Source organism: Takifugu flavidus, chromosome 16, assembly GCF_003711565.1.
Source record: "Takifugu flavidus isolate HTHZ2018 chromosome 16, ASM371156v2, whole genome shotgun sequence".
Lineage (NCBI taxonomy): Eukaryota > Metazoa > Chordata > Actinopteri > Tetraodontiformes > Tetraodontidae > Takifugu > Takifugu flavidus.
The window spans coordinates 1,928,073-2,072,251 of NC_079535.1; the positions used below are offsets into that span (position 1 = coordinate 1,928,073).

At 41.2% G+C, this 144,179-nt stretch overlaps 1 protein-coding gene and 2 long non-coding RNA genes across 6 annotated transcripts; 1 reads left to right on the plus strand and 2 right to left on the minus strand.

The window, feature by feature from the left end:
* Positions 1-495: 495 nt before the first annotated feature.
* Positions 496-4,770, minus strand: LOC130540172 (uncharacterized). The gene is made up of 2 exons (XR_008954323.1): positions 1,728-4,770; positions 496-1,640 (listed from the first exon to the last, which is right to left on the minus strand). It is a non-coding gene; the product is annotated as an uncharacterized LOC130540172 (long non-coding RNA).
* A 23,029-nt stretch (positions 4,771-27,799) lies between these two features.
* Positions 27,800-115,529, minus strand: LOC130540248 (leucine-rich repeat and fibronectin type-III domain-containing protein 2). 4 transcript variants are annotated; one of them, XM_057059257.1, is made up of 6 exons: positions 114,600-115,527; positions 84,491-84,599; positions 70,533-70,630; positions 62,021-62,085; positions 33,592-34,988; positions 27,800-30,868 (listed from the first exon to the last, which is right to left on the minus strand). In XM_057059257.1, exons 5-6 carry the CDS (start codon positions 34,965-34,967, stop codon positions 29,890-29,892), a joined length of 2,355 nt encoding a protein of 784 aa, XP_056915237.1. In that variant the 5' UTR covers positions 34,968-34,988; positions 62,021-62,085; positions 70,533-70,630; positions 84,491-84,599; positions 114,600-115,527; the 3' UTR covers positions 27,800-29,889. The 4 variants fall into 4 exon arrangements, with proteins under 4 accessions (XP_056915237.1, XP_056915240.1, XP_056915239.1 ...); XM_057059260.1 differs by lacking the exon at positions 62,021-62,085 and having other exon boundaries at positions 114,600-115,529; XM_057059259.1 differs by lacking the exon at positions 84,491-84,599.
* On the plus strand, positions 64,029-64,381 carry LOC130540249 (uncharacterized). Its single transcript, XR_008954341.1, has 2 exons — positions 64,029-64,161; positions 64,254-64,381. It is a non-coding gene; the product is annotated as an uncharacterized LOC130540249 (long non-coding RNA).
* Positions 115,530-144,179: the final 28,650 nt, after the last annotated feature.

Genomic DNA, 144,179 nt, shown 5'->3' on the forward strand with positions numbered 1-144,179 from the left:
TTGTTAATAAATGTCTTTTAAACATACCTGCTGTCTGTTTCATGTTGCGCAAGAATGAATTCTGCCAACCTCTACACTGTCAATATCTCCAATTCCTTCAAACCTAACTAGTTAATGTAGTAATATTGGTTGGAGATATTCAGTTAATTAAATTCAGAGTGCTAAATCAACATTGTAGTGTGTTTTTATGAGACTGAATTTACAAATTGTCTTTCTTTCTCTTCTAAGAAGGGTGGTGCCCTGCAGTACTCTGATACACTTAGGACCAATTCTTTAATAATTAAAAATCATCAAAGATAAATATGAATTATTTATGATGGCCAACTCCAAATTTGATAGCCATGGTAGGCAAACACAAGAAATAGTGCCTGCCCATTTGCCTGGCACAACATAAATAAAGATAAGTTGAAGTGAATACAATGATGAATAGCAGCATGGTTGTTAGGTTCTGACAAAAGCTGAAGACGGGACCCAAGAAGACAGACAAAAAGGCCATTTCGGTGATCTACAGTTTATTATTATTATTTACAGTTTACAAAATATTTACACACTGCACATGCCATAAATGATGACAATGACAATCCACCAAGAAACTCAAAGTTCAGACGATTGTTGAGGGAAATGGAAAAGGGAAATCAGGGACTCGAGGTCCAGAGAATCATCCCTCACAGCAAGCTCGTCCTTCAGCTCCTCGTTGATACCAGTGAGGAAAGTGCTGCATCTTTCCACCGGCTCTCAGCAGCATAAATCCAAAACTGAAGAATAATCGGCGAAAGATGAGGACCTCTGGCAGAAACTGAATAGTCTGGTCATGGCCTCGCCACCCTGGTCAAACACGTATCGCAGCTCTGCCGTGAACGCATCATAATTAACAGACGGGGAAGCACGATTCTCAATAACTACGGTGGCCCACTGTGCAGCGCGACCTGACAAAAGCAATTTTCACCTTATCGAAAGAATACGTTGATGGCTAAAGGTTAAAAACCAGCGAATACTGTAGCAGGAAACTACCGAAACGACCTACGTAACCCAAGTAGCAGTTGGGGATGGGGACATACGGCTCGCGTAGTGCAACGAAAGACGGAGACGCCTGAGAGGAGTGGGCTGCCGAGGAAGCCGGAGCAGCAGTTGCCTGGGCAGCTGGAGACGACTCGGACTGGCCAAGGAGAAGTGCAACATTCGCCGAGAGCTCCCGAAGCAAGCTCAAAACCTGACTGAGTACCTCGTCATGCTGACCGAGTAGAGCACCCTGGGAGGTTATCGCCTGACGAAGCGCCTGTCCATTTTGGTCAGATCGTTCTGTTAGGTTCTGGCAAAAACTCAAGGCGGACCCGCGAAGACAGACAAAAAGGCAACTTTGGTGATCAGTTTATTTACAAAATATTTACGCAGTGCGCGTGCTATAAATGGTGACAACAGTGAATGAATTTCCAAGCCAAACCCAAGGAAGTGCTCATCGGAGCAGTGGTGTCCTAAAACAAAAGGAATAACATGGCCAATCGCAAAGAACACCTATTGTTAATCAAAGAAACATCCAGTTTACCAGAGTAGAGACAAAACTGCTTAAAAGGCCTGCCAAATGGCCAGATTAGCTGCAGGTGTGGAGGCAGCCTGCACAACAGCTGAGTAACCCACGCCCCCTAGAGGACAAACAGAGCACAAAAAACCCTAAAAACAACACAGACCAGACACAGGATCACAGTGGTGGTTGAAAGGGTGTACCCTACCTCCTGAGGGGTGGATGGTTGGCATTGCAGACACATTCCTGATCATGTCAATGTTTAATTCCAAAGAAACTTATCTATAATTGAAGCTAGAATTATCACACTCTACGCTGACTTTCGTCAATTGGCATCGACAGCGAGCTACAGATGAAACTTGAGCACAAACTTTACATGTGCCTCATGTTGATTGGGAGAGATCATCTCTAAACCCCTGTGACTAATGTAGGGACAAATGGACACTTCAACCGTTGAGGTTGCTGGTCTCAATGATGCAATGATATTATGCTAAAAACCCTGTCTGATTACCCAGGGCCCAATCTTACACCTGATGCACTGGTCACATGGTGATTCAGGTACTATTGTCCGGTGGCATGCAAGTTATCATTCCAGCCACATGACAAGGCATTATTGTGGTTCTCCCTCAGGTTTCTTCTCTTTCCCTTAAAGTGTTTTTGAAGTTTATCCTGACCCGCTTCAAGGGTCAGTGGATGTAACAACTGTTTGACACTGTGATTTGGGGCTCTAAAGAAAGAAAAAAATACCAACATACCACACACTCACTTATGCTGTCACAAATCTAGTGCAACTTTAATTCCTGTTGGGTACAAGTGTGCCCAAATCCAAACTAAAACAATGATGTAGGAGGGACTGCAGTCCGTAGAGGGTCAGACTGTTTTCGTTAATTTAAAAACACTGCAATGGTCAAAGTCCATAAATAGTTGCAGAGCCAGAAATCCACACAGAATAATCTGACACAGGAAGGAGAGTGTTTCGGGCGGGCAAGGAGGCAAGAAGTAATGAAAGACAAGCCGGACAGATAAGGTGGACACAGGACACACTGACGTGACAGTCTGGAAAAGTACATGTGACACTGAAAAATGGACTATAGAGAGGACACAGTACATGCCAAGCACCAAAGACACATCAGACACAAAAGGCTAAAAATAAACACAAAGAGAGAAGTAACAGATCAGAAACTTGATCTTGACCTCCAGGAGACATCATTGTACTTTTTCAGAATAATGTCTACCATCAGTAATCAGTAGCATCGGTCATCTGTGCTTAACCCTACTAAAGGATATGCAGTTGGATGGCTGAATTGATCTTTTTTTTAAAAAACAAAACAAAAACAAAGCTTGGACAGACAAAACAATGCGAGTATGTTAACGACTAACTAACTAAAATAGCAGATCTGAAATAACTGAACTTTTTAGCAGCTGAACAAAGGCAGTTCTGTCCTTGTGGAGTTTAATTCTTTCAATATTCTTTGATAAGTCCTCACCAGGACATGAAATTGAGGGGAAGGTCACACGTTTTCTTCACAGCTGCGTTAGACCTTGCAGAGGCTCCGCTTCCTTTGAGAGAGCGAAAAGCTCATATAGGAGGAGTCACAGCAGATTTTTAAAAGCAGGTTGATGTGGCCGCTTTGCTCTGACCCTGCTCACGTTGCCTAAAATGGTCTGACTGCAAAATTGGACCTTGTGTTTGGTCCTGGTTTTGGCCAGTGGGAGCTCAGACATGAGCCACTAGACAAAACAAATCAACTGAAAGCATTCACTCAGCTTTCTGGTAAATAAACTTTATTTCCAGAAACATGTCTATTCCATCCTGGATAAATAGAAGGGATAAAGGAAAACTGTCCTTTTAACTCTGCCTAATATTTTAGGTGATGTTTGTGTTATTCCACAGACTGTTTTTAATAGCCTGGAGTTTATTCCAATCCCAGTTAATAGAATGTAAATAAAATGGGCAATGAATTGGAATGTGCTCTGTTCCTGCCAACTCTATTTCTCCAGAGCCTAAACGATTAACTACTGATTCTTTCCTGCGCGACTGAGCTATTGATGAAAGCCGATCCATTTTGGCCTGACAGACAGTTCTTGTCTTGCGAAAAAGGGCAGACAAAACTTGTTAAAAGTTCACCTGAACTTCTCATATTGATCTGATCTTGTTTTGCACTCAGCGTGACAAGCTTTTACATTAGCGGGATTCTGTTTGAGGTGTTAATAAAAGATGGATATTACAGTATGGATTACTGTCCCGGTATGCATCTCTGGGGCCTGCGCGCACAAATAAGTAATGATTTTTCATATAGCCCATGCTATTGTTGCAGAGATCCTTCTTCCTATGTACAGTCTGCATCTAATATTGCAACAATATTGCTATGTTTTGCGTCTACATTGTCTGACATAGACAACAGTAATATTCCAAGCCTGCCAGGTAACAAGGGTAATGTTAATGCCATCCCATTCCATAAATGACTCGAGCTACACTGGAGAGTTTATTTTAATCAACTGTAATGAAAAAAGTCATTGTCTCCAACCTTTACATGAGGTCATGCTGAAGATCATTTTAATGAGTCGGGCCAAAAGAATTAGACTGGTATTGAAAGAGAACCTACCTGATAATTTAACAGTAAGGCCACAGAAGTCACAAGTTTGTCATCTTTGCCTCTACGGCATCACACTTTTCTCAATGGAAAAATCTTCCTTGTGCCTGTAAATGTCACATGTGATCATTCAGGGTCAAATTAAGAGGTGGCATATGCCAGGATAAAGTGCTTCTGATTGTGAATAGATGGAGTGGCAGCTTATCTCCTGAGGTACGTGTCATCGCGAAGACTTCCCCACAGCTTTTCAGCGCAGGCCTTCATTAGCACAGGAGGAAAGTACATCATATGCTGCTCGCATCACCCATGCACCATTCCAGCAAGCCCGTGCCCACACGTCTTGCTAACGAAGCATGTTCTCTCTTTTAAGCGACTATCCTTCAAAGCCTTCCACAGAGACACGGCATCGTGTGCTAAAGTAAATTAAGATGATCCCTTCTCATCCTCAGAGCTTTGTCACCTGGTCTATTCGGCGTCATTGTGACGGCTCAGAGCTGTGGCCTCCTCTTAATGGGATTATCCCACATGTTCACTCTTGGGGCTGTGTAGGCTGCCTGTGCATTATCCTGCCTGTGTTCTCTGTGACCACATCTGTCTACGTCATCACTGTTCAGGATTCTTCTGCACATGCTGGCAAGCAAGAGGAGATCTTCCTGTGCAACATATCCTCAGAAATCCCAACACTAGTTAGCACAACTGCACACAGATTTAGGTTTTGCCATATTACTTTAGTTTCTCTCCAATCTTTTATTCATTTGGGATTTTCCAGAAAGTAAAGCAGAGTGCACCTTGTTATTGACTTAAATACAGATTTCTGAGTCAGTATCTTGGCATTTAACTCCTCGGATTACTAAAAATGCCACCCCTTTGTTGGGGGCAGCTTTGTATCTTTGGAGCTTGCTATTTGTTTGCCTTTTGCCTAGTTGTCAACTTTACATCCCCCCTGCGTCAGACTGTGCAACACTTGTGCAGACACTTGTGTACACCTGAGGGTTACTTACTATAAAAGGGTCCACTATCTGACCAAAGGGATTTCAATAACACTCAAATGCAATTTTGTTTCTTGCTATGTGGGTGGTATTGATCAACATCCCCATCATTTCCTGAGGATATGTTGTGGTCATTTTCTAGTGTGGGTGTTGTATTAAAATCATTGACAATGCTGTTTACCTCCTGTGGCTGTACCCAGAATCCCTGGAGAGTTCTCCCCCTTTTGTCCATAGGTGCTTTCTTTGTATTCTCATCACACGACATTGAACCTGGTCTCTTCTACAGGTCTAAAGTGGCATTATTGTCTTCATTTGCAGTTGTTTTGTATTCCAGTGGAACTCATCCACAGCCTCTTGTGGCAGTAAAGGTAGTTTTAATGTCAGGGGAAAGAAGAGGCAACGCCGAAGCTCCCGAGTGACTCTTTATGAACTCTTCCCGAAAAACAAAGTCAATAAGACTCGGAATGCCGAGCCATGGATATTGATTACCTGTCTCAGGCTGTGAGGCAGAAGGGGTGATGCCACAAGGGTGAAGAAGACATGGGCAGAATTGGAAGTGAGAATGGGGGATACCTAAATGTGTTAGGGCATGTGATGGCACAGCGTGACCAGGAAGCAATCTGTTGCTTTCAATTCTAATAGTGAAAGAATGCTTGATGCAGGTGATCTTCTGAAAATCTGGAAATTATGTATGTATGATGTAGCTAAGCTGTACGGCGAAATGGTGAATGAAGATCAATAATAAAGTTTGCATGAGTATTGTTGTTATTGTTATTATTGTTGTTTATATTATTGTTGTGTTGCACCATTTAAAAGCAGGATTTTGTGGTGCTTAATAAGAGGGGAAGGGCATTTCAAAGTCAAGCTACCCTGACTTTAAATACAACCAAAAAGACCAAATCTGATGATTGAACTTGTTCACATGGAAGCAGCAACTCTCTTAATTAGCTGCAGGTCAGCTCCCATGACACACACTGGTGTTTGTTCAGACCTACAATGTTGTTTAAGCAGATTAGTTTGGCCTCCTCGCGGTTTCTGTTTAGTTTGATATGTAATTTACAGTTTAAAGTCCAAATATTTTGCATTTCTCTTTTTCTTCTTGAGTCAAATCAAATCAAATCAATCTTTATTTAAATAGCATCTTTTGCAATCAAAATTCTATCATGGCACTTTACAGAATCCCAGAACCTAACTCCAGACAAGCAACAGTGGCAAGGAAAAATTCCCCTTTAACAGGAAGAAACCTTGAGCAGGACCAGGCTTGAGTGGACATGCATTTGTCCATTTGTTTCTAGCTCCCTTTGGAACAGGTCATGCCTTTCTCTTCAGCAGAGGGTGGCATCCTTCAGTGTTATAGCAGTAGAAATAAGGTCAGCATTTCCAAGATGATATCCAAACTTGTTGTAACTTGTTGTCATACGATTCTACTCATGATGGATGTTATGACAGTATTTGAAGGAATTACAATGTGACATGTTTCATCAAGCACGAAACCAAAACACAGAAGCCTTATCTGAGTCTTTAGCTGTGTCTATTTACACCAGCCTTAATGTCTCACTTTAGGTAAATCAGCCTCCTCCTATTCGACCCTATTAACATCAGAAAGCTGTATTTTTCATCAATTACTACAGGCAACAAATATGCCATTCTTGATCCTTTTGTCTCAGTTGGGCAACCCACTAACACATAAGAAATTCACAATAAAACAGAAGTGCAGTATAATGGCGCTGCTATGACTTAACAATCCGATGCATTAGCATATATCAACTGGATTTGTTTTTTCAAAAGTTATTTCATAAACAGCAAATTTGTAGTTCCCTTCACCTGACATTCTTGTTCCTTCCGGTGCGTTTAGAAAGATTAACACAACACCCAAACCTGCAGAATACTATATTTTATGTGAATTTTATGTATTTCATTAAAGTTTTTCCTGTGTGTGATGGATTTTCCTTTTCAGTTTCACACTCCGGTTTTGAAGCTTGTGGCCATGTTGTACAAATTGGTGGCATTAAGGGATTTATTTTATTAATATTTTATTCTGTTTTTTCATTGTGGTTTGATCCATGGCTTCACCCAGACATTAGACAATGCTGCAGTTCAGACTTTACCCTGCACAGTAAAAGTGTCTGATTACATACAGTCTCTTGCAATAAGAACAACAATACATTATCTATACAATATATGTATGCAGGACAGGAGCACAGTTGAGCGCATATCAGCACCTCTCCCCGCTGAGCTGGAGTGCTGGAATTCCTCTTCGTATTAATGAATGTCCTATAGCCAGGATCAGAGTGTCATGGTGTAATGGCTTATGCATACATTCACATAGCTGTAAGGTATTCAAATGAAATTGTTAATGTGTTTGTGGTAACACTGCCATCGAATGGACAAACATACAAACACCCACAATAAATCCCGGAGACCACGAAGAACACGCTGGGATACACACAAACTTGTACATATTGACGTCCCTCCTAGCCAATGGGATTACAGGAAGATGCTAGGCGATAGCCAATGGTAGAGCAGCTACAAGCATGTTTGCGTTCGCTAAACTCCGCTAGCTGCAAGTAGCAGCGGTAGCGTATTTTTGCCTTTCGTATCCTGAAATTTCTTTCGTAACAAGAGGAAATATTTTACCGTTGAGACGTTTCGTAACCTGAAAATTTCGCATGTAGAGATGTTCGTAAGCAGAGGTCCCACTGTATCTATATCTATATACCGTATTTTCCGGACTATAAGTCACACTTTTTTCATAGTTTGTCAGGGGGTGCGACTTGTACTCTGGAGCGACTTATATGTTAAATAAATACATTATTGCAGAATTTCCCATGTTCGTTATTCTCACACTGACAACCACAAGAGGGCGTTCTAGGCGCGTGTACTGAGGAACGAGTTCCTTTAGTGACGCAGAAGAAGAAGCGGCGCTTCGTTTATGGAGTTAGACTTGATTGTTTGGTAACCTTGCTCGGATGTTCTTTATGCTATAGTTATCTGAATAACTGTTAATATGTTACGTTAACAAAGCAGACACGTACTCAATTCGTTGTGGGTCATGTAGCTGAATTTGTTACGTTAGCATTCCGTAACCCTATTGCTAATCTATGCTAATGGATTGCTAATTGCCTTTCAAGATGAAATGTATGTTCTTGGTCTCGGATTTTATCTAATAAATTTTCCCCCAAAATGCGACTTATAGTCCAGTGCGATTTATATATCTATTTTTCTTCTTTATTATGCATTTTTTGGCTAGTGCGACTTAAACTCCAGAGCGACATGTAGTCCAGAAAATATGGTATCTATCTATCTATCTATCTATCTATCTATCTATCTATCTATCTGTCTGTCTGTCTGTCTGTCTGTCTGTCTGTCTGTCTGTCTGTCTGTCTGTCTGTCTGTCTGTCTGTCTGTCTGTCTGTCTATCTATCTATCTATCTATCTATCTATCTATCTATCTATATATATTTTTATTTTTTTACATCATCTTGACAATTGATGATAAAAAAATGATACGAATTACTGAGTTTATATCATGAAATACTTTCAAATGACATAATTTAAAAGGCTTTAAAAACCCTTTCCTTATATAATGTATTATCATGGCTTTGCCTCAAAAATATCTATTCCTTAAGGTAATAAAGTGACAAAAGAAATTGAGTGTGATGCCTCAGACTCTGTAATAATCTGTACAGAGGTGCACAGTGGGACAACACTGACTTAGATTAGATTTGTCTCATTTAAAATGCAGCAGATGCTGTCTCCAGCAGGAGCAATCTTATTTCAGATGAACCACTGAACCAATGGTGTCTTCGCTGTGACAGGACAGGAGCTAAAATTTGGAGTTGCTGCAGTGGACATCCACGCTGTCAGGAGAGGCTGACAGTCATTAATATGCAAATCAACCTTGGTCTCCAGGATAGCCTCAGATTAGCGGCAGCTAATCTAACCGCTAATCTATAAAAGCTCAAAGATGGATAGAAAATAGATGCTATTCAGGGCTTTATACACTCCTATGCATCATCCTGCTCTCTTAGCTGCTCCTCGGTGCTCCCAAAACAAAGCAGAAGCTCAGATGGGAGCAAGGTTTTGCTGTTATGACTCCAAAATGATAGATATCCACAAAATTAGATGGGCCTCTTAACTGTTTGTTGTTTGAATGTTTTTATTATATTACTGTTTTTACACATGTATTTGATGTCTTTCAGTTGCATGTAATTTGTGTTATTGCTTTTTGTTTTGTTCCATTTGTAACCATGTGTGCTGTTGTAAGCCTTTTATTTCATCTTATCTTCCATAGTTCACTTTATTACAGTGGGGTTGATTAGTGGTGGAAAACAAAAGTTGGTAAACAAAAGTTGCCAAGGCTGCCAGGGTCAAGAAACATGATCACCTGACAGGCCTCTGTTACCCAACTGGGTCATGGCTGCCTCTCCTCTCCTCCTCTCCTCTCCTCTCCTCTCCTCTCCTCTCCTCTCCTCTCCTCTCTCCTCTCCTCTCCTCTCCTCTCCTCTCCTCTCCTCTCCTCTCCTCCGAGTAGATCATTGATGATGTTGTTTCTTGTATAGATTCTCTGCCCCCCCCTAGTTTCAATAACTGGTCTAGCCACCTTTATAGCTGTATACTGGCCTGCTGACCTCTGACCCTGCTGACCCACTCTACTCTTATACTAGCAGCTTGTGCTATTCCCCCCCCCCCCCCCCCACCCCCCCCTTCCCATCAGCAGGAGGGTCCCCCTACATGAGCCTGGTCCTGCTCAAGGTTTCTTCCTGTTAAAGGGGAGTTTTTCCTTTCCACTGTCTTGTTGGGGGTTAGGCCCTGGGATTCTGTAAAGCACCTAGAAACAATTTTGATTGTAAAAGACGCTATATAAATAAAGTTTGATTGATCCATCCATCCATCCATCCATCCTGGGGATTCTCCCTGAGGTGCTGGTGGACGTCACAGGGGAGATAAGTGTCTGGGCCTGCCACCTCTAACACTCAGACCCAGAAAAGTGGTTGGAAGATGGGTAGATCTCTTTTGTCTTGATTTTAAGCGACAGTTTTCATTTTATTTCCACAGTCAGACATGTTGTTTTAAAACTCACAAATACATTTGAGGGCTTAACGGTTGTGATAAAGCTTAGTAGTTAGAGTGCTTATTTTAACATTTCAATTGGTGACAAGTTTTGCTGCATAGTGATTAAATGGCTCCAAAATTAATTGAGTTGGGACTCTCTTGTCAGCTTGATATTCTGGTTCTTACTGTCAATTCATTTGCAGAGCATTGTTAATACGTTGATCAGGAACTATTGTCTTAAATGTAAAACTACACAGTATTGTGACCTGATGTGACACTGAGGTGGTGAACGGTTCTCTGGTCCCTGCTTCACCAACCCGCCCTGTGTGCATTTTTTGCCATTAGCTAACTCTTACTCATCATGCTAACAAACTTCTGTATATAACTCCCACTCTCACAGATGCAGTTTTCTGCCCCTGGGCTCCTGCGTGGTTGTATTTGTTTTTGTACAGGCTATCAATTGACCTTTTATCACTGCCGTTTACCTTGGTTTTAGGTGCTGCATGTACCATGCTTGTTGCAATATGTGCTTGTTTGTTTTGTGTGGGGCTTGGCTAGTGACTGGAATATAATAAACTTACAGGGGTTGTTGAAAGTAAAATAATAAAGGAAAAAAATGAAAAAACAAAAAATCCTGTGCGGTAAAGGCTAAATATATCAGTGTTTGAATGTAAATTCTGATTTAATGTTTTTTATATGTTGGCTGCATCAGTAGACACTGGTGCGGTTTCTTCAATAAAGTACATTTTGAAACGATACATTTTTAGATTCTTTCAAGCTACTATTTAAAAAATTATACTGTTATTATCAAATATGTGAAATTCCTACTCGACATATGAGCTATTCTCACATGGGTTGCTCCTGTGCAGCGCTCATGGGTCTTGCTCTCAAGTCCATGGTGGGGAAACTAGTCCAGCAATTTGAATTTGAAGCAGGTCACGAGTTTCCTTCTTAATTACTAAAACCTAGATAATCCCATACTGGGAGTCGTCTGCACGAGACCACTGGACCACATGGGACAATGCTAAATGCATTGTGTCAATTTTCTGAGCAAAATGCCAGCATTAGAGGATATTCTGCTCAAATGTGGTCCTGGAATATTCTCGCCTACCCATAGGTGCATGATAACGTGGATGATTCCGATAGCCAGACGGACAGAAAGGACGGACGGACGGACAGACAGACAGACAGATGGACAGACATAATTTGCATTTACACCAGTATGCATTTTGTGTTGACCTAAAGCCTTTATCCTCAGCTTTCCTCAGCTCACCACTCCAGTGAGATGTGACCGTTCCTTAACAAGTTAAGTAATACACCCGAGAATTCCAGTGTAGTGAAAAAAGCAATATCTGTACCAACAACTGCATTACGAAGTTCCCTTTAAAAAAGAGCTTTGGTTTGCAGTTCAATTTATTCCTTTTACATAAACAACAGAGTTGGTGGGGAGTCTTGGAGAATGGGGGAGGAAAAAGCACTTACTGCTGGATCTGGAGGTTCAGCTCAATGGGAGAGTGTAAAAATAGAAGCCATGACACTTGGGAGAGAAGATTTTGTTTGATGCCTTTGTTGCGCAACAAGACACAGTCAATTAGATTCTGTAATCATTAAGCCAAGATCAGTCTGTGGTTGTCAAGAACTGTTCCTTTTCAAAATCATGCTGAAAAACACAGATGAAGCCAGGGGAATAGCACTGACTATGTTTGCTCATTAGAATTTCTATTTTGTCCATTTTTTAACTTTACTTTACATTTTCTTGAGCAACCACAAATACATGATTAGTTAGGATGGGCTGTCACAGAATAAGACTCACAGAAATGTCTGCATTGACCTTGTCACAAGTGATTTAGATAGACGAGGTAATTAGCATTTTTTTATGGTTGTAGTTTTATGGCTCGTTTTTTCGGTTTTGAGTAAGCATAAGCTCCCTGAAAAGAGTTTGGGTTCTCTCTTGTGGACCTGAATAAGCAGTCCTCTAGAATTGTCCCAGTTCTGTCAGAAAATGCTCCGACCATGGAGTTTACTGCTTGTGCAAGACTGTAAAAGCTGCAATGTGACTCGCTCTTTCCACTTTTGAAAAAGTTAGCCATCTGATAACAACTATAACCGTTTCTGTTGAAAATAACTCAAAGCTGGTGGGAGAAAATTTGCCACAGGAAAGAGATTTAACACAAACAGCTGCTGCTATGGGACATGCTGCTATGCTGCTATGGACTCTTTATAAAAGCCATCGCATATCTTAACATCTCGTGTTATACTCACCATTTTTGCCAGTTAAAAATAAAAAATATTCATATTGGTAAAACATAATAAATAGAAGCCAAATAGATATGTAAAGTAGCACTACTTCCTACTGGTAATTGGAAAAGGCTGATACTTAAGCGATATCACACGAGGGAGTGCTGTTGTGCTGAATATCAGCACTGGTGTGATTATCTGTGGCCGAATCACACCAGTGCTGATACTCAGCACAACAGCACTCCCTCTTGTATGATATTGCTTTCATAAAAAAAAAAGTTTTGCAAACGCAGAGCTATTAGTTGATAGTAATAAGCAAGAAGAGGCTATGATTTCTTTGTAAATTGAATCATTTATTTGGCTATGCCTACACAAATAGATCTACGACTGGTGTCATGTTTATTAACTGCTATTAAAACACCTGTAAAGTGGAGGGATATTATCTCTAAAAAGTCCCAATACTGTTCTACTCTATATCAGCACTCACAGATTGTCTCTTTGCCAATCAAACTACTTGGCTGGAACCAACTGGTGTAAGAATCTGCTATTAACAGTGACACATCTGTTCTTGATTGTTTGTTGACTACGGTATATAGATTTATACATAAGGTTTGATTGAATTGAATTGAAATGGAAGAGTATGCATATAACCCACAGTGGGTTTTTGCTTGGGGGTGCACCTTTATATCAAAGACTCATGTGCAAGAGAAGAGTGTGTGCCCGGTCCGGGGTCTAATCCTGCTGGAGTTAGTTCCAGCAGACAGTCACTGAGGAGTTTATTCTGCTCTGCTTCTCTTCTCTCCCCTGTTCCTCTCTGTGTGAGGAGCTATGTGTTGGTTTTAGCTCACCTACTGCTGCACACACTTCACCCATTAGCCAATCAAGCTAGCAGCCTCAGAAACCCGGTCCTCCTCTCTACTCGCCCTCAACCCGTGAGTTATCGCCAAGTGGTGTTGATGTAAAGCTGGTTTGCAGAAATCTCAGATATTTTGCTTTCATACAAGCTGATAACCAGGTAAACTGTTGCTGTTGCCATTTACATGGCAGGTTACCAAGCCCCACTCAGATATCGTTTCTCAGTACTTTGGACATTGGACATTTCTGTGCTTGCACGATGGACAGTCTTGGCATTTTCTTTCTGCCCGACTCAAAAAGGGTTAAGCCTTCCAGTAGCAGTGGGGATGCTGGTTGTTGTTACTGGTTCCTCCCTGGCTCTAACCATAACCCCCAGAGATAAGAACACTAATAAACAAACTGAATGAGACATTTTTGCCATGTCAGGCCACCTCTGATCCTCCCCGACCCTGACAACCATGGGCTAGCCAAGGTTTTTAATAAGGTCTCGAGCAATTGATTGTTACCAAGAGCTTCATTGCATACCGCTAGACTGGACATTAGGGAAGGCTCCCCTTTGCTCTCTTCTTGCTGGGATGGATAAAAGAAGACCATGCATTGATTTTAGTGTCTTCAGATACGTTACTGTGCAGAACAAATAGCCTTTTGCATTTGAGGCAGTACAGCCACCATCATCACAAAACCGCACCCGAGAAAGGGCTACGACCTTATTTAAGATGGTAACAAATGTCCCTCAAACTCCCCATTAGAGCATTTGGAGTATCTGGTTTTGCTGTTTGGTCTGGCAAAATGCACCAGCGTGTTAAAGGCGTGCGCACACACACACACACGGACACACACACACACACACACACACACACACACACAGAAGAAAATAGCTGGCAACAGTTGAAGCAAAGCAAAGCTCCAAATACTTTCTACAACAACCAAGTTCCATTTGTATACTAAGACAAACAAATGCTATAATGTTATATTAATTTAAATTAGAATTTACAGCTAGTTTGAATTGAGTTTCTTTCTTTGCAGTTATTGTCAGTACAATAAGTTCAGTTTTTCAGGGAATGTTTAAGTAGAAACAAACCCGGATTTCTGAAAATCTGTAAAACAACCAAAATTCCTGTGGCGGAAAAGGTGCTATAGTGTCATTAATTGATCTAATTATACCTGTATTACATTCTTGGTCCTCTTTTATTTTTTCTTTTTGTTAGCAGTCAGCCTGTAGTGGTTCTAAAAAGTCAGTTTAAACAGCCTTAGTATGAAATGCATCGAACTGAAAGGCAGAAAAGGAAGTTGAGCGGCACAAAATTGTGTAGCAATTTTCCGATCATTTTGACCACTTGATACACACATTAGGTCCGAATTCAGCCATTCAGAATTACATTTCTACACTTTGGCTGCGTCTGCTACAGTGTGCTCCCAGTTGATTAGGAGCAGAAACCACTCACACCACCTTTGCACACATTGGGATCCTGCGCCGGAACATTTGGGTGATGTTCCAACCTCACTGAACAACTGCTCTACCATCTGGACCCCAGATGCTCAGGTTAATGGATGCTGTTATTGTCTTACAGCTATAAACATCATGTGGTAACACTTTGTAATGCTCCTCATTCAAAAGTCCTCTGTGAGGCTGTAGTTAATCATTCTCTGTAATCATTTGATAAATATTAATAGGCATTAATTGATGATTCATTGGTACTGTGTTGACATTTTGGCAAATTATTTATGGTTCTCTTGAAATGATCTGAACAAGTCAGTAGTACATTAGTAGTCATTGCCATGTGAATTTTTCATGTCAACAATGATAAATCACAAATGACTTGTGTAGTACATTTCTGTGTTATTGATTACTTGTAAGTTGTCCTGTTAATCCCACTAAACTTGCAATAGAAGCTTTTTTGTTAATCAGTTGAAAAATGTTTGATTTGAATGAGAATGTTCAACATTTATGATTTCCTGCAGGTGGGTCCAGGCTGGTCACAGGATAGATCAAGCTGCGAGATGTGTGGGGTCAGGTCCTGGGGATGCATCCATAGCTCCGTTTGGTCCCTGTTAGATGAGGGTATGTGGGGTGTTTCACATACCCTCCAGATGGGGGAGCCCATCTGGACCTGTTTCTGACATTGATGGCAAGCAGAGCCAGCTGAAGCAGATGTTGGTGCAATGTTGTCGGTTGTCTCTCCTCTTGTTGGGAGTTGGTGGTGTGTAAGGGATGTTGATTGTGGGTGAAGGGAGCTTAAGCTAGTGTTGCTGTCAATCTAAGAGAAGTAAGATGATCACCTGATCCTGTAGGGCTCTAGATAGACAGACACCAGTGCTGTTGAACCAGGACCTTTGGTTCTGTTACTCAGATGGGTTTGGCTTTGGTGGTGCTCTCAACACAGAACCTGATGTAGTCCAGTTCTGTACCAGTGCATTGCCAAGGTTACGGCAGTGTAAACCTGGTCCAGTGTAATTCCATGTTCCTGTGTGGATGTTTTTTTGGGATTAGGATAACACAGACTCCCGGTTTCCGTGGTTTAAGTCAACTGACACAAAAAACAACAAAAAAAAGTAAAACTGTCTAATAGCCTGTCCTGTTCTTATTGATTGCTTCAGGAATCACGCTCATGGCTAATGTGCCATTAGCATACAGGTAAGTGTTTATGGCAAAAACAGATAATGAGTTAAGCTCTCATCTAAGATGGAACTGCCTGCATTTTATCAGCAGGAACTTCAGGTCTGTACAACAATATTGTTCACTAACAGTGACAAAAATCTTTCATAGACCAGTTCTCACAAGATTCCATTTTTTTCTTACTGGCTTTGAATTCGCAGTCTCCTCCAAAGATGCCGTGTTCCTTGCTTTTTTGCAGCCATGGCTTAGAAATCATTGTTATACAGCTGTTCCAACGCCCAACTGGATGCTCAATTCCTCCATTTTCTTGGCAAAGGAGCACATGTTGACATTGAGTAAACTGGGAACTGCTAGTCTATGTGGAGCCTGGTCTGTCTGTCCTCCACAGCCCCATGGTCTGGGTCTGCCATCAGCTTGGACCTATTCCAGGTTCTTAGTTGCACAAATAATCTATCTAGGCAAGGATCTCATGGATATACAGAAGACAGAATGTTCAGGGTACATTCTGGAGGACAAAATTTGGGAGAAAAAAATATATATAAAAAGGCTGGCGGGAGAGCTGGTGGGACAGATGTTGCACCTCCTCGCACTGCCATCTTTAATCTTTGGTGGTTCAAGCAACAATATGCAGTTTTCATCAAAATTTTGTTCAAAAATATTTTACTAACCAGGTGTAGAACCTCAGCTATCACTAACAAGCACAGCATTCCCACATTACCTTTAACGTGATTGAAGTTACACCTTCTGGTGAAGGGAAGACTTTATCTATTGTGGTATGCAGCATCATATGTGAAACTGCCTCATCGTTTTGGTTTTTTCCCCCTCACCATATGCACCATTTATCCATTGCAAGGCAGTCTGCTGGTAGTTTGAATGTGTAATGTGCTCTCTTTCCTTCAATTACTTCTAACTCATGTACTAGGCAGGGCGGGGCATGGAACTCGGTTCAATTCTATGGTCTTCAAAGCCTCCTGTTCTTCCACGTTCTCTGATATCCAACCTTAAAAGCTCTTTTTTGTTTACAGTAAAGGAAAAATTCCAATAACAAGCCGACCGGGCGGTTTCCTTTCAGCAATCTGATCACTGAAATGTTAGCACTATTACAGTAAACTACTATATTTCAGCACTCCACTTGTTAAATGAGATATTTATCTTCTTTTTATTACTGAACAAATTGATAAAACAACCACTGTTTAGTGGAGGTAAAAAACCTGCATCTTCTCCACTCCAAAGCTTGAAGTGTTACTTCTGAATGATGCATGGAGGACAGAAAAGGTCATGATTCATTGAAACGGTTTAAAATATGTTTACACAACACATTATTTAATAGACGTCTTCCATTACCTACTCAACACATTTTTCTGTCATCTTTGCTTAGCGAACACAACCGTGTTCAGCGTGTTATGTCAGCTTCAAAATAATAAGTTAAAGATAAGGATAAATCAGGATTCTTTAACACCATTGTTTTCCTTTAAAACTTCTAAAAGGGGGTCTATAAATGAGATAATAGGTACATTACAATCATTCTCACAGTCTTTGATATCTTTCTCAAGCATTAAAACTGCAATAAATCTCTGGATTTTTACCAATTATTCATTTATTTTATGGAGCTTCAATGTGGAACTTTCCACTGTTTTCAGTGCCCAAATTATACAGGTCATAAAATCATAAGGAACTAAAGTCAGTAGTTTGGTAGACACACAGCTTTTGGACAAAACCAGGAACAAGCAGTCAAACTAACATCTGGGTCAGTGCAGATTAACCATCTTTGGTAATTCTGTTTTTCATTGTGTCCCCAAAGTCATGAGCTGCTAGCCAGTATTGTTCCGCACAAGATTGAAACCAGCACAAAGAAAAAGCAAGAGCATCACAGCCCAGGCTGTGAAACTATTTATAACCGGTTCATGCTGGTGGCGTTTTTTTGTTTTTTTTCTTGAAAACTTCTGAGTGTTATTTTTCAGTTTGACGGAGGGGAACAATACAAGAACTGACAGAGAACGTGGGTCTCATCTCACACAGAAGAGTGGGCTCAAAAACATCTATAGACAAATGAAATCTACAGAAGTGGTATGTTACAAGGGAAAAGACACTGTGGGTTGGAGACATTGTCTCCAACAGTTTCAGACGTCTCATTGCATAAGAAAAAACCCCCAAACGTTTTCACAATTCAGGCAATTCTTATTGATGTTTTTCTAAGAACCCCGGAATATTCAATTTCAGTGCCTCCATTGTACTTTGTAATTCGAAGGCGTCAGAATAATTTGCACCTTTCAGGGTCATCTGTGTCAGTGTGTTGGATCCAGCTTGACTTTATTCAAGCTGTCATCTTCAGTGACCTTGAGCTGAAGATGATTGTCAGAGAAAATAAACCGGCAAGCTCACAGGCCCGTTTTGTAAAAGTGCAATTATGTGGCCTTTGTGTCAAAGATGACGCAACTGGAAAGTGCTTGTAAAATGATTTTGCATTTACGTAATAAGGATTATAATTCTATTTATCATGTCCTTATATTATACATATTGTCTCTCTCAACCTTTGTTTCACAGATTAGCAGCGTGTGAGAGGTCCACACCGCCTTTCTCTGACTGCTCTGTTCATATCTGGCTTGTAAACCTAATAACACTATATCATTTTGACATGTCAGAGAGGGACATCTATTGTAACTTGTAACCCCTGTCTATTTGGTGGAGGGTGTGGACACAGTACACACAGGAGGGTGTGGAAGACAGTATTTAAGAGATGTCGCTTATAAGATGTGAAAAAAGAAAAGGAGCCAACAGCAGAAAATGCCTGGCATGCCCTGGTAAAGCAGTGAAATCACATTCATTACGAAAATGAAAACACAAACCAAAGATCAAAGAAGATCAAGGTGAACTAACACGATGCAACAGTTTGCTGGTTCACCCATAAGTATCGGCATTTATCATGTTTAAGGTATAAAGATAACATTCACTTTATAATGGTCATAGGTATTTAGAAACAACCCTCATTAACCATTGCTTTATATTAGAATTACAATTATAAAGGTATTACATTACCTGTTACATTTGGCGGCCATTGTTTTGTTTCATTCAGCGACCTGAGCAGCTGGATGACAGTGGCGCTGGGAACTGGCAGCTAGAAGCATTTTTCGAGATGACAAATTCCCGACTGACATTTACATTGTTTTACACAGAGGACAGCCGAGCTGACCTGCTACGATGCTATCTGCCCTGGTGCAGGTTCACACTGAGTCCTGCTCACTGATGTGGACTCGAATCAATAGCTAACATTACCTTTTCCTGTACAATAAAACCTTTGGCTAATGTTTAGTTTTCATGATCTAATTGAATTTGGCAATGGTGTCTGACTGTTGGGAGCTTTTAAGGGTTAGATTGTCCCAATATGACTGATTAAATAAAGCATCCTTAGCCTGGAAAAAAGTAACTATTTTTTCTTTCTAAAGGTTTTGTCCAAAGGTAGTGTAAGATGTTATTTTGTAGTATGCTAATATAGCATATATCCAAATAACTTCACACCGTTATTTCATTTTTCTTATGTGTGCTTTAATATTAATAGCTGGTGCTAATATTTGCACTTCAAATGCATTTCTAGGCAGAGCATTGTTTAAATTTATTTATCCATAGTAACAAACAGCACAAACCTCAGCACACAGACAGAGACAAACTCCATTTTTGCTACATTTAAACTCTCATCTCATTTGCGTCACTGGGATGTCTGAAGAAGAGTGGCAAAAAATGGTACAAACATGCTCACAAACCAGGAACAACCACATAAGAAAAAAAGATTGTTAAGTTATTTTCTCTTCTGTCAATAACGTTTTAAGGTACACAGATGAAGTTATAAAGCTTTTGTCTGACAGCAAGCGTGTGCGGTTTCAGACTTCACTTGTCAAGACTGGAAACTGAAGAGATTCAGCCTTGAGGTTATAAGATTCACAATGTTTTCTTACTGTGGTGACCCTGAGACAGAATCCCCTTCATTAAACAGTCACAGATGTGTAGCTGCACAAGGAAATGGGGTTTGTCTTTAGACTTTCCTTCCAATTCTTTAAATAATGCAGGTCAATTCTTCATCTTTCCTGGTGCAAATGAATAAAATTGATACTTGCCATCCCACCTCTATTCAAACAGACCAGTAATTGACGTCTAAGAAATATTTCCAGTCCGAGAGCCCAGCTAATCAACACAAAAGCATCAAAAAGGTGTGTTTAAATTCTTGCCCTCATATATTTTATTCTGTTCGAGAAGGCAGTTTCAACATTGCAATTCCTGAAGTGAAAATCGGTAAATCAAAGTTAATTTTGATGTGCTTACCATATCCAGAGCAGGCAGCCATTATTTCCCCTGTAAAATGGTTAGAATGAGAATGAGTGGATATTTGAAGCTGCCACATTGGGATGTTTAGCTCACAAGTTATGGAGGTGAACAACATGAAGCATTTCTGTTGCTATGCGGGGATAACACAGCAGTACAACAGTAAAAAAAAGTATAACAACAGTATTAAGTTGCATTTAATACTTTAATAAAAAAACATTCAGAAGTGGAATAAACCTGGAACAATATATGTGGATATTTGTCGCTGCATAAACTGCATGAAGTTTGGGCTTTAAGACCTTTAAATTTCCGTGAAAGTTATACCACACAAATTTAGCGGACGTATTTTAGACGTACAGTTTGGTATCACACAGCCTGAAATGTTTAATGCTGTGAGTCAGATATACAACCCGTGCTTTATACCCCCGAGCCTAATTTTGTTTATCTTGTAAACTTCAAGCCACATAAAGAACAACTCATTAACTGGCAAAGGAATGTGCACATTGTGGGTTTGCACTAATAAACAAACACGAGGTAAAAAAAAATGCTCTATAATTCCTACATCAGATGTGAATCTAAGTGGATATGAATTACTTTATGAGTTTAGAATATGGCACCATTATGAATAAAATACCACCCATGACAGTTAATGTAATAATGTGTTGATGTAATTGCATTTTCTGGCCATCCTGAGGAACATTTTATTACACTGTGACATATTATTACACTATCCAACCGGTTTCACTTAATTGCTTGTTATAGTGTGCAGCAGAGACAGTGGATGAGATACTTATTAAGACTGATAGAAAGAATTCCGCTTCTGACACCAGATGAAATTAACTCTGGCAGATTCAAATTTCCTTTTGGGAATTGATGGAAAACTTTTCATGAGCCAGACGTCATTGTGAAGTAAAAACAGTGTATATCCAGCCATTACTTCCAAGGAATTGTTATAAATAATAATAATTCATGAGAATAATGAGTCTCATTTCTGTATTAGAGTACTGATGTAAAGGGAAAAGTAAGAGTTAAATGTTTAGCAAGGGGGGAAAAAAGGTTTTATATGACCTCTAAGGCTGTGTAATCTGCCTACAGGCTATGTTCAGGCATGAAATAGAAACATTTTAGGATTGTTGGGGTGCAAATGTGGCATCCATGAACCAAATCTTTATGCTACACCTCAGTCCAGGCTAAGATCTCATCACACATCTGCTACAGATATCCTCCACCACTCACTTCTCTCCTATCATATGTACGTCACAGTATTTTGGATTATTACCAGCATTGTTGAATTCACCCTGCAAAGGACCAGAAGTGAGGTTGTTTCCTGATTATTTGTCAGGGTTGTCGTGAGGTTCTGGAGGTCACAGCTTTGTATAAGAGGCTATTCATATTTGCTTATCCCTCTATGACTCTGTGTCTCTGTCCTGATGGCAGGAGGACAAGGACAGACTTGCAGAGTTGCTGCTAGCCCTCCTCTGGTGATGGCTCGGATGGAGCAGATTTGAAAGGTCCAGATTTTAAAGGAGACTTCCAGCAGTCGTGTTGGCAACCAGGTCAGGTTGTTCCTCAGCAGACGCTTTTGATTCAACTTTAGTGAAAATTCACCTGTAGCTCGGTGAGAGTCCGGATGGGACGATCTTCAATACCAAGACGGGCCTTTGTTGACATTACTTCAATTGTGGGCAGGTGTCATTTGAGTTTTGATCCAGGTGAGTGTCCAAACACCAGGGGAACACGTGGTTGAGCTCCTGCCAATACAAAAACTTGTCTTTGTCCAATCTGAGATTGGAAATGTTCCAATAATGTTCCAGGCATGGACAGGGGGTGATGTCATCTGAAAAGGTGCTGAGCTTAGCAAATCCTTACAGAGGGCACAGGTAAAGGTGTGTGCCGCCCCATTCTTAAGAGAGGATCATTTGGTTTGGATCAATCTCTACAATGTTGTGTGTTTCAGTCCACCTTTTGAGAGCTACCATAATGAAAATACAATGATGATTCACATGTGGAAATGTGTGCCATACCATACCAAGAAATACCAAAAGAAAAATAGTTCTGGAATGAAGTGTTGCTTTTTAAAAATTAAATAGACATATGCTATTAAGACACGGGCAAACAACTTCAGCTCCAAACTAAAACCATTGTATAGTCATAAATTAGCATACAACAAGTAAACAGATACCAACCTGAGCTCTGGGGAAGCGTGGACAGTAAATTCTTTATCTTGCAGATCTGTAAAACAGTGTTGTTTATCCCCATCACATTGCATCATCAGTACTAAAAAAAGGAATAATGGGAAAATCAGTGTTAAAGTAAATACAACAGAGAACATGTAAAGCAGGTTTGTTTTTTCCCTTTAAAAGCTGGTCCATCGTAACACATTGTGTGTAAATAGTGGCGTCCATGTTCAAAGGCGCTTGAATCCCTGGCAACTATTTAATGCTACACAAGCTTATCGCTTGTATTTAAAAAACTGTTATGCAGCCACGGCATGCAGCTAATTTGTACTACTCAATCATACAGCAGTTCCACTCCAGTGTGACTGTGTGTGGGTTTTTGAAATGTAAATATGATTATTATGTACAAATTTAAATGTAAATCTTAATGCTAAATGTAAATGTTAAATGTCTCATCAGGTACTAAACTAAAGCTCCACCTCAGGCACAGCCCCATTCATGGAGCCCAGCTCAAATCAGTTATGCTGGCCCTTAAAGCTCAAATGGTGTGCACTGCCCCGCCAAGAGCTGGCTCTGGATCGGTGGACAACATGGCTGTCGATTCTGGTGTTTTTTCATTTCTGCTACTCTGTGGTTCAGCACCTGGGCCGTACCACGTACGTACTGTTGAGAATTGTCTTTATCTTGTTATGTGTTTCACCATATGTTTCTGTCTTCTCTTAGAAGTTAGGCAAGGTAGACTCATTGGTAAATGTAATAAAGAACAGAGACATTCCATTTGCAGGATTGTTGTTTGTTCTATTGTTATCTCAGGAGCCAGTCAGGCAGGGGGTGTCAAACACTCATTGTAAACGCGACATCAGGGGGGTTGATGATCACATTTGCATGAAGAATGGGATCTGGCCACCTGGGAAAACAATGGAAAAGAAGAACTCTACCAACACCAAATGGGACTGGAGGAAGAGGACGAGGCCATCCCAGCAGGGGATCTGGATTGGATTGCATGAACATTGTGAATTTGCATGTGTGTTACTATAAAAGACTGGGCCAAGGGATAGTTAGGTTGTCAGACTTCATGCCCTGACAATTAACTCTGTTGTTGCTAGGGTTATGAACTGGCCCGGAGCTCTGTAATATTTGTATCTCGAATTGGTTCTATTGTCAAATACATTTTGAAATTGGTACTTTTCTTCTCAAAGTCTTCATTCAAAGAACACGCGGATTAGCAGTTACATACGGGAGGTATTGCAATCCAACAGTACCATTGTCTTTGCAACCCATTTTGACTCAAATTATGCAGAGAGCTAATATGTAGCCGACATGGAGGTATATTGGGTTTGGTCTTGAAAATCAAGATGGGATAATTGCGTCGATGGGAGCGTTAGTTGATGGGGAGCTGTTGTACTATCAAATATGTTCCCTCTAAAATATTGATTAGGCCATAGAAGAAAACCATATAACCATACATTGTCAATAGGGTATTTTTAGTGAGAGTAAATGTAAACACATCTAAGGTAAAAGCAGCAGTAGCAAAATTTAACAAGGCAGCAGAGTTTGGTCTATTTTACTTCAGTTTCCCTCCAGCAGTGTCCAGTGATCCAGAGTCAGTTGTGAGTGGGGCTTTGTGCCATTTGAGGTCTCTGAATCATAACTGACTCAGGATCAGCACCATAGGCAGAGATGTTCCCTGTTAGAGGTGGAGCTTTAGTTTTACACTCAACCAGACATTTAACATTTATGTTTAACATTTAGATTCATATTTGACATTTACATTACAACATTTAAATTTTATATTAATATCATATTTAGATTTCTTTTTCATACTACTTTAATGTGACTTTGTCACATTTCACTATTTATGAGGAAACTACTTCCTTGAGACAGTTTTACACTCGGCACACAATATGTGGCTGCCGTCAGTGAACTGGGAAGCAGAGCTTAATTTACAGAACCAAAATATTTGTTGTTTGTTTTGTTTTTTGTAGATCCTGTCATTAAGGTCATGACTCTTATACCCGATGGGCCTTTTGCTTCATGACTTTTCATTGTGACTAGATACAGCAGTATGGGCACAGCATCAGGCAGAGCTCATATTAAATTTCTGTTTACATTAAACTCTCAAAGCACTATAGAATTGCCAGTAAAATGCCAATTCTTCCAAAATATTATCTGATATTTAAGCCAGTTTACTAAACCCAAAGGTACAGTCTTGTTGCCAAGCTAACAACCGTCTGAAATGGTTTGCCCATTACTTAATAGCTCCTCGCTGCACTGCAATATAAATACCATGTCCAAGGTGTCTTAGCTGCCATATAAAGCAAAAGATGTTTGTGAACACCATCTATCTCCCCTGAATGAGCTGATATCCAATGTAAAAACATCCCAGAATGTCAGAGAAAATTAAAAAAGAAAAAGAAAAATCAGCTGCTCTCCTCCACCAGTGTGTTGTCTGTCTCCCCTACTGCTCATCTTCTACACAACAGGCTGTCCACATGCTGCCTGACATTTAACTAAAGCACAGTTGATGCATATAGATTAAGTGTTCTCGAAGATGTTTGATGAATTTACATCCTAGCATAATGAGTTTAACGTCTTGAAAAGTGAAGAGATGCCGTGACCTGTTCAGAGTCTTGTTAGGGGCCATGACATGAGTTATTTTAGTATATAGGCTGAACCATGATTGTCTAAAAGTGTTATTGATTGGGATTCAATTTCTGGTTGAGAATCAGTCCCTAGATGACAACAACGGATCGGAAGCTTTGGGGGAGCCAAACCCAACCTCATATCCTGTCTTACAGCAGTGTCTAGATGACCCTGCTCACACAAGAGTTTGATCTTCTACCTTCAGGCCACAGTACCTGTGGTGAAGACAAAACAGAGTCAGCTCAGTGTTCTGCCCTCTGCACTTCATTGTAACTTTTACTGGACATTTTACCTAGTTGACTTTTTCTCTGATCTGTTATCGATCTATGCTGGGTTTTATTTTTTTTTGGGTTTTTCAGTTTCTTGTGTGGATGAAAAGATGCCATTAACATTTGCAATTTCTATCGTTATCAAACCATCAAAAAATATTTCCAAATGTACATAACATGATAATCAGGATTAGCACAACTTTATAATAAACTACTTTCCTATCTGACATATAGCCTTCACAGAGACTAACAGATCCCTTGATTAAGACTAATTTTTGTTCCTAAAATGATTTAGGTGGGCTCTCTAAGGCAATAATATAACTGCTGCTAACTAGACAGTTTATTCGAATATATTTCCTCATCATCGCTGTCTGTGATTGCTACTTGTCAGGCTGTTTCTCTCTGCAGGATTCCATGTTTGACTGCTCTGTATTGTTGCTTGTCTGGGGTTAGGCCCTGGGATTCTGGAAAGCGCCTTGAAACAATTTTGATTGTATAAGACGCTATATAAATAAGCATAATAAGCATGTGTCATTCTGCTGCCAGCAGATTTCTCAGGCCAGACATGCCAAGTTATCATACCTTTTCTCTCACACAATATCATCTCCATCTAAACATGTTTGAAAGCAAGATTGAAAGTGCATAGAATCACATGAGCATACACACACACAAAGAGTGTGTCCAAAAGTGACGTCAGTAACGTCAACAGCAAAGCTCCGTAGGTTGATGACCTGCGAAGGGACAGCGTTTTCACGTTTTGTAAATAGCAACCTGTAAAAAGGAATTGGAATTATTTTTTTCCCCCTGCATAACTCACTGTAACCATGGTAACCCAGTATGACACCGTGTCTTTCTACCCAGCCACTGGGAACAATCACAGGTTCTTTTTCCCTTTCTGTCCATGGACAGCTACTGAAATACACGTGAAAGCAGCACAGAAAAGTGTGTTTTTTTTCTCTCATCATCAGTATTTCTTCACAATTTAAAGATCTGAAATGATTTAATACACATTATTTTAATTTGTCGTACACACACAGTGTGGCATATACACCCAAACGATTATGTTCTACATAGATTTAAGCCATTCCCATCCATCAGTCGCACTAATTGATGCACAGTTTCTCTGTCAGTGGTTATCACTGCCATTCAGCATTTATGGTGCATTTGTCTGTGGGCCTGCTGTTTTCCAGATGTTTGTAGCTGTTGGTACATGAAGGATGCCACTTCAGCTTCCTTTGTTTCTACCAAAGCTGGTTGTTGGAGGCGGATTTCGATGTTGGGTGATTCCTCCAGAACCACCGGCAATTTCACAATTTGTAAATTCACGTTTAAAGTCGCATTTAATAAAGGAATCCATTCGGTCTGTTTTGAATCAACAAAATCTCTTACCTCTGTGGCGTTGGTGCATATGCTGGAAGCAAAACAATTGGAAAGTTTGTCATTATGAGACAGTACCTCATTATTAGGAGATATTATCCCATTAATAAAAGATAGCAAGTCATTATTATGAAATAGTATTTCACTTTGAGACGACAAGTCCTTCTTATGAGTAAACAAATCATTATCAGGTAGCCTTTCATTATTATGAGTTAGCAATTCTTTATTATGACATTGTATCTCATTATGACAGGAAGTATCATTATGACTTAGCAAGTCTTTATGAGATAATGTTTCATAATTATATGATAGCACGTCATTATGAGTAGGCAAGTCATTGTCAGATAATATCTCATTATAAGATAGCAAGTCATTATTATGAGTTATCAAATCTTTATTATAGTATGTCATCATTGTGAGTTAGCAATCCTTTATTGTGATTTAGTATCCCATTATTATGAGATAAAAAGTTATTATTATGACTTAGCAAGTCTTTATAAGTTAGTGTCTCAGTATTATAAGATATCAAGTCAATATTGAGCTAGCAAGTCATTGGTATGAGATCTCATTATTATGAGTAAACAAGTCATCAGTATGAGACAGTATCTCATTATTTTGAAAACTATCATCACAGTAACAGAAATGCACTTCCATATTGAGCAGCCTCCCAGCAGGTATTATATTAAACTGAAAGGGCATTTTGAACAGCTTTGTCTGGAAAAAGCTGTTACCAATCTTTGTACATTAAGCACCCAGTTGTCATGGGTCTCCTGAGTTTTCAGCGGGGGAATAGCTCCAACATATCACGCAACACTCGGCCCTTGTGGAGATTATATTTACTCTGTGCTGCCGTAAGCACCTTTCCTGACAGATTATATGAATTAAAGTCTTATCGTGGCCCTTGCCTGGAGCTGTGCGTACCAATGATTTGTAATCAGGGCAATGTTGAGGTGAGTCAGCAGCAACTGGCCTGATTACAGCAGCTGGAGCTCAGCAGGACAACCTATTGCTCATCCGCAGCAATAGAGGAGAGGAAGGATACTCCTTTAGCTTCTCTCTACTTAATTAGAATTAACTTCATGTCTGTAAGGACAAGCATATTTATTATGTAGAAGGAAGGAAAGGAAAATAAGCACACTGACAGAGTTTGGGTCATTGGAATTGAACAATATTTTATATTTTTTTGTAGCAAAATGTCTTTACACAGAAACACTTTTTTTTAAATATACATATATATTTAATTTGCATTTTTGTCCTTTCCTCTGGTGAGAATCGCGACAATGTCAGATCAAGTTAACACTGAAGTTGTTTTCTTAGTTAGCAGCGAAAAAAATGGGAGTTACATGAAGCCACAGGCAGAGGGGAGACCAGAGTCGCACAATGAAGAAATTTAGAATGCGTTGATAAATATTGGGATCAAGAGTTTAACAATATCACAGACCTTCATTGAAACAAGTCTTTGACTTAATTGCTTCTATCAGTAAAGAAATGTCTCACTTTGAGCTACTTCCTGTGAATCAACAACGTTAGATTGTCTAAAGAACTCCCAAGTCTCCTCTCAAACTACACATCAACGAGTCAACGATAATGTTTTCCATAACGTATTAAAGACTCCATTGCAGTTATCAGTTGTTTCTTGCTGGGTAATCGGATCTGGAACTAGTCCTTAGTGCCTTGCGTCATGTAAAAACCCATTTTAGTAAGCCAACTAACAATGGCCAAGTTTGCACACAACAGTAAAGCACCTCGCTTCACAAGAAAATATATGTACTACTGCACGAACCACACCCCTCCCCCATTTTCTCACCTTGCTGTACAAAAAAAAAATCCAAATATACAGAATAATACAGCCAGGGCTTTTCTTTCATCTTCTTTTTTTTTTTTTTTTTTAAAGAAAATACCAACCCACATCATGAAATGCAGCGTAAACCCAAAAGTATTGATAAAGGCATCACAATGTGTTGGGAAAGTTGGAGGCATCTATCTGAGCAGCCACGAGTTGATGTTACTGCAATGTACAAACAAATATGAACTGCAATGAGAAACTATGAACATTTCTCCGATGAGTCTATTCATTCATGCAACGTGGGCATTGAAATATACTTTTAAAGTGTTTAGCCCGTCAGCCCTTTTGGTGTGATCTGTTGCCAACGCGCTCAAGCCAAAAAAGGTTTGTACTCATTTGATTGGTTTGTGTTTCCTAAATACAGCTGAATAAAATATCCCGCAGTGGCCAATTGATATCAAAGATTACTCATGTCTATCGGCTTGAATATGCGCTGATAGCATCTGAAACTGTAGCCTGGGGCAAATGCTTTGTTAACCTTAATGGGTATTAAGCCTGTAGGGACCTTCAGCTAACTGATGGGGAGAGAATCAGGGTTTGCAATCAAAACATCTACAGCACGAATTTGACCTGAAGTAAAACCTATTGGCTGAAAGCTAAATAACTGTTTCAATCTTTTGCAACACAGCGTCTTGGGATCTATCTGGCGCAAGTGGGCTTTGTTTGTGTACATCCTTTTGATTTCCTACATGCCATAAGAACTCGCCAACGATATTCAACCTGAGGTAGAACTTTGGACGTGTTGTTTCTGTGTCATCCTCTAGAGCATGGGCCATAGTCATATATAAAAAAATCAATTTGCATTTACTATGCAATGATTTGGTATACCTAAAGGGGCTGCATGTGTGCTTTCTTTTAGCTTATGGACAATACAAACCTCATTGAAAAAGCTATGCATGTGCCTGTTAATGAATCACCTCAAATAATAAATAGTAAAAATGCTTTTTTTTTTTAAAGGTGAACATAAAAATGTATATGGTTTCAATGTTCTTTGAATGTCTCTGGTCATTTGTGCTGTCAGAGTAGTCCCATGTTGTTTTGACAGAGACGTTTTGATGCATTTATAGTTAACTCCAGTCATGGAAACTTCTCTCCACAGTCCTCATGAAGAAGTTTTCGTAAATGAACTTTTTTCTTCTTGCTGTTTGCTCCAGTTTTATCAAAGGACGATGTGCACAATGTGGTTAGGAAAATATTCCATCTGTACAATCCAACACGCCGTGTTAGCATACCTACAGTATACTGTCAGAAGCTGTCAGATATTTGAGATCAGGGCTGGGAGAGTATTGATTTGGCTGTCCAATCACTGTTCAGATAATACTCATGATACACACAGGTAAGCTCCTGCTGGAGACTCCCTGTCCCTTCAATTACTGTTCAGGTCGAGCGGCACCAGTCACACTGTGCTTTCCATCACCCACTCAGAAGGCTCACAAGTGGGTTTCTCGTCCTCGCTTTCATCGTATTGCAGCAACATACCATTTACAGACAAGCTGCGCTTAGTCCAGATGTTACTAATCCTTCGTGGGTAGTTGATGCGACATTGTGCAACCCCGACGTGGCCCATGTCAAAAGAGTGGCTCCTCTTGGGCTTACCCTCCTGGGGAAGCCCCAGGAGACGTCCAAGCATGGTGGTAGACTCAGACCTCCCAAGCAAAGGTTCTTTATCTGATGGTGGAACCATAGCCACTGTCATCATGGTATTAGAAGTTGTGGAAGGGACTAAAGCCCCATGGTGGTCCTTTGCCGCCGCTCTCATCTCCAATGAAGTGAAGGCCCCTAAAAGGTGGTCTAGATTTGTTTTAGCGCCATGCCTCCTGAACTTCCTGCTGGGCAACGTACTGCATTCGCTGCCCTGCATGCTGTAGCGGTCGCCGGTTCCCCTTCCGGTATGACTGTCCAATGAATTAGAAGAGGAAGAGGATGAAGACAGACTACTCTGGAGGGATCCACACTTGAACTCCACCATTTCTTCACGCATGACCACCACGGTAGACTTGACTTGTGGCGGTGCACCATTAAACCTATTCAACCCTCCGTTGGTCTGTGAGTAAGTGTTGCTCACGTTTGGTAACTTGGTAATCTGGATTCCACTGGTCACCTTATACCTCACCATAAGGATGACGATAAACACAAGGAGTATAGCAACAATGATGCCACCAATTACCAAGATCATGGTACCACCCAGGAAGCCACTGTGGAGAGACTGACACTGTGGGTAGTCCTCACTGGTGACAAACTGGACGCAACCGACAATATTGGTGGCAGTGAGAGTGGTGGCAGTGTCCTCCCAGATGGCCAATACACACAGGTCATACTGCATCCCGGGAACCAGATTTGTCACCACAAATGCCCTGTTAGTCATTGGAATCATCCTGAAAAAGACCAAGACATAGACAAAAATCAGTGCTTAAATTGCAGACAAGGGGTTTGAAGGCAGAAATTTTATATAACGCAGTACTGCCTGAGTCTTTCATGCCAAAGAAAATCCAAAATTAAGAATGCTAAATGGCTATTTGAGAAAGATGACAGTCCATTATAGCCCATTTGCTATGAATGAAGTGAGAGTAATGAGATAAATATTCATTGACCAGGTTGCGATTTTTTTGGGGGGGGCCTGATTTCTTGCTCATTCTTTTCATTTCAAGTCTTTATTCTAGATGTTTACACATGGCTGATCAGCTGGGCTTGCAAGAACTTGAATGGCAAACAATAAGTTCTTCAATTGTGGCTTCCAATGAGTGAAAAGCTAGCACTTTATGAGAAGTAGTCAGTCAAACATGTCATTTCTTCAGCTTGCTACATGAGTTTCATTTCCAATTTCAATTTTCGCGAAAGTAAAATCCTACTTGGAGGGATTTCCTTGGTGCCACTATTATTATGGACATTTTGGATCAAATTTTAATGTTTTGATTTAAATTCTGCCAGCTGAGATCTACTGACTGACCTGAGAGTAGATCAGAGTATCAATATAAACAGATCTTTTTACGTTTTAATATTCAATTTGCAGGCATCGCCACCTTCGTAGAAACTGAATATCACCTAGCAGATCATGTACTGTTCTGCAACTAAAATTCTAATATTATTCTCCTAAATCTAATGTAAATAACAATAATAATCACGCACTGTAGGTGGAAATGAACACGTGGGTATTAATGCATTTGTCGGTACTTTATTGAGCTAATCCAGCACTGCTTTGATCCATGTGAAACTCCTTCACCACAGACCCAGACACCATGGGGCTGGACTCCATTATTCCTATTTTAATTGCCTTTTTGGTGAGCTAGGAAGAAGCTGCCTTGCCACACATGTATTTGAGAGAAGTCATGCAAATTGTCCCCTCCCCCATGTGCCTCTGATTGATTTTTAATCGTGCAGTGGCTTGAGTGCAGGCAGCGCCCTGGGAAACTGTGTCAGCCAACTAAAGGAGCACAGTAGGTGTGCATATGTGCGTAATGAAGTCATATCAATATTAATTTAGACACAGTAGTTGGGCTCTTTCTTCTCACTATCTTTTCCCTCCAGATCCTAGTTTTTCCTTAATTCCTTTTTTATTCTCTCATTCTCTCTCTTCTTTGACTGACAATTGCTCGCTGCAGTTTTAAGGTAAAGAGTCATCCTGCGTTGTCATTCATGTGAAGTACACATGCTGAAAACTCATATTGTCCAATTTTGTCTGACACGACCCACCGGCACAGTGTGAGCAAGCATGAAGATGAGATAAACACTACCGGTATTATTGAATTCAGTCATCCTACTTTGAATTCAAAGGGTGTGACTGCTAATCTCACATTCCAAGCTAATAACTGTTTTATTACTTTATCTCCAGTTGTCAGTTATATTTCATTAAATGGCTCTTGCCATTTTGGAAAATGCAAGATGTGATTTATGTGTGATCACAGCATAAACTGAGACAAGAAGACATGGGAGGGTTTTAAAAAATTATTTACTCGTTTTGAATTCCATAGACAATGCTTTAGAAGTTAGTTGATTATTGCTGTTTGCCAAATATGTAGTTATCTACATTCTTCTTTTTCAGGTAGGTCTTGTGTGTGCACACAGCCTTCTAAGGACACCCAAAGTCCAGCTTAGCTTTTATGTGTACTAACTGTAATTCCTAATGGAAATAGTGTGCTTTAGGGTTTTTTGTAGTGGATTTGGGTGAATGCCAGTAGCCTGTCCTGAATATAGATTTATTGCCATGCTAATGTTGATGTTGACTAAATGTTATGGATCCCTCATCTGTGGATCGCCTTTCTTCTTTTAATAAATAAATAAATTCGATTTGATTTTAATATGAGTACTGCTCATCAGCAGGGGAGCGGAATCTTCAGTGTGACGTGCAACTTGAAGCCACTGGGCTTGGTGTGAGTAAACCCCCACATGCCCAGAGAAATCATACCGGCACAATGATGGGAAAGCACAAGTTTGCTATAAATACCTAAATATATGATAAGTATATATGTAAGTCAGTGGACGCACATTTTGTGCAAGGTCAGGTAGCGTTCATCACTATTTAATAAGACAATGTAAACAAGAATGTTATTTTTGGCTTAAAATTTCGTTTTAAAGACCAAACAGATGTGGTCCTGTTGGGATGGCTACGGATGCAGCTATTCTTTAGCTGTATCATAGCATCTGATAACAGACTTGGCTGTGGTGTAGTCATTGCCACTGTTCATCAAATTGATTCCGTTTAAAACAGCCATGCTGTTCTCTGTGATTTTAGCTCATTATCTTGGATGAATGGCATTATTTTCAATGTCTCACTCGAAATAGGAAATCGATTTCACAGAGCCCAAAGATCTTCAGCTGCACTTTGTGGAGTGGAGCAGCTTATGGAGAACTATAAGCCTTTTCTTCCTTGGTTGGTAATTAATAGCTCAGGGCAAGGATTTCACTTTTGGTTCCTCTTTTAGGAATGAGCCTGAATGAGGTTGTTTATTCTTTTGGTGGATCTCTCAGAAATAGCAAAATTAATTCATTCACTATTCAGAATACAGACACACTGAAGATGTGTCTAACTTTATGAAAGAAAGGGTCATTATGTAGATGAACGCAGACAAAAATAATTTCTGCAAAGTTAAGATCTAGTTACCTGTAAATCAGGACCTCGTCCTCAGAACAGTTGTACTGAAGCTGATACATTTTGACCTTTGGGGTTGATTTGCTGGCAGTCCACTTTACCAGAGCAGAGACAGCCGTTATTTCTGATACAGACACAACCTTTTCTGGCACAGGTTTGGCCTCTCCTTTGTTGATCTTTGTGGAGCTAGTTATGTCTGACAGTCCCGACTTGGACTGTGTGGTGCGGTTTGTGTTATTGCTCAGATGCGGCAGTTGAATGATGGACAGTTCAATGGAAGCTGTAGATTCCCCTGCAGCATTGGCAGCTATACAAGTAAAGATGCCATAATCCTTAGAAGTTGTTATTGTAATATCCAGCGTGCCATTTTCATACACAGTTGCTCTCGATGAGTTGCTGATCAAACGGTCATCAGGAGTCACCCAATGGACGGTTGGCATTGGATCACCTACTGCTTTGCAGCGAAGGCTGGCTGTTTGTCCCTCCAGCACCAGCAACTTGTGTGTATGCTGAGTTATTAGAGGGGGCTCACAGACAAACTCCTCCTCACGGACAGACCAAAAGTAGCGGCCCTTTAGACTTGCCGGAGAGGCGCACGTTTCCATGTCATCCTCCCGATCCAGCCGTCGAAGCCAAAGCACTTCACAATTGCAATGTAATGGGTTTCCACCAAAGCTAAGAGAGAGGAGAGGAGCATAGGGGGTGCTCATCACTATGCTGCTCTGGGATCGTGCAAAGATAGGGTCTGGAGGGAGCTTCTGAAGCCGGTTTGAAGTCAGATCCAAACGGGCCAGTTTTTCCAAATCCGTAAATGTCCCCTCCGGAATGAAGGCGATGAGATTATGATCCAGACTCATCTGATGAAGGTTGACCATCTTGCGAATGGCATCCCAAGGCACACTGCGTAAGTTGTTATATGACAAATCCAGATCCTCCAGAGTCAGCATTAAGTCATCAAATGTCGATTTAGAAATCCGATTCAACTGGTTGTTATTGAGAATCAGGTGCTGCAGGTTGACAAGTCCCCGGAGGTCATCTGATCCCAATTCGGTCAGCCGGTTACTGTCCAGATGCAGGGACCTCAGAGTCTCCAGGTCGATGAAAGAAAAAGGCTGGATGGTGCTGATGGTGTTACGAGACAATGTGAGATCTACCAGGCTTGTCATGTTGGCAAAGTCCTGATTAGATATCTTGAGAATGAAGTTGCCTCCTAGGCGGAGCTCCACAGTTCGCCTGTCAATGTCTGACGGTACAAACAACAGGCCTTTGGAAGGGCAAAGAGTCCCCAGAGACTCTGACAGGTTCTGGCAGACACAGTATTTGGGACACGCGTGGACCATTGCGACTGCGGTTCCCAAAAGCAGGAGACTGATGACCACTTTGTCCATGTTGGTTCGTACAAAGGGCCCCTGCAAACACATATGTCACAGAGCAGGTTAAGTGTGATGACGGGAGTTTCCTATTTCACATTATACTGTATTTCTCTACACTACACAAAAATTATTTTAGTATTCCCTGCTTAAGCTTACAAAAAAATGCAGTTCCTATATGGTTATCATGGTTTATCACTCCTTGCGCAGATTAAATAAACACTATTTCAAAATCGAATCTGCGTCTCTTTTGAAATGCATATGGGTGAATATGATATGCATACGTGAGAGAAGTGACAGGATGATCCCCAAAAGATTCGAGAGATTCACTTTTTTATAATGCAGATGCCTAAGCTGTCATTAAAAATACACATTGGAAATATAGACATACATCCAAACACACATCTGAAAAGCAGTGAGAGAACAAAAGAGTGGGTCCAAATAGCAGAATGCTCATTGTTCTTAATGTAAAATGTGCATGATTCGTCATCCATCTTGTATTCTCCTCTGTGTTTTCGCATCCTGTCGTCGTTTCTTCAGTTGTATACCTCCACTGTTTTGGAAAATTAAAATGCGGTGGCAGTAATATTCCACAAGCCGCAGGTGCCAGAACGGACTAATGAAATCAGCATTCATCTGTGAATGTGTTCACACCTGGCTGACTCCTCTGAATGGATGACCACACTTGCTTTCATCGAGTGAGCTTTGGCTCTTACTCCTCTAGACATTTGTGACGCCAATTCTTAATAAAATGGAAAGCAGATTCTCTCTTTCCCCCCTCTCTCTCTTTCAGCGATGGAAGAGGTTCTTTTAGACTCTATGATTTCCTGGAGATGGTTGATATGCTACAGTGTTTATTGTAACATTCATCATCACTCTCGAGTGTCTGAGATGCTGTCTCAGCATGAGGACTCTCTATCGTCAACTATGCCATAAGGGGGCTTCATTTGTAGACTCAATTTCTCAATGGTGCATAATTGGAAGAGGGAATATCATAAATAACCACTCTCATTTTTGAGGCAAGTTTGCAATTAAATCAAGAAGGGGCACTCCTTCCCCACGTGAAATGTGAAAGAAATGGCAGAGAGTAAAAAACTAATTCACCAAGGCCTTTGCTGCAGTCATTAGCACGATGAAAACAACTGTTTAAGAAAGAGATGATCTATTCACACCCCTGTGAACATAGTCAAAAGAGAATAGTATTTACGCGTAACCTCTTTAAAAGGCTCAATGATATTGCAACGCGGGAGTGCTTTCGGAGCAGGCCTTTCCCCCAGGACGCAGGGACACACAGGGGACATGTACAGGGACATGTACGCTTATTTTAGTGTTTATTTTATTTCTACCCCCAATTATCACTAGCAACTGGGGTTTTTCTGTGACAGTACACGTCAGGAAAGGTCTCCATCTTGTACCTTGCACATTGGGTGTTGAACACATTTTTATTGGTTCTTAATTATATATGTATGTATTCACTTTATAATATATCACTGTGTAGCTCCATTATCGGTATAATAATCCATGATATTAATAAAAACTTAAAACTTAAGTTTTAAACTTTAAAAGTTAAAATCCCAGTATTTTGTTTGGAGTGGTTAGCCCAGGCAGTATCGTCGTACGCTTCTGTCTTTGTGATAACACGACAGAGTTTAGAGCATTAAGTCATATAGAAATTTATCAAAACTGATAATTAATCAGCAAAACTATCTCTGGGTTGCTAAATATCCAACATTGCCAAGCTTAAATACCTGCCCGACGCTACTCAGTATATTAATATCCACAGCACAGATGGTCAGTTTTAAAAATAAGCCATCTGAAACTTTAGCGCAGACAATAAAACTCCATGTGTGCAGCCAAAAACTGGTGAAAGATGTTTGTTTTAGCCAAATAATTGCCGGCTTCTTGCACACCGTTCTGTTCCTCTGAGCAATCCTCACCTCATCTCCATGAGGCTTCATGGTAAGAGCTACCAACCCTGACAGACCGCTTCTCAGGGCTTCCTTTTAATGGGCTGCTTTGACAACACAAAGCCCAGAATCCATTATTTTTCTAAATCTTTTGATCTCACTTTTTCCTTCGAAAATAAACAAAAGTGGGTTGAGTGAGCATCACTAAAGACGGAGAAAATGGGATAGTTTGGAGAGGTGAAAGTCAGGAGATTAGTGGACACAGCTGAAAAGTTCAGTGAACACCCAATCTTTCGTTAAACCGTGCATTATTTGCGGGCGGAACAGGAGAGCCAAAATAAAGTGGAGAAAGGAAGGAGTGACCTTTAGGGAATGGAAGAGTTTCAGACATAGCATCCTTGTCTACACTTCTTTCTGTTTACAGAGTCAAATGTCTCGTGATTGGTGCGCATTACCGTGTGATGAGTGAAAACAAATAAAAAGCTTAACGTGTAAAACTGTTTTTTTTAAAGGTTTCAAGGGAAAATATCACTGCATAATAATTCTTGTGTGAAAACAAATACACAGGATGTTGCTTTCTTTCTTTGCATCTGAATTCTTTGCCTCCTTTGAATTCCTTAAATGAACACAGGACTTCCTGTGCAGATAGCAAATTATTTCATTGCTTCCACCTTTGTGCACTCACAAAAATGTGCTGTTGTTGGCTTTTGCCAATATAAAAGTTCAGCACTTCTTCAGCAGTACTGGGACTTGTGAGCAATTCTATTTAAAAAAAACCCCAAAAAAAGCATCTAGCCACATTGCTCCTGTAACCATGTGAGCTAACTATGTTTGTTAAAGCATCTGATCATGAAGGATTACAGCATAAAAAGCACAATTGCACAAAGCAATTCACACAATATAAGATGAAGCCTCCTTCATCCCAATATTTTTCATTACTACATTTCCCAAAGGCTTGTGTATGAAATTCATCAGACAGTCCGTGTTTATTAATGGAATAATGAATAAGACATTCATTTACTGAAATGGTTTGCACTAAACAATTCCCAGAATGAAAAAAATAACATTCCTTCCTCTTTAGTAATCATCTAAATATTTTTGTTTTACTTACGTACTAAACATAACCCACATAAAGAAAATATCTTGTATACTGTCAGTCAAATTGCTGACATTCAGCAGGGAAAACACTGGAGAAATTGGAGAAAGAGGAAACACTCCTGTTGGAAGGCTTGCTTCATGAATGAAAAAGACTTAAAAGCCTGAAAGAGTGAGATCAACCTATTTAAAAATGCTCCTGGCTGAGGCGGATGAGCAGATCAGCGGGACTTGTGGACAGAACGGCATGGTAACGTTGAAGCACTGCTGTCTGGAAAAACACTCAAAGCAGCCAATAAAAAGATATTAATAGGAGAGAAACAGGAACAGCTGACAAGTGAAGGTATACTTGATGAGCCCTTTAAGCAGGGACAAAGCTAACCCGCAGTGTATTTGTTCTTTCCTGCACGTCACCAACGTGTAATTAAGGGATCTGACTGACTCGTAGTTGTGGTAATGACCATATGCTGTCTTACATCTTTTTACCTTGGCAGGTGCTTTTTTCATGTCTGGAAGGTTTATTTATCACAAGTGGGCAATTAACATAAAGACAAATTACTTGAATTTCTTCTATATTTGTATACCCTATACTGTACAGGTCATTTTCCCTAGTTTACAACATCCAAGAGACAGTAGAGGCGAGAGTGGTCTAAACTCTGGATACTAGATAGGTGAGTATGGCAGCCTGGGAAGAGAAGAGAAAAACTGTACCCAGAGAGAAAGGAAACACCACGCTTGCTTCATTTATGCTAAAGGAGGCTCAGTTTCTTGATATTTGAAGCTACTATCAACATAATTTTGAATATTAAATCACTCCCATGATAATTGTGTAGCTGATCATTAATGGTTGTGTAACGTGACACCAGTTCTCCTCATTATTATGGAAGCGTGAAACCGAAGCATATTTTCATTATCTGATTTAAGTGCCTAGATATCCTGAGAACTTTTGAGAGATTTGACCTGTGACTCTTAATCAGCTGCAGTTCCTCGAATAAACACTTGAGGATGGCTCCAAAAATGAGCCACTTTCTGGGAGCCAGCATCGAATTCAGAACATTACAGGGGTAAATATGTTTGCTACATATCTAATTTTCCTGCTCATTACAACAAAGCTAATTTCTTTGCGACTCAGCTACTTCAATTATATTAAGACTTATACATAATTAATGCTGTGGCCGATCTGAGTGGGAACAAGCTGTGTTGCTTGAGCCAATTTAAGTAATTAAAGTTCACAGCTTTATTGTTTTTCTGAGATGGTCTGTTGAGAGTTTGACATGTCAATATCAAATGGCTTGATATACCACAAGGCTTGTGTATGACAATAACCACTGACCCCAAAGGTTCCTGAAGCTTCACGTGGAGCAAAGCAAAGGGCCCAATGAATGAAGATGAAGAAGGTCAAAAACCACTGGAACAAAAATAGTTGATCTCAGCCAGATACAAACCTGTAACTGGATTTCAAAAAGTCTGCTTCTACAGAAACAATGTGAAATTCTGTAACCCTCTTTAATCATGGAAATGTCTTGCGCAATAGAAAACATCACTTGCTTTTGACCCCCTTGAAGATTTCACTTTATACTTCAGATTACACAAACCAAGACTACGTACAATTGATTCATGCGATGGTGACTGGACCGTGACACTATGACCATGTTTGGACAAGCTGTATTTCTGAAAACTAATTCGTTTTTTTCCTTCTGGGAACATGTAATCGCACTCAGCAACTGCCTCTCCCTCCATTTCCAGAAATCGAGACAATAAACCGTAAAGACCTGGGTACTGTATCGCCTTGTGACTTTGTTTTTGATGCGAGGGTCCTGTTTCTCAGACAGCATTTTGTTTAAGCACAGTCACTTTCACTTTAACGAGCCTACACAGCTTCTGTTTCGGCCCGTCTCGTCCGGATCATCTGGTGAGTTCAACGGCACCATGCTGTGCTTCACAATAAACAGCTATGTTTCACCCCTTTTTTAGTTTTTCATTTATTTATCTGTGGTTGTTTGTCAGGTGGTCTTGAATCTTCAGATTTAACATTTAGATTTAACATTCCGATCAAACATTTAGATTTAAAATTAGTTTTACAATGTTAATTCAGATTCAGCATTTAAACTTTACATTTAGATTTCGCATTCAGATTAAACAATTAAATTTACGTTTAATGTTTAGGTTTTGATTTAAGATTTGAGTTTAGGATTTAGATTTTTTTGCATTTAGATTTAACATTTAATATTTAGATTCAACTTTCATATATTTCCAAGATGGCAAATCTTGTTGTAAATATCCAAAAAAAGTGACTTTAAAAAACACACCACTCTTTACAATATGAAGTAGCAAAATATTGTTGTATTTTTATTGCGTAAGCTGCTTTACATACAGCACACTATACTGTCCTATCAATATGTCTGCGCTGTTATGTTTTTGCTGCTCTTGACGGGCGTTTTGTATGTGCTCCACTCCAATATATGTGATATGTTTGCCACGTTCTACTGTCAAGCAACATTTTAGCCTCATTTTTCTCACTGGAGACACTTGTGATACACAGACACAAATGCGAATGTTATGCAGACGTAAAATCCACACAGTGAATTCATAGATATTATTGGAATTACCATGATGGTGCAGTTGTGACAGCCGTGTAAATAGCTCTCGGTGACAGCCCCCATCCATTTACCTGAGACCCTCCGAGCGCTGTCACGTTGTCAGCTACCTCGGCTGGTTCTAATTTTACAGCACACGCAGATGAAAGGAAGAGATCAGCGCAGTCTCCCGAACCACGTGGACTGAAAACTAGACTTCTTTCTAGTGTTTTCTCTTCCTTCTGTCACACTTTGATGAAACGTGTCATGGGGTGACAGTTCGCTAAACACAAATGTTCTGCACACAATCCACTGATGTCATGTTGCATCTATGCTGGATGTTGTCACTCCAAACGAAGAGGAGCTATCTTTATATTTGAAGCGCCATGGTGCTTTTTCCCCGACAGACTAGCAGCTCCTTTATTTTGAAGTGACAAATCTGCAATCTGGTTTCTTTGGAACATTACCTGGAAATGATTCCACTTAAAAAAATTCATGGGATCTTGGCAGTCTTGAGCATCTTGGTGGAGAATTTGAGATTATCAGAGTGGAAAATGGAAACACGCCCTTCTGGAAGATAACCAAAGCAATTTTTCTGCTCAATCATGTACACTGTAAAAAGTGGGTTAAAAAAAAAAAAAAAACATCAAGTAAATTATGTCATTACAATCAATTGCAGATTTTCTCTTAATTAAACAGTGCAACGAAGCATTTGAAGCACATTTCAATTTATAAAGAAATGGATACGCGGTGCAAAGATTGTGCCTATTGAATCCTCGGAGGATTGAAGAAGTTATCAGGCTCTCAGATTTATTCATGGGTTTGTGGCTCATCCAATATGCACTGTTGTGGTTCTCCCGCTGGCCAGCGGGTTCCACTGAGAAAAATGAGGTCACATACTGTAGTTATTAATGTGGGGAGGAAATCATGAATTTCAGAACGTCAACAGGCTGAACTTCGGCATTACTGTCACTACCCAGCGGAGCTTAGCAAAACATTTAAATACACTTATATAAGTTCCAGGATACCAATGACCCAAACATACGGCTCAAAACCTTCATGTGAGAACATTAACTGCATTGTGGATCCAGGTTTTAAAGGAACTATGTGTTGCATTTGTATTTTGTATTTTTTTTTGGATGCTTCACAGATCCTATGTGATTCTTAAATACATCAGTAATTCAAAGAGCCTTGAGCAGTACCAAAAACCCAAAAAATGATAATATCAGAAAACATACTCCAGTTTAGAACTCAGTGTAGCCTCATTCAGGTATTCAGCTTAGCTATACTTTTAGACATGTTTGTGACTGGAATCACTCTTCCCACAGAGATACTTTTCCTTTGTCTTCATCTTTTATCAAAGTTGTGCTTCATTCTCACAAATGATGTAACTGAACTGAAAGAGGCAAAATCACTGCGTCAAATCAGGCCGACAGCATTCTGTTTAATTTCCCCTCTGAAAACAGAGTCGACTTGCTCATAAATCTACGGGCTCTTTGTCTAACGGTCTGTGGCAGCTCTGTTGTCAGACCCATGATGCACTCGCGTGGGCCTCTGTGCCGAATTAGTAATTGGGCCTGCACTTTTAACAACGGAACTTGACGAAAGCGACACCCCAATCATGCATTGTTTACTGGTGTAAATGGAAATGCTCAAAGAATGTCACTGAGAGACAGGGAAGAGGTTTGTTTTTCAATCTCCCTGGAGGCAACACTGTTCGCAACAGAGCTCAGATATTTGATTCAGAGATTAATGTTGACATGCGTTTGCTTAGTTTGTGAATAAATAACCAAAAATCCCAATCATTTTTTAAAAATATGATTGGGATGTATACTTTAAACTTTGTATATTTTATCAGAGCTTGACCCAATTGGTTCTCGGGTCATCGCAATAGTAGAATTTTACGTATTTTTTTACATATTTGGAAGGATATTTTTTCGCTTATCTCTTATATCATGTGCATTTTTCCCCAGCAGAGTTTATGTACACATTATTGTAACACTACATGATTCAACAGCTTAGAGAGCTCTGTTGGAGCAAAACTGCAAGTTCTCTCTTCCTCTACTCTATTTCCTCTGTCAGCATGGGTATATTTGGAATGTCAGGTGCAATGGATGTGTAATGGGATATAATGGATTGGGATTCAATCACGAAGACTACTCTGGAAGTTTGAATATGAATACGGATGCAGTTCACAAAAGACTGAACGGCACATCCTACGCAGAGCAGTTCAAGCCCACAGTGTGAATTTCCATGACACCAATATACCAGAAAGCACAACATAAACTGTCAAGATAAATCCTGGAATTACACAAATTTAGAACGTCTGTACATAGAAATAGCCTCAACATGGTGCCATATGGGATGGTTCCCCCATATGAGATGGTTCCTGTGCAACTGCTGCAGGTTACACAGCCACAGAATGACAAGATTTTCTCTGAAACTCTTCCTTTTCATTGTTTTTGATTGATGGAAGTGGCTAAAGTGGCTGCGCGAGTGCGCCGTCTTTACATTTTGCTGTGTCCCGCATGGGCGCTTTGCACCAAGATGGCTGCCGTGGAAAAGGCTGTTCGACCAGAGCTGAAGCTCGAAATCCACAAACCAATAAAAATGTCTTTACGAATGGATAGATCATCCTGCCAAATGAAAACAGAGCACGCTTCCAGTGAGCTTTTTTCAGGAGAAAACTGAATTTGTTTTGACATTGTTCATGAAAAAAAAACAACCCAAAAAAACCCCTAGATTTCTGCGTTGAATAATAACGCCGAGCATGACAGACAAGTTCATAAACAAACTTTTCACTTTCCCGACTTCTTGTTCTGATCTTTCGTCTGAAAGCTTATTGTCTTTTCATTTTACTGCTATATTTACACAGTCTGCGCAGACTGCCATGTCAACATCTTAATATCATAATATTTGCCAGGATTGTGTGTGTGCGCGCGCTTGTGCTTGTGCTTCGGAAACAATGCAGCCAGAGGATTTACAGACTGTTTGGTGGCTCATCTCTGACATTTCTGCTGATCATTAAAGACAACTACGTCTCAAACCGGCCGTCATGGCTGGAAAAGGTCAGGCATACTGGGACTGGGCATCCTTGTCTCGCTCTAATTGAATACATGGCTCTGATATCTCCGCACAAACACACAGTCGCGTTTGAACGAGTGATTGAATTCCGCCACAACGTGGGGTTTTGTAAATGCCCCCATGCAGAACAAAGAACAGCAGGACTAAACGGGCTCACCACAGTCGGCTGGTTGCTTTTTTGTGCTGCTCCCCCCACTTTTTATGTGTTTTTAGGTTGAAAGAATCACAATATTTAGCTTGTTGTGATCATATATGTAGGCTCCAGTGCTTGTCATCCATTTAAACTGGGTTGATGAATGAAAAAGTGTATGCAAAAAAGCGAATGATTTATGAAGCAAAATTAGGAAACAATACATCCAGGGTTAATTGCTGCATCGTGGTGATATTACAACCTGCACCAACTGTCTGCTCTCACAGCTTCATTGAAATTCATAATCAAATGTTTCATTGGAGATAAATTGAGACATTCCAGCAGAGTTTGAAGTTCAGTGAAGATGTGGACGGTGGAGATGGTGAATCGGGCATTTACAAAAGCGGCGTTTTTATATCAACGGGGATGTCAGCTAATGAAACCATCTGGAGTTAGTCATGCATTGCGGGAATATTTGACTAGATACCCTGCTGGAGCTTAATTAATAAGACGTGTGTTAAAAATCAGCTGCGCTCATCGGTAATTTTGACATCTTTTTACTGAATTTCTCGCTGTGTTCACACGTATGCGGGATTTTTTTTTTCCAAAATAGTCAGAAATTCTTGGAAATGTATAGAGACGTTGACAGAAAAAGAGACATACTTTGCCTGAGAATGAAAACGCACTCATGATATACTGCTGTGTTTGTGAAGTTCCTGCCTTCGCAACCCACAGAGGTAAACACAGATGCAGCCAAAACAGCTGTTTTCATGTTTAGGCGGCAATCTGTGCCATTCCCACACAACATGAGTCCACACACCCATTCGAATTAACCACTTTGGTCGAGAGTAGAAACATGTTGCATATAATGCAAATGAGGAATTTGTAGAGCTTCATTGGAATACTGTGTGAAGCAGCATGGTGAAGGTAGCTTTTATCGCAGCGGTTTTTATCTGTACTGGATAAAACCCAGAGAACTATGCTGGTTTAAAAGGGAGGGCATAGTCTGGCTCAGCCCAACGTGGAGCGCACTGCAGTAATCAAGGCGAGATGTAATGAAAGCATGAATTCAAACCTCAAAGTGATGCTGAGACACTAATGACTGAACCTTGGCCAGTTGTCTCAGGTGGAAGAAGCTGCATTAAACCACTGAGTCAATCTGAGGATCCAGTTTAAGATCAATGTCCAGTGTTACACCCAGATTTGTTGGCAGGAGCGCTGATCAAGTGCTGATAGTAACAAAAAGAGCCTTCCAGAGGTAAAACAGAACCAGGACTAGTAGATCAGGAAGATCAGGAATCCATGTCTGACAAACCCCCTTTGTCAGTATTTCATATTTAATGGGCTTCACATCATGTTGAACCTTTTGGCTTAAGTCTAAATCTTTCAGATAACAGAGGGAGTGTAAGTGTTCATAATTAATGCCAAGCTTTACCTTCAGCATTTAAGAATTGGAAGGGAAATTTGATTGGACGAATCAAGTCAAACAGGAAAGCAGTTCACAACTCACAGCTCACTATAAAAGCTCCAAGGCAAGAATCAATCTGCTGATGGACAAAAGCAGCTGTAAATCAATGAGAAACAGACTATATATATACTGTATATATATATATGTGTGTGTGTATAGTGCACAACTCTAAACTCAAACAGGAGGCAGGAAGTTGGAGGAAGAAATAAAATGAATAAAAATGTAAACTCACTGGAGTGTCTGAATTCATTTCTAAAATAATTTTTGTAGGTACCTCAGTCATATCTGCAGTTTTACTTTATTTAATTTAATCCTCCATCTGTTTTTCAGCTTTACTGCCCTCAGTCTGGGCGACGCTGTTAGCTAGTAGCAGTGGTGGTTATGGCTGATTTTTTTTGCCTGGTCTGAGAACTGATGGCACAACAATTTAGCATTTTTACTTATTAAACTTTTCCTGTATTGTGAGGAATGGGGGTTAGAAGATGTTGATTATCCCAATTTCATTCCAGAACCAGTGAAATCCTCAAAGTGTGAATTGAGTTTTGTTCAGGCATGTTGCCTTTCACCAGACATCTGTATCTGTTTTGTAGTTAGAATCCTATATAATACATTCCTTCAGAACACAGAGTTATATTAGAAACAGAGACAAAAATTTGGGTATATATGACATAATGCCGACATTTTGCTACTATAAAATCTAGAGCTCCTCCTTGCAGGTCAACCTGCGGCCTGTGATTCATCCGCATGTCCACATGAGGCTGGTCGCAAAGCACTATTCAGTGTGCCTGACTCATTCCCGGAAGACACGTTTGCAATTAATGGTGGATTGAAAATAGTCTGCTTTTTTTGCTTTAATTTCTGCTAATCTGCTTAAGTGAAACCCAGAGCCAGAGATCAATCTAAGGGGAAACAAAGCAGCTGTTTTCATTAATCAGGGGCATGCTATCGAACATTAGTGTAGCTGTGAGGTGTTGACACAGACGTTGATTGTAGTCATCCACAGAGATCAGGAACTCGCTCTATCCAAAATATCAATCTGGAGTTCAGGATTCAGATGCACCTGCAACCGCAAGGTGAACAGCATGTGTGACTGGGTTTCTGAAATGGAGTCCTAGACTCTTAAAAAAATAATTTCAGATTACATCTTGCACGGCTGAGGTACAATAATATCACCCATCAGCACCACTCAGGTATGATCAAATGTGTGGATCTCACTGACAATCAGCAGTGTACCTCCATCAAAAAGGTCTCTGTTCATACAAAATCCTATTTTGATATAGCGGATTCATCTAATTATCTGTAATTTAAAATAAAAAACCCTCATTTCGCCATCAGGTCCTGTAGTTATAGTGGAGATGGTTCAAAATAAAAACCTGCTGCTTCATACAGCCGATTCTGATCAATACATTTTATTGTATTTCACCAATTAAAAACATTTAAAAACATTAAAACATAAAAGTGAATGGGTTTAGAAAAATAAAAACTCTCAACAGGACACATATTTTCATTTATATTCTCTTCATGGTCATATTGCTATGTATTTTTGTATCAAAATCATGAAGCTATCACATTATAAAAAGGAATTTTGATATTTTAGCACTTAATGGGAGGTGACAGATGGCTGAAAGTTTTACGCTAAACTTTCCCATCGACACAGAAAGTGTGACTGGGTGAATGGGATACATACGTTATGTGAATGTTGATAAAGAATAAAAGAGACTTTATGCAACGGGGCACTTACTAGAAGTCCAAAATGCCATTTCCTTAAATGTAGCTGACAGTGAAAAGATTCTTTCAGGCTGTAAATCTATTCTATGGGGCTACTTTTGGAAGGTCCTTCAAGAAAAAATAAAATAAAACAACTTGCCAGTGGTTGCCCGGCAAAAAAAAAAAAAAAAAATCAGCTCAGAAGGAATAGCACAGCTCATTCGCTCTCTTATCAGACGCTGCCAGATGCCAGCCCACAACACTATCCCACACACAGCCCGAAGGTGCATCGCAACATAAAGCCATCACATTGGGATGGAGATGCATTGGTGGGAAGAAGGAGGAAAAAAGAGACATAGTGAGGGAACACAGGAGGAAAAGTGGATCACAGTGCGGGGGAGGGTTGATTGCAGAAGAGGGGGCCGGGAGAACCCAGCTGTAGAACGGCCTCTTTTCCTTCACCCCGCAAATCTTGACAGGCTAAACGCAGTACAAGCAGTTCCAAAAGAGATCAGACAGGAAGTTATTGCATCTGATACTGAGACATGAGAAAATCTGGATGCTTCTTTGGCAACTTTGTGAAAGGGCAAAGACGCCGCTGACGTCAACATCAAGCCGCATCCGCCCCTTTCACGTTATAGTGAAACGTGCGGACACGCCACGGCCGCAACAACAGCTGCCGCGCACAAAATGCATGCAGAAGCCTGCAGGCAGACGTTTAACGTAGGTGGAAGTGCTTTGCATTTGCAATGCAGAAAAGCCAGGCAGTGCTGACTGATCAGGCCATCTGTGGTAAGATTTTGACAGGCTGCTGAGAGTGTGCTGCTTGACAGACTCAAAATTCAATTTTCTTCCACTTTCTCTGGTGCTCTGCTTAAAGACAATTTGTGGCGACATTAAGATGCGTGCACACTTGACGGATTCACCAGCGTACACATGACGGCTGACAGCTGCTCTCTGCTCCGACTTGTTCTGCGGGCTGCCAGTAAAAGCTGATTACTAGCTGCAGCCATCCACAACAACTACCACAGGGAGCTAGCTGATGGTTTTGAATCTAGAATTTGAGTTTAACAGAAATGGGCATGCAAATAGGTGATATAAATACAGCCAGCAGTGTGAAACAAAGAGCTTAATGTGGGAGGTTAATGGTATATTGTTTTATACGACATCATCCCAGTGATGAATCTAAAATATTGTGAGGGGGAAAAAGGGTGCTATTATTGACTAAAATGATGCTGTTTGTTTAAAAACTGGACCTTTAAACTGAAAAGTAGAACTCAGGCAGGAGCAGCGTGTCCAGTATCATATGGTGGTATATCCATTCATAAACATGGAATGTTTTGCTCGACTAATGCAGATCCGATAAGACATAATTCAGACAAGCTTTTTCTCAGTGTGACCTTGCTACTCAGCACAACTAACCAGCAGGGGCTGAGTAGTGGCAGGACAGGATCGATAGGCAGGAAGCATCAGACACAACAGATGTTTTGTGTCTCTCTGAAGGTGAAGGCGTGTTCAGCTTTTCTTTTAAGTCATGAAGGGACCACATTTCCAAGTCAATGGAAAGATGAACAAAAGCAAACTAAGAGAAGTTTGTGGCAGGATGTGTGGAGATGAAGGCACCCTGGTGCAGGTTAACATATATAAAAGGTTAGAAATAAAAGCATTCACTTGCAAAACAAGTGTAAGGTTCAGATTTACTCTACTGTTGCGGAATTATTATTTCCATATTTCCATATTTAGGTGTTATTGTGCACTTACAAACCGATTAGTCAGGTTGTTGGATCTGCCTCTTCTAACTCTTGGGTTTATCTGTTTAAATCCGGTCAGGTAACTGGTCAGTTTTGGTCATGTGACAGGAAGTGTTGTGGTTGCATCGACTGATCTGCTGGGAAGAAAAGCTATCCATCCTCACCTTGTTGTCTCATTTAATAAACAGTGATCATCAACCACCTCATGTTACACTTCTAAAAAAATAAATAATTTTTTAATGCTATCAATTACTCACGAGGGCACGGGGGTTCTAAACATATTCATAACAACGCGTTAGAAAGCCAGAAGCTGAGTTTATAACATGTTTTTTCCCATATTCGACCTTTTCTAAATATATTATACAATATTTGAGACGCAGCACATAGACATCCGAGGTCCTTCCGAGGGACCATCATGTCAGGAAACAGCCGGCCACAGTCAATAAACAGATTTCCAGAGCCTTTAGCCTACCAGGCACAGGCTGACAGCACACACACTCTTCGTCAGTTGGAGTTTAATCAATGAACTCCAGCGACCGGGAGTCTGTGCTCATCACAACAAACCCAGTCAACACTGAGACTCCCTTTATTCTACCCAAATGACGAACACAGGGTCAATAATAGTGTGCAATAACTACAACTTTAAAAGGAAACCATCATTTGGTGGATGAAACACCAGTCAAACATTTTATCATTGTGTCAAATTCTGAGTGGCTTTGGGATACAGGTTTGCTTCAAAGTGCCTCTTTGCTATGAACAAAATACAGTGCAAGAACTCTTCTAACCTTAAAGGTAACAAAAATAAAGAACTGAGGTAAAACTGAGCCTTTGTGACAGTAGATGTCTGTCGGTAACAAAGTTGAATCGAGTGAACCTGAAAGGACTAGATTAGAGCTGTTGGTGGTGCACTGTGGCTAAAATAAGAGGCTGGTTTTAAATGTAAAACACACCAATGACACCTTCCATCTGGTGGGGGTCAGTGGGCATGGTTGGAGCTTCAGAGTCCCGGTCTTACTAATCACTACAGGAAGTCTTAAAGATGCAGGAAGGCTTAAACCACCGTACATAACGGAATATTAAGACACACCGTATCTATAGCTACAGATCGTGGAGACAAACATTGTCTGCAGTATATCTATGAAAGGTTCCCTGGGGGGCTAGAGGGCATTTTATTGATTGTAGCTGTTGGTTTCAGTGTTTCTATGGTTTGAATTTGTTAGTTTGTGGGTTCCCCAGCAGTCAGATCCAACGTTCTTTCATCAAATAAATGTACCCATGTATAAAAGAAATGAATTAATGCAGGCAGAGCAAAACTGTCTGTCACAAGAATGGCATGCAGACGTCAATGCTGCTGGCCTCCCTGCTGAACAGGACAAAGAGGGGGAAAATATGTAAATAATAAATAAATATGTACCCTACCTGGTAAAGTTTCATTGTAGAAATACAGAATTGGAATACCCTGTTACAACTGGGCTTCAATGGCTGTAATAGAAGCTCGGAGCTGCCAAGTCAGTAAAGAAAACCATGTGTGATATGTGGTGCTAAATCAGACACATCTGCCACTGTAAAATGCACCAAGAAATGAATGTTTTGTGAATAATTGCACCCAGACCTGTCCATAGGCTCAGTGGGAGCTGGAAGAATCACCAACAACAGTGTTGCAGGACACTGACAGGAGCGTGCACATCATATTGTAGGTGACAAACCGCCCTGAAGTTGGGTCCATCTCAATAGCTGACAGGACAAAAAAAGACTGAGGAAATATATATTTGCAAGACAGCACAGGAAATGGAAAGAGAAAACAGCTACAAAACCAATCAAAGGGCTGTGAGCCGCATGTTCGGGGCACCACTCGCCCAGAATGTAGAGTGCTTTATCTTTGTGTTTGAAGATCAGCTGCGAGAGCAGATTCTGAGTCAAATCACAAAAATCTGCATGGGATTATGTCAGCTAATATCCTGGTTACAATAATAGGATTAGCTTTTGTTTCCTTCTCAATATGGGGTTTTCTTCCATAGCTTGATAACGGGCCTTGATTTTAATTAGTTTGAGTTCTGATAAAGGAAAAATCCAAACTGAAGGATGATTGAAGTCAATTTGGAGATGCTGGATCCGGCCTTTGATGTGAACTAGGTGGATCCCTGTTCTAGAGCAGATGCAGCACGCCTAGAGACAAAAAAGATCCCCCATGCAGCCGCAGGCTTCTGCCGCAACAGCAGCTGATCATTTACTGCTCAGTGAGCACACGGAGACCTCAACAGCCACCGCCGACAGACCTCCTGCTTGGGATCTGTGTGGAGACAGCGCCAACGTTTCCATTTCCCCTTGCTTCACCACAACAGCGGATCATTAATTACTACTCATACAGGGATGCTTCAACTGAGAAACAAGGAATGCCCTAGGATGACCTTGGACGTTGGATGCTAATTGGCTCTTCTCAACATTGACAAATGCATTTCCCTGCTTCTGGTTCTCAGAGCTCGATCCCACTCACTAACTCTAAAATACATCAGCTTTGAGAATGCTCTTCATGTTCTTCACAAATGTACTGTAAGTTATAAAAAAGAAATAACGCACTGCCTGACGACGGTGCAATTACAGACGCAGCTGGGTGAATAAGCACCTTATTTGTCTGGGTTGAATCAGTTCTTTAAAATAGCAGCGAGATATAAGTAGAGAGCAAGAGAATATGTGTTCCTCACAGCAAGGGATAAGAACTCAGACTGTATATCCAGGGGGGGGAGTAACAGCGAATGTCACCTTACTGCAGTATTAAACATAACCTAGCAACCTTCTTACCCCCACACATGTCATTGTTTTTAGGGTTAGAAGGTGTTCTTGTGGGTGTCTGACTGTATTTTATCCAAGATAGTTTAATAAAGCAAAGGAGAGACTGGACCAACCCAATATCCAAAGGACACCCAATTTACAGTGTTTACAATAAACCTATTTTATTTTCTTACCCAATTAAATTTTTTGCATATTTTTCTTTTGTATAGCTTTACAATGATATTTCTATTTATTTTTGGAAGTCAGAAGTGATCTGAAAACAGTTTTACAGTGTTGTGTAGCTCAAGTACATGTTGTGTTCTTTTCGGTATACAGTGCATTTTTCCTTCCAAGCTGCTGTCAGCGTGTTGGCACTTGGCATCTTCATCATGACAGAAGGTCTAAAAGATGCAGTAGTAAAGGACACGGAAGGGGGACGGTTGGCTTTTAAACTGTCAGTCTTGGTGCCGTCCTGCCTTGATATTTGAGAAACACAGGAGCAGAGAAGGGCAGTGCTAAAAGTGAAAATTGCAGTTGTGTGTCGGGCTGTGCTACAATCAGAAAGCAATACTCCTTGGGCTTTGCATGTATGTAGAGACAAAACCATTGCATTCCCCAAGGATGAAAAACAAGTGTGCTGACACACATAAAGGCTGCACTCACACACTCACCAATTATGATCTCAAAAACATTAGTAGGATGGGAATCCCACTGGACCAAAAACACTCCACCACACAATGCCACGTTCCAAATTAATGTTGGTGTTTGCAATTGTTACACTGTCCATGACAATAGAACACGTTGCAGTGTGGAAATTCCGCCAAACTATTTGCAAGGAATGAGAATAATTCTGATATTGTGACGCAACGCTAGGCAATCGCTGAAAGATTCCCATCCTCAAAGCTTCTTCTCAAACCCTTGATGTTATTCGGAAAGGTGACTCAGATAATCCTCGCAGGAAGTGAGGAAGAGTTAAAAAAAAAGGCTGAATTAAACCAGATTCAGTTTCAAATTCCAACATAGTAACAACAGACCAGCGCAGCCGCGGCTCTCTGATTCACTCGCAGCACTCCTTCCACGGCTGCAGCCAGAAAGCACATCAGACAAAAGCACGCGGCGGATGGTGCAGCTTTTAACAGCATCAGTTCAGCTTCAGTAGGTTTGTCACACTGCACTGGGAGAGGATAGAAATTCACGCAGATTTAGCGTAGATCAGTGCCGGCCTGTCTCGGGAGTTTTGCATTGTGCGGAGTGTCACATGTGGCCTAGTTTGCGACGCTTCACAATGAAACTGCTTAGCTACCGAGATGTGTGAGAGGACGGACGTTTGTGACCTCTCCGCCAGTGAACCGTCTCATGGAGCCATGTTCCAAATATACATTCCTTATTTGTCTGTTGTTCGCTTGAGTTGATTTATATTTGCATTGGTGGAGAACGTCAATGATCCATTAAGAAAATCTGATGGGTCCCTCCAGCAACCCAAGCGCATTTTCCCTGTTGTGCACAATTAAACACACTTACACCCATAAACAAACCTACACTATTATGTCTCTACCTTTCATGTAGTTTCATCATGATTTTTCAGCCAGCTGATTTGAGGAGATCCAACCCTGGTTGCCAGAGTGGTCATTTATTTCCTTTTTAAATAGCAGACTCACATATTTCCACATGTTAGTTGTGAGGGCCCTATTTATTTTTCTCTCCCTAATTCAGTCAGACGTTTGATTAGGGACAGATTTCCAAGGAGATGTTCTAACCTTAAAATGTGCATGAGAAATTGCTTCACCTTGGCTCTGCCCGTATCTAGCCGTGCACTGACAATAACAGCGCTTGATTGATGAAACCAGACAGAAATATTGTGACGTTGTCTCCTGATTTTTGGACATAATGTGTGTTGTCAGATTTAGATCTAAGATGTAGATATGACATTTCCACTTAACCATTGAATATATTTCTGATGGCAACTTTGGTTGAAAATATCTCAAAAAGTAATTTCCAAAAAACTCGAACATGGTTTGAACCTAAATGTGACAAAAACGGTGCTGTTATTTCTAGCACCTCCCCTGGAAATAAACTTATTTTCAGCTCTCCCATCTCAAATAACAACAATCCTGTACATGTGCTTCGCTTGCAAACATGCAAAGGTTTACTAAATATTGGATGATTTTAGAAAAATGCTTTCAAATATCAACAACAAAAATAATTCCCTTGGTCACTCCACCACTGTATATACATCTCAATATTATGCAATAACAACAACACTGCTTGCTGTCATTACTAATAGTATATCTATAACTCAAATCTCTTATCTCCTGCTCTGGAGCTTTTTTTGGGTTGTGTATTTTTATGCATTAAAGTGATAATCCTGAGACACACCTGTCCATGCTAGCAGTGAATAACTGTAGGCACCTATTGGATGTAAATTGACAATGGAAACAGCATTCACTGAAGTTTGATAACCACTGTTTTAAGGCAATGGCAGAAAAATCTCATCGTAATCAAAATGATGTCTGTAATGACAGGCCCCACATTTGATTGACCCAATAAATGCTCACCAACAACTAGTTAATAAGAAATGCACACGGTCAAGAACTTTAAGAACACCTGCTGCAATAGGAGCTCAGGACAAGAACCAAGCACCAAAGCAGTAACTTATTTCTCAGATCCATAAAGAATTCTTATTGTTAAAAGGCTATGATTTGCTATGGAACACACTGCTGTATGTATAATTTAGTTGGGTTAAATGGTGCTCGGTAAAAATGATCCTTGTTTATCACTGTGATCTTTGATTGATTAATAACAATGTGTTTCCCTTGTAAGAGCTGGGATCTGCTCAAGCTTTTTTAATGTTAAAAGGCAGTGTTTCCTCACCATGGGGCATGCTCTGAGGAGTCAAGGTCTGGGCTTCTTGAGGCATCTAATTGTTGTTGATGCTATAAAAAAGTTTTTGAAATAATTGATCTGAATATGTAAAAGTATTAATATTACAGATAATGTCAGGTATACATTTCATTATACTTAGAAATACAAGGAAGTGTGCTAAACCATTTCATTTAAGGCACATTAGAGCAGGAGTGTGATATCAGAACAGAAGTGGGTACAGATCCATTCATTTTCTATCAAGCCAGTGATGTCGAAAAGGCTTTTAGGCCTGTAATAAAAGCAGCAATTGCTTGGTCTTTGTTGTGTGAAGATCTCTCTCGCAACATTCAAGTTTCAACTTGCTGTAGAGTTTGAATCACCTGCTCCAAATACATTTAACACAGACAAGTAAAAGGATTAAGCAATTATATTTATTTACACATATCATTTCACAAACACATAGTGATTTTTTAAGGACTTGAAAACTGAAAGAATGCTCTCGAGCTCTGAGAGCTTTAGAGATACTCTGAGGTGTCTGACCCGACCGCACACGCTCCTCCTGGGTGAAGCTGACCAGGGTGTGGACAGAGCTGCTGTTATTCCCAAGAGAAACTCTAGCACCAGACTCACAAGGACATCACCATGGCTCCCTGACGCAGACTGGCTGCGATGATGGACTGAACCAGACAAGCAGAGGACTTATTCTGGGCTAAGGGTCTCAAGCCATGTTTTCAAACAGACGTCCCTGATTCATTTGTTCATCTATTTATCTAACCCTGAAAAAAAAGTGAAAGTCCAGCCAACTGGATAAAATAAAAACAGAACTCTGGGAGGTCAATAAAAGAGGAGACCGTGTGTGCTGAAAGGTCGAGGCATACGTCCATTGCAATATTTTCATATAGCCACTATCTGTGCCCTTTCTTTCAGTCTGTAGAGGAAGCCCTGAGCACAGTGTGCAGCTCTCTGTAGAACACTCAGTATCTTTATCTGAACACAGACATTCACCTTTTTAAATCCATAAATCGGTTTTCTTGTCTTTATGTCTGACTGGTATATTAATCTTTTCTTCCCGCTAAAGGCTCCATTTATTTTTTCACATAATTAAATCCTCTTACAGTAGACTTACATACTCATTACCAGCTTATTGTTGCATTACACCCCACCTCTGACACAGGAAGGAGCATTTCATCTTTGGGTTAAACCTGACTAAATACCTGTAATTAGGTTTTAATCTTATTTTCTGGCAACTTTTGCCATGTCTGCACCGGTCCTGTGAGTTGCTATTGTGAAATGACCGTAGGTGTGAATGTGTGATGACTCGCATCAAAGGGGTAACTGGGATAGGATGGATAGATATACGGATAGATCGCTGGGAACTGAAATGGCATTTTTACAACACAAACTCCACATTTGGACTCGTTTTCCTTAATAAATTATCCTTAATGTTTAATCCATTGTTTGTATATCTACTGTTTATACAAATGTGGCTTTCCCACTCACAAACAAATTTTTTCCCAGATCCAGATAATGACTCCGGGGCCATTAAGGCCCTCAGTGCTGCTGTGCTACTTATATTAAGTTGAATAGTAAGGATATATTAGGTGCTACTTCTGCAGTTTATAGAGACACATCATAACAATAGTGCTTTATTGCTGTGTGGAAAAGAGAAAGTCAGCCTATATTTCTTGAGGTGGAGGTTGCAAACAGGCACACTGTTGCTTCAATCCTTGACAGGCTGTGTAAATGTAGAAATATACAAAGCAGCAATTAAAAGAGAATGTTCTCCCTCCGCTTTTGTATTTTAATAAATATACTGCCTGCTTTCCTCTGTTTGAGCCAGTAGTAAACACTTAAAATGGCAGTAATGAGAATGGATGGGATCCATTTATGGTTTTATTAAAGCTTGAAATGGGCAAAAAAGAAAGAGGAGCTCATATGGTGGAACAATTCCGGCATGAAGCACCAGGGAGGCATAACAATTCTGATGTTTCTGTCTATTAACATTCACAACCAACCCAAGAACACATTTACTGCTTTTAGTGCATTAAAAAGGAAAGAAAAGCACATCCGCCTGTGGCCAAAGGAGGAACAACACACTTTATCTAAGAGCTAGTTGGATGTGTTTACTTGGTAAGGAACATAAATGACAGGTTTGACCATTTCAATGATCGATCATAGACAATACCGAGCCCGTGGGTCAGCTGACCCTCTCCTGACTAGGGCAGGTATTCAACCCCCCACTTTAACCTGGTCATCGCGATCCCTCCATGCTGCTATTGTGCTCCATGTACTAATGTCGCTTGTGCTGCTCTGCCTTCTGCTGCCCTGGCTACTGTGCTGCTCTGTTCTCAGGAGCTAAATCCTGCCACTTCTTCAGAATCCTCCACTGGGCTGTGTTACTTCAATATCTGTGGGTGGTCTGATATTCATTCCCTGTAACCTGTCTAGTCAGACTATTATCAGGCAAGACATGAAGACATGAGAGCTGATGCCAAACCTGCTTCTATGCTGCTACATTGATGTAACTTTGCAAATAAATGTGTGTAATAAAGTATTCGAAGGTCCAGGAATGTAAAGAAATGTTGGGTTGAGCAGCTATTTATTTGTGTTTGTGTAAGATTGTTTATGTTTCTATTATGAGTTTGAATTTTTGAGCAGTTCGATTAACTGGTCTGATTTTTTCGACATTGTTCTCAACAACTGTTAATAAACCAAAGGTGACTTAAACCTAGACATTTTCAGACTGTACATTAAACTGCAGGTGCAGATAATTTATGGTCTGACTGCTCTATTAAATCAGACATACAGTATTTGATGTTCAAGATCATAAAATCTGATGTGAGCATGTATTGCTATAGAAGAGGCAAACCAACAGAGATAAGAATCCATATTTCCAAAATAACTTTACCCTTGTGAGTATAGGCTGACTGCATTTTAAGCATTTGTCTGCCGTATGACACTATTTTCCACTATTCTTCATAATGGCTGTAAATTTTGTGCATTCCCATGTTCAGAGCAGTGTTTTACATTTGCCTAGTGGCCAGTTCAAGTTTAAATACGGATAATTAATGTGAAAAAAGTCATGGAAAAATAACAGATTTTTCTCCAGCCAGAGGAGTCATATTAGTCCTTTAGCTGAACCATTTGGCTGACTCAATCTTCTGACCTCTAACTCTAATCCCAGTTGATATTGATATGTAATTTACTCATTTCAGATCCAGAACAAACACCCTGTCCAAATCTTCCCATATTCTCTCATTTAGCAGCTCACTGATCACATAGAGTGATTTCTTAATGTTGCATGTTTAAACGGGAAGGTTTAATAATATAATTGACAAAACCAGCAGTTCTGGGCCAGCACACACTCCTCTGTGAAGACAGATGCAGAAATGGGCATACCTATGGTCTATTCTCATATGTATAGGCCAGTCGCCTGTCAAACTCTGTAAATGGAGCTCTACGCCACAACACTTCAGAGCTTCATTGCTGTGCTGGCAATTCTAAATCATTAAGAGAATAAAATCATTTAAACTGCCATCGAGCAACCTCAATCCAATGCAGATTTTAGCACCAGTCCAGGCTCATCTGTCTCTTTATCAGGTAGCTGCGTGGCTGTCAGCCAGTGTACATGAGAGTGCTACACCCGATTTGGGAGCCGGTTGTGTTAGATATTTGAAGTGAGTTTTCCCCATGCTGAAAATTGACAGTGACAGTGCAGGATAACTATTTCATCTGAATTTATATTGTCCTTGCTGGAAGTGTATTCCATAGAAATTCCAGCTGCTGATCCCCCCCCCCATGTATCTTTGTATCTTTGATCACTACTCTTTCATCTTTTGTGAAGCTGTGATGGGCAAATTGCGGCGTAGCATGATATATGACATTTCATCTCAGCGGCGTATGAAAAATAAATTAGATTTCCCTAAGTCATTTCCTGATCAGCCCTCAACCAACAGCAGCTACCCTCTCACATTACCACACCTGCCTGTGTCTGAAACGTGTGACAACTCGGAAACAAACATGGAGCGAGTGTTCATTTTAAAGGCGCTACAGCAATTTTATATTAAAATCTAATTTATTATTTTTTTACAGCAAGCCAGAGGAGAGAGGCTAACTGGGTTCAAACACAGAAACTAAGACACAAATGTAAATTCCAATATAAGACACAAAGGGTGTTGGCTGTGGAAGGTTTAAGTTAGCAATAGCTATAGGTACCGTAGAGGTGTTTCACGTTATTATTAGCTGTGCAACAGAAAAGGGTTTAGAATGAATGTTTAATGAATGAATGCCAATTTATTACCGTAATTTCCAGACTATAAGCCGCTACTTTTTTTCAACACTTTTTCACACTGTGGCTTATTCTACGGTGCGGCTTATTTATGGTTTTTTTCGTGGCGCACTATTACAACTATTGTGAATCAGTCATTTTTACTAACCCTCATCAACATGGAAACTACTAGAAGAAAAGGATACGATGCAACTTTTAAGTTAAAAGCGATCATTCTGGCGGTTGAAGAAGGAAATCGAGCTGGCGCACATAATCTTGGCATACATTACGGTAATCAATGGCAAGAAGGTGGAGACGCCTGCCTGAAGAACTGATCCAAAGCAAAAAGACGACAAAAGCTTTTAGACGTAAACATCACAGGTGGCCCGAGCATGAAAACTTTCTGGAAGACTGGGTCAACACACAGAGAACAGGCAGCCACGGTGTTTCCGCTGTACAAATCAGACAGAAGGCAAAAGCAATCGCCAAAGCCATGAAAATAGGTGGGCCATCGGGGAGTTTTAGATTGTTCATTGCTTGAGTAAAAAAGCATAAACAACGTAATTTGTGTGTAGCTGATACAAAGGTGTATTTCAAGGTAGCTGCATTACAGACACCGTTTGAAAAAAAAGCATTTACCGGTAGAATATATTTGTTTATGTTGCTAAGCGGATTAAATTAAAAGAAAAGATAAAAAATCCTGATGTGATGAAAATTGGATTTAAGGTCTCTGTATAAACATACAAGTGAAAGGAGTGGCTGTTGTTTCTTACCTGTCTGTCACTCGTCAGTGACTCGTCCCTTACGGTAATAAAAACATATACCGGTACTGAATGTTTTCGATCTAATTTTTATTACTACGTGGGATACATGCGGCTTTTAATCAGGTGCGCTCTGTAGTCCAGAAATTACGGTACACTTTTGTGCATGTCTCCTATGCATGTATAGAGGGGCAAAGACAATAGTCCAATTAAACAGCTTAGTCCAGCTACAACTGTAGCGTGACTTAAACCCTTTTACTGTGTCCTAAGAGCTGCTGTGTCACAACAAGATGAACTGTGATCACCTGAGTTTGAACTGATTACAAATCCCAAATTAACCCGCAATGATGTCATCACCTCACATGCACCTCACACATGCACAACCTTTAGTACACCTACTGAAAACTGGTCTCAAAACAATAAGAAAATGGGATAAAGGATATCAAGATAAAAATAGCCTTTCTACATATTTATTTTACTTAGATTATTTAAAGAAAAACAAACTAATTTGATCTGTAAAATGTGGACAACATTTACCGACGATACAGGAATGCAGTCAAACTTCTGGCGTAGATGTTATCACACATAGTGATTGTTCCTGTGACATGGAGCATGCCCAGTAATTTAAAAGTTAATTCCTACAACGTTAGTGCCAGATTTTCATTAAGACATCGAGCTTGCGGAATCATGAGATGAAGAGGGGAACTAATTAAAACAGCACATGATGGATTTCCAGTGTTATTCCTCCTGAAAAACCCCTTCTTTAGTGAGTCTCGGCATGGGGAGCCACCTTACTGTCGCTTACATGTGATGTAAGAGATTACATCATTTGGGTTCGATCTCGCGTTCTCCATTTTTTCAAGGTCGGAAGGGCATTTGCTACTTCTATGAGATCAATGGGGGGGGCATAAATAGCTCAGTGAAATGTTAGGATCGCTACAAATCTCTTCCAGTGTTTTTAAAAAAAATATATTTTATTTTTATCACGTCAGTCGAGGATTTTACACATAACAGATTGCTAAACTAAACTATGAACATTTCTTTCAGTTTCCACAATTGATCAAAGTTATTATCCTACATGTATTATTTAGAAGTATGTTTTAATTTGATGTAAACTCTTCTGTTTTTACTCTTTTGTATCAATTTCACTGCTAACTGACAAAGCCTGGTTGGTAATGTATTTCTGTATGTATTCTCTATGATCTATGCCTATTCTCTCCTCTACCTCTCCTCTCCTACCTATTCTCCCCGCTACATCTCCTCTCCTCTCCTCTCCTCTCCTCTCCTCTCCTCTCCTCTCCTCTCCTCCTTTCTACCCAGCCGGCCAGCAGGAGGGTCCCCGTACATGAGCCTGGTCCTGCTCAAGGTTTCTTCCTGTTAAAGGGGAGTTTTTCCTTGCCACTATTGCTTGTTGGGGGTCAGGCCCTGGGATTCTGGAAAGCACCTAGAAACAATTTTGATTGTAACAGACGCTATATAAATAAATATTGATTGATTGATTGAACAAACAAAAAAAACAATTTGATCTTAAACTCAGTATCACATGAGCTTCATTATCACTCGACCAAGTGCAATAACAGCCGTTACTTTTCCCCAATGCACAGTTTACATTTAAAAACTCTCCACTCTCTAAAATTTACCTGTATTAAGAGGATCAGACTAATTCAGCCATTGAGCATCAATTTTAAAAATTGCCAAAACATGTCTTGTTTTTTAATCTCTCCTTTCAATCAGGAATTCCTTTTTTGGTGTATCATTTTATTCATTCCATTATGAGATCTTCCTAAGTAGACATTAAGCCATCCCATTTCATTATCTTTGGCGGTGAGTGGATGACATCACAGCCTTTCTTTTTTGAGTAACAATTTTAAAAGGAATGACCTCATTCCAAGCACAAATGTTAAATCAAGTCCCATTCAATATGATTGGCTAACAAATATCAACACTTCATCTGATAAGGGCACACTCTATTGACAACTGTAAAAAGATAAAAAAAAAAAAAGAAGCCAAATTTCAGTTGTTCGGTACTAGTTGACAACTTGCTTTTGCTTCCTGGCCTTTGTCGTCCATTAGCACTATAGCATTGTCCTTCCAGTATAAGATTTATGGATTAAGTTTGACCCCTAGATGAATTTGCTTAGTGTGCTCCAGCTGAGAGAGGAATGCACAGTATTAGAGAGAATATATGGACATATACTGTATATTGCAAGAGACATGAGGAGCCACTGTGGATGGGATTCAAACTGTTGGTCATGTCCTTGTTTCACAAGTGTGAATGATGTAACATTGTCACACCACTGCTTAACCTTGTCCTGTTAACAGGGACATGGACGTGTTTATTATTCTCAGAGGGACAGACATAGGGACCTAGGCTCAGTGGAACTAGAAAGCACAGACAAATGCAGAGAAGAAGAAATTAAACAAGTTATCCTGTATTTTTTTTTTTGAATGGGAAGCCTGTTTGATTACATCATTATGTAGTGGAAAAAGAGAGTAATATTAAATTATGAAGTTAATTTCAAACTTCAAGATAAGACTTCAAAGACAGATTGTGTGAAAGACAAACCCATGAAAAGAAGGAAAGTACTCTGAATAACCTCATAGAGCTCGAGGGTATGCACTGTGGACACGTGCTCACCTCAACCTACTTCAATATGAAATCGAGTGAGAACATTAAAGAAAGAGCAATCTTACCTATAATATGTTGTATTGTGCCATATGGTCCCTCGAAAAACTCCTCCAGGCCACACATTCACTCTCTGAGAACAAAGAGAAAAGCACTTATAGAAAAAGACGAAGAGAAGATTGGTAAAAAAACAGGGTATGTTATACCTCAAGGAAAGTGGGCATGTTCCAATCATCGTGTTGGAGTCAAGATGTAAGAAACTCAAAGAAAATGTATGAGCATTATAGATGGATCTGTTACATATGCTAAACTGTGTGAAATAACAGAATGGCAGTGTGCATGTAGACCAATAACACATTAACCTTCTTGCTGTGTCAAGTCAATTCATCTTAGGTTCTACAGCTTCTGTTACAATCAAAATTGTTTCTAGACCCTTTCCAGAATCCCAGGGCCTAAGCCCCAACAAGCAACAGTGGCAAGGAAAAACTCCCCTTTAACAGGAAGAAACCTTGAGCAGGACCAGGCTCATGTAGGGGGAACCTCCTGCTGATGGCCGGCTGGGTAGAGAGGGAGGAGAGGGGGGTAAAGGATGGAAAGACGAGAGAATAGGCAGATGCCTTATACATGCAAATACAATGTCATGGTCTCACACAGGCCATCTGATGTCTAAACAATGTACGGCTGTGAGCCAGTTGGGCCAGTGAGGCATGAAAGCCTTCACTGTTTAGGCAATGATATTACGATTTTTACGTAATTATCAGCTGCTCAACAAAAAGCCCTCCAATAACCACCATGTAGGAGGTAAGGGAGATTAGATTGGTTTATGGAAATAGACCACAGCAGGTTACTCTGAGATCCCCAGAGACATTATAATCTCAGCAGTGACTGAAGGCCCATGTGTTTTCATTTCATTTCTCTTCTTTTTGTGACCACTTGCCGCTGCCCGAATGCACCGTTTATTTTGCTTTGCAAACTCTGAAAGCATAAACACCCATTTACACGTGCCAGAAAGTGTTTCTGCATGTGTTCCAGGTGAGAAAAAAAAATCTGTTTCATTAATGGGGCTGATAACTTGCAAATGATTGTTGTGATGCATGTGGTGAGGTGAAAATGCTAGGAGTCATCCTGAGTGCTTCCCTCTCCCCCTCCCCTTCTGTTGTCTGTTTACCTGTTTCCTATACCCTACATAGTGCACTCAATAGTGTGGACGCCATTTTGAAATAGTGTCCGAAATGTTAGTGAGTATCGCTACCCTATGTAGTGCACTCAATGTATCCCACAATGCACTGCGAAAAGTAGTGTACAAGCGAGCACCCTAACTCGGAAAACGTATCCCATCAGCCTTTACGGTATCACGTGACGGTATCACGCTGATTGGATACATTTTTTTTATCGTAATTTCTACTGTGCGGTTTGACATATGAAATTTTTGGAAGTAATTTTTTTTTCAGTAGGGGTCCATATGATCATCTTAAAATATTACAACATAAAAGTGTAAAAAGAAAAACAAACAATCATCACTGATCCCCCCGCCCCTCACTTAAAATTGTTCTTCGGAATCATCTGTTCCTCACCAGGCGACAGAATCTCAGTAAAATAATATTTACAAAGATGAAAAGAAGCCCTGAATCCATTTTTTGATGAAAAATTGTTTTATTAAATGTTTTCACTACAGCGGAATATGACTTGAGAATGTGCCATCACGTCTTGGCTTGAAAATGTCAAGGGACACTATTTATTTTAGATAATAAGTAATTATTATTGTATTATTATTGACATTAATATTTCATTTTATTATATAAAGTTAATTATCGGGTAAAATATTGCATTTTCATAAAATGACCGCTGAATGTATTTCTGATGGGTTAAAATAATTAAATGGACCTGGCCACTTTTCCCGGCGACCGGTTCGTAATTATTATGCGACACCATGACGTCACTTTACGTAAATGACGCCGTTGTCCGAATACTAACTTTAAATTGAGTGCACTACGTAGTTCACTCAATCCATGTCCCCCCCATGTGAATAGGGAACAAGTGTGTGGTTTCAGAAACAGCCTTTATTTCCAGGCTGGGCGGGGCTGCTTCCTGGTTCCCATCATGCATTTACACACCTGCAACTCATCTCCTGATGATCAACCACACCTGCCTCCTGCTTTAAAAGCCTGGTCCACTTTTCAGTTGGTGCCAGTTTGTTGTTCAACACCTGGTACAGACTGGCTCCTGAATGATCTGGCTTACATGTGTGTTTTTTTTGCTTTCTGTTTTGAGATCTGATCTCATTGTCTGTTGTTCCTGCAGATCGTCTTTTTGGACGCCTGTTCGTGCCGCCCAGCCTGCTCCAGCTATGATTGTGTTTTGTCTGTGTCCAGTTTCTCTTGGTTTTGTTCTAAAACTACATCAGTAAAGTTTTCTGTTCCAACTACAAACAGTGGTGTGTGTCTGTCTCTGTTTGTATCTGCAGCTCATAACAGGACTCTCCCCTTCTCATCTGTTTGCACTTCATTCACTTAAATATTTAGATTTCTGCCAGCCTATGTATGTAGATTACAAATCAGATATTAAACAATAAAATGGACCGGCTGGTGGATTCCCTGGTGGGTTGTGCTTTGTTACTTGACACTTAAAGTACTGCTACTTCAGTTTGTAAAAGGATCTTGTAAAGAGTGGGACACAGCCTGAACAATAAAAAAAAGTATCTGCACAATTGGAACCAAATAAAGAGATGATTTATTTCAGAAGACAAACACACTGAAATGAAAGACCTTTTACTTTTTCATGTGTCTTGTTCCTTATCTTTGCTCATAAACATGGCCTCTCGCAGGACATCATGATGAAGGTGTTTTAATTTCCCTTACTGATGCAACAGGGAGCCATAAACATCACATGGTTAAAAAGATAGATGATGATGATTCCCTTATATTGTGACATGTGAAGCCATTTGATAATCGTGCAGGTTCCAGTGGGTCCTACACTCAAAGTATTAAGCTCTAGTCTAGAGCAAACAAATGCATTATTTATTCTCATTCCAGGGGTAAGTGCAATTAATTTCAAACAGGATAATTCTGTCTCTCTCTCTCTTTTTGTGTTTCTACTAAAAGAAAGCCTTGCAAGAATCCAAATCAATTCTAAACTTTTACGGTCAAAATACTTGAGGCAATACATGAATGATGTTTTGCTAACCTTACTTGCTGCAGTCACACAGCTACATAAAAACTGAATCCCTCACTTTGTTTTTCACTTTGCGTTTCAGTTCACTGTTAGAGGCTCGAGCACATGTTGTCATCCACGCTAAGCACCATCAGTAGCGTATCGCACTGGCCCTCAGAAGCAGAGAGAAATACCTCCTCCACAGCTCTTCCTGGACATGCCTTTCAACACTTTTCCCAGGAGTGAGACAACAAACAAACCGCGGCCTCAAAGACAAGCCAGGGTCCCTCCCCCTGTCACTTCATCCTACATCACACCTCCTGTGGTGAAATGTAATCACATTTTCCGCAAGAGCAGCTTTAGTGCCCGCGAGAAAAGGCTTTATCAAATTCACACACACTGTCATTACCCAGCCCAGGTGGTTTCTGCTCACTATCTGTGGCCACTTAAGTTCAGCCAGCATGCTATAGATAGCATGAAAATCACAGGGCAGCTTCAGTGATGTGTGTTGAGGTTTCTCCTGCAGTTTTATCACCACAAATTGTATCTCCTATTGTGTCCTTGAGGTGCTTAGTTGGATATGTTATTTTTATATTTGCAGTAGTAACAATGCCTCACATGTGATATGTGGTTGAAAAGCAAACAAAAAAAAAGATCCATAATTAAGAGAACTTGTGCTGTCCACATCACCTCATAAGTGCTTGAACCCATTTTTTAGCCCTCACGCCCACAACGTTATATATCATGTTGCTCCTCTTGTGCCCTAGTTGCTTTGACTAGTTTGTGCTGAGCTAAATTTTGCCAAGTCCTGGGAAGACTGATGTCAGATGTATTGCATTGTCAGGTATGTGATTCACTTTGCAGGCCTGACACCCTTGTTGCCGTGGTTATAGCCCTGTGCTCAACTACCCAACTTCTACAAAATGTAGAAATTCAATTTCAGCATCAGAATCCAGTTATCAGATGACTCTGGCTTTAGACAATGCCGTTTCCCTCTACCTTTGCTATTGACCACAAAATATAGAGTTACTATCCTGGCTACTGTTGCCCACAGAAATGGTCGCGGAATCATACATAGAGCCTCCTGCTGTTGTGTTACAGCACTGGGAGGCAGAACATTTGAGGTGGAACATCTTCACTACACGGAAGGCTCAGTTGCCTCAGAGCAAGAAGGTTGAGGGTATGATTCCAACTCTCGTGATGTGCTGTTTACATGTTTTCCCCAGGCACCTTCCCACTGTTGAAAAACTTGTACATTCATTGTTAATCGCCCCCCTTTATTGCCTCTGGGAACGACTAAATGTGCATGGCCTGTGCTGCAGTGAGGATGTGTCCCGGCTGTATTCCTGTCCCTCACCGGGAGACTGCTGGGACAGGAGCACTCCTTGTGGCCCTGTTTAGGATTAAGTGGCGATTCAGAGAAAATGGACACATGGACAGAATTATGCATTACATTCTATAGCTTATTTTTTAATTAGAAAACAATGTAATTGCCTTGATTTCTTTGACTGGAGAAGAATACTTACAAACTTTTGGCTGAAACAAATGATAGCTATGTAGGTCCAAGCAATGTTTTGATAAAGCACTACAAATAAAAAAAAAATCACCCTATTCAATTCACTTTCTCTCCTGGTTGTGGCTCTGCCAACAAGTTGACTTTGGCACATATCTTTAATGTAAGTGTCAAGTATCCATCTTGATGACAGCTGGAATGGATAACGCAGGAAATTGTCTCGACAGAACCCCTTACAAATGATTTGGTTCAACTCTCCAATAATTCCAACAGTGCCATTTAATCCAGCTCATATTCACAAGGAGCTCAAAAGCAGACTTGCTAATAGCATGTCCCATCGCCAATTTTCTCAGTTGATGACAATGATACAGCCAAACATTATATCTGATTCACTTCCTTTATAATGGGAACGAATATCCAACCAGTTGTATGACTCCAAGATGTGATGGTCTCTAAAAATCTTGCAACCAGAACAAGCAGCATTTTTAAGCATTTGCAATACAGTGTATAGAAGAATGATTATAGACAGCACAAAGACATTTTAAATCTACTATCTTTACATGCTTTATAGAGACACATCCCTTTAGAATGTATACCATAAAATTCCATTAAGACATTGTAGGCTATGTGCAGTGCAAATGTCTGGTTATGAAGCAATTGTAATTTTTGGCAGCGTGGGATCCATTTTGGACGAATTTTAACTGTAGTATTACATCCTCTCCTCTCCCACTTACTAGAATTCATGTAAAAATAGAACCGTTTATTTATCAGAGAATATTTTTGGCACAAATCCAGAGCTACTACACTTGTGATTCAGTCTCGAAATTGATGATGTAGATCCCTCCAACCCACCTTAATGCTGTTTATCACTGCATGGGGCCATGGATGGCTGAGCTCCATCACTGGGACTTGTTCTGACAGCAGGCTTTTCTGCAGATTCTGGCACCTCCAAAGCAAGGTTTATGTACTGTTTATCCTCTTAGTATTAGTTGCTGTATGCATTGAGGATTTCTGAGTATAGATCTGTGTAATCCATTGGCAGATTCCTAAAAGTCCATTGACTCAGCAGGATTTGCTTGACCTTTTCTGAATAGTTGTTTTAAAAATGCATCAAAAGCTGGCGTTTGACTGGATCTCCATGAAGGTGCACATTATACAGGGATTATTGGTTATTTGCTTAGTTCTTTACTCTACTCTCCTTGTGAGCTTCTGGTATGGTGCTGGTGGAATAATGAATACATAAAGGCAAGAGGTGTGAAAAGGCCAAAGAAAAAGGGTTCCTCGTATTTTCCCATCACTGAGACAAAGTGAGACCAATTGCATTTCCTTGTGGTTTTTCTTCATCAAAATCCTGAAACACGTGCTATATTGTGCATGGCAAATTCATGACATCTGCACATGCAGCCAAATATGAAAGTCTTGAGTGCAGTACAAGGCATGAGGGAATTGATGTACAGTAACAAGAGCCTTTGGACCCCCTTAATGAGCAGGACAAGTGAACCATGATAAGGCTCTGGAGTGAGGCTGTATGAGAAGTGGTGAGGCTGCAGCAGCAAGCCCTAGATGGCTGAGGGAGCAGGAGTTTGTCAGGTAGAGGACAGGCTACCCTCGGCTCTTAAATGAGGCAGACAGACTGTGTACTAATAGACTAAGACAGTAGTTTTCAAACTGCAAGCCTCCCACCCACCCATAACATACCCCATAGCCACTGTGAGTACTCTTTCCACTGGCAATTTATGTCCAACAGATGCCGCAAATTTTACTACCAAACACCTTAAAATGCCACCGAGGAGGCCTGTTTAAAAATGTTAATAATTTTTCTCTGCTGCCTTGGATAAATTTGTGACTGGACTAGCAGTTAATGCTAAAACAAATCTGCAGTACCAGGAAGGAATTCAAGGCTAGATGATAGAATTTGCAGATATTTGTTCATTCTTAGGGAGAAAATACATCGAAAGCCATTAATGTTGACTCTCATTTACATTTTCAAATGTTTTTTTCACAATTTGCGTTTTATGCTGACATTTAACCATGCTTTAAAAAAAATAAAAATATTTTATTACATTGAAAGCATTTACTCCACAAAATTTACATCTGCAAATATACATCCTGTCATCTCACGGACACCTGGTGCAACACCGTCTAATTTGCAATTCATCAAATAACAAAGCTTGTTTAGGTGCGGAGCTGGAGCTTAACCCAATCTATTTAGGAGGGGCTGCAGAGCCATACCATAAAACCTAAAGAGTGGGCTTGTGTGCTGTACTGAAGGCAAATTCACCTCTAGGTGAAATAGAGGCAGCCCAAGAGGCAATAAAGATATTCCTTTTGATTTCATCTTTGACCGTGTGGAACAATTATAGTTTAACTTTATCAAAGGTAAAGTGTTCTCTTTTTTCCCCCCTTGAACCCTCCTATGTACAATTTCAGACTTATGATTTCAAACTGAATTTCAGTAGAACCAAGTGTAAGTGGTTAAAATCTCTTTGAAGGGCTGAGGCATTGTGGTTCTCTCAAGCTGAACCTCACAGAAATTGCTGCAGTGAAAATCAAACCCCATGGAGTGTGGCAATTCCAATAAAATGAATTGATTTTTTGCTGTTCTGAAAGCCCACTTTGGGGCTTTGCTCTGATTATTGCTTGGACATCCTTCGAGCACTGGTGTAGTGCAGACTTTCATTTTTATTAGGTAAGAGACATACTAGGAAAGTTCCTGCAATACTTTCTGTACTGTCTTGGGTCAAGCTGGAACCTTCCATGTGATTAGTTTTAAATTGCAGGCAAAATTTAGAGATAATTAACGACTGATGTTTCACAGTTAACATCAGCAGATGGAGGTTTGATCATTGCAATTTAGAATAATGGAAAGCATCTTTGACCAGAGGAAGTCTTGATCTTCTTACTCCATATTCTCAAAATGTTCTTTTTGGCCTATCCGCACATTGAACAGGATTTCTGCTAACCAGTTTGTCCCCAGATTCAACTTAGTTTCTATTGTCGCAAAGTCAACTGCGTGTAATTCGTCCAGCAGACATTGTTTTATTCTTCCCTCAGATTCCTGGCAGTGTTGTCCATTCTGCCTCAGGTACAACGTCTTCTCACCATCACTTACCTGAACTCTAAATCTGTTTTCTTCCCCTGAGAACACAATTTAAATGAGCATGGATTAACTCAGTGTCAGGGCAGCTTTGTGCCCAGGATATTGGTTGACAATGAGCTCTGTGGGGACAGCAGTAAACGATGCCAATTTTCTCCAAAGAAAGGGGTAAACGACGGAAGGGTTTGGGAAGAGAGCTTAAGCTCCTTAATCCCGCATTGAGAGTCAAAAATGCTCCAGGTAGTTGAGCATATGTCTCGTTGAAGTAATAGCCATGATCCAAAAATGAAAGGCTTGATGACAAACTGGTCTGAATGCAATAACAGGATCTGATTCAACATTTTTTATTAACTTGTGAAGCCAACCATTGTTATTTAAGATGTTTTAGGGCAGTCAGATTTACTAACGAATGACTGCACAGGGTCTAATTCTAAGAGAGAGCTAAAATTTGAAAGTTTCGACTGCAACTCCAAGTATGTGGTGTCATTTCAGCCTCTGCATTTTTGTAATAACTCTACTCATTTAAACAATATGTATGGTTGTGTCCCCAGTATAGAATCAATTAAAGTCATTCATCCAGTGTGTCTGTGGCTCCATTGTTCCCTCTTTATAACACAGAGTACCTGGCATAGCAGAAAAAACCTGAATACATGTTAATGAGGAACTTGGTTGCTCCAGCAACCCCCTCAGGGATCCCACAAGGGAAAAGCGGTCAGAGGTGGATGTAAATAATGGCTTCTCTATCTCCAAGGTGGTCTAATCTATGCTTTGACTGACTAAATGAAACTATATTTGGTCTCTATGATGTATGTATACTTACATTAACAGTTGATGGGCCAAATCACATGATTTATACCAAGACAGAGGATCAGAATCATGCAGGGTTTTTTCTTGACAGCCGTCACATTTGTCTCTGACCTAAAAAAAAAAAAAAAAAACAGGAGCCAGAATGAGTTGACAGTTAGAGAAACAAAGTCCATTTCCCTTTTTTGATTTGACCTATCACTAAAAGATCTACCGGTAGTTCTGCTCTAAAATTGAAATCATTAACTGGATTAATTGCTTTGCTCACATTCCTAAAAAATAGAGAAAAAGTCTGTTTATGTTCTTTAACCATGCAAGATTGATTTTGAGTCAAATATAACCACTTGACCTTTGAATTCCCCAGATTCTAATCAAATTGAGCCTTGATCATGGATGAAATAAAGTTCTCAATGAATGAAGACCCAAAGGATCCGCTGCCTTTTTCTGTGCCCTGTACCACAGCAATTTCCTGTTTATGTCCTGAAAGGATGGATTGGTTGGTATCATATTTTAACAAGTATGTCTGCAGCTTCAAACAGTTTAATCAGTATGATAAGAACCCAAAAGGGGGTCACAGCTGTCCCCAGTGCATCACAGAAGTCTCCCTCCAATCAACAGTATGAGGAAACTGGAGTACATAGAGCTTCCTATTACATTGTAGTATACAACACAGGTCAGAAACAGCATTTATTTTTTTAGTATTTCCCCCCCTTTTGCTTTTTATTACATGATCCACAGCTAGTGAAAGCAGGCCAAGGTAGGTAAACAAAAAGCTGTTTTAAAGTCTCAATGAAATTACCTGGATTTGTTGAACAGCACAGCTTTCAGCTGAAGTGGCTTAAGGTCTGTATCTGCTAACTGTGTGTCAAACACAGTTTAGATAGTCCATTTAACCCTGGAACACTCAACGCTGGTTGTTTTTTTTACCCACGTCTTTGTGGTTTTGATGGGGTTGCTAACTGTGACGATGTTCCAGGACACACAAGCAAATCAGATTTGTTTGAGAGCTCAAAATCACAAATATTGTTTGCCTTGGTGGGCCTTACAATCTGCACAGCTCATCCACCACATATTTTCGTGATGCCTGTTGTTTGCACCAAACACTCAAATGGTTCAAATTGCCACCAAGAATAGGAAGCGCTAGTTAGAAAAATTGACATTCATTTAAATGCTGCAGCAATTTTAATGAACACACAAGATGCAGCAGCTGCTGCCCCGACTTGGAAATTTGCATTTGGAAGAGAGATGATTATTTGTCCTGTTATTTTCTGTTTGAAAAATACCCTTTATTTGTTCCTATGAAGGCTTCCTTTGTATCGGAAAACAGACTGTCACGGGCAAACTGATGTTGGCAAATGATTCAAGGGTCTGGATCAGTTTAGATACCCAAGGGACTGTAGAGAAACAGACTAAAACTATTTTTCTTTTTTCTGGAGGTTCTAAGCAACAAAGATTTCCCGCCTCTCTTAGTTGTGGCAGCTAGCTGCTGCCAAATTCGTCTCTGCTTTGATTCTGGCAGCGCAATCTCCATAATGAGATTCCCAGGCCTCAGAGCAGTGTTTTCCATCTATACCTTTACCCACCTACAGCAGCTCCCACACTGCCTCGCGATGAACTCAAATGTGTAAATGCACATCATGCTGTTAAAGTTCAGCCAGAAATCAAACAGCTATAATTATGTTCCTGGTAATTAAATCACTGCCAGTGTAGGTTTGGTTAGTGACAGCTGCTGTGAGAGATTATGGTCAGTATAGGAGTCTTCCTTTCTGGCCTTTTTGCATGGTATATGTTCAGTTCAACTTTATTTATGTAGTATTTCTTACAATCAAGCGCATCTCTATGTGCTTTGACGAGAAACACACAATGGTTGCAAGAAAAAAACAAAACAACTCCCTTTAACTGGAAGAAACTTTGAGCAGGACCGGCTGGCGGACCTGCATGCAAGAACTGACAAAGAGGGAAGAAATCACATACCTACAGTATGCTCTGGGAGCCTCGGTTTATCACAGTATAGCTAAGATAGCGCATAATCAGTGATTCTGTAGCCACAGTAATTACTCTAGTTGCATTAATATTCATACTTTGGGGTGGGGAGTAGGACGTAAAGGCTAAGCCACCTGTTCCCCCAAGTAAAACAGCACTTTGAGAGCAGAGCGGTCCATCTCTAAATTGAGCCTGGCCTCTAAGGACCTGATAGGAAAAAATAAGTCTTGTCCAAAAACATGCACATTAGCTGGATTGGAATCTCTAAATTTCCCCTAATTGAGATTGAGCGGATGAATGGTGTCTGTGTCCTGCACTGGATTGATGAACGGTCCAGGTAGGATTCTCACCTGGCAACTGTTGGGATGAGCACCAGAACCCATCGGAAACGCATGGGGAATTATAAAAAACAGTGGCTAGCGTTCCTGCCTCACTTTTCAGTGCTCTGCTCAGGATGTTAAAAATGCAGAGTCAGCACTGCTGTTATAGTATAAAGGCCTAGATGAGGAATGAATATGAGCGTTACCCACCTTGAAGTTTTGATACACAGTTTAGCATGTTTTTCCTTGAAGAGCTCTCCTTTTGTCACCTTTAAACTGTGGGGGCTTGTGCTTGTCAAACAAACACCAAAAACAAGCCATCAACTGCTAATTGCTTTTACTGGAAGTTCATTAACTAACGTATCACACTTTGCCCCAAAGCAGAGTAATTAATCAAGACTGTCATCTACGTAGCCTTAACAGGCTCAATCGAGGTAGACAGGGCAGAAATCCCTTAAACACTGTGTTCAAACCCTGCGATCACTTCACCATCAGTTCAGAATGAGGTGAAAACTATGTGTGCAAAATTACAGAAGGGACTTTGACGGGGTTTAAAATTAAAGCTGTCATTAAAGAGAAAGGCCAACCCTGGGGCTGTGGATCAATCTGCCCTAGGAGACAACGTCCGCTCAGTATGATAGATCTTCCTTGGATCCCTTCCTAAACCATAGTTTTACCAGACTTGCCATTTTCCAGTCTTGGGTTTTATTCTTTTCATATATACTGAATAATAAGAAGGGGAAAAGGTGAAAGCTCTATTTTAAAAGGTAGAAACCTTGAGCAGGAAGTGGCCCATATGTGGGGACCAGGCTTAGTTCTCTCTTTCTTACCGCAGGACTCCTTCACATCCATAAACAAGAGGACTGCAGGAGACACTGAGCCAGCGCTGACCAAGCTCAGCAGCAACACCCATGGGGTTGACTGACTGTGACATGTAAATCACTTGATCTGAGGCACTACTTATCTCATCAGAACTTTGACAGACTGACACACAGTCCTGTTAGTCATTGGGTAACAATTCATGAGTGAAAGCCTAGCTTAAATACCTGCTCTTCCATTTGACTTTGTCTTGTCTTTCACAACTTTCAGTGTATCCTTTTGGAAGACACCACCTTATTATTGCTACAATGTGGATGAAAATCATCGGAGAGACAGTGTGCTCTCTTTCTAAATCACATTTAATGTCTCCCTGCCAACTGAGCTGTCATCGCGGCACTACTATGAAATTATTTCTCTTGACGAATTACTGCACGTAATTGGAGGTTTTTTAAAGATTTGGTGTCGAAGGGCATCCTGCTGTCCTGCTCTGGCTCTATCCTCATCCAAGTGCTGGATGGTTTTTATCTGGGCTGCCTTTCTGAATGCTAATCATTGATGCCTTCACAGCAGCAGTGTAAGTCTTTGTGTAAAAAGACCTGCTGGAAGAAAAACATTGCACAGTTGGTCCCTCTCATAGCTCCACAAGCTGCTCTGTGAGGGCATCCTGTGGTTAATCTTCAAACTCTTGCTCTTGCTCCCCTTGCAATATTAAACAAACTTAGCTTCTTGTTCTTGGGTGCTCCCTCTGTTTACACTCTGGTTATTTAGAAATGAGCACACGAGTTTAAATTACTATACTATTTTAACAATGATCAAATCTGTCCAAACTGTCCCTCTCCTGGGTCAGGCTTGACACACTTTTCATGACTGTACATCTGTTTCTGTCAGCTCCTACTGAATTTCTATTATTTTATCTATATTTGCATTAGGTTTGGCAGCGTTATACAGCCCTTCCTTTCCTGGTTTTTGGTTCTGCCTGTATTGAGTCTGCTTGTAGGGGCGGTAAACCTCACCCAGTGACTCTATCTTTAGCTCTGCGGCACCGTTGACACTGTTTGGGAACAACTTCAAGTGAAATATCATGACAGATTTGATCTATATGTGAACAAAACTCTGTTGGAAAACTGATATCACCCATTTTAAATGCCAGACAACACTTTATTATACCGAAATGCTGTTTCCAGTGTCACTACACTCAGGACTTTGCTGCACAATGTTAAGATGAGTTGATTGAAAGATGGTAAAAATAGCAATACCTTTACAACATTAGAACTCGGATGGGCCATTTAATGTTATCATCTTTAGTAAAAAAAAAAAAGCTATTACCTGCCAGAAAATCGGAAAAAGAAATTGAAAAATGGTTGTTGGATGGGACATTTGTGACAGTTCTGACTCAGACAGGTAAGAGAAAGACTTGATTCCATCCTTGTGACGGATTAACTGCAGCTGCCATTCATCTATTGCAAAGTGAAATCACTGTGATGGGGCCATTATTCTACATAATATTGCATAACATAAAGTTAAACCATGTCAGTTTCATTCAAAGCAGTTTACTTCAGTTAAAAGATGTTTTGTTTCTATTCTGTTTGCTAGCATTTAGTTCATGTTTCTCAATATCTTGCTACTTCTTTTAGATTAAAGTTATTATATTTTACCCCTAAATGATGAGGATGTGAAACATATTTGCCTTTTGTCTGTACTGGTACCACTGGTACCGCAACAATGTGAATGCTGGGTGTTTTGCAGCAGGTGCTATAAACCATAACGATACGTCTGAGAGATGAGTTGGTGTATTTATAGTTCTATTTGCATGCAAGATATATGATGATATATACAGGCAGTGACTGTGCAAATTGAGCTGTTTAGTGATGAAAAACCCCCTGAATATTTTAGCTCATGACAAGCAGACAAGGCAAGAGGAGGCTTAATGTATACGCTGGGGTGATAACATGTTTTAAATTCGGAAACTCTTTGTTGATGTAAAATATATTTGAGGAGACAGGATTAAGAGGACTCGCCTGAAGCTCGAGTTTATCTCCTGTCATGTTCCAATGCGCTTATGTATTTCTCTAAACAAGCTGCGAAAAATAAAGCTTAATATGGTATCTTATTCTCTGCCATCACACAGCCATCTAACTGTTTCATCCTGCAAGAGATCAAGTGACTGCTGTGGTTTCACACCGTTTCTACTGAATCACCACCCGCGGTTTCAACTTTAGACAGTGATAGCTTTTCTGCACTTTATTTTTTCTCCTTTAGTTGAAACTTCTTAACAGATAGTTCTTTGATGTAACTCCAACCTTTGCATCTGAAGGTCAGATTATGTTTGTAGGTGGAGGTGATACTCCAGTACCGGGTCAGTCCTTCATGACAAAGATGACATTTTAAAAGGTTATTCTCGACAGAATGAATAATAATAATAACAAAAAAGCTATCCTTTTTTAAAAAATCCTCTTCCTCTCCTTTTTCCTCCATTCCTCCTGAATACAACCGTGTGTATAATGATGTTCTATTAGAAAACACCGGAGATGTGAAAAACCCTATTAAGAGACACTTGACTCTCATTCACGCTTGAATCATGCATCTGTTTGCACACTGCATCACTTGCCTGCTCTTTAATCACTTGCAAAAAGCCAATTAATTTGTCATTGAGACAGATAATTATTAACATTGAGACCCTGGAGTTGGTCCATATAGAAGGTGTATGAACTCAAAGACCATTGATGGCAAAATCTGCACCTAATTAAATTGGGTTCTTTCTCATTCTGAGTCTGGGCTGGATGATGAATGATTCTGCAAGTTAGTTTGCGGTAATCCAGCAACTTCGGAGCCCAATTCACGATGCCTTTCAGCAGATTTGTTTAAAAAAAAAAAAAGCTTCTGTTACAATGATACTAATGGCTTTGTTGTGTTATATTTAGGTTCAAAAGACAATTGTAGATAAAAAAGAATTTGAGTATTATTTTATCTATTGCTCCTGCTTTAGTTTGTTCCATTGTAACTACAGATGGTGGACAGATGCCATCTAAATGGAACTAATGACATTAGCGTAGGTGTGAATTAAACAATAAACCATTTCAAAGTCAAATCTCCTCATCTGCAAGTGTTTCGGTTTTGTGTTTTTTGCACAATACAGAAAAACAAGAGCATGCTAAGAACCCTCACCGTAATAATATATGATTGCATGGGTGCTTCAGGGAACACCTAAACCATCTGCTCCCTCCCTCCTCCCTCATTCCTACTTGACAAAGAAAACTGTAGTGATCCTATGGCTTTGACAAATGTCAAAATGTGCATTTATAGAGTAGATTGTCCTCCAATGTGTGTTTGAGATTTTTGAAATCCTGCCTCCCCCCCAAAGGCAGCCCGGATAGTGATCCCGTTAAAGCAGTAGAAGAGGGATAGATGGAACAATATACATTCTTAAATCAGCTATTTATTTATTTTTTTTTACAAATTATAACACGCTTTTATTTAACTACAGTATTTGTTAAATATTTTCATAATCTACAATTGTGAAATAATCTTCATGTTTTAGGTGAGAAAACAAAGCTATTTATGAGTAGAATGAACTTGCTGTTTCTTATTATTTGAGTAATTAAGATTTCTATTAATAGATGAACATTTTGTGTAAAAATCACACCATCTCTGGTGGGTTTATAAGCCAAACTGAATTACTAAATACTCCTTCTGGCAGTCTAATACCCTGCCATTTCTAAATGTAATGGCGAGGCGCTCGTCATCTACACCAAAGCTGTCCGTCAGCAGAAGGAGCCTGAATTGCTTTTGTTCCCATCTGATGAAACCCTGAGATTTATTGATAGCAAGCTGGATTGTGTTTGCTGTGTGCTGCAAAAAGAAAAGAAAAAAAACACACCTAAACAGCAGAAAGATGGCGAGACGTGATTGAAGGGTTCTATACGATGCTCCCATCATACATACAGCAAATCTGAATCAAATATTAATTACACAGATTGTATCAATAGCTCGTTTGATCAGCATACTATGATTGCCGTCACAATCTATAAAAAGAACTTGTCATTAAATCTTTTGCTCTGATTGATTAGAAGCGTCTTGCTGGTTAGTGATACTTGCGTTTTTCATCACTCTGTGGCCAGTCGGAGATGAATCCATCTAAAGTGAACAGCTGAACCGCGCGGTGCGCTCGCTTTCATCCTTGTTGACGTCGTTAGACGCTGCAATCACATCGCCTGCCGTGTGTGCCAGTGTTTAGCTTCGTCTGAATTGCACACATCATTACAGTTATTACCGTTTCTCCTGATGGGCATCATTTAAAAATACGAAGCCACTGGAGGACTGAAGTTTTGTCAGCACGTAAAGTCAATATCATTTGTGTAATAGCTGAAGTGAGCCTCTAGAATGCTGTATGGTTACTCCAGGGCATGATGTTTGTGGATTGAGGCTTTTACTGTAGCTGTCAGAGAAGAAAGAGAGACGTTATTTCAAGCTGTAGCGTTCTGCAACCTGCCAACGGAGAGCAGGAGCTGCATCGCCACGTGGGAAGAGTCGGGACTTTCATCACATCGTGAAGGAGGCCTAGACGCAAGTGGTTTATTTCACACAGTATTTCAGCCTGTGTCTCAAAGGCATCTGTGTGAATCCAAGGGGATTAGTGGAATTCTGAATGCTGACAATCTCCGTTATCCGCTCCTCTCTCACCTGACACCTGACACCTGACCTGACCTGATCAGGGATTCATGTGTTATGAAACACACGAGCACATTATAATGATGACACCTCAACGGAAAAAGGGCTTCTGGGGGCTACGAGGTTAACAGCCACGGAGTTTGCGTTGAGCATTGCTTTTATTACGATTATTGCTGTTGAAAATTAGCGAGGCGTTAAACCCAGGGAGTTTTTCAAGTATCAGTCTGTTTGATGATAGCAACGTCTCTGGAATTAAACCAACTGGGACTCTGAGAGGGGAGTTAAGGGAAAATAAAATAAAGGGAATTCTTCTCAGTAGTTATCACAGCGCTAACTCCCACCAAGCTGTTTTGGTGGAACAGTTTGATGTCACGCAGGATCCTCGTATGCCCAGACTTGTGAATGATGGTGCTCAACTTACACAAAGAAAACGAAGCAAAAAGATTACATATTTGACATGTCGAATTCAAGAAGTCCCAAAAACAGTGTTAGCTTAAAGAGAAACACAATTAGTGCAAAAGAGCAAAATAAATACCTCTTAACTAATGAAAGATTTTGTTAAATGGGGGCAGATTTACATATCAAAGGATTTTAATGGTGTGTCTTACTTTCATAATTCTAATTGACCACCAGTTTTAGATTGAAATACATCAATGAGTCACTGATATCATTAGCACTGAACCTTCTAAAATTGTATGTGTGTGGACTTAATGCCCTCTTGCAATGTGTAACGTGTGAAAAAATCTCAGCATTGCAAATGTTGGCGGGCTGCACTCTTGTCTGGCAAAGATTGATGTCTGATCATAGCTGTTGCTCATAAATTTGATGTGTAATTCTTCCTTTTTGACGCTCTCTTGTCCATCTCATCCTTCCTCATACATACGTAACTTCACCCCCCCCCATGCCTGAAAATTAATGAGTTTTCAAGCTGTGTTCTGAATTTGATAGCTGCAAGTTGGCAGAGTGAGGTGACATCCAAGCAGTTGGTCCAAAGAGAACCACTTTTGCAATTCCTAACGTGGAATTTAGTAATGTAGCTCAGTAAAAATTAATTACTGTTCATATTTGGGTGCCGTGTTTGAGGCCTCCTAAGTTCAGTTTCCTTCGGCCAATGACATGCAAAGAGTTATTATAAACTAGTAATTGTCTCTCTCTGCTCGCGCTGGTGTGCTGAGCAAATATCTCTTTGCCCTAGTCTGGACGTCTGTCTGGCTTCAGTTGAGCCCTCAGAAACCACATTAATTTACCTGTTTCCTTTCTCATCAATAGCACCACTGCTGAGGCTCTGGGTGAAACCATCTACAAGCTTTTCCATTAGTTAGGAGTCTGGTTAGATTTAATGCTAAGTTCTCCATTGATTTTTGTCTAATTGTATTTCTGACCTAACACCTTGGATGCTGAAAGGGTAGAAAATTGTGTTGGCGTGAACGTTTGGAGTTGTTGCAATCCTTCACATTAGAAAAATAAATGAACAAAAAAATGAAGAAACAAGCTACAATCCCAGTCTTCCTCAGTGCCACCTGGGTAGTTTTAGCCAGCAAAGAAAACAAACTGAATTCCCCCGAGATCTCCACTGCATCTCATTCTCTCTATTGCCATCCGTGCTCTCGCAAAAAAGGGTCCCATGCTGCAATGCAAATTAAAGAATTTCCCTATAGCAGCATTTTTCTAAACCCCAGAAACTGTCAAAGCACTCACAACCACTTTGAATGTAATGATGGAGCATGAAAAACAATCTTCACAACAGCAGACGTCCTCGTGGTTCCAAAATGGATGTAATGGCGAGGCTACTCGGGGGGGGGGGGCAAGGACCACAGAACGGTTCCCGATACGATCTTCTCTCAAAACTCCGTCACTATTGTTTGCGCTCTTGTTCATCAGCCAGAGTGACAGTTTTGGGTCGAGTTCATAAACAGCTGCTGTGGGAGAAGGAGTTATTCAGAGAACACGCCATTCAGACGCGTTCTGATCAAAGCTGCTGCACAGAAGATGCTCTGCTTCGGTTTCATCCGTGTTTTTCACAGGGAAAATTCCGAATGACTGACTGACGAGCTCGAGCAAACTTTGTTTGACCATCTCTTTAAACTGAATTTGTTGGGCAAATGTTCAGTCTTTCTGAACGTAAACGGCTTCCTGAACCCTTTTGTATCTCTTGTGCAGCAGAATCTGACATCTGAATTATTCCGCTGACACTAAGTCATGTGACGTGAACCTAAAACTACAATATAAAACGCAAACAAAACAAAGATGAGGTTTTTGTTCTCTATTATTTTAGTACTTCAGCCATTTAAAATGTAGATAGAAGAAGAATCAGGGATAGTATTGGCACAAAGGGACATTAATCAACAGTTTTGACAGTTTTTGATTGGATGCTTAGAAGTAAATGGAGTCTGGGGCCAAATGATATACTTGTGTCCTCTGAGAAACACACAACTGTACATCTTTGCAAAACGACCCAACATAAGCAACTTTTCAAGTGAGACCCTGTATACATATATTAAAAGCTGCGAAGCCTCGAACAACAAAGCACCTTCAATGACTGCCACAGCAACAAAATTCTTCCAAGCAGCCGCAGACAGCCAACATTAAAGGCCGTCAATATCCATCACATTTGCTGTGGCAGACAGACTTTTCATCTAGCTCCGATTAAAAGGTGGCGGTGAAATGTGAAAGGACAAAGTTGGACTTCAGAGTGGGAAAAAAATGGAAACAAACATTCCGAGAGCTCTTTAATCACTGAACTGCAGCTTGTTACGACGTAGCTCAACTCGTCCTCGGGGACTTTATCTCACCTGTTGAGCAGCAACATGTGGAAATTGCATCAGTATTAGTAAAACCATAATATTATACAGACTGCCAGAGTAGGACGTTTATTATAGGACGGCCATTGTGGAAAACAAATCAATCTGTGTTTGCCCTTGTACGTAGGGAATAATCATGTATGAAATGAGATTCCATAAATAATTACTGAATTATAATTGTAGGTGATTTTTTTATTATTACCATTAACGTGGTTAGAGCATTGGTATTTGAATAGTACAATCAGGACATTTTTAGAAAACAGGAGCCTGAGATGGGGGCACTGAAAACACCGTAAACATGGTTGTGATATTAACCATTAAACCTTTTCTAGCTCTGTTTTCTTGATGTGGGCATGCAGGCCAATCTGCGTTGGTGGGACGCCACGCATGTCAGAAAAGGTGAAAGCTGTTTTGTTGAAGCTCTCATGGTCAATACAGGTCGCCAATTATATTACAATTTAGAGGAGCCCTTGTAAGCAGGAGAACAAACAGGTAGGAGCACAGGTGACACAGAAAGGCCAAACACATGGATTTTTAATTTCAACCATTTTTACTGACACTTTGTGCACCCTCCGTTTCTCCGAAGTATCTTTTGTTGTTGTCCCAAAGCCCATTTAACTCAAGGCAACCGTTCCGTGTTGTCATTTCTAAATGTGAGTCATTACAGAGGTGAATATCGTAGTTTATTATTCGTTGAATTCTGATCACCCCAGGTTTCTGACAGGCATGGATATCAAGCAAAAAGAGCGTCAAACAATCTGTAGAATGCAGAGATCGGCTAGGAATGAAAGTAAACCCATGTCAATTCCTGCCAGGATTGAATGTGCTCCGTTCCTATGTGTTTGATGAATATAATCTACCATCTGTCTGTGTTCTGCTGCCCCTGCTTGTCCTTCACACCGCCCTGAGATTCTACATCAAGTGGAAACAAGGTATTATTATCCACAGCCACTCTCATCACGGTGGAATATTCTACAAGGACTCTGCACCAGGAATCAATCCTAAGGGAAATGTCTGGGGGGGATGAGGATGAGGATGAGGAAAACTCATCCACAGCCAAAGGAACAGTTCTTTTTCGATGAGAAATAATGAAGAAAATCAGTTGGAGGAGTATGGGCAGGGTGAAGAAAAGCATGGGGGGGGGGGGTTAAAGGGGCAGAAAAGGAAGAATCACAGATGCTGAAAATACAAATAGACAACAGCACTAAAGTGGGGAAACTAATGAGACAAGAATACAGGAAGGATTAATGAAAGAGCAAGCAAGAAGGGAAATGGGGTGGAGGGATGGAGAGAGACTAAACAGCCCCTCTAGAAATTCATTGTGTCCCAGCATCAATCAGTTTATGCAAAATTAGCCAGATCCCATGAATTCTGCATGCAGCCCAATCGGCAACTTTCAGGCTCAAATGAATAGTCGCTCTAGTTTTCAGGGACTGCAATGCCGTTCCCAGATGAGATTGTGAAGATTTTGGTGATGATGGCGCCTGAGTGGCCACGCACGCAGGCACAATTCTGATACAACACGAAAATAAGGGCACAAAATGTAATGTTGTACTGTCAATTTCACGAAGGTTTGGTGGTTTCACAGGCCTCATTTCAAACAGAAATGATAAACCACACAAAGGAGTCTCTGTGAAAGTATCCTGCTAAATCTGAAGATTATTTGGTTATTTGTCAGTACATTTAGCAGTAGTTTGGAAAGACAACCAGATGTGCTGCAGAGGTGCCTCAGCCTCTTTGTAACCGTGGTAGTTTTGCTACAGTATAAGCTCTTACAAAGAGCTTTCTCCAAAGCATTTTGTTATTTTTAAGACTGAAATATGCATACTAAACGACTGTAGCATCCATGAATGAAGGGCACATGTGGCTCTCGTGTCCTATGCAATTAACCTGGTTTTTTCAGCAGGCAGCGATCTGTGGGGAAGCAATTAAACGGAGAATTCTGCTCCATGTTTGGAGCACTCCTGGCCTTGGAAAGAAAAAGAAAAATCATGGACGTATCAAAAGTCTTGCAGTCTTGAGTAGTGATTTTTAGTTAAATAAAAGAGGTGGATCTAAAGTGGATGTAAAGAAGGGCCCAATTAGGATAGAAGACGTAGGACCTGTGAAATACGTAACAATGGCGGGAGCGTCTCAAAAAGCATCATCGGACCCACAGTCTTGATCGTCGGAATTGAATCATGCAATTCCTGATTTTTGCTTTCCAAGGGTTCATATTTTCAATTGCGATTAATCGCTTTTTTTTAAACTATCAAAAACTCGCTGCTTTGTATTGTAGCAACATGAAATGAAAGAATAAGCAGCATATTTTTTTATTTTTAATTAACAATGCAACAATGCAAAATCCAAAGATGGGAAGACACATTTCAAAGTAGTAGTTTAGAAACTTTTTTGTCTCTTCTTATTAACCAGGCAAAATGCTTGAATACTTTGCTGAATAAATCCCCATTACTCTGCCTGAGAATCTCCTACAAACATTAAAAAATACAACCTTTTTAGGTATAAGCCTCTCTTAGACATTTTAAAAGATGGCTGACAGGTCTGCGTAGCTCATTAGCCGTCAGCGTGCTGCCACTGTTACTGTGTGCACGTACTTTTTAAACTTGATGTTCTTCCACACCGTTTGACGGAATCTTATGAAAATTCACACAATTACAACAGCCCCCCCCTTCTACCCACACACAATAAAGTGATCATTTAGCTCAGAATTCCCCCGTATTCAAAAAAAAGAGACTTTACACTATATGTGTATAAAAAAATTACAGTGGCAAAACGACATGTTACATTTTTTTTTCCCTCCGCGCTGAATTAAACGTGGGAGTTAATGGGAGCTACACCCGACTCAGCTCGTTTTACGGAGCAATGATTGATTTAACGTTTTTCAAAACCGACGTTTGTGAGGCTAGAGCCTAATTTATGGTTGCCCATCTGCGTACCTACAAAGGGAGGTGTTGCTTTTATGTGTCTAAGATGTTCTGGGGCACTGCTATGGTGACTTATTCGTTCGAAAGGGTTTCGCTGAGTAACGATGCGACCCCTCGAGGAGAAGTAGAACAGAAGTGTGAAAGCGTTGAGACATGCGTGTGAGCAAATCCCCAAACTAATTGTACTCAACATACAGATGTATGATCCAATCTCGATGAGATGGAAAGTAACCCAAAAACAATCAGCATTAACATGCAGTAAAACAATTAGTGTTGTTGTATAAATATCGCGTTACTAGGTTTTTTTCGTATTCAACACCCATAGAAAAGTTGACTCTGTTTTAATAGAACCAGAGCGAGCAGAGGAGAAGCCGCTCCTTCTATCTGCTGAGGTGATTTCTTTTTTCCAAAGGTGAGTGCGCCTGAGCAGCTTTGTGTGTGAGTACACTGTGTCCTGACCTTGAATTCCTCCTGCAGGTAACAAACACTCCCAAGTATTTTCCCCTCCTCCTACGGATGAAAGCCGCAAGAAAGAAGCCGTTCACCACCTCACAGCTGACTCGTTCACCTGAAGAGAAAGGAAGAAGTCCAAATCTGAATACATATATTGCAGTGGGATTTTAATTTGATGGGAGCACTTTTAATTAATGACTTTTACAGATACACGTGAGGGCGGCGGTAGCTTAGTCTGTGGAGAACTAAGAAGCGGAGGATTCCCGGTTCGAGCCCTAGTGCAGACAAAACATGGAAGGTGTTCTGGTAGTAGGGGAAGGTGCTGGACACCTTTTGAGCACTGCCGAGGTACCCTTGAGCAAGGTACCAAATGCTTATATAGGGCACTGCGATGAAATGGCGCCTCATCCAGTGGTGGACCTGCCTTCGCAGATTGTGTACCCTCCCCGTGACCCCAAAAGGGATTACAAAGTGGTTAAGAAGTCGAGACAATATGTGTAAGCATGTATCCAGGATCTCTTGTTACAACCACCTACAGGCAGCGTTAGTTTTGTTCTTACTCCTACACTGCTTGAATTTGGACACCAACTGCCGATGTCCGCCGACTAGCATAACTTTGTTCTAACAATCTTTGGTTAGAACCACCTCTCCCTTGTAGTTGGGGGATCAGGGTTTTGAGATTGAAGACGAACTTGGTCACATTTTTAATCACAAAAGAAGAAGCTGGCCTGTTTTGCAAGTGAGTCGGCACGTGGACGCTCTTGTCCGCAAAGTTTCCTTCATCGACAAAGGGCGGCACAACACTTCAGAATTTCAACACTTTCAACTTTATAAAGATATATTTAGCAAATATTCAGGTATGAAATCAAAAATCCACCTTTATCCTAAAGGAATTGTTAGTGCATAGATATATACTACACAAGCTGCCAGTTTTTTACTTTTATAATAATGTTTATGTGACAGTATTTTCCACTACAGCTTTAGCCTTCACAGACAGCTCCTCTGACCTTGACCTCCCAGCCTGACTCCCCATCCTGCTGCCCCACAGGTCAGGATATGAGGTTGCCCGATCATACAACCACGGGTCGACGCAATAATTGAGGGCAACGCTTTGTGCCGCGCTGACTTTGCGAATCATGTCAACATGTTTTTGAGGCAGTAGCCTGCAGCGTACATCACTCAGCCACCAGCCAGCTTTAACTCCCAGCTAAAGTGCTGTGCCAATTATTGCATGACACTGCCATCCATATCTGTTCTGGGGGAAATTCATAATTTATGACACATCCTCCTCTCTGCCTCTGGGGAACTGAATGCCATTATCCCACTAAAGTGAGATCTGATTGGGCAGCCGCTATCTCGGTTGCTTCTTTGAAGTGATTTCTCCAAGTGGCCCTTATATAGCTGCTATAATGTATTATCAACTGGCAGAAGACACCCACTGATCCTCAGCAACACAAACTGGCCTTCCCTCAAAATGACAGCACAGCTTTGCTATGTTTGTGGATATCAGGAACTACAAAGGAAAGCATGGAAGTAGAAATGGTAGTCATAAATCTTCAATATTTCTTTTCCCTTCTCTAAAGGTCTGTCTTAACTGACATCCAATTACACCATTAAACCTGTATCAGTTTAATATTCACCTTCTCTTCTCCCTTCTCTTACGCAGCACACATCCATACGGGCTACCTACGTCTTTGATGCTCGGAGCAGGATTAAAGTTTAACAAGGTATATTCAGCAGTTCGCGGCATCAAATCATTAACATAAATTATCCAACATCTTTTCAGTTTTACAGTGTTTTGCGTTTTGTGCGAAGGAGCTGCAGCCATTCGGTGGAACTCAATAACATGACATGTGAGCGTTTCACAGCTGAATAAAGCCTGGATTTCTGTGTTGATTCACACAGGCCGCAGCCATCAAGATGTTCTAAATGGTTTTAAAGTAGCACACGGTTTTTAGCGCACTGACATTCTGACGCTGATGATCCAAGGCCTTCCTGTCGACACCTGCTACAGAATTTAACTTTGCGTCACTTGAGTTGAGTCCATAACACTTGATTACACCCAGCAACACTTCACGATCGGTTGTGAGTGAAACTGTGTATGTGTCAGATTGTGATGTAACCCTAAGTGTTGGCCCTCCCTGTGTAGACAGGGCTGTCTCACCAAACTAGCATCACAGAAGTTGGATGCCAGCGAAAATACAGTGACATACAACAACGACAAGACAAAATATCTCCAAAAAACGCTGCAGCCGAGTTCATTGGGGAGGAAACAAACCGTTTTTTGGCACATTACCACACCAGCTGCCCAACATGGTCCACCTGTGTCAGATATTTCCAGGATAATTATCAGTGCAACCTTTTCTGAATTTTTCATGCAAGGGGAGGGTTAGTTTTAGACCACGAGTGGAGTACATATGTGGCTTCTTGAAGCATTCTCCCCGTTGTTCGTTTATGGCTTATTGCCGATGTTTCTCATAATTCTCTTATAACAAGCAGGTTAAAATGAGATCAGCAGAACCAATGAAAGGCAAAGGCTGGATGTTGACATAAACAATGTTAGACAATATGCTAATCTAAAAAAAATACCCCAAAATGCTAATTTAAACTAGCAAAAGCTGCAAAAACAGCTCCTTCTCCTGCACCTGTCATATACAGATAAGTATATGCTTGCCAGCAAGTACATTTAAATTTGAATTAAGTGCGGCGGCAGTAGGAAGTAAACAGACTGAGTGATAATACATCTTTCTTTTTTAAGCTTTTCTCCTCCAATGCCACATTTAGGCCTATTTTCCTTCATCAGTGATAGTCTTCTAGCTCTGTTACTAAGTCATTCTGCCTGCAGAAAAACCTGCAGAACTGAGACAAACTGTTGCAGGCTGCTTACAGGTCAGTCCCAGAGGTGCTCCAACAACTTCCCCCACTTCCAACCCCATGAGAGGCTTTAGGCGACAGACTCAGTTTTCATATCTACTTGTTTTACTGATCTGTTTTGCCTCAGGAAAAAAAAGAAAAGATCCCACCCACATTAATAAAGATATTCTCCGAAATAAATACAGATCTGTCGGTTTAATCTCTTATCTACAGCCACCTTCTGCATTTTAACATCGACGGTACACGGAGAAACAGTTTTGTTTGCAGGCAACTACACAACACCTTGAGCTCGGCGCCACAATTATTTCTGAGTGTTGACCAGGAGATATGTGTTCCTGTCCCACAGTTCAGTACGCATGATCACGTTTCCGGGTTGAAAAATCTATGGCCACCTGCTGAACCTGCGTGTATGGCCTTGACAGATACGATTCACTTTTGAACAAAGTATGAAAAATCAAATCTTAGTGGCCGCACTGATAGCACCGATATGACAAAACCCGACAGCCTCGGCGTTTTGTTCCAGTCTGCTTTGGCTCCACCCTCCACCCCCCACCACACACATCTTTCTTCACATTTTACTACCTAATAAAGGCAAGATCCCTGAAAAATTGTGAGGTATTGTTCCGTAATGACGTTGTCACACAGCCTATTGTCTCATTCTTCACAGTGCGTTAGCGACAAAAATCCAACTAAAGCTAACGGACCACTCTACGGCAGTAGTGTACAGCAGCAATGGCCCTCGGGGGTAAAAGATTATTTTCTCTTTCCGACAACCACTGATTTAAAAAGGCACCGACAAATGGACCATTCACTGGTAAACTTGCCTATTTTGAGAAAACGCACGAAGCTTGCTTGCTTCCTTGTGATGTTTTATTATAAAGTGTACATTAATTCCTTTGGAGGGAACCTATAGCGCGACAGAAACCCGTTCTGTTTGTCTGAAGGATGAAAAACACCTGCTACTGATTTACCCAACAGTTCATCTTCAGATATATGCTAGCCATCAGGCAGGCTTTTATGTGGCTTTCTTTCTCTTCTTCGTGCTACATGTGAAGCCCTTTCGATCAAACAGCGTGTGCCCCGAGCCTTTGCCAAGGGATTCAAACGATTTCCCCCACAATTCTGAGAGGATGTCTTATTCTTACAGGCAAGATCACAAGTGCAAAGCTATGACCAGGAGTTCTTATTAATCCACTAGAGCCCATAGAGCGCCTGCTATTTCTACTATTTCGCTCACATTTGTCTCCTTCTGAGGCTCCGTTCAGGTCTGAGAAGCACCACTGAGCTCCCAAAGACACAGCAAGGTTCTCAGCCCATCATGAGGCACAGAACCTGTGGCCTTTGTGTCCCAGAGCCCAGGAGATACATCTGAACAATGAGGACTGGGCTTGATCATATCCTGCTGTAATTATTTGTCTGGTATCATTGCTGCTACACACTGGAATCTGAACACGGGGTCGATAAACCGGACTCGTCAGCCGCTCGTGTCACATTGATGTGAGCTGAACCTCTGCAGTTGGATCCTAAATTTCACCACCAGGTAAAATAGACGCCTATTCTAAACAGCCCATTTGACAACTCATGCTAGTTCCATGCTGTTTATCCATCTAACACTAAATAAATGAGCTGCCATCAATTTATTTCAGTGTAATTGGTTTTAATTGAGAAATGCTCTGTCTTTGAAACATTAATCTATCTCAATATCAGCTCTGCTGGGAGACAAGTAGAGTAGCTCTGTAGTAAAAATGAGAGCATGTTCAACAACAACAGATTCTACGGTCATTGGTATTTTTAGCCTTCCTTACAATTTCTTTTTTGGGTCACAAAATGCAAAACAAGTGACAGAACTTCGAACATAAACGGCCTCATAAGTACAATGAAGGCTAATTTATGTCGCTGTGGTTCTGATCCGTGCAACAACTTGATGGTGTTTAATTTATTCGACAGGAAAACGGCTAATTCCCAGTTACCAGAGGTATCTTCGGGTTCCCGGGCTCATACAGGAAGAGGAGGAAGAGAGCTAATGGAGAGAACACTAAGTCTGATCACGGAGGCTAAAACATGTGCAGACAATTAGATTTACAATGAATGTTTGGAACACTGCCATGTGGCCCTGTTGGGACCGAGTGCTCGGTTAGAGCGCAAGACATTTATTTGCTGCAAAAAAACAAAGTCACCCGGAACCCGGATACAATCAATACACATACAATCCCAAAGTTATTCTATTGGAGCTGCGGCTGAGCTTTTCCATGCTACTGTTTACACACTTATGGCTGAAAACATGCAGTGACATTTGAAAGATTATAGAATTGAATCAATCTGAACATAAAACACGGCATGCCATTAGCAATTAAGTGTAGAGCTATAGATGACTTAGTCATTACATAGTTCATTAATCTCAAATCTGTCCAGTGGAAAATGGGTGGGACACGCCAACATAGCAGCAAGCAGCTCTTTGATTTGCACGGACAAAACAAACCCCGATGGCATCTGTCAACACAGCACGTAGACACAAAAATCGCATTGGCTCTGACTGCCTGTTTGTGACTTTCACACCACGTGAGGTTTAAGTCGCGTGCCCGGCTCTTCCCATTAAGCTAATTCCAGGCTTTTCTCTTTGGCCACCTTAAATCCAGATTAAGAACATTATGTCGTACAAAGTAGGTGGGACGGGCGGATCTGCGTTGTGATGGCACAGAAGAACTTTCCTGGGCCCCCCTTTAAGGTCTCGAAGAGAGCAACAACACTGACCAAAGGTGTGAGTACCTGTGCCCATGGATGGATAAGAGAATGTCCGTCAGTTTCTTTCTCTTTGTCTTCAAACTTTACAGTTTCTCTTTACTTCTAATCTGCCCTTTGTGTCTTTATGAGCTGTTGCCTTTGAAGAATGCTCCTGCACTATAAACATGGCATTTCCTGTCATTCTTTTCATAGGCTGCTACAGGTGCTTAGCTTAGTTTCTGATGTTTTCATTTAAAATTGCAAAAAAAAAATCATTTAAAAAAAAAAAAAGACTGTGGAAGGCTCTTGTCTAATATTTCATTCAATTATCTCTATTCATCCACTTGGATGGAGCAAAGCCTCTTATGGCTGCCCTGGGATTTCTAGCCACGGGCCAGTCTGGTGTCTGGTGCAATCTGATATGGTTCTTGTGAATGGTTGACATGGAGCTGCTTCAATCGAAGAACTTAAGGGTCAAGCTCTTGTTTCTCTCATTCTATGAAAAACAAGTCTTTTCCAGTAAAACTCATCCCAAAAAAATTAGCTCATGGCTAACATTCCGTTGTTAAGAGAACTGTGTGTGTGTGTGTATTCTCACTTTCTCCATATAATGCAGGCACTTTTACTGTCTCAAGCAAGCGCCATATTAATGCTGCTAGCATCACAAACCGCCCGGAACCGAACTCCTTACATAAGAGTCTGGCCTTCAAAGATGACACCATAGTTAAGAGCGAGAGTAGACCTCGGCATCCTCTTCCGTGGGTGTTCCCTCGGGAACTAGATATTAACCGTAAACCCCATGAAGCTATTATCGCTAAAATCGCCCCTGTGTTTCCTCTGGCAGTTGTTGGTGTATCGAATGGTTTGCTTATCGAAAATAGAACAAATAAATATTTCCATAATATCCCAAGGCTAACTGTTTCTGCCAGTGCAGCCTGTACTGTACCACAAAAATGTTCCTCCCCCACTGTATTGGTTTAATCTGCGTTGCCATTTACCAACAAATTTGTGTTTTGAAGTGCAAATAAATCCAAACATCACAGAGTGATTTTTTTTTGTACACTACAGTTTTTAACAGGTTGGACAACAAAATGGGCCTGGCTAAGCGTTAGCTCTAACACAAACATGCAAAGTCTCTTTGCCACTGGGAGAAATTGCAGTGAAGTCTGGAGTCGCTCATTTGAAACGAATGAACTCAGAGAGGAAGGCCTTACGTGCACATTCCCACATTAGCCTGTATCGCATAGCTCGCTGGCAGTAAGATACATATGCTGAGCACGCCACCCTGCCCCTGCACGCACATGCGCATGAAGCTAATCTTCCAATTCACCACCTCCCACTAAGCAGCTTTTGTGCGTTTCACTACTACCCTGACCTGTAGGGATTATGACTTTGAGGGGTTTCCTCATGTCCCACCCAGTATTAAATATCGGCACTGCAGCTCATTGTGATATATTCACCACCTGAGCTAATGGAGGGATTGTGCATGTTCAAAACATGTTCAGCCGTGTTAATTTCGCTCAATTCTGTGTAATTTTGGAGTATTTTGTTACACACTTGGTGCTAAAGACAGAACCTTCCTCGGACATTTTGCACATTTGTTCCTCAGCCACTAGATACTAGCTCAGAAACTTCTGTTGACGCCGAGAACTGAGCGACAGTTTAGAAGCTCCAGCCAAGGAAATCGCTGCACATCTGGTGGAGATGGGCTTTTGAAATCTCTCATTTGTCTTTCAAGAAAAAACAACCGTGACCAGAATACAAAACCTCCTTCGCTTAACAGAAAACTCCATCCCAAAACTCCAGTGTTTAGGTCTTTTGGGGATGGACCCATCAGCGACTCTAACGTGACCGTAGACGTGAATGGGGCTGTGAATGGTTGTTATGCTGCCCTGGCCCGGGGACGAGCGGTGGAATTGGACCCGAAGGCGTCACGGATCGGCCCCAGCCTACCCTGCAAAGGGTTGATGAATGCTGGCTCTTAAACTTTGAAACCCATTTGACACCCGCTCTACTTATCAGACAGAAAGGCGTCAGGTTATTGATGGCACAGCCCACCGCCCAAGAACAACATTAGCCGCTCCGCTTCACAACCATTCCGTCCAGTTCATCTCACCTGAAGCCAACAATCACGGGGAATCTAATTTAATCACCTCTGCTGTTACTTTTATTGTGGTTTTGGTCATTGGCCGTGCAAAGTTCTCTCCTAACTGAAATGAGAGATTTGAAGCATGCGACTATATTTGTAGTAAAAAAGTAATAAACATCACAATTAATACATTTCCGCCCCTTTATGAGCAACTCTCCCAGTAATCTGCTGTCGTCATGTCTGATGTGAGCCAGTTAATCCCCCATTATCATATCTTTAAGATGTTGTTAATCAGTCTTTAAACGACGAGGCACTTCTGTGCTCACGTAGCCGATAGCAACTGAGATTATGAGATTAAATAGGAAAATGTCAGTAAATATTCTGATGACCTACAGCTTACTCCAGTCTATTTAAATGACAGACGGGCGGACAGACAGACAGATGGATGGATGGATGGATGGATTTTAAGATAATCAACAGTGCACACACGTACATCCTGGTTTCAAGTTTGCTTTAAACCACTGGTTAAATAAAATTGTACATACGGACGCAAGAGTCTTTGGGGCTATCAAGATGTCCACTGTTGGATGCAAAAATATGCTTTTAATGAGGGCTTTGAGGACATTCTCCGGTATTACCCTTCACGGCACTGTTAAATCTGTGCAACCAGCTGATCAAAGTAGAATTTTTGAGTGCAGTCAGTGACATAACTCAACCCCGTGATCATGACCGATGTCCTGAATGTTGCCGATAGTAGGAATCAGGAACATTTTTAACAACAACCTGCCTTTAACGCTGAAGTCTTTTCTGCGATACTGCAAATGGCATCGTGCCTTCGGCTGAGTGAGTCAGAGGTCGTGATCCTGCACAACAACAACCAACAGTGTTTCTGCTGCAGAGCAGCTAACAAACCGTCAGCTACTTCAAATAAATAAAAGAAATAGCGCTAAAACACTTCGGCACTTCTCTTCTGCACTGGAAATGCCAGAATATTTTTCATTCTGGACATTTTACGGCCTTGACATTTGTCACGGCGGGATTAAGTTTGAGGAAAGGTGGCCTTTCCTCGTATGGCCTTATAAAACTTTAAGTGTGTTAACCCCAATGTGCTTAAAATTGGAACGCATTATGAGAAGCCACGGCGTATAATGGCTGCACAGTATCCCCATGTGGCAGCAGCTGGAGCTGACACCTGCAGTTTGGAGTTGCAAGTCATATTACCCACGTGGATTTGAGGGGAGAATGGGCATAAAATATGTGTTGCACCTTTAGAGAATATATTTATGCACTTTTCACAGTGTTTTTTTGTTTAAATGGACTGCCTGCATTGATTAATCAGCTCTTCTTATATTTAAATGAATTCCAATTTGTGGAAATGTGCTGTAGTATAGCATAGCTTAGCGTTACATTTATCTTCCATCATTTTAACTTTACGCTACAAAGAAGAAACACACTCACAAAAACGCCAAAACAAACAAACCAATAAAACCAAAACCAGAAGGTATTTTCTCCCGATGTGGTTCTTGACCCTTTTCAGGGTTGATTTAACGGCTTGACCAGGAGGCTCCTGAACAAGCATCACACTCTATCTCTCACCTTTATGAGGCTAATTACAGCCGTGGGTCCTCAGGCACACAGCACTTTGTGAATGCGGCTTGACAATGAAGATTGATTAGGCTTCAGTATATCATAGAGCAAGAGACACCCGCGGGGGATACAGCCTGCTTCGATTCTCACCTCCTTTAAATTGCTCCTGAAAACATCCATCCATTATCACTAGCTGGTTGTCTCGTCGCTGGCTGGCTGTGCTGCTGACAGGTCTGCTAACGCTAAAACAGTTAACGTTTTTTTTAATGTTCAAAAAGAATTTGCTCACTCTCGAATGCAAATGACCCGCTCGACTAATCCGCGTATTCAACGCACACATGCTGCTCCGTATTTTAACTAATTGATACATTTTAATTGCTGCTGCAGACTGACAGGTTGAATTCCGACACGTTCGCGAGGCCTGTGGTGCATGCACACCTTCTGCGTTGACAACGTATAAATGTTCACTAGCACTTCCCTGATGTTGCGCTCTTCTCAATTAACGCGCTGCTTCCACATGACCTGGTGAGCTTCTCTGACGCGTCACACTGGCAAATGAAGCCAGGCAACACAGTTTCCTGCAGGTTTCAGACGGCATGAGGTCGGGTGTAACCGAAGCCTCTTCCTGATGTCTTATATGCAAAGAGATGCAGCAACCGAAAATAATAATCAAGTAAGCGTTTTTGAATCTATCCTCCAGGCCTCTCATACTGTAGAGTTCCTTTTCTCTGAAGGATTTCAAAATACTACAAGTATAGGAGGTTTTACAGTAAAGTTTTTCTTTTCTTGACCACTTTGTCCCTTTCGTGGTAGCATGGAGGGTCCTGGCAGGGGACACGCCTGGACAGGTCATCAGCTCACCTCAGGGCCCTATGTGAGAATTTCTATATTTAATTAGAATAAATAAATATAAACAGGTACCGTCACATTGCCTTGAATATTGATTTGAGCATTTTTTTTACCTTATCTCCCAACAACAAACACTTCTCACTTGGAGTTTTTTCCTTCTTGCCTGAAGCTAGCTGGTAAATGCTCAATAACAGCCACCGGGCCAAAGCGTACCTGTTAGCTGGAATGAGCTCTGACCGTCTGATCAGTTTGCTGCAGCTACACCTGTGATTCGTTAGGAATGAGAACACTTTTGAAGCATGAGTCTGACCCCATGAGAATATTTTAAACGCTCAATGTGGCCACCTTACACTGAGGAGGACAATAGCAACAGATTTTTGCTCTGGCCTGAGAGTGTGAAGCTAGATGCTGGATGTCATCTCAACCATGTGCCATTTGACTCTCATTTACTGGTTAAATGTAACCGCTGTTGTCATTGCGAAACTGCTTAAGATAACCAAGTTCACTGCTCACAATATGTGGGACCAGATCTGTGCATCTATTGAATCAATTTTACTTGAGCACACACAGCTAAAAAAGTGAATTATTCAGCCAAAGAAGCGCAGAGGTGACTCTTTTCCTCAAAACACAGGTTCAACCTGATTTTGCACCTTTTATTGCCTGTGGTCTGTTAATTCATCAATAATTTAAGTGACATTTTGTATTTCATTAGCCGAGTGTCCTCAGCGGCTCTTGTAGCTTTGTGACACAGAAGGAGCAGAGAGGCCAAGTCAAGGCTGCCACAACGAGGCTGTTTAATCTCAGCGACATGCATAAAAACTGGCCCTCCAACATATGCAGAGGATAATTTATGCTCCACCTTATCTCTGCCTGGGATTCAAGCAGATGTCGGCTTTTTGTTTCCCTGGCATTTCAAATTGCTCTCATTCTGGAATGGTGTTTGCAAAATCTGACATATTTGTCCCAGATTGAAGATTCATAATGTTTTACTGCTAATGTAGCAAAATATCTGGGATAGCGGTGCCCTCATCCTGCTCTGGTAACACCCGAGTCGACGTAGCAGCAAATGTTAAGAGGAGCTGTGGGATCAAATTCCTGAGATCATTTATTAATTATGAGATTACACCACCGTTCACGACAACAGTTAAGACAGTAAATCCTGATTAATGAGAAGTAAAAGGATATTTGTGCTTTATTGTAAGCATGCAAATTGTTTTTTTCTAAGTTACAAGAGCACATTTGTTTCTGCAAAATCCTGTCGGAAATGGGTGTTTCTCCAAACGGCACGCGCCCTCACGACCATGGCGCCCCCGTGCTCGTCTGCTCAGAATCTGCCATGTTGCAGGAAGTCATTCTGACCAATAAGCACCATCAATAATGCAACAGAGGAAGTGCTTCAAAGAAAAGATTTCAGTCCTCCACAGATTATAATGGACACCCTCGACTTTGAGTTTCACCTCTGCAGTGACAAACGTGCATAAAGAAGGCCAAGGAGCTCGCATACGCGGACCTGTGAGCACTTAGAAGGCCGTCAGAGTACAGCAAACAGACGGACTCAGCTCACAGATGCATGTGTGTGAGTGTGTGTGTGTGTGTGTGTGTGTGTGTGTGTGTGTGTGTGTGTGTGTGTGTGTGTGTTTCCCTCAAGGCTTGGTTTATTCATCCATAATTCTGTTAACCTCAATTAGACATCTGCCGACTATAAAAATGCATATAAATGACTCTAAACGAGTGTGATTGTCTGCTGTGGATGAACAGAATGTGATCTGTATCTGCCCCCGAGATCTTCCATTCACTCAATTAAAATTAGGTTGTGTGTGTGTGTGTGTGTGTGTGTGTATGTGTGTGTGTAACTGCCCGTGAACCTGGCGGCACAGAGCAATAACAGTCTGAACAGATGATGGTATACTTCAACATGTCAGTGGACATGAGAGACTTACCCCCCCCCCCACCCCACGCCCATACACACACACATTATTGCCACTTTGTTGGAAAATTCCGCCAACTTTGTTTCAAAGTGGAATTGGAACTTTTTTACAAAGGTTCCCTCGGTTAACCAGTCTGCTCCTGACTCCTGCACCGTGAAAACTCTTTGGAAGCGCGACCTATAAAGGTCACGCAGTCGAGTCCATGAACGCTCATGTCCTGGTGCACTTATCAAAAATACCAAAGGTATAAAAAAGAGGAAGGAACAACAACAAATCTAATCATTTAACCCAAATCTGAAAGGTTAATCTCAATGGACGCTGCATGATGTCACACACTTCTGGTGACAGATGACTCAGCAAGAAGGGGACAAATAACCCCGAAATCTGCTCGGTTCTTTCTATTGTAATTAATCGGTAGCAATCCACTAGTTAAGTAGAATCAATTAGTCAAAAAGTTAGAAATGACTTGAATTTAAGCAAAGAGTTGTGACCCGGCGACTCTGTGAAGCCGAACTACATCTACGAACTACGACACCGTGAGGGACCTGTAGAAATCACAACGCACATCTGGTTGAAGTCACAGGTGACGGTTGTGTCTGAGTAAACAGCTGCTACAGAAGGGTTTCGCACACATTTACAAGTGTTTTCTGAGAGGTTCCCTCCCCGGTTCCTCCGTGTTTCTGCGTTTGTTTCCTCCCCTGCTTTTCATTTTCTCCGTTTTCTCTGCACAGTGAAATCAAATTCCTGCGAAAATCAACCCCAGCTGTGATTACAGGCCAAATATTATCCGAAAAATGGATCATTTCTGGGGGCGCCAGCTGAAAGAGAAAACTAAGCCGATTCCGAGTCCTCCTGGGTTTCCTGTCTGAAAAGCGATGGCGGCGATTGTGTCGCAGAGCACAAATGACCACGGCAGTCAGAGGGAAATATGAAAGGAAAATAGAATAACCAGACTATTTTGGACACAATGATGAGCCTGTGGAAAACACCTGAGGTCCACATCTGCCAAAAAGAAAACAGACGCAATATCTGGGCTCCGGTAAACCTCAATGGCAACGCTCTGGCAGTGCTGAAGGTGGCGCAACAAGTCTCTCGTCAGTGTGGCTCCGACACTTTTGAGTTGTTTTTATGAGCTGCCGACGACATTTCAACCGGATGTTGAGACCTCCCAGGTACACGAGGCTAAAAGTCCCATTCCATAAATCACGCAGCTTTGGCTTCCGATAGTCTCCAGCTCCGCTCTCTTCTTTCTTTATCACTGCACACCAGGAGGCCTGTGGCTTCTCATGAAACTGCCTTTAGCATTAGCAGTAAATTAAAAGTTCCTACCCATGTTCACTGTTTGGGATTAGCTTTAGATGGAAAGGCAGGAGCCACAGCATGAGCGTCTTCACCAATTGTCTCGGAAGATTAGGCAACTTTTAGTCCTCAGAGGGCAGAAGTAAGGCTCCCTTTTCACTCTGAGCACAATTCCAAAGGAAAATGGCTTCTCTTCCTTCTTGCGTGCTCAATGTTTCTGTTGTATTTCCCCCTGTAATGTTTGGAAGGCACCTATTTAAACAGCATCCTTAAGTGGCGCTGTGATAAATAACAGCACTTGTTTCAAGTCTCAGCGGTGCCAAGACTGGCGCGGGGATGAAACTTTTGCTGGAACAAAAACAACATCTCCACACATCATTTGTCATCTCTGCATAGATTAAGACGATCATATATTAATTACTACCTTCCTTCAACATGTAGAGAAAATGAGCCTGTTGTCAAGAGCCAGCAGCACTGCACCAAACCCAATGAGACTAAATGGCGGACAGTTAGCCTCGTAATGAGCGTTTAATGACGGGTCAGAGGATAGAAGCCTAATGGAAAATAACTGTGTGTTCAATCATTTGCTTAGTGGTGCGTCCTCTCACAAACAGAGCCAACTTAATACGAAGGGAGAAGCATGCTGAGGACTCTAAAAGCCAGTAAAAGTGTAGAAAAGGAGTTTTCTTACCAAAAACTCCTACTCCTACTATTTAAGTGTAATAATTGCTACTTTTAGCTTTCTTCTGGCACCTAGATCACCTGTTTCTCTGCTCCGTGGCATTTATCTCCAGGGTTTCATACAAATTGCCAGTAAAAAGCCTTTGACTTGGCTTTACGTGGACTTTGGAGCGCTAAAACTCTGCCAGGTCCTGACGCAGCCTCCCCCCACAGTTAAAAAAGACAGCTTTAATCAGATGTGATTTGAAATAGACATCCGAATCCTTTGCTTCAGAAGCAGTTATTGTAAATCTGTCACTTTAAAATAACCAGTTATTTTTATTCACCGGCTGAACTTTAGTGTATAAATTTTCTTTTTTTCCCCGAGCAGAGCTTGATCCAGGTCTGACCGAGCCCTGGTTTCTACTGTTATGTCAGAAACGGTCGTGCGGTTCAGTAAAAGGTCGTAGTCTGTTTGACCACGGAGTCCACTGAACTCTCTCTGTTTCTTTGAAACTGAGATTCCAGCCATAAATGTTGCATGCCTGTAATTTGATCCTTTCCTTGTGATCTCAAGACGCCTGCTGATAAATTCTGCCCTTTGTGGAAACTGCCTTGCAATACCAAAAAAGCTGGCCAGCGGTCATTTCAAAGAAGAACCAAACTGCGCTTATGGAACAACAGGAGGTTATGAACTCCGCTTCATGAATGTGTAATGACACGACATTAACATGACGGAGCCCAAACAGCTTCTGCGTTCTTTCTGGTGCTGTATTCCCGCAGCATCATCTATTATTAACAAGTCCACATCCAGGCTGCGGTAGCTGTTGTTGAGTGGGGGTGAGTCGTGGGCACGCTGGGAAAAACACCGATGACACACGTCTACTCTTATGTTCTGTTGACATGCTCTATCAGAGAAACAGTCAGTAACCTTCAGCTATGGTGAATGTGTGTCGGCCTTGTTTGCCTGAAATTCCGCCCCCATTAGAATATTTTCTATTATGCTCTGCCATCTCCGAGATCATTAAACACGGGAAAAGGCTGAACCAAAACAGCAGGAGAGGCTGGAAAACGATGTTATAAGACACGTGTGAATGGGAAAATTGCAGAGGGGAAAATCCGCTGAAAGTTCAGTCCCGCATTTATCCACAGGAATAAAGAAGAGATTTGACACAAAGCCAGGCCTCGGCAGCACCACCCGTGCCTCAGAAAAGAATAGCTACGCAGACGTGTGCAATTGTAAACGTCAAGTTGCAGTTTAGGCGCTATTGTGCGAGTCGCAGGATGCGGCGAGCAAGGCAGCGCTTTGTTGCTCATGAATGCACCTTTCGAATCACATGAGGTTAGCGCCCGACGTTGTTTTAGCATCATCGGCTTTACAAGATTCGTGAGTAGTGAGTAGTGAATCATTGTAAGTGTACGGCTATAAATAGTGGCCTGTGGAGCAATGTGGTGCGATGGCATACTATAACACAGCCAAGAGCTTTTCACCGAAGCATTAAAGTGATGTTTTACACATTTGTCAGTAAACTGCAGGCTCATCGGTACCCAGTGGCTGAATTTAGTCGCTGGTAAAATTTGAAAGGGTTTTCTACAGCACGTTCATTTGATCTACTAAATCGACGTATCAATGTTTGCTCTTCGGCTCAGTGCAGGATGAAATGTGCTGTTTGTAATCTAGCCCCTCCTTGTTCTTCGGAACGCACAACAACGCAAACACTGTAATGATTGCAAAGAGTTTGCCTTCAGGTGAAGTGATTAGTATTGTTTAGACAATCATTTCCACAGCTAATTGGTTTTTCCTCTTTTACCACCACTAGACTAAAGGTGATATAATGTAAAAGTGGTGGGCCCAAGCAACCGTCTTGCATTGGCTTTCCTTTTCTAGACACACTAAAGGTGTTGCTGTTATTGTCTTTCTTTCTTTCTCGGCACTGCAGGGTCAGGGGGAGGGTGCTGGAGCCTATCCCAGCTCTCTATGGACAAGTCAACAGTCCACCGCCCTATGGGAACATTTGGGGGTTGGGTACTTGCTCAAGGAAACCCTGGCAGTGCTCTTAAGGTATCCAGGCACCTCCCCCTGCTACCAACACACCTTTCAAATTTTGTCCGCAACGGGGCTTGAACCGACATCCCTCTGCATCCCAGTCCAGTTCATTAAAGACTAACAAGATACTACAATTAATATTATTACTACATCTAACTACGCTGTATAACAATAACAATAATAACAATGATAATAATAAGATAGGAACCCTTCACACATGTACTCTAATACCAGAACTATGTTTCATGCCCGACAACTCTGAACTAAACCTAAAAAAATATACCTTTAATTTAAAACTGCACAATTTCTCTTAATGTTGTGGTAAACGAGTGCTGCTGGATTTCTGGTTGTTAATGTGGAAAGGCCACAAACTCCCCAAAGCCTGTGTGGTTGGAATATTCTGTTCAGTTAAAGCTCCTGCTGATTGCTCATATTCTGTCTCCCTGATTCGACATCAGACAGGGTTCAAACTTTCCCCATTGTCTCGTTCGTATTATTCTTAATCAGCCAGTGTGCAGACGTGACTGAATGGAATCTGCCAACCTCCTCGGCAGAAGTCTATTGTTATTTCCGTGTGAAGACATTTAGCATTTTGATGTGTGTGCCAGTGATGTGCAGAGACAAACAGAAGTGAAAGGAAGCGATCGAACTAAGGCAAGCGCCCAAGTCGGTCAAGCCTTGTTATCCAAAGGAAAGGAAGAAAAAAAAAATCAATATTCTCCTACTGAGTGGGCCTGCTGCTCGGCAACAGCACACACACTCTCACCTATCACAAGCAGCAGTGGTCAGGCTGAATGATGTGAGTCTATATACAGTCATCCTGTTCTTTTCTTTTGCGTCATGAGATGATCGGCACACGTGTGTGGGTATCAGAAGTTTGTCTTTGTGTTGTGACAGGATCACATGACCTTTCGGTGCTGCTTCCTATTGTTGGCGACAGAGAGGCCCTTCAACCATCTGGTGAAACTTTGTTGCGAACACTACCGCGTTTAAATACTGAGTTCAACTGTAGCAGCACCCAGGAGATAAATAAACCCGCAATCTGACCTGCAGCAGTGTGGTTTCACTGCGTCAGGATTCCATAGGGTTTTACATGACTGGGCACGCGTGTGAAACGCCCAGAGGAAACTTTGGCTTCAAATCTAAATGCATCCGCCGACGTCAGAGGAGCCTCCAGCCGTAAAGACACGGATGGACGGGGAAATCTCATTTGACACATGAGCAGGAGTTGCTGTGAGTCTTGTGGTGGCGGACTTCTGTTCTGCCTGGTGTTCTGTTGCTCTCCACAAACACTTAATTGGATTGGGAGCTGAGGAGTGAAAGTAGCAGGTCATAGTGTTGGCCGGATTGTGATGTCCTTTAAGCCGTTACTGGACTGGATGTGTAGAATGGTGGGGTTGATTCAGGTTGCTGGCTCTGTCCTGAGTTGTCCTGGATTGTTTTTAGCAACAAACTATCATTCACACGATGTTCCCACCTCATTGTAACGATCTATTTGCTGGTCAGCATCATTAAAATTGATTGGTTCTTATGGGTAATTATGGTGTTATTTTCAACCCAATTTGATGTCCCATTGGCTGTTCCTCTGGGTTCAAGGGTCACCACAGAACGTCAATACGAGGTAGGCTTCTTTTCTACCACGTTCTGACGTAGACCGGGCGTCTTAACCCAGCACAAATTCCCCCACCAGAAAGTGGACCACTGCTGACTTTAACCTTTAAATTTAGAATCCGCTGTTTTGGTCCCCTCGATAAACTCACCGAGCTACAGAATACACATAATGACACAATTACAACACTAGCTAAAAGGTCATTCTCAGCACTCGTGAATGCTGGGGGCATCGAGCCATTAGTGTTTGTTCTACTGGTCTTTAGGGGAGATTCAGTGAAAGAAAGGATCCATTCAGACAGCTGAACATCACCCCTGTCTGTCCGCCACAGCTATCAATTCAGGCGTGGGCATAAAAGGCGCTGTGTTTTTGTGTCCTGCTCTGGACAGAACCGGCGCGCTGCGGTCCTTATTGGTCAGCGACAGCCCTTCCTGCAATCAACAGCCAGACGCGTTTGAACATTATTGCAAGTAATCTTCAAAAGCCTTGCTGTCATCGGTGATTCTGAGACTCCTCACCAGTTTGGGCAACATTTGGTCCATATGGCTCTGTTGTGGCTTCAGATAAACACATAAAATGGCTCTTTCTAATGACTTTATCACTCCAGCGAAATGCCATAAAAATGATACAGCCTGCAATTTTCTCCTGGAGGGAAACTGCTGCCAAAACTATGACTCAGAGCGAGGCGGCGTGAGGCCGGTCAGGAGCGCCATCCTTCTGCAAGCTCCGGCCTCCAGTTTATAGTTCACATTAGCTTTATTCTCTCCTCTTTCTTTATGTTTATGTCTAGTTTCCTGTATTGCGCGGGCGTGAGTGCCGGAGTCTGCTCCGTCTTCTGTCACCGGGGGAGCAGTTTCCCAATAAGTGAAGAGTGTTTCGAGCAGCCTCCCGGTGTCTCATTGGCGGAAACCGACTGAGGTCCAAATCAGGTCCCAGAGAACCCGAGAATGACGACTGCCAATGAACATATGCGCATCTGACAGATGCTCGCATTCAAAAGAGGACGTTTCTTCCCCCAATGTGACCTCGTGAAGTGACAGGATCTTCCCTCAAACATGGAGAAGCAGTCAGCAGCGCTTAGCACAAGCTGAAACAATAGAAATGGAGGCCCGTTTATCCTCCCTTCTGAGTCCTGCAGATGTCTGCATGTCTCTAGTGTGATTGCTGACTCATTCGGCTCCACGGGAGGATAAAGACCTGATGGCTAACAATACTTTGCATTCACAGGCGCTTTGTTTAGAGGTCAGATTTGATGCCACCGAGCAATATTAGTACTTGCAAGAGGCTGGTGGAATGTGCTTAAAAATCGCTGCCTGTGAATGAGACGCTTTTTTTTTTTCGTGGCATTTTTGATCTATCGCTGCAGATACTGTCGCAAGCGAGCTGGGAAGGGATTTACTCCCGAAAAGGGAAAGATGAACATTTTCCTGGGGTGATTTGACTTCCATCAAGACAAAATCATTCTCATCTCCACGCCGGGCCTTTGATTATGGCATGTTCAAATGCTTATTTCACACCGAAGAGTTTTAGGCTTAAAACCATGTAAGGTTTTTCATGACATGAATGATGATGGATTCCAAGCTGAATAACCATCATTTTCTTTCTTTCTTACTTTTTTTACTGATGACCTTAACATCCTGCTATAATACAACAATTTCTGGCCCGAGAACCTAGCACTGCAGAACCATTTCGACCTGCTCTCTAATCAATCCCTCCAGGGTTTCACACTTTTTTTGATTGTTGCAGCCAAAGATGCCTGATTTTGTGGCAGGAAAAAAAAGTGAGACTTTTTGTTGGTGCTGTAAAAACAAATTGGTGCTTTTCAGTCACTCTTTGAGTGGGTGGTGCGGTTGAAAATTTACAATTAATTCGTCCCAGCATAAGTCTTGCATGTGATGTGTTTAGAAAGCTAAATCCACAGTCTCTAATGATGCAAACAATAGAGTTTTTCCAGTAAACGTGACACGCTGATGTGATGGAGAGGTGATCTTGGTCAGATATAGGTTCACGTCTTTGGGGCCATTATTGTAGAACCGCTTCTCAATCCTTGTTTATGTAATCTTTAGGTAAATCTCAGCTCTGAGATACTGGCAAGTGTTGGTGTGCATGAAAATACTGTGCATGTGATGGCGAGCACATGTGGGTCGAAGGTCAAACCATTAACCGTAGCATTGTGAACCTACTGTTAGGGTCCTGGGTGTTTGTTTTGGGTTTCTTTGGTGGCGTTTTCCTTGTTCCTGTTCCATTCGTTCTCCAGGAGGTGTGGTGGAGCCATTTTCCTACAGCTGTTGTTGGTGACAGTCACACCTGCCTATTGCTAATCAACTGGCTATCCTGGTCACCACTGTTGGATTGTTCCATCAGCTTTGTGGTAGATGTGGACTCTGAGATTCCATTCATTTGAGCTTCATGATTTTGTAATTGTTTCTTTGTTCTTTACTTCTCTCTTAAGGTCCCCATGCCTCCCTCCTTTCGTGAAGAATTGTGCATGATCTTTTCCCCGTGCTGAGCAAGCCCCCCCCCCCCCCCCCCCCTCCCGCAACGTTCAAGACTTCTTTCATTTAAAATAAACCCATTTCAGACCGAATTGGCTGTTTCCTGTCTGCATCCGGGTCCTGTTCGAGCTAATCCATAACACTTAAAGTAAACGCTATGCTAAAGCTACATGTGTTGTACACATGTAAAATCAGATTATGTTACAAATACAAAGTTTGTGATGAATGGGGGTGGCTATATGTGGCAGGTTATAATGCCAACAAAACGAGATGAGACTAAAGGAATTGTAGAGTTAACTGATAGCTGTACGCTGACCTGCTGACCTCCGACCCCCACTGATCCACTCAACCATACTACACATCCAGTTATACCAGCAGCTTGTACTATTAATGTATTTCCCTGATCTTTGCCTATTCTCTGGAAAGCCTAGAGACAATTTTGACCAACTGGAGGCAAAGAAGTAAAAGCTGCATCATCAGGATTGCAGCCCAAGAGTGAGAGTATTCTGGCGCACCAGTTATGATCCTCAATGCAATCTGTCTGTTCAAAATAAAAAGCAAAGAATTGCAATTCTAAATCTGTTCATGTCAGCTAGCTCTCCTTGGAATCCTGTGAGAACTTGGCTTTACTTTTTCCACTTTCACCTGTCAATTCCAATAATAAAAAAAAAGAACAGCCCAGCCTCACTTTCACTAGAAATGCCACAAGAACACTGCCTGAAATGTCTGGAGCGGCAGACATTTGCAGACATAAATACTGCTGGGAACCCTTCAGCAGCTGCATTGAAGGAAGCATTCATCATTTTAAAATATTCATCAGCCGCTTGCTGGTAAAAACAGTTTGTTTTGATTACCAATTGCCTTGGTAACCACTTTACGTGAAGCTTTGTTACCAATGCTGACATCTAAAAGGTGCTGCCTGCTGTGGGAAAATATGAGCCCAAAGGCTTCAGGCTATCTGGCTTTTCTTTGTGTTTACCTCAGCAGTACAACAGGGGAAAAAAGTGCATCATTCTCGAAAAGTGCAACCATCATTCAAAATCTTGATGGTTGTGCTTTTCTCCCGCATTCGCCTGTTGGTAACAAAAGTCAACATCCTAATGCTGATTTGGCTCAAGGCCGCCAGACAGCTGACACACATCACGCCAGTCAATGGGGTCTAATGAGGACGCAGTGACATGCTCACCCCCACTCATTCCATTCAGGTACTTTTTTGCTTCTGTGTAGCCTTGGTTGAGCTTGTGTTAAATATATTCCTTTTTTTTGTTTTTGTTATCTTGTATTTCTGGCATTTTTTCCTGTATTTCAAGATTGGCTGCCCAGGAGCTCATTAAAACTAATTACGGGACGATATAAAGCACGTAGCACATAGCACGTAGCTTCTAATCGGGTTGCCCATGAGGCCAACTTGATGAATGTTTTCCCACTGAAGGCTAACTCCTTGCTTTGTAAACGCAGTACCCATCACTCAACCCGTCAAAGCAGTCTTCGGTTTGATGTTTCGGCAAATGGCGGCTCTGGAAAATACAAATGTGGAGTATAAACCAACTCAACGAGAGCAGATTTACAGAGGTCTCTTGGATATTCAGTCATTTTTCAGAACATTATTCTTAGCAGGGGTGGCTATATGATTTTAAATGTGACATTCTACTGTTTAGCAAAAGGAGGAGGAGAACCATTCGTATCTGTTTTTAGTCTATGAACAATAATTGAAAGAGTAAATTAAAGTAAAAGTAAATGTGCATTACACAGATAAAGGAAGTGGCCCTCCCAGGGCCTCGAATTGGGACCCTTTGCCTGGTGAGGTGATACCAACCACTAGCCTACTGTGCAGCCTTGTAGATTAAATTTGAATCTTAAATCAATTTTAATTTTACACAAAAATGTATCTCTTTCTTTGGTTTAAGTATCCGCCTTTGTTATATTCTTAGGTTGTTTTTTTTAGCGGCACCGGTGAATTGTGTGTGTGTGTGTGTTAACAACTGCATAGTTGTAGAGTCAGCTGTAGACATTTTACCATCTAATCAGTGGAATTTTCCTTCAACTGTTTTAGCAGAGTAAAGGAAAAGGCTGCTGTTCAGCGCCATCACAGAGGATCACTATGCTCACCCCGCGTGTTTATACCGGCTAGACGCTGCACAGTCACCACTGTGAGACAAGGACAGCGATTTGCAAAGAACCCATCAGCTGAGCAATCATCAGGAAGGACCCCAAAGGAGCACAGTGAGATTAAAGACCCGCTATCAATTTATCAAAGCTGCTGCTGGGAGGCTGCTTCAGCTTTAAAGCAGAATTGGGACTCCTTTTTTCTACCTAATGACTACAATTTAAACTGGAATATGTGAGTCAAACTGAAATCTTGGGCCCTGATTCAAATGTGAACTGAACCTTTCACTCATACGTCAACCTTACTTAAAGATAATGCATAGACAGTATATTAACACCAATAAAGGTAGGGATGCAGGATTCACACTCATGTGGGTTATTTAGGGGGCGTCCATTTACTTTCTTTAGGTTTGAGATCTTCATCAGAGTCCATCTGGGTGGAATTTAATGGATTGGAGCTGATTTTTAAGCCACTCAGCTGTCTTAATAAGGCCTTATAGATATAAAGAGCCTATATAGAGCATATCAGAGCAAAGATGAGATCCATGGGGTGAAAAGAACCACCTTAAGAGCTCAGAGATGGAGCTGTAGCAAGACTCAAATCTGGACATGGTAAGAACATGAATCTGCTTCATTGATTGTTACGAGGAGCTAAGAGGTCTCCATCATTATCATATGAGACATGTTGACCAGGACTCTTCCTACCGCTGGAGGTCTGAACTAACTGAGCACTGAGTCTTGGTCGGAGGTAACTAAAAACCCAAAGACCACTCAGACTGAGCTCCGCAGATCCTGTTTGGAGAAAGCTGGAGATAAAAGTTGAATGGAAACAGTTTCAGACCGTCAACAAGACACAAGAAATTGAGGGCAGGGTTTGCAAAAACACACCTGTATGACTCCCAGGATGCAAGTAACAGTACAAAAAAGGATGCAATTATAACATCTCTTATATAATTTGAGATAAAACTCAATGTCTGGAAACCACCATTTATACTAGTTTTAAATGCATAGTTTATGTTAAAAAAAAATCAGTCATCCTATCTGAAAATGTTTATCAGTCAGCTATAACCATTTACCATTCGCCTCCCACTATAATCATACTATAAAGCTAATTGTGTACCTTATCAAGTAAAATATAATATATTTTCAATGATTGACATGATTTTTTCATAATATATATGTAATATAATATGTAATTGGAAAAAAGGTAAACTGTTTTATAAAGTAAGTAAGGCGCATGAGTTGTTGATTACATTAAAGTGTACGTATGTCATCAACAATGATATTTGCACGGTTTCAAAAACTGAGGCTCGTGAGAGGAAAATGGAGGAAATCTCTCGCCACCAATCTGCTGTTTGCTGGGGGGGTGTAATCGCACAGTAAATACTGCGAATAACAGAGCATGTGGGCTGTAACTAGGTGGATTTTCCGCTTAATCCAACAATCTATGAATAAATTGGTGCCTGCAATATGTCACCAAGGCGACGCATCACAAACACGTCCCAAAGTTGAGACGTATTTGATGACCATCGTGTTACTGCCCTATTTTTCTCAGCTGCACAAACTATAAACAGCAAAAGTCTCAACTCAGAAGATTTGAAGATGTAAAGGTTTGTTGAGAAACATTAGCCCGAGTGGGCTGGAATTGCTGACTATGATGAATGAACACGCCGGTAAATAATGGGGCCGCTGTAAGCTTCAAAAGTGCAACAGCCACGGCAGCGGGACCAAATTTGTGTGGGAGAGGAGAGAGGCAGTTCGGCACGCTCACAGGTCGAGTAAAGCTCTGAACAAAGACGAACAAGCGGCACAATGGAAGGAATAAAGCACGCTGCCTTGATAATCTGACAGACTGGATCATTTTTCCTAATGTACCGCTGCTATTGTCACGCCTCAGACACGCTGTCGCCCATCCTCGCTCCACCATCCTTACAGTAGAAACATGTCTCGCCTTGAAATACTCGGAGCCGCTGTGTCCGTGTCCCCACGGGCGAGCTAGTCACTCAGACTGCGGTTCCTCGTAGAAAGCGAGCCAACGTCAACCTACGTGATCCCTCCAAGGCTGTTGCAGAATAGTCTCATGTTTACTGCTGAGTTGTCCAGGTAAAACCACCTCTTTTTTCTCCCTCCCTGAAACAAATGCAAATGCTTCACAATATTAGCGTTTTTTGGGTTCGGAACTTCTCAGAAAAACTGGAATAAAGGAGAAAATAATGATTGACATGTGTCCTTAACGTACTTTTTTTTTTCTTTGCTCACTGCTCTGTATGCTGCTAGCTTACCTGTTCTGTCACCGTCACTAATAGTCAATTACATAATTTTCAACATCAGACTGGTGTTAGCTCAGTCTGGGGGCTGAGAAGCGGAGGGTTCGAGCAGCAGAAAGCACCAGAATACCTTCAGAGCACTGCCAAGGCACCTTTGAGCACGGAACTAAAACCAATATTGTGATGAACCTGCGATGAACTAGCGATGAACTAGCAACCCATCCAGGGGACCCTGTCTCACCCTTATGTGCACCCTGCCGGTGACCCTGAAAGAGATAAAGCGGTCAAGAAGATAAAAACAACACTGCATCCAGTGAGTTTTGCAGCGCACATGTCTCAGCATTAACTGTCAGCTATTTTGTGCGTCCTGTCCTCCTCTGCACCAGCACGAGTCTGCTGAAGCCTGTGGTTTAAGTGGCCGTGCTGTTAAATCCTTCTATCTTCCCAGTAAGCAACTGTGACAGTTCAACTGGGGTATTTTTAACTCCAGCACTAGAAACCACGGTGAATGGAGGACCTGGACATTTTTGTGCACGTACACACAAATGTAACTTTGTCAGAAGCTGATCGTAACTATCACAGTACAGGATGTGCTGGTTTCGGTCAGAAATCAGGCCAAGACCTGTGAATTCCAAGCCTTGAAATACACGGTAGCACCCTGACCAGACCATGGCTGTGTGCTCTTATACTGGTGGAGGGTTGGTGTCTGATGGACAGACTGAACACTGGGTCTCTGGTTATCACCAGTCTGAGTTAAACTGCTTATACAGAATCAATCAATCTTTATATGGCATCTGTTACAGTCAAAATTGGCCGTCACTCCTAACAAGCAACAGCGGCATTTTTAGTGTATTTTTGTATGTGTTTCTGTGCTCTGTGCCTCTCCTCTCCTCTCCTCTCCTCTCCTCTCCTCTCCTCTCCTCTCCTCTCCTCTCCTCTCCTCTCCTCTCCTCCTCTCCTCTCCTCTCCTCTCCTCTCCTCTCTCCTCTCCTCTCCTCTCCTCTCCTCTCCTCTCCTCCTCTCCTCTCCTCTCCTCTCCTCTCCTCTCTCTCCACAGCCGGCCATCAGCAGGAGGGTCCCCCTACATGAGCCTGGTCCTGCTCAAGGTTTCTTCCTGTTAAAGGGGAGTGTTTCCTTACCACTGTTGCTTGTCTGGGGTCAGGCCCTGGGATTCTGGAAAGTGCCTTGAAACAATTTTGATTATAAAAGACGCTATATAAATAAAGATTGATTGATTGGCAAGGAAAAACTCCCTTATAACAGGAAGAAACCTTGAGCAGGACCAGGCTCATGTAGGGAGACCCTCCTGCTGATGGCTGGGTCTAATTTTCAATATTTCGGTTACCCAGTCTTCCTCATATGTTATTCATTGCTTTGATGTGCATCTGACCCACCACCTCAGAGTCTATAATATGTTGTCACATGGAGGCCCAATCACGCGGCTGTCACGCAACAGCCGATGAAAACACCACCAAGATTCAGGCTGGACAGTTGGAGACACATTGCAAAACCCCTGTTAGCACTCTCCCAGCGGCTCTCGACGGCTTTCATTTGTATGATTACAAGAGTTGCCAGAGCACATTATGACATCAGGTCTCCACCAACACCCGAACGGTCATGAACCGATAGATGGAAGATATAGCTGCCATTAAAGTCCTCGTATCAGCTCTGCCTGTTCCCAGACAGATGAAACTGCCTGAATGAAGGAAAGTGTGTCTTCTAAACTGTGTTTTCAAAGTTGCTATTGTGGAGACCCGAGCGTGTCATCAAAACAGAAACTGAGACAGCGTCTTCAGTCCAAAATGTGGAGGTCTCTTCTAATAAGCACTTTATAATATGAAGGTATTTGTGGTAGGGGTGCAGGGCAATAATCTCCAATGCTGCTGAAAGCCTCTATCGAACTAAAAGCCATGATATCAGAGCATCTGCTTCTGCACACAAACAGATTCATCCTTCCCATATGCTCAACAACACCAGGTGGCCTCCTGTCAGCGAGCCAAAGGTCAACTCAGCGGCAATAGGAATGATGATTAAAACGGGCGAGTCTTGCCAGGAACCTGCTGAATCCCGAGTTTGCTGCTTTGCAGCTGCAGGTTTCTCGCTAAAAAAATAAGCTTTAAAAGCTTGTAGGGTTGATTTGGAGGGGATTGTTTAAAAGAAATGTTTTTTTGGCTGGGCAAAGACATTTGAGACATAATTTTCCTCCATGTAATATACACATCAATACTTGGCTCATTTGTCCATGTTTCTGCTTCCTTGAGCAGGTGGCACTAATTGCCTCCTAAATGTCAGGTGCCACCCCCCCATCCATTAAAGGAAGGAATAAAAATAGCTGAAATAAGCATTGTGTGTGCAGCGCTGCGGTTCTGGACGGGGGTTGTTAGCGGATCTTTTGCAGAAGTCCCCAATACAGGTTCAAGTAGAAGAAGCGGGAGTGAAATTAGCAACTAGATGAGGAAACAAAGGACCTGGAGGGCTGTCTTTGTCCTCATGAGAAATTCGGAAAATTGCTTTTGCCTGTTTATAGTTTGACAGTGGTCAACTGTTAAACACACACCAGTCAAGAACAATCAAAAGGGTCTTTTATCTCAAATCAGGAGATCCGGTTTCGCCCTCTACGAGACAAAAACTCCATAAAAACATCCAACACTGGTTTCATGAGTGCGGCTGGCTAACGTGCTGTTGCGTTCCATGTTAATGCTGCACTACAAATGTTTGTCAATCCAGATTAATTGCATTAAAAAAAAAAAACCGCAGTTAACCATCTGGTTTCTTCAGCCTCCACAATAGAAAAGATGGCTTTGTTTTAGAAACGCTCTGGCATAGTCACCATTGCAGCGTTAGCGTCACAAATAGATCCTAGAGAGCCTGCGTATGGAAAGTTCTGAAGTGCCCCCCAGCTGCTTGGGAGGAATTCAGCCTTCTCATCCAGATTAAGCAGTTTCCGGCCTTGATTTTATCATCGTGTTTTCTGTGCATCCGGATGTGTTTTTTTTTTTTTTGCATCGGGGAGATTTTTCTCTGGGAAGAGAACTGAGCTGGAGCGTTCCTCACATGGAAGAGAGTTGAGCGGAGATGCCACAGGGGGGTTGAAGGCTAAATCCCGTGTTTCGTTTTTCCCCCTTCTGCCTTTCTGAGCTTCAAGTGTTTTCCATACCATGCAAAGCAGAACTGTTAAATCACTCCTCTCCATTCACTCACAATTTACTTACAAAACAACAACTGTCTGGCCTTCTCCGGTTAGCCTCCAAGCATGCCGGACTTCTCCCCAAGGTACAACCATCCTATTTCTGATTGTATCCTTAGCATCCATCTGGCGTCCCAGCAAATTGCATTTTACTGCGATGCAGCTTATCTCATCTGCCAGAGCAGGCCTATCAATTTCAGGGCGCCGTCTCCACAGAAGGCATTAGCACTTCAGCGTCATTCTGGCATCAAGCATTGACAGACAATAACCGCTCCTGATATCATCAACATATCACATGGATACTGTTGACAGTGTCACTCTGACTGGAGACGTGGATCAAACTAGGTGCAACATGAGTAATCTATGTCCCCACACCAAACCCGGCAAGTCCAGCCAGTCCAGTTAAAAGATTATCAGACTTGTCCAGAGCGATTTCAGAATGGTCACTCTCTTAAAGCCGATGGGAACCAAGTCCAATCAAGTAACTCGTCCATCTTTGTAGCAGCCATTTTCAGATCACAAATGCAGGAGCTTTTTATTTAAATGCTTGGATGCTGATTTTTGAGCTCATTATTTAGCTCCCTGACTTCAGATTTACTCTTGTGCCACACACTCAAAGCTGATAAAAGCTTTTATAAACCATCTGTAAACTACCTGCTTGGCAGCATTTGCGGTTATAAAATCGCTGGCTTGAGAACATTTAACAGCTAAGGTGCCAAAATGTGTCCCCGAGGAGCAGGCAGAGGCCACACACAGTCGGAGGAGAGTAAATGATTGTCTCTGGTACCTGAGGAGCCTGTGCACATTAAATGAATCATTTCCCTCCAACAACAATATTCTTCATTCCTTTTTCAAATTCACAGAAAACATATATTTTAAACCAAACATCCACAAGTGCAAGGATTGTCGAAACGAATAACCTGTCTCTTCTCCTGCCATCGTGAATCGTCTCGGCCAATAGCATAGAGTCATCTGAGGGAGGCGGACATCTGAGGTACAACGCTTCATCTTATTGGCTGGATTTATGCTACACAAAACACCCCAGCAAGTCCTGTCTGAGCAACATTGTGCATATCATTATTATTCATGAGTTGTTATTGTTTTAGTGGAACCCTCCAATAAAGTTTAATACCTATAGAACCGTCTGTGATTACTTATACAGACTCTGAAGTTCACCTTTAGTTTCATCTACAAGCTGCTCTTTAGTGAGCAGACAGATTCACTTTGTTGTAATAAAGATGTGGAGATGAGTAGGATGATGATGACAATGATGAAGATGATGACAACGAAATTTGGCCTGAAGTCTACTGCACCCTCTCACAGTCCTGTCAAGATGCATATTAAAGTCAGTTTGCAAAGCTTTTGTAAATGATGCATTTAGGTAATTCGCAATATTCAGGGATGCCAATCTATTCAAATAACTGATTTTTTTTTTTTTTTTAATGCACGATTGTGAGATAATATGACGCCGGGCGACACATGTGGGCACTTGCTGACACACACTTGCGTCAGGACAGCTTCGTGTCTCATGGATAAAACACTGTTAAGTCAACTCTGCTGAGAGGAAACTTGCAGCAGCGCTCGCATGTGCGCGGACGCGCTGGTGCGGCGGAGGAAGCGCCTCCTGTCTGCGGTGCTGAAGAGCCTCCGCTGACCACTTCCACTCATCACTGACCCCCACCCCACCCCAATACTCCCCCCCCTCTCCAGCACATCCCGCGGGAGCCGCCGCACCACTTGTAATCCACAAGAGGGGGGTGATTACAGCCAGCGGCTGCTGCCCCATGACGGCGATCGAGCCGGCGGCCAGGGAGTGATTGTTACTTTGATTCAGCGCGGATTGAGGCAAACAGCAGATTCTCCGCCGTGCGTGCGTGCGTGCGCGCGGGCACACACGCGATTGGCACTCCAACGGAGTTTGTCCGCTTTAATCACTGGGGAACATTTTGGAAAGTCCGACATTCGCTCCCTCTCACACGCGCGCGCGCGCACACACATACACACAGCAATGGAGAGAATATTATTATGCGTCCTGCGCTGTCAAACTGCCCCCTCTTCTCTCTGCGCACTCTTTCTTCACAGAGGAGGCAAAAACGCCACTAAAAAGGAGAATTTCCCCAAAACGAGAGACTTTTTCAGGCATTCAGCGACTGTCCAACATGAGTCACCTCAACTCTGTGACATTATGGGCTGTAGAATCCCACCACGCCAGGTGGTAACCCCACAGACACCATATTTCCCTTAAAGCAGTGGTATTTCAGGCGACCTTGCTGAGTTAAAGATAAAACACACACACAAACGCACACACCAAACGCAATTCAAGCTGCCAATGTATTAAGTGTGAGCGGGAAAAGAATCAGAACTAAAAGATTATTTTAGATTATGTTTATTCCTTACCTTCTACAAGGGACACGTATCCATTGTGCAGCACCGCGAGCTCTGTGTGGGTTATTCTGTGCTTTCGACGCTCCAGCCGCTCCCTTCTCATTCATCCACTAATTCCAGGAGACGAACTGCACCAGCAGCATCCACCGAACCACATACCGCTTCCTCCTCTCGCCTGGACTATTTTCCCCCTCTCCCAGCAGCAGCAGATGCTCCGGAAACCTGCGCTTTACGCCCAGAGCGAAGTCGCGACTATCACTTCACAGCATATTTGTAGTTTCCCCCCTCAAAGAAAAAGCAGCCTCTCACTGGCGTGTGTGGATTCGGGGGTGTTTTGCAGAGTGTTGTAACACACACTAATTCGGACCCGCAGCGCTGCAGAGTTTTATCAATAACTAAAAATATCCCCATCCGAGAAGACCGGGCTCCGGATCCAAGGCAAAAGTTTAAAAAGGGGAACAAAACAAGCCCTAAAATATCCCCCCTCCCCACCTAATTGATTTGTGAGTTTGTTCTTTGTCAGTGAGCCAGGAAGATGGAGAGGTGCGAGCATCGGTGCCAAGTCTCTACGCAGGAAAGACCGCAACGCCGCGGCGGATAAAGCCGAGTGGCACAAAAAAAGGAGCCATCGCGGCGCCCACCGGGGGGAAGGAAGGGAGGCAGGCAGGGGCGGACATCTCAGGTGCGATCTCCGTGTCCGTGTACGCGTCGTGTGGACGGAGGAAAGAACGATTTCCACGCGGCTCGGACGCGCTACAGTCCGCAGCGAGTAGCGCGTCTGCGGGAGATTAAGGAGCGACCAGGGATTAGTAAACGCTTAGCGGTGTTTAGCGTTCACACCAGCAAAGTAGCCTATCAGGACTGGAGCGGGACAGACTGGTCCCGTATTATCGGCCAGTGCACAGTGGAATTCGCACCCCATCACTGTGATGGTTTTTCGAGGTGCTCCTCATCCTGTTTGACCTTCAGAGACGAGGAGCGTGAAGCGGCGCCAGGAACAGACGACAGAAGTCACACCTTGCTCAGTACCCGAGGTCTGGAATAGAGGTCATTAGCACTTCAGAAACCCAAGATCTCTAGTCCTAGACGGATTTAATGAGAGAATATTGATCATATTGATGAAGAGGACAAATAAAACCAACATTGCAAAACAGTCGAATCTGTAAAAGTTGAGACCCTGACACACATGGAGAATAAAAGCTGCTGACTAATTAGATGAAAATCATTAAACTGCCATGTCAAAGACAATCAGAGAGGCTGGGACTTGCTTTGTAGTTCCTTGTTGAAGGTTGCTATGGAGATGGTGCAGATCAGGCTCCAGCCTAAGTCTATTATGGACCGAACTATGTAATAAGTGCATTTGTAACAGGCCTGTCCTAAATCCACAAATAACATCTTGTGTTCTTGCTTTTAGTCCCACGCTGCATGTTTGCGGCTGCATAATAATCCAAACACCCCCCCAACAAATCTTTCTTTCAGATGTAAGATTACAGATGCTGGTGCGCACATCTGTGATTCCGTGTGATCCACCTCTATCGACACACCCGTCTCCAAATATTTAGCCGAAGACACTTTACTTCCAGAGAGGCACATCCTGACTAGCTCTAATAGGGCGTTAAAATGCTCTAATAAAATCTGTGTTGGGGGGGGGGGGGGGGGGTGGCTTTAGTGGAAGTGTGTGTTTCCAGGTTTAATGAATTATATTATATAATATATAGGGTCTATTGTGCCAACATGGATGCACATCTTACACAGAACCTGCCCCATGCACCACATCCACAATACAACTTTAGCACATAATTCTCTAATTTCACACACTGCCTGTCATGCTGCACGTTGTTCCCATGAGGTCTTCCACCTCTGTCACACACATCAGAGGCGTGCCCAGACACTCCGCTCTCGAGTTGCCTGCTCCTGCACCCTCCCTTTCTGCCGGCAACACACACACACATACACACACACACACACTGGCTGGTGATTTGCCCAAAGTCCAAATCCCCAACATACACAGCACTCACCCATGCAGTCAAATAAGTGATATACACAATTTACAGCAGCTTCAAGGGTTGGCGTGTCGCCCTGATGCTGCACTCTTAACGTGAAAGGACCTCCATGCTGGGATGAAAAGACGCTGCACCCCAACTGCATGGGATGGATAGGATAGGTTTCCTACCTGTAGCACCGTTGCAGCTGATCTTTGTTGCTAGGGCCTGTACACCTTCACCGACTTCCTGACCAAATCACGTGAGAGTCACCAGTTATGTTGTAGAGAATTATTGGAGTCAGTCACCAGGTTCATCATAACAGAGCTCACGTTTAATTCCAAACATCTGTTTTAGAGTGTAAAGTTGGGCTCTCCACTCCCATATGCTCTAGTGGTCAGGATTCCTGGCTTTCACCCAGGTGGCATAGGTTCAATTCCCAATATGGGAGTTCCTCTTTCAAAAGGCTGAGAAACAAACTGGTGGTTCAATTTCCCTACTTAACTTCACCACTGTGGGCTTGTTAGCATAAACTCTGAGTGTTGCTTGGTAGCAGCTTGCGGCTCCTTAGGGACGGATTGGATAGAGCAAAGTATATGTGCTTTATCCATCTGTCCATCCGTCTGTCTGTCCATCTATCTGTAACACAAAATCAAGTCATTATTCACTTGAATATTAATGTGACTACAGCCTCTCACATTAATCTTTCTTAATCTAATAGTGTTACATTCACTTGAAAAAAGGTGCAGATATGGATATTTTATATCTGACAATACAATTAAAATTATAAACACTATGATAGTAAGAATAATTCATACAGTTCATTGCTCAAGGCAGGAGTCAGCTTCACTATGCTAGGAATAATATTAATTTCACTGTAGGAAGATAAAGAAGATAAGCGGAGAGGTGAGGGTGTTGCGGTGGGGTGGAGCCGTATCTGCTGGTTCTATCTGCTCCATCCTTCTCCTGCCTCAGATTTCCTTCTTCCCTTTTTATTGATGTGTACTGTCAGAGACATGACTGCTGTGGCACTCGCCACCACTGTGCCATTGATCTGTGTTTAGAACTTGTCTTCAGAGCCACTCAAGGCAACGTTCAGCCAGCTAAAAAGTGTCCGTCATTTCATTTAGATAAAATGCTCCAAAGAAAACAGTTTTCCAAGAAAGAACTAATACATCAATCATGTGTAAAGCTGCAGCGCTCAGCGCTGTTGCTCCAACACTTCTGGCCGGCTTATCTTGCTTAGGTTTAAAGCTCCTCTCTGCGGAAGCAGCCACAACAAAGAATCAGATCTTTCCAACGTTTCGGTCCAGTGGACCAGTTTTCACTATCGCAATTACCACGTTGTGTATTTCTGGATTCAAAACTGGAGCAGGATTGAATCACAAGCCTCAATCTTGTGCAGTAAAATGTGCTAAATCACACTATTCCCACGGCTTCCGTAAAACATACTGTTCTTTCTTAAAATCACAAGATTTAATTTAAATTTCCAATTTAATTAGAGTGCTGGAAGGAACCCGTTGGATATCCTTGCATAAAAAAAGAGCATTTGGATTATTTTTTTCAGAATGTGTGATTCTAAAATGTGGGAGAAACAGTAACCAGGGTGACAATATAAGAGACGACAGGAAAATAAAGAAAACAGGACAATATGAGGACGGGTGATGGGAGGACCAAACTGGAGACAGTTAGACACGTCAGTGGTTTTGTCTTTCTGCTGGATGAGTGGCAAAGAAATGCCTTTAGTGAGGAGTCCAACAGCAGAGATGTGATTTCCAGAGACTGAGAGACGTCTAATAAACTCCAAAGCACTCTTTGACCTTAAAACTCAAATCTCTGCGTACGCATCAGCTCGTGTTACTGTCTAGGCAGCTCGCTGCACAATAAAGAGCTGTTTTTCCCATTCTGGTCAGTCCGGAAATAATGATTTCTTCCACACAAATATTTTTATATCAATAATGTAAAAGCTCCTTTGTTGTCCAAAGGGCAGAATGACTGATCCTCTTCAATAAATGTTTTCACTATTTCACTATCATGTTCTTGCCTGTTTGATTCCCAAACACCAACTTTTATTTCCTTTTTTCTTGTACGGTTGTTAACTTGGGCTTGGAAATCAGTTCATTATAATGTCAAATTACTATAAACATTCGAAGTTGAAAACAGATATGTAACAGATATGATAATGTATTATCTGATAGATAGATAGATAGATAGATAGATAGATAGATAGATAGATAGATAGATAGATAGATAGATAGATAGATAGATAGATAGATAGACAGATAAACCTGACCATTTCCAGGAAAAGTGCATGTATGTGATCCTCTAAACTCTGCTAGAATCCATCAAAGGTGAAGTAGATAGAGTTCAGTCTCTCGCCCCGTTTGTATTGATCTGCTGGCTTTAGTGTGGAGTCAGTTGTCTGTCTGGGTGTCAGTGACCAGCTGACATACTGGTGTGTGTGTGTGTGTGTGTGTGTGTGTGTACTCGTGTGGGTGTGTGTGTGAAGGTTCTAGCTGTATTTACACAAATAACAGAGTGAACCACGAGCAACCCAACATGATTAAAGGAATTGCAGATGGTCACCACGGCTCGTCCTAGTTGCTACAACAATCAGTCATTTGTCCTTCCTGCCAGGGTGGCAACTCGCGTCAGCCGCTTGAGACTGATGATCTACCTTGCCGAGATGTTGTGATCACGTGGTCGTTACTGAGGGAAACATGTCACAGCTAATTAGAGCGCACAAGGATGGTGGTGGAAGTAATGGTGGTGGAACCTTTCTTGTTTCTTTCAAGAACTCACTGCAGAAACAGTGAAAGCACCTCAATGGTGCAGTAGCCCTAAAATCAAGAATAAGCTCATTCTAAAACTTTCTTTCTCTAAATACGGGTGTGTGTTATGGCACTACGCTTTCCATTCCCAGTAGAAATATTATCATGATGAAGACGGACAGTTGATGGGTTATTAGAGAGGATGTGGGGAGGGTTGAGCTGAAGAGATGCCTGTAAGGCAACGTGTGCTGTGGGACCTCAGATGTGATGTTATTTCCTCATTTCACACTGCTCTTCGTGGCAAGGACTGTAGATATTGGCTCATTTAACGAGATGCTTTTCCCTTTTCTTTGCCTTAGAGTTAAAATGTTCCTGAACAAAGGGGTCTGCTGGATTTTAAGCATTCATTGAAACTTGACCAATAAAGTGTAGCTCAAACAACTTAATAAAGTGTTGATTGGTATCATTTTTAGGATAATGGGCAGTTTTCACTTTATTCCTGGCACTTTAATATGGGGCTTTGGTGTTTATGATGGTCTAATCCTTTTTCACGTGCACATGTTCCCCAGATACTCTGGTTTCCTCCACCAGTCCCAATACGTGCACACGTGTGAAATGAAGAGTTTGCCCCCATTTTAGACTGATGACCTGTCCAGGAGCCTCCTTTCCTTCATTTTCAGACGGTCTGTAGTGGTTTTACTGTTATGTTTTGGAGTCAGCATCATGTTGCAGGGACTTAAGCTTACATTTTTATCCCAGCTGATCTTACATGTTCCTCAGGCATCACTGCCACAAAGCATCTCCTCCCTACTTAGCAGACTCAGAAGCTGCTAGAACCATTTTTCTGATGGTCTGAGACATCTTTTTGTATCCCACCAGTGCTGCCTCCTTTAAAACCCGGTGTATCAAAGTAGTAATCATGTGTGATACACCTGTGTGTGACTTTGGAGCCATTGTACATGAGAATAGGTATTGGGGGTGTCCTATTTTATTCCTCACCAGAATTCTTTTTACTTGACTTTTTAGAAAAAAGGGTTTTTTTTAGTTTTATTAGTTACATTTCTCAGTCTCTCTCTACCTATCTCTACATCGATGAAGGTCAGTCCACAGCTCAGAAACTTAACTTTGAGGAGAGTGACACAAAAGCAAAGACTGTCATGATGAGAAGCAAAATTTTTACTGTAAAAGGTGACAAAACAAAGGCCCAGCAGCAGGATGACACTGGCTGGGAACGTTCAGCGGTGGTGAATGTCAGCAGAGAAAATAAAAATTAACCAGCTAACGCAAATATCAGAGGTACTGTGGCCCAGACGCTCAGCCTTGGAGAGAGGTCGCTCTCTGATGACTCGTAATGGAGAAATCATTGGTCTTAAACTGGAGAAGCTGAGATGAATCAAGACCTTGTGATTACTCAGGAATCCCACACACACCTACACAGAGAGAGACATATAAAGTTATATATATATATATATATACAGGTATATATATATATTATATTAGGCCTGTCAAAATGAACAAGATTAATCCATCATCATGACTAAACTCATCTATAGGCAGCAGAAGCAGCTGCTAGAGATAGAACATGTTAAATATTGTAAATAATGGCCCTCTTGATGTAGAAAAATGCACAAGATGGAAAATTCGACCAACAGAATGTTTAATGCACACTGCAGAAAAGAGCACAAGGTTCAGCTTCAAACACTATGTTAACTGGAAGAATATTAGTCGGGGATTCGGCTAACACTTCGACAAAACACCCTCCATTCTTTCTTGAGTCTGTTTGCTCAAAACTATAGATTATCTTTAATCACAATTAATCCAAATGAATCCATTGAAAAAATGTGATTTATATGAATTTCTACTCATAGGACATAACTAGATTTTAATTGGTTTCAGACTTTAATGTTTTTTTTTACTTGCTTGGAAAAGCATCAACCCAATTTCTGAAGATATTAAATGCATATCTTCAATTTTTATTGAGATTATTAAGCCCAGGGAATGCCAAAAACAGGACCCATAATGTAGAGATGGACAAACTTGACCCTAAAAAGGTTTAATTTAAAAACTAAAAAAGGTTACAAAAGGGTAAAGCTACAACAGGAGGGCAATGTACAGGTGAGCAAGGCTGATCTGAGCAGCAGTGAACTGGGAGCTGCAAAAAGATAAAGATGAGGCAGGTAAAACTCACAAGGAAGCCAGACAAGCAAAAGTTCAGTCTGATCAAGAAAGGACAGAGGACCTACAACAATCTGGTAACAAGAGGAGGAACAAGCCACGCTTTAAAAGCTGCTGAGCCAATCACACCAGCTGAGATGGAAGTGAAGGAGGTGCTGATTCTAACCTGCCTGCCAGAGAGAGCAGAAAGAACCAGGAAGACACAACAAAAACACAAATCTAAACAGAGATTTCCATTTTATTTATAGGAATCTGACCTATAGCGGTGAAGAAAATGAATCTCAGGTGAATTTTTGTTGTGTTGACATCTGTCAAATCACAGCAAAACCCAGTTTGGGTTGAAGAAAAGATGGCTAGCACTGTGCATCAGTGTAAAAACCGAGCGATGAGGTCAAAATAATAGCTTCCAGAGCTCAGAGAGAGAGTTGAATAATGCACAGATTTGGGGAAGGCAACAAAACATAAATAAAGATTCACTGAACGTTTACAAGAGCAACGTGGCCTCCATCACTCGAAAACAGGCAGTCTGGAAAAAGGAGGACTCAACCTACAGCCAGGCTATCTCACCAAACTGATCAAACTGGGGGAACGGGGAGACATTACAAAGAACCTAAATGACTTTCAAACTGTAAAAAGTTCTCTTTAAAAAGTTCTCTTCTAGTCTAAGTCTCATCTTTGGAGGAACTCTATACCTATAGGTGGTCTGCTGTCACATGATTCCTAAGACCTGCGACATTTAGTTGGGGGGAACAGGAAGTGACATTGCAACGTTAATTAGAAATGATGGAAAGTGAGTATTCAAAAGCGTCGGGGAAGGCTGCACATAGCAGGTGTTCCAAAAATAATTAAACACATTATCCATACACAGTGAAGAACAGTGATTTTTTTTCTACCTCTTGTTGGAACAAGGTCCTTAATTTGAGAACCACTGGCTGTGATAGCTAACAACTAGCATTGCTAAAAACAGAGACACAGATAACTACTTAGCTTCAAAACCGAAGCTATAGACCAAACTCCCCAGTTAGCTATGTTTCCAGTAGTATCATTTCATACTGGTCAGTATTTTGACAACCTTAGCCAGCTATGTAGGTATCTTTATTACTGTAGCCTTACAATGAAGCAGCCATTGTGTATACGGGCATTATTCGACTCCCCTGAGGTTTTTAATTCACAGCCGCCACGGTCATCGCAAACCTTTGACGTGAACTCTGCTTTTTCTTATGGGAAATCACTTCCTGTCCCCCATCTGCATTCATATCTTCACGTGAAAACCACCTATAATGAAGTGTGGTGGTGACAACATCGTGGCGTGGTGGCGTTTTACAACAGCTGGGACAGGGAGGCTGGTCAAGAGGATTCCTTTTCTAACAGAACAATAACCCTGGGGGAGGCAGGTGCACAACACAGACACAGGCTTTCAAACCTCACAAATCATACAATAGACCATTACAAACCCAGATCTCAGCAGACAACATCAAAACAGACAATATTATTACAAACCTTTTTAACCTGCAGTTACAGGTTAAAAGGGTCATGAACCCTGGGAGCAGCCATCTTATATGAGCAATGATTGGCTTTCAACCAATGTTTCTTTTTTCTTTTTTTTTAAGTAAGTAAACTTTCAGATGTGTCCAAGAACTTGTTCCAGGAATGTGTTCCTCTAACAGATTCAACCATTTGAGATAATTTAGTCCTATGCCTTCAGGTGCATTACAATTGCCTCTAGTTCAAGCTTCTGTTCTTCAAATGTTTTTCCATGGATGAGTTCATTCAGTGGTTGGGAGACATGAGTATTTAAAACTTTAAGCATGAGACAGACAACATTGAAGATAATATAGCTTTCCAGGTCAAGAATATTATAATAGTTTTTTTTAATTACAGTAATGAAAATGTACAGGTTTCTTGTCGCTTTGGACCTGACATTGCAGTTCCAACAGAACAGTCTTCCATCCAACCTCACAAAGAGTCTCTACAGAGACGAATGAGGACAAAATCCACAAATAAAGATGTGCTAAGCTTGTGACATCATTCTCAAGGAGCCTGGAGGCTGGAATTGTTGCCAAAGGCGATTAAACTAAATACTGAGAATAGGGTCTGTTTTATCAGTTCATTTCATTTATTTTTATTTTTTATATATTCCTGGGGTTGATCTGGAGGCAGTTCTGCGGGCACCAACCTGAAGATCCAAGGAGTTGGTTGTGGACATCCTTATCCACCTGCACTGATCCAGGGTATGAACTCCACGAAAAAGTACCTTGATGTTCATCTGAACAGGACTGGTCCCACAACACGGATGCTCTGTCGAGGAAGGATCAGAGCCGACGCTTCCTCCTCAGGAGACCGAGGTTTCTTTCTGTGTACACGCCTCAGAGCTTTCCATGAATGTGTGGTGACCTCAGCCATCTTTTGCAGTGTAGTCTGCTATGGAAGCATCTCAACCTGGGACAGAAAGAGACTGGACAGGTTAGGCAGGAGGGTCAGCTCTATCCTGGGCTGCTCCCTGGACTCTGTGGAGGAGGTGGGCAACAGGAGGATGGTGGTTAGGCTAAAAGCTATAGCTAACAGTTGGACAGGCATTGATGGGCGTATTCATATATATATATATATTCCTTCTGTCATGTGAAAAGTTTTTTCTGTTTTTTCCTCCATGTGTACACCCCCCTTCCCCCGATAATTTCCCCTATATTTTTTATATTCTGTGTTTGGTGATACTGACCCCTTTTTTAAATTTCTGTTCAGGGTTTCTATGTCTATTCACAGTTAATCTTAGCTCATCTTACTTTTTTCAATTTTTTTTTCTCATTCTGTTTGCAGAAAGAGGGGACAATAGATATATATTTTTAAATTATTATTGTTATTGCATAAGGTGGCAAAATATAGAAGTACAAAAGGTAAAAGGGGCTGGAAATGTTCCGACTCCAGCAGTATCTGCTGGACTTTGAGTGAACAGAATAACACAATATCTCACACTCCAGCTCCAGTAAAATATTAAATCCCACTCGCAGATGACAAGCTTTTTTTTGGGAAATTGCAGGAATAGAGAGACTCTAACCAGAAGACATTCACTCTGACACTGCTGAAGAGTGGATGACACATGTATTTTACAAGTGAAGAAAAGTAACAAGTAGGATTTTTTGATTTTATCAGCTTTATTATTGTGTCCCATCTACCCCACCCACGTACACATGCACCCCCCCACCCCCGCACACACACCCATGCACACTTTCTTCCATATGAGTGATCACTGCAGTGGTGCAGACCGTTTCAATGACATAAAATGACATATTAACTCACCGGGTGATGGTCAGGACCAAAAATCAGTCAGCCAGTCTTCCACCCTGGGGAGACATCCATCTTCTCATGATACTGGATTTATTTACTGATCACTGACCACTTGATTCCCCTGGGAGGGTGCGTTTGTCCAGAGTGATGGACAGAAGCTCGCTGCTGAATGCAAAAGAGAGCTGAAGGTCCCCCGAAGTGATTCTGAAATCAAAAACCTAAGCAAGATGCAGCAACTGATCAGGGTCCCATACTCTTCTTTTCCAGAAGGATCCCCTGTACTTGATAAGGATTTAGTAATGATTAAAAAAAGTCAATATTCTGCAGTGGCCTTCACCTGAAGTCACCTCCTGCTAACAATTTAGCTAATCGTCGCGCACGAACAGTTTCTCACTGTAATGGGAAGCATAAACTGTTGCCGCACGTAGTCGACAACAGATCAATCAAATAAAGATTAAATTTGACTGCGCTCATGTTCTCCTCTGCTAAATGCAAGCTGAATTACAGATGTGGGGCTGATTAGACCATCTGTTGGTCGGCTCATCGTTCGCCTTGAAAACCACATTTGAGTTTCAGTGGGTCTCCAACAGCTACGTGGGGAGGATGGGGAGCAACTGAGACAAAGAAAGATGAGTACAAAATTTGAGCTAAGTGCAAAATACAGTTATGTAGAATCTGATAATTAGCCATGCTATTAACAACTTTTTTTTGCATCCTTAGATGCAGCTGCTCTGTCACCTTTCCAAGACATGACATGTAAATTCATTAAATCTGCTGTTGTCGTCTAGCATAGCATCACACCTCAGACCAAATGGCTGATGCTGCATAGGCCTCCTGCTTCATATGACGCTATGCTGACACAACGTTTGTGGTGTTGATACAGTAAACAGCAACAAATGTCTATTGCTTATTGCAGTTGGCAATTACCTGCTCTGCTTAGAATGCTGACAAAGCATCGTGTGGTGGTGGCGCTGTATGTAAAGCCGAACGCAGCACGGACATGTCCTATATGTTCCTGCTCATCAATAGGTCTACAGGAAATGTCACGTGCTGTGTTGCAAAAGAGTTAAACCTCATTATTTAAAGAGCCATTGAGGCTAACAGGCAAACCTTTATCCAATATGCAGTCTTCAGATAAGGACAAAACAGGAAGTGGATGCCTTTAAATGCCCTGGTACAAACCCCAGTTGCAATGAAGTTAGGTTATAGTGCAAAACTAGAAAAAATAGATATAAAAACAGAATACAAAAATAGAACCAGAGCATAATGATCCTTTTCAAACTGGAGTCAACTGAATGAAATATTTTCCCTTTTTGAAACTGATGCCTGCAATACGTCCCAAAACCACTAGGGCAGGAGCTGCATATAGGCTGGGAAGGAAACACCTGTTGTGAACCTTCCACAGGTGAACGGGTTCACTGGAAGCAGGTGAGCTCAGGCGGTCACATGTTCACCACAACAACGGAGTCATTGTTCCTCAAGCTACATCCTCAAACATGTTACCGATTTTGTCAACTAACGCCATATTTTCAAATTTTGGGTAACACTACTGGAATGTACCTGTTGTGCATTTGTTAGTGTGACAATAAATTTGATATGTTTAGGAGAAAAGATCCTTTTAAGATAAAGCTAGGAAATCACCCTTAACGCTCCACTATAATTTATTAACACTGCAGAGAAAACTTCTATTAACAGTCAGCATTTATTTATTTATTCATTTATTTATTTATAGCTAGATTCTCTTGTATCTGAGGTTTGAAGTATTATTTGACATCACATTCATTTATATTTGGTCACTCACTTCTCCACTGAACTACAACAATAATAACAACAATAATAATACATACTGACATTTTTTTCCAAATATATTTAGCCATAACAGGAATATTGTCATATGCATAACCTGTAAATGCCACATTTTAATGTAAACAAACACCTTTTTGGATGAAAAGACACAATGTGGACTTTTCCCCAGGACACTACTTAAACATTTGTCTTGTCTTATAATTCTTGCAGCCTGGTGTATGTCAATGATTAGTAGCCACTGTGCTTTATATGCATTATTATTTTTTACAGTCAAACATCACGGCCATCAGCAGCAGCCTACAAAATGCACAACTGATAAAATTCACATCCTGGTTTATTTTCAAGGTTTGCTCTAATCATACATATCAAATAAGCATTCAGTTTACATCTTCAATGCTGGGACATCCAGCCCAGCCCGGAGGAAAAGACTGAGAGCCAGAGCATCACTATGGTCGGTGGTGGTCTCCACGGGTGTATTTGAACTTTGAAAATAATACTTTTTTTTCTAAAATGAATCACCAAGTGTGCATGTTTTAACCCCCCCCCCCCCCCCACCCTGTTGGATTGCAATACCTCTCGTGTGTCACTGCCAATCCGTGTGTTCTTTAAATGAAGACTTCAAGTAAACAAATGTCAATTTCAAAATGTATTTAGCAAACAGAATCAATTCAAGATACAAATATTACAGAGCTCCGGGCCCGTTCATAACCCTACCAACAACAAGTCAATTGTCAGGGCATGAAGTCTGACCACCTAACTATCCCTTGACCCAGTTTATATAGAAAGACATATGTAAATTATTGATGCTAATTCAGTCCAAACCAGTCCTTCTTCTTGGGTGACTTCATCTTCTTCTTCCTGCCTCATTTGGTGTTGGTGCAGTCCTTCTCCATTGTCTTCTCAGATGGCCAGGTCAGAGTTCATTCCTGCTGAGGAACTTATCAATCACCAGTAAACTCTGCTGTCACGTTTTACGATGGGGGTCTACCATTTCCTGTCTGCCTGGCTCCAACTGTCTAAGCAGTATTCATGTCAAAGAAGGGTCAACTGACTTGCTTATGTGTATTCCTACTAAAGATTATATAGTATTCCTAACTTCTAAACTAACTGTAACATAAAACAAGAACATATAGTATAACACATGCTAATAAGATAAAAGATGCTAACAAGATAAACTAATTCTCTTCAACCCCCAGATACCAGTGGGTTAACTTGTTCTTCCAGCTCTTCCCCCGTCATCATCAGGCTGGCCTGGAGATGTGAAGGACTGCTGAGGGAAATATAAATACCCAGTTAGAGCCTGCAGGACATTTCTGGATCATGCTGGGTCTAACAGAGGCCACAGCGCTCCCAGTCAGCAGCGGCATTGACAGGATACGATTAAGAGAATATCGTCAGCATAAACAAACAATCTGACTCTGTAAACGTGGTTGTCGAGGTTAAATATTACGTTTGACAAAAGCAACATTTAACTGCTTTACAGTATTCTGAGCAGCATTAATAAGGTGTTGGTTAAAGCAGTAACTGAAATTGTTGCTACTTGATGTTGTCCATTGTATGATGTCACAAAGAAGTACTGAAAATACCAAAATGGAAAAGGAAATTAATTATCTGTTTGACATTATATTCAAAATGTCTTTCCTTGACCTTGAGCAGCTGCGATAAATGACTGTCTGGCTCAACAAATTGGTTTATGGTGGTGGTGATAATGGGGCAGCTTGGCGGGGAGGAAGGACGGGGCTTTAACAAGAGCATCAATTTTACCTCGTGCTGCTTTTACTTATTACACTTGACCCGACAACAAAAGCCAAGAAACGGTTGGCAGGGCTGTGAAAGGACTCCATATCCAGCATTTAAGAATTTGTTTTTATCAACAGTAGGAAACTACTCATAAAAGTCAGTAGAAATAAGAAATTATGAAAGATTTTACCACTGAGAATACGATGAAGACATATTTGCTATTTGTTGTCCCCCATATATTAAATATGAAAAGTCTCAATCACCTATGGAGGCATGTGCATATCTCCTGAATTAATTTAAAAAAATAATTTAATCTAATGTAAAGTGATGACAAAACCTCTGTTGATGATTTCTGCTTTGTCGTGTCTGTTGTAGGGCCAATGTTGAAGATTAATGTTCAGTAAAATGGGTGTTAACTATCCATAAATCATAAATACTGTCAGTTTATATTTGCAACACCATAATATTCTGGTATAAAATGGTAAAGCTGAGGAATCCTTGAATTACCTTCAGTGCTACTTCTCTCAGATTCCAAACTGGAGCTGAAAAGTACAAAAAGATCAATAGATTTGAACAGCAGAAGGTGCCTCTTACTGGGATGTTTCCTCTGAGGGACTTTTTCTCTCTCCCAGCTTTCTTCTGCATTTCATTGCCATGCTTGTTAAAAACCATGGGGTACTCATTTAAGCTTGCTGAACTGTATCGGTTTCTATTTTCAGTATGTTCAGGAGGGCTGCTAGGAAGTGCTTCAGGATCCTGCTGCGCTCTGGAGGGAACACGGACAGGTAGACTGGTCAAAAAGCGTTGCCAATCAGCACCATTGTGAACCTGAAAGCTACAGTAGAATGCCTGTCTAACAGTTTTTGGGCCCCTTGTCTGCTTTTACCAAATGATCTATAAAAAAAAGTTGGTTTAAAAAAAACAAAACAACTTTTTTAGCTTTAAAATCACTTCATGTTGTCAGGCTGAAAAAAAGAAGCTTCTTTAATACCATGCTCTTTATTTTTATTGATTTATATTTTGGCCACAAAAAATGAAATGGACGTTTCCTTTCATGTGGGCTGTTTTGCAGAACTTTGATATGTCACTGGGTTTTATTTGTTTTTTTTATTTGAGGCTGTTTGGAGGCTACAATGAGTTAGAGGCAGTTCTGTTTAACCTTGCTGTTTGTCCCTCTAATCATTGTGCTTCAGTATTTTTGGTGTCTACACGACGGAGTGCTACACAATAGAACAACGGTTCCACTGAGAAGCACAGTGGAAAGATGCTCCGGTGTTGCAGCCGGTTGATAATTAGCCTGTTAAAGGCGCGAAGGCAGTTTTGTGCTGAATCTCTTTCAGCATTGAACGCTCCGGCGTCACTCTTTTGTGCTGACTCGTGACGACAGTACTGCGACTTCTACAAACCTGTGGAGATGCGGATGATGAAATCCATTTTAACGTGTTGATTACTGATTCACTGTACAGTCTCAGTCGGTTACATGGTGTGACATGCAATATGGGAAAAAAAAGATAAAATACATGATTGTATTTTTGTCTCTTGTATGTAAAAGGTTGATATTTGCATATAAATTGACCGCTTTATTCCCCTGGAGCAGACCTTGCAACCTATATTTAATTTGCAGTCTTCTTAATGAGTTCTGCGAGAATGGGTGACTTTTGAAAATACTGAATATCTGAATCAGAATGTTAGAACAGTGAGTACTTGATTATAACTGTGAAATTCTAATCTTTTGATGGACTTTTTCCCTCAGTATTTTTTTTAAATGCCTTTGTAACACTGTTGTTATTTTGATTTTGAGCTGCACGGAGGGATTTTGTTCTCTGTTATTTTCTTGACATTTGAAGAATTGAACTTTTGAGCTGTATTGGATTTGGTTGTTGTTTTTTTGTCTTTTTTTAAAAGCTGCATCCTATAAAAACATGAACAGATAATGAGTGAATTAACATTTTTGGGTCAGCTATTCCTTTAAAGTGTTTTAATCATATGCTTGTTTGAAGATGCAAAGCAGCATTTGCACAGCTCCGCATTGAAGACAATATTGGCCAAGAATTTGGTGTAAAAACTCCTCAACCGTGGTCTCAGCAGCCTCATTCACAGACCTGACTCACCCCACTGTCTCTCGTCACTGGGGCACCCCAGGGCTGCATCCCCAGACCCCTGCTGCACATCAACTCACCTTTCCAACACAATAATAAAACTGACAGGTGACGCAACAGGGAAAGGTCTGATCACAACCAACAATGAGATGGTGCATGGGCAATAATCTAACACTAACAATAATAAAAAAAACAAAAGAAATCCTCTTTCATTTTCACAACAGCAAGGGCGACCACACTCCCCTTACCCTGGTTTCCACCTTCAAGTTTCTGGGTACCAGTGACTTTCTCAAAAATTAATTTCATTTTCATGAAAATCACTGTAGATACCACTGCTCAGTTTAATTAAGAGACCCCCCTTAAAATAATAAAAACCTGTACATATCTATTAAAGGGCTTCTACCACTGCACCATTGAAGGCATCCTCACAGTATGACTGCTTCGTATGCAAACTGCACAAACATTAACAGAAGGCCAGAAACGCCTCCTCAAGGTCATCAAAACATCTCAAAAAGTAATTGCCCCACTCCCCACTCTGGACAAAATCTTGACAGCGCGCTGTGCCCGAGCAGCCAACACCATCCTTACAGGCGCACTATGTGATCTTACATGGGTTCAGACCGATTTCGTTTTTGTCTTTCATCTTTGTCTTTTTGTTGAAATTGTTCATCAGCTAGCTCCCTGAATACAAGAGGAAACTTCTATTCTCTGGACACCACAGGAGGTGTAAACATAAATAAGAAAACTACAAGGATAGGCTGTGCACCAAAACATAACACACCATGTTCCGGCCAATCACCAACAAGATGGTTGGGGAAAGGGTGGGGTGAACAGTTGGAGTTAGCTCAGCCATCTTATTAGCATTATAGCAAAGCACGGACCCACTTTTGATCTCAGGCTGAAAAGCATACCGAGAATTGAGCCAAAACACCGCCCCTCCCCCATCCCCATACAGGCAATATTGTAATTTACAGCTTTGGATGTTTTTATTGTGGACATTATGTGCAAAATGGAAGCTGAGTATTGTGGTGTGACGCGTGTCTATGCACACTTTTAGCTTATTCACTGAAATGAGTGCATTTGCACATGGGGATTGTGTGTGTGTGTGTGTGTCTTTTAGGTGAGGCACAAGCAAATTTTATTGTCCCATTTGGCACAAGGACAATAAAGCTTTCTGTTCTGTTCTTTGTTCTGTTACCAGGTTTTTTTTTTCGCTATTTGAAAGCAAATCATCATACTTGTGATGATCTGATGAGGTGCAGCTCTGTAAATCAATCACACCCCCAATGCTGTTTTTTGTTGTTCAAACAGGACTGATTGATTAGGATGAGAGCAGCAGTGCTATAGGACGTCAAGGCTGATTTCAAACTGCACAGATATTTGTTGTCTGTCCCTTCCTGGAAAGAACAAACAAGAGCCCAGATCTAAAATTAATACTGAAATCCTCTGATCTTGGTCCGAGGAGCATACAATCGAGGGACAAATGAGGCTATGTACTCCGCCTCTGATGAGTTCCTCCACTGACCTCATTTCACCATGCTATACTAAAAACTGTGTCTGCTTTGAGCTAGCATAGGTCATTTTATTTTTTCTAGTTATTCTGAGACCACAAACCTTTGAAAACAATTGTGAAGCATAACCAGATGGCATAGTAAGTATTCCATCGTCTGCTCTACGGTCTCAAACTTGGATTGAAGTGAATGCCTTTAAGGCAGAGACGGGAACAGGCCAAGCTGGTGGGTTAGCAGTGGTTGGCAACGACTCCCTATTTGGATTCGGGCAATTATCCTCTTGTTTTACTCTCACAGTTTCCCTCTCGGCTCTGTCTAAATGAACAGGCACTCTGTCATAAACAGCAATTATACAATATTTTGTTCGTTCTGTTAGAAATATTCATGAAACACTTGGGATCAGAAGTAGTCTGCTGGTCGCTCACAACGGCAGGTCTGGATCCGAAAGGAGCATCTCTGATTTCAAGTGAGCAGCGAGGCCGTAAATTACTGTCGTACTACTGAAGTCAAAAAGGCACTTTTCTGGATCTAATTGTCTTTACCGCAAAGTAGTCTAAGTTTGATTTTACAGTGTTGATCAATGTTATGGGGGCCAACCCGTCCGTCCGTCCGTCCGTCCATCTCCTAACCGCTTTTTTCCTTGCAGGGCCATGGGGACAGGAGCCCATCCAAACTGCCTTTGGGCAGAAAGTAGGGTAGAGCCTGGAGAAGTAGCCACCTCATTGCAGGGCTAACACATGCAGTAACACACAGCCATTTAGATTCACATCTAATTTAGAGTCACTGATTAACTTCTTCTCAAAATGCTTGTTCTAATCAAAGGCTCAGAGAGACTCCAAACCAGCAGAGAACATTCAAACTGCAGAGAAAAAATCCACCAGCTGTTTAGGGGACTCAAACCTTGTGCCTGTGAGGTGACAGTGTCAACCAGTGCAAGTCCATGCTGCCCTGTTTCAGGACCCATTGGTATCAAACATTATTAACATGATTCCACACGTCATCATAGGTGTGGCACTTCAATTCACATGACCCAACAAGCCAGTTGAGGAGACAAGTCTGGTTAGTTTCAGCTAAAACAAAGTCCAATTTTAATTCCCTTTCCCCCTCCAAGTATAAAAAACAAAACGTTGGCGTCTCCTGTGGACACATTCCTTCTTGGCGTATTCTTGTTGGGCACATTTTCACATTGTTTAAGGGATGCCGCTTCATGTTTATGCACAGCCAGGCTCTGTTGTCATTCTGAATATTTTCAGTTTCTGCTGTATTTAATTGATTTGATGTACAGTTGACAGTATATAGGCTTTAAATATTAGATTATGACCATAGAAACAGTCATCTAGTCATACAAGACATGCCTGCTTCCTGAGGTAACATTGGCAGCCACAAAAAAAACCTAAATATGGAAGTTGTTGATCTGGGGGCAATTAGACCAACTCCATTATACCAACAACAGTATATAAGTGTTACACTTTATAACTTAGAATAAATAAACATTTTAAAGCAGCATATATTTACACTTCCACGCGTTTCTCTAAATTCTATTATGTAAGCATTTAGTTGTCACTGTTGTGATGTAATAAGCGGTTACTTGTGATAACATAAAGAGACGTGACAGAAATGACACAATTGTGACAACAACGACAAAAGAGGAGGCGGGGTCTTGCTTATTAGCGCGCATTGCAGTGATACTTGGTAAGCTCAGTGCCAAGAATGGGATGACCCATATCGTGGCCCGGTCACGTCTGACTGCAGCGCTGTTGCATGGGCTTGATTAAGTGTTTTCAGTCACTGTGCAGTGCTTGAAGTCTGGTTGGAGAAGTGCAGGCCAACATTTGACTTTTAAATGAGCGCCACAAAGGCAAACGTCGAAGCCACATATAGGGTAAGCGTTTCTGAACACCTGAACCCGAGGAGATGGAGAAGCTGAAAGAGGAAACAAGGATGTAAAAGCATGAGAGGAACCTTTTGTTCGCGTTGCATCATATTGCGAGGAAACCGGAGCGAGCCTGTGTGAAAAGTTGGAGCAAAGAGACGAATGTGCTGCATCTATTTTAATCATGTGTCATTGTGTTTTCTGCGAAGACATCTTGTTTGTGTTCTCTGGTGGGAAGCTGTTATTCAGTGTTTTAAAATCTCTAATTCTGTCAAATTAAGCGTGAGCTCACACCAAGACAAACAAACTTGAAGTTATTGAATATAAAAGCTCTCAAAATAAAATGATAATTACATGTTTTTTCATAAAGCACCATAATAATAAAAGCCAATATGATACATAAGAAGAGATTCTAAAGAACTCAATGACCTTGCCTGCCTTATTTCTGAGGGCAAATCATTCAAGTCAAAGGGTCCCACCTCAAAGGTCCAGTCAGCTTTAATCTTTAACCTTGGCGTCAAAGGTTATCCAGGGCGCAACTTTAAATCTGATTAAAACAAATTACAATGGCTGTTGACACACCCTGGGAACCCGCAGTGAGTGAGAGCTTAGCACCAAGCAACCATCTGATCCTATTTTGAAACACTGAGAGGAAATAAATATTCATGCAGCACAGTTGATTCATGTTTCCTGCTGTTCAGCGGGGACTTTTGTGTGTGTGTGGGGGAGAATATCAACTCTTTAATGCAAAGATTAGACACAAATATACTTCCATTTTCACCAATTTTAAAAGACTTGCAGTCATTATCATTATCCAGATCAGGCTGATCTAAAGACCTTTAACCTGCTTGATATTATGTTTAGTCCAGATCAAATGTTAATTATTATAATACATCCAATAGATCACACCAGGTTTTCTGGAAAAAAAGCTTTCCCAAAACCATTTTGGCAAACTATAATTTTATAGGTACTTATGACCTTGAAGCTTGAGTAAGGAACCTCTGCCTTTCTCAGATTTTTGCATTTTATAGATTTCAGGATTCATTTTCTTTCTCATAACTGGCTTAAAAAGAAATGTCAAGGTAACTAAACAGCGTTCTAGTGTCTCAGTATTCGATCCATTAGATAAATTGCTTTTTCACCCACGTCCTCACCCTTTCTGCCCTGACAGTCGTTAGTTATTTGCTGCTGGTTTCAGTTTTAAAAGGACTTAAGTGCAGTAATAATAACTTAACCACCTGTGTGTTGCTCCTTCTATCTGCTTGCTGTTTTCTTATAATGTGCTGCTGGAATTTTTTAATTTCCCTGAGGGAGTCATCCCAAAGGGATCAATGAAGTGAAGTTGATGTTGAAATTGAAGTTGTCCCTCACTCATCTGTGCATTGTGGCAGAGCGGCGACACGATCAAACTCACATCATAAAGAGCAGAACTGCTGTTCTGCTACCAGCACCTTGGATAGGAAAAAAATGTGGCTCGTACCTGAAATTTGGGGCCGTATCACATTACCTAGTTAATTTGAGCGGACGATTGTTGGAGTCATTACATCGGTTCCATCATATCAGATAAATCTGATAAAACTATGAGGGGGTCCCAAAGCAATATAGCTGAGGCACCAGAGATGAGGGAGTGTTCTCAAATCACCATCCAGGATAGCATTTGGAAAGATGGCCAATTTCTTTCAAGAGTGCTTGGATTTTCAAGCTTTATGCCTGCAGGTGAGATAACTATTGGGCTGTTTAACATCTTTGGAGGGCAACCATGTGCCGACGGGTATAAGATCACCAAAAATCCCAGGACCCTGAGCACATGGTTGACATGGCAACATCAAAGGAAAATGAGCAACAACCCGCAAATTCAAATGTGTTTCTTTTTTAACTCCACGTAGATTAATGGTTACACATTTTCCTGTTTGATTTTTTTTTAAGTCGCAAAGAAATATTAATATCTATTCATCATTGTCTTTACAGTAAGTCAATAATACACAGCTAATAGGATTAGTGCTGGAAAACTGGACTAGGCGCTACAAGGGACTCTTACTAACATAAAGTTTCTTGTCATTTTTGTTAATTAATTGGGAGCCTGGCCTTTTCTGTTGTGCCAACCTCACAAGTAAAGCTCCAGTGCACGATGGCGCAGCCCTCTGGGAACAGTCTGTTTCTACTTAAATTTGACTGCAGAGCCAGTAGCCTCGTATGCATTTAGACATGCCTGATATCAGTGACTAGAATAGTAAACTTACAGTATTCTCTTATTTAGTTCATGTAGACCTTTGAAAGGCACCCAAACCCCAGGGCCCGCTTAGCTTTATCCACCAACCACAACATTAAAGTATTAATTAGAACAATAAAAGTTGTGCTCTGCATTATTAATGCTACATGATAATAAACACTTCATCCAGAGGGAAATTTTAATTTGAATAGAAATGTGATTTCCAATAAAGTCAGTGCAAACATCGAATCACCCTCATTCTAAAATAAGTTGGTAGGTTCTTTAAAAGGAGTAAAAGATTAAAAGCAATGCCGTCATCTGCAATTCTCCTACAACATGTCATTCCCTGGAGAAGGTAAACGTCAGATTTTTTAAATTAAGATGTTTTCAACTAAGACGTTTAATATTGTCATGGACAATCTCAGCTCATTTCAATTTGATGGCGGATGTTCCTCGATGTGGAATTGCAAAATTCTTGAAGATTCCACCACCTGCAGTGTAAATCACTATCATCCAGAAGAGAATTTGAGTAATCTGAAATTGCCCAAGGTCAAAAATGGATGTTTTTGATCTCACATTGCATTGCATTAAATACAGTTACGATTCTTTCCTGGAAAACCCTCCATGGGCTCAACAACACTTCCAGAAATCAATGCTTTGATGATTGAGAAGGGAGGGGGGTCCCTTCTCAATCATCAGTAATGACGTCAGTACGGTAGTTTTTTGGTAGTTTTTTCTCCTCCACCCCCTGCATCCACCCACTGGTGTTAGTGTTCGGCATTTTTTTAGCATTACTTTATAGATGTTTATTTTCCCTCCAGACATTTCCATTTCTGAGTGCTGTAGCATAAATATGGAAAGCAAAATTCTGTTTAATGTTCATTTTATGACCCTCAGTCACCAAAGACCATTTTGTGAATTGCTGGCCCACCACCGTGGATACCACAAGGGAGTGCATGGGTGTTCATGTGACATACAATTGCATTTAACCTCTTACCTCACCTTTAACCCATTATAATACAAACACAAGAAAATAACTGTTTCATCCATTCCAGCCGATGTTTAATTACACGCTTCAATGTGGCACATATGATGAATTAATTTAGGTTTAATGCAAAGTAGTGGGCATCATTGTAATTCACAATCATTCAGGTTATTCCTGGCCTGATAAAAAAACATTTTTCTTGTAAAGACAAAGGTTAACTTTGAACTTAGGGCAATCAAACGCAGTCTGACTCCAACTGCATGTAACTAACAGCCTGGCCACTAGTAAGCAATAAAGTGCTCCCAAACGATCCTCTGTAGAGGTAGAATATATGTTTGGGAATTAGTGGACCAACTGAGCTGCATCAATATCAGGAGTGATTTATTCTAAACATCTGAAGGGGAACAATGACATCTGACAAGACATGTGAGAACAAACACCATTTTATACAGTCGGGCGATGGTGAAACAACGAGACACAAGTGAGACAGGACAGGTGGAAGTAATCCAGACGACTGGGAGGGGAGGCAGACAAACACTGGGAGGAGACACCGGTGGAAAAACGAAACATCCAATAAAAATCATGAACAAAAAGTCAAATTACATATACACATGTCCCAATAAACTTAAACTGTTCCCTAAACCAGATATGGTGAGAATAAGAAATGTGGAAAGTCAAGTCCAAAGTCATCTGCAATCCAGCGTAGTTAGGATTGAATTATTTATAAATGTTGCGCTTATGAATAGGCGCAGACTCACTGGCCTGTAGCATGGATGGCAGTCAATATGTTGTCTGTGCTATTTTACAGCTATATGCCAGCATACATATTTAATGCTTTAAGCAATATTGAACGTGTCGGAGGAAATACATAGAAAAACAGCCAAACCGCCGCACCAGTGTCTACATTTCTGTTACATTCTGGGAAGGTGTGTATCTTTGCAGGGTCCCTGACCTTCAGTCAGACGCATAGGTTTTACATGAACCGATGCTCAAAAGGCACCATAAAAGTTCTAAAAATATATTTATCAAAATCAAAAACCCTAGTCGATATCACGCTTCAAACACAACACAGCACCCCCCCCCCCCCCCCCCCCCCCCCCCCCCCAAACAAATATTAAGGTAAAAAATCAGCAGCAATCACAAAAATTGAGGCAAAACCTGCAGCATCTTTTGTAATGCCAGGTTTGACCTGAGTGATACATGGTGCATTTTTCAAAATTGATTTAGAAACCCTGAGGGCTTTTTAGAAGCGTTTATGTTTTCCCTCCTTTGAGAAAGGTTGGCGGAGTTCATGAACATCGGATGATTAAATAATAAAACCTGAATGACCAAAACTGACTGGAAGAAAAAGAGATTTTCCACATGATAAAGATAAAGACAAGGAGAACCACAGGGGGGCAAAGGGTTTGCACTGTTGCCTCATCGCAGCAATGTTGGCCTCCAGGAACAGGAGCCCTCAGGACAAAAGTCCGATCAAGGCAGCAGCTTTCCATCACAGGAGGAGGCCTCACAGACTCACCCCACTGCCTCGGTCAGCCATTTTAAAGTCCCTCTAATACTGTATGGTCTTTGGTAAATCTGATTTTACTTTCTTTGTTTAATGACTGACTCAAATCTAAAGGCATTTTGAAATGAAATCATGAAACTGATCATTTGGTGAACATTTGTGAGGGCAATGTGGCCTCAGTGACATTCTGATTTAATTTTAAAATACGAAGAACGTGGAAGAGCAGATGGACTTAGTGAAGGCTGAAAAGTGCAATCGCACTAGCAGAAATTCCTGTAAACAACCCTGCACTTTTCTAATCATGTTTAAGAAGGATCAAGATGTTCAGAGTATAGGGCAACTATACCATACACACTCGGTCTGTCCATGGATGTGCCCGAGTAAAAAGAGTCAACCAGAGAAAGACCTCTCAAACCTGTCAAACTAAAACATAATAAATTTGATTAAAGCAAAATGTCTCACAACTACAAACACAGCTGCAGATGGAACAAAGGTAGTGGTTCCCAGCACATCTGTGATGTTTCAGGTCTAGAATGCCTTTCCTCCCACCAGCACATTGGTTGGCTTTCTCACTGGAGCACTGATTTTGTTTAACACCAGTCCTTCACTCTGACTGGCATTCAATTAGAAAGGAAGAAGCCACTCGGTGACGAGTACCTGCACTAAGATGGATTTTACTTCAGCTTCTTTGGAACAGGCCCAGTTTGACATCACTTCAAAAGGGAAAAATCAACAACCAGTCAAGTATTTATTGCCCACATATGACTGTTAACAGCCTTTTCAAACAGGATTAATGAACCTTTTACAGATAAATTACAAAGAAATGCATGATCAATGCAAATGTCCTTTTTAAAAGCTAAAAATAGCATATTCTTTACTTGCCATTGCAGTTGACTCCTTCACAATGTCTGTTAGGGCAAATAAAGGTACCCTTTTGGTTCTGAATCCATATAGTTAAATACTAACTAGATTAGCAGTGAAAACAAAGAGAGACGTCTGTACTTTGACAGTAAACATCTATCTCCAGTCTTTTATACATTTCTTTCATTTACTTGGACCAGCACCGGAATTTACATATTGCTTGCATTTGTAAAGATTTTTCACCACGCAGTCAGTTCCGTTTTTATTTTTACCAATGTCATTTCACTATCATTAGAGTGGGTTGATTTCCTTTCACACTGTCGGAAATTTCATTGTCGTCTATTTGGTGGAGAAAAGGCCTCCATCTTGCTGCTCTGCATTAAAGCTCAGATCAAAAGTGACACCTGGTGTGTTCTATGCGAGCGACTTTTCACTGATGAAAAAAGAAGGCACAATGCCAACGAGTGACAATGTTTATCTGTCATGTCATACAGAGCCAACCCCTCTTGATGATAAGTCGATCTGCCACGTCTCCAGACCGCCACGCTGTTACGCCACTCAGCAGATCAGATGGAAAATGAGATGTGACTGGTTGCGAGACGTCCCACTTAACGTGTGAGCGAGTGTCCTGCTGAAATCTTCACTCACCTTCTTGTGCATGGTTCTCATGACGTCAGGTTTACTTTGATTTGATGGTTTGGACACGTTCACACAGCTGGCCAACACCTGGAAGCATGACGTTAACGCAGCCACTCCGACTCACCTTTGTGTTCTTAAAGATACACTTGTTTTCATTTAATTGTCACATCACTTCCAGTTATCTGCACAGTTGTCCGAGGTTTTTACATACATGTGACTTCTTCCATTGTTTAGATTCTTAACTGTGTCCTGAATAGCATCAAAGCAACAATTCGTTCATTCCAATTCAATGTTTCTCCTTTTCTAGAGTCCAGAACTCGAAATTATGGAGGCAGGCTAGTTCTGAAAGCAAAACGTTATGGACCTCGATAGTGCTCTACTGCAATGTAGCGAACAAACAAAGTTTTTAAATAAAGCATTTCTATCAGGAGACGACAGCCAACTAGAAAAAGCAAAGTTTAAGTATGAACGTACGTCACTGCGAGGCCACGGGCATATTTGTCACCAAATTGAAAACTTGAAATCTAATTTAATTAAAAATGGGTTTTTAACGACTGGAATCGCTCAAACATGATAATTTTAATGCAGAAGCACTGCAAATACTCAGATAGAGCAGGTTTTCCTTGTAGCTGTTTATTTTTTAAATGATTAACATTTGTCTTATTGAAGGGAAAAGAGGAGAGTGAGATAAAGCAGACATGTTGCACATAGTTATGTTTTGCTTTGGCATCTCAATGAAATCATTAATTAAACCAAATGCAGTGATAATATTATATTATATATAAAATCATTGATTTGCTTGAAGTTTGGTCCAATTTAGTCCAATTTGTTTTCAGGAAGAGATAATCGAGGCACATGAAATTAAATTCATGTGGAAATGTAATCATCACCATTTTTGTCTCTTGCTGAAAGTTCTATAAATTCATTATTTAGTTATAGGCATTATTTATTATCTGTGATAATATGGTCTAAATGACGCACAAGGCAGCTTTGGTTTCTCTGATGGTTTCTTCTTTACTTTGCTGCATTCAGAGAGGGGTTATTCACATTTTAATTCATAGATGAAAAGCATTCCCTCATATAATTAACCTCCAAGATTCATTTTAATTGTCTGACTTCATGTTAAAGGAAGACAATTCCAAACTGTGCTTAGACATGAGGCCCTTTTAGACATAAAAAAATAATGTATTCTGAGAAAATCTGCTTCAGCTGGGTTGCTAAAATCCATCATTGGTGTTACCTATTTAAAGTGTGTCAGCAATGGAAGCTTGCTGACACACCACTAATACCATTTGTGTTCTAAATATTCAGGTGTCTGTTGAAAAGCATCCACTGTTTGAGGTCTGAAGACTTTAATTTAAGGCGAGCCTACAAGATAATTGTGTCGCTCCCACACTGTATTAAGTCACAGTTGTACATTATCTTCCTTGATCACTGTCAAAACATAACCTCGATGCTTCCCCCAAGCTGCTCGGCTTCATTATAATCAGAAACTCTTTATAACTGAGCATTCCCCTAGATGAGTATGGGTGAGAGCTGTTTTTATGTGGCACCACAACAGGACATTTAAAATCAGTGCTTCTCTTCATATCGTGATCTACAGCAGATTATTTATTACTTTCAAAAGCTCTCTGGTACCATTCTTGCAAAGCCAGCAGGCCAGGTGACTGGGCCAGGACCCATGGGAACGTGCACGTGGTTCCCAGTCCTGACCGGTGTTGTGGGCTCTTTCTGGAGGTACTGGCGGGTTTTGTCCTAGAGACATACAGAAAGATGATGAAGCCTCACCACATCCCGTTAGAGTCAAGGAGGACTCACGAGACTGCAGGTGCATGCACCGTGGGTGTGAGGCCAGGTTTGATTCATGATGTCCTGCATTGATTTTGTAGTTTTTAGTGGTAATTTATGTGAATACATCCTGTTTGGTTTCTTCCTGCCTCACACCTGCTGACTGCTGGGATAGGCTCCACACCTACTGTGACCCTGATTAAAAATAAATAAGATTCGATGAAAGATAAATGAATTATTTTAAAGATCCACGTGGAATGATGCATATTTATAGAGTCAGGTCCTGACTCCTGAGCCACATATGCATGTAATTGGCTGACAGCCTACTGGAACTAGATTATGTATTAGAGTGTAAACAATGTGAACAGTATCTCCTCCTTTTGCACCGAATCTCAACCATGATGTTTGCCATTGCAGAGCCAAAGCCATCCTTTGTATTCATGCGATGTTCCTCCAAATACACAGCCTACTGAACAGCAGAGCAGAATATCAGCAGATAGTATGAAAAAGCACTTGTTTGTAGCAAAAAATTAGTAAAACGTTGAGGGCTACGCTAACTCTTTTTAACCCTGTAATGCTGTAATTGTAGTATTAATGTTCAATTTTATTAATTGGTGTGTAATGTGTGTGAGAATGTGTGTGTTTATCCTTGACTTGGGAACTTAGGAAACAGACAACACTACAGGAAGGCGCTAACATGATCATAAAAATTAAAAATAGGAGTAAAAGGACAGTTCAATCAGAATTTTGGGGGGTCAAACCATCAACAGAAAATAAAAAAGACAAAATCAGACACCACAGAATTTCAATATTAAATTACCTGAACTGAACATAGAAAATAATAATCACACATCAGCTAAATTATCCAATCAAACAATTGGCTCATGTTTCAGAATAGTGGAAGCACAGAACAGAATCACAACAGAAGAAGCAATGCCATCAATGGCCTACTGTAAATATTTAACACTTGGAACAGTCATATTTTAAGGGAAAATGTAATAAGGATCACGTTGTGTCTCTAATGACATCAGACAATCTTTTAACCAGTTTTTTATTCTTAATACTGTTCAGTAGTTGATAATGTCATTTTTCTCTTGGTGCTTTTCCACCAGCTTCCATCCGTCTGTTTATCCCCAGAGCACCTGAATATAAAAGTGAACCCCATGAGTGACTAAGCAGCCTGAGCACCCTGCAGTCCACGGGAGCACAATAGGTGTGAGGCCAAGTCCCCCAGCAACAACCTACAGTGGTGAGGGTTGCCATGGAAGCACCAACCGAGAGTTTGAAGTGACCGTAAGCACCTCCAGTATGAACCATGGGACCCAACGGAGAAAGTAAAGTCAAGGCAACCCAGGAGCCACTGCATGCCCATGTTGTAAAAGAGCAAAAGAGGTTCCACGCAGAGCCGACGACTGGCCCAGGACAGAAAGAGCAGCTTTCCTGGGTCCTGTCAGCAGAGTAGCAGCCAACCTGCCTTCACCAGAATATAGAGAATTCATTTAATAATTGAATCCAGGTACAATTGGGGAGGTGGCAGCTCAGTCTGTTGAGGTACTGGGCTGAGAAGCGGAGGGTTCTCAGCTCAAGAATCCAGAGTAAGGTGTTCTGGTAGCATGGGGAGGTGCCAGAATACCATCAGAGCACTGCCGAGATGCCCTTGGGCAAGGCACCGAACCCAAAAATGCGCTTTCAGGTTTGATTTTGATCTGAAGTATTCTACATTTTATGTGCAATGAGTGATTCCTGTCTGTATTGGAGCTCTGCTCCACGTTGGGAAACAGGATGTGATGAATTTACAGCCGTTCTGCCCGTCATTGGATGTTATTTTAAAGCTGCCACTGCAACCGAACAAAATTCAACCCATGACTGAGTCGATTTTTAAATGAACTTTTACGCAAATGCATTTATTGACTGTGTAAACCATGCTGTATTACACGGGAGCCTGACATTAAATGTGTGTTAAATAAGATGGAGTGCTGCTTACATGGTGGTTCACTCAACAGATTATAAATGGCACGATCTCTCCATTACTGCACTCAAATGTATCTTTGTTTATCCACTAAAGATGGATCATGTTTTTAATCCTTTTCGCACACAGCAACACCATTAATTTGGTGCGAATTACAGAATTACCCCAAGGTGTATATCCGGCTAATGAAATGCTTAACATCAGCATCTATGCAGGTATTACTGAGTTTCTTCTGCTAATGCCGTCATCTGTCAACGCCAGTTTTAACTCGGTAGTTTTAGTAAATGTTCACTAAAGTGAAACACATTTTACAACCCACCGATCTTCACAAGCGGAATTTTAACATGTTGTTTATGCAGTTGCAGGAAACTGTAAAGATAAATGAGAACTGCCTG

What these genes read in the sequence shown, in the direction of transcription:
- LOC130540248 (XM_057059261.1), bottom strand. Translation starts at nt 34,967, where the DNA reads ATGGACAAAGTGGTCATCAGTCTCCTGCTTTTGGGAACCGCAGTCGCA. An exon ending in GACGAGGTCCTGATTTACAG is followed by an intron (nt 30,869 to 33,591) that starts GTAACTAGATCT and finishes GGTCTTTTTCAG; the next exon opens with GATGATTCCAATGACTAACA.